Source organism: Mesoplodon mirus (assembly GCF_964341445.2).
Source record: "Mesoplodon mirus genome assembly, chromosome: 14".
NCBI classification, from domain to species: Eukaryota; Metazoa; Chordata; class Mammalia; order Artiodactyla; family Ziphiidae; genus Mesoplodon; species Mesoplodon mirus.
The window spans coordinates 31,563,809-31,704,487 of NC_138990.1; the positions used below are offsets into that span (position 1 = coordinate 31,563,809).

Consider the following 140,679-nt stretch of genomic DNA (forward strand, 5'->3'; position numbering starts at 1 on the left):
CAGGTGCGCACTGGGAGCCTCGCGGCTTTGCCGGTCCGGACAGGAGGGAGGCCACGAGCGCCGGGCGCGCCACACTGACGCGGCCACGCGGAGCGGCGGGCCCCCGCCCGAGCCGCTCGGCCCCGTTGCCTCCCTTCGGCCCCTCCCCGGCGCCCCGGCGCGCTGGCCAATCAGGCAGCGCCGCCAGGCTCCCGGCCCCGAGGCCCAGCCCTGTGCCGGCGCGCCGCCAGCCAATAGGAGGCCGAGCCCGGGCGCCCTGTGTTCGCTGCCCGCGCGGAGCCGGCTCAAAGCGAGAAAAGCGAACCCAGCCCGTCGGGGCCGCCGCTCTGGATCTGCCGCCGCCGCCGCCGCCACCTCCTCCTCCCCCCGGATCGGGTGTACTGTCCCAACCCGAAAGTCCAGTTCTGCGGCCCGGCAGCGGCGAGCGAGCACGATGACACAGGAGTACGACAAGTGAGTGAGGGCGCCGGCGGGCGAGTCCGGCCGTGCGGCCGGGCCCCTGTTGCCCGGCCGGCCGGCCGCACCTGCCGCGAGGCAGGTGCGGGCGGGCGGGCGAGGCGAGGGCCGGGGCGGGTGCGAGGTCTGGCGGGCGGGCGGGGGGCGCCGGTGCGAGGCCGGGCGAGGAGACGGGGGTGCCAGGCTGGGAGGGCGGGCGGCGCGCGTCTCGCCGTCCGCCTACTTCTCCGCCGCGGCCTCTGCCTGTCCGCACCCCCGGCCGCCTTTGTTCCCCCGAAGACCCCTGAGGGGACCCTTGCCTTGGGGGCCTTGACTCCGGAGAGGAACCGCCACTCCCGGCCTCCGCGTCCTGGTCTGGGGGACCACCCCACGGGCGCGCCCCGCTGCTGCTCTCCGGTGGCCCGGGTGCGCGGCGGGAGCTTCGGAGCGCCCCGCTCGCGGGCTGGGGCTCTGCCCGCCGGCGGCCCCGTGTCCCCACCGGGGCGTTTTCGCTCAGGGGGGACAGTGGAGCTCTTTGGGACGCGCTCCGCGGCTGGAAAGGGAGAGCTTCTCAGGTAATCTCTGTCGCTCAGCCGTGTCATTCGGCCAGGCTGCTAGAACTTCCGAAAGGAGAAATTGAGGGGAAAGTGGAAGTGCTCCGGGTGTCCTGGCATTTTCTTTTCCCTGCTTGAGAAAATTGTTGCAGGAGTTTTTTTTCCCACTTGCCTCACTGATGGTAATTACAGATTATTGCAGCTAGCAATGCTCAGAAATATCAAGAGGATGGAACTTTGAAATCAGGATGGTAGACTAGAAAGCACTGTGCTTACTAACGTGCTTTTTGGCGATCGTGATTAAAGAAATATTTTCACAAATGTGAGGCGATAATGTAAGATGCTAACATTAAGAGACACTGGGTGAGGGAGAGTTCTGTATTTTCTTTGCAGCCTTTCTGTAAATATAAAATTGCTCCAAAAAAGAGAAGAAACAGAAAAACCCCAAAAAACCCCAAGTAAATCGCACCAGACCAGTCAGTGTATTTGAGATCAGTAAGTCCAGGGCAGAGGGGTAACTCTCCCAGCTTTATAATTATTTGCTGAGAATCACTTTGTTTAAGGGTGCTCTTCTTGTGGATGAGAGGTTTAGATGTTAGTATGTATGAATAACTTAAATTTCAGTTAATCTTGTGGTGTAGAATATGCAGATAAATTATTGCTTGAACTGTATTTCAGAAGTCTTCCAGCGATCATTGATGAAGGGTTTAAGACTCAGGGAGAGGGCAGTGATGAGGCTTTAGGGACTAACAACAGCCTGACTGTCATGAGGAAGTAGACTAAAAAAGGCAGCTGGTTTCGTGTTTATTTCTTGACTTATAGTTTAGATAAGGCATATTTCCAGAGCTCCAATTTTGGCCTTAGGCACAGTTTGGAAATGTAAGACACCTTCAGGGTGATCACAAACAAAACCAGTGGCAAAAAAATATTTATTTTCTGTTGCTTGTGCAGAGTTGGGATGGGGGTGGGAGAAGAAGGGAGGCTGAAAAACTAGCATTATGGGAATTGAATGAGCCAAGTGCTGTCATAATCTTCTGGAAGTAGCTATTACACTATTAATAATAGCGTAGGACACCAAATCACCCCCAAGCTACCACTGGTTCAGTAGCTGTTCTGTCCTCCTGATGGCACAGGGAATGCCCCTTTATATATTACATAATTTTTTTTTAATTTGAGATTTGTGGAAAGTCTTCATTTGTAAACCAACCATGTGCTTTGAACAGCCCATCGTGTTTGTGCTAAAATAATATACCACCTCAAAACTTTTCCTACCAAATGTGAGCTCCTAGGACTTTAGGAGTAAAAACACTGGCTTTGAAATAAGACAGTTTTGACTGAGGATACATTAAGTTGTAGGATTTTTTCCCCCTTTTTTTTTCAAAGATGTTCTCCTTTTTCTGAATCTGTATCTGTTTTTAAAGGGCCCAGGTGACTGCCAAACCCTAACCTTGTTGATTACTTGAGAAGATAATCAATCTTTCTACATTCACTTTTAGAGTAGGTAGGTCACCTTTAGGCAATTTACATATTTCATTTGTGTGTTGCAATGAGAACTGATCCTTTAATTTGCTTTGTTAGGATGGTGATAATTCAGAGTAGCTCTGAATATTTAAAAAACTTTTCTTAAAAAAAAAAACTGCTTGATTTTGCTGGAGGTAGTGTTCCACTTCTCTTTATTGACTTACTGAACAGAACCAACTGAACAGTTACTGAGGCTGTTTACATTTCAAGTTTTTGGAATCAGTAATGTTTGCTTTAATCTTTTAAGTTAAATCTTCTATAAGACTCTACTAAGTTCTCCGTTGATTTTTCTGGATTTTTCCCACCAAACTACAGTGTTAAAGTGGAACAGTTCTTGCCCAGTATGAAAAACCAGTAAAGATTTTTAAAAACTGATTTCCCCACTTATTTCCTTAAAAACCTCTTTTTGTTCAGTGGCTGCATTTATTGTTGTAGATTCGTAAGTGTTTATCTCTACGACAAACAGTTAACTCCCATGCCAGAGAATTGTGCCTCCTTATTGATTTACAGTCCCCTTTGGCCACATTCCATGCTCAATCTGCTGGTAATCAGTAGAATATTCTAACTCTCTCTTATACCCCCGAGGATTAAACCAAGTAGCCCTTTTTCTTTCCGTCTTCTCCTCCTCCCCCCCTTTGTTTGTAGTTTTTAAGGCATGGCATCACCGGGAGAAAGAGGGAGATATCATATACCAGCGTGGTGATTGAACCATATATACTCTGTTTAAGAGGGTACAGTCCTGGATGTATATGTCTGAAGAGAGTGAATGTTCTGTTTTGCCTTACTTTGTCCTTGTGTTTGTTTTTGTAAAGTGTTTGCATAGCCTGACATTTTCTTGGAGTGGGTTTTTGACTTTTGCTTTTGGGGTTTTTTTGTGCCAGGTAGTGCGTCCTGGGTTCCATGTGCAGGTTAACTGCAGGTTCCCTGGCTGCCTAAATACCTTATATCTTACTGGGTGACCCATTGGGCTGCATTTAAGTGGGTTGTCTTCTGATCTTGTCTTAATTTAACTTTACTAGGGTCATTGATGAAACAATGGACTATTTTATTGGACCATCAAGGAGTTGGTTGTTTGCCTTTTTAAAAATTAGCTTATGATGACTTGCAGTAGAAAAAGATGTGAGATATATATATATATATTTTTTTTTCTTTTTAAAAAAATTTCTCCTAAGCAAACGGCCAGTGTTGGTTCTTCAGAATGAAGCACTTTATCCACAGCGTCGTTCCTACACTAGTGAGGATGAAGCCTGGAAGTCTTTCCTGGAAAACCCTCTCACCGCAGCCACCAAAGCGATGATGAGCATCAATGGAGATGAAGACAGTGCAGCTGCGCTGGGCTTGCTCTATGACTACTACAAGGTGGGGTTGCCTGCTGTTTAAAAGCCCTGACATCAGTCCAAGGCACACTTGATTCAACAGCATATAAAACAGTAATTTGCTGGTAGAATGTAATGCAGGTTGCTTCTGTAGTGGCTATAAGTAGTTTAATGAGTACTTTGACTTACTGTGGTTCAAAGCTGAAAATCTACAATCATAGAATGAACGGGTCATTTTTAAAATGTGTAAAGTAGCCAGCTGTTCTGGCTCTATCTGAAAGGTGAAGCTCCCGTAAAAGAAGATGTTACCTGTGCCTTAATGAGATTGATCATTTTTCCAAAGGTAGTTCTTAGTGCCATCAAGAGTGGACATTGGTTCATTGACCTGTGCTCTAACCTCTAGTCCTATGTAGTCAGAGTGGTTTCCTTTTCCCTCAGTGATATTACAGAGCATTTGATTTGATTGTGGGATTCATGAAAAAAACAAAACCCGTATTTTCTAACCTTGGACTTTCTAGTTCTAAGGTCAGGATATATTTTGTTGCCTGTTCCTAGAAATTTGGATTAGTCTTAATTAAGCACAGCCTGTTCTCCGCCTGGAGTTTTACATGGTGTTCGTATCTGGAGATGACACCCCTGATCTGTACCATCATCATTATCCTAATAATACTACTACCACTTACTGATTACCTGTATTGTGCTAGCCAGCGTTACCAGAATGAATGTGATTTCTCATCCCTCCAGCAACCCTGGAAAATACGTGCTATTATCCCTGTTTTGCAGATGATAAAAATAAGATTCTCAGGTCACAGAACTAGTACGTGTTGCAGCCAGGGTTTCAGGTGGTGCCCTAGCCCCCCCCCTCAGTGTGCCTCGCTGTCCTGTGGGGGACAGGCTCTGCTTGCTGGGTTCACTCTGGCATTCTTCTCTCTGACCCATAGCCCGTATATATATGAACTGTAAGGTACAGCCCAGGAATGGCTATATATTACAGCTTATTTTTACCATCTCTTTGTTTTTGAAACGTTCAAACCTATAGAAAACTTAGAGTAACAAGATAATTAACTCCCAGATACTCTCACCCAGATTCACCAGTTGCCTGCCCTCTGTTACATTCTGACACTGTATTCTTCTCTGAATACAAAAAAATGCAGAGGGTAAAAAGCAAAGAAGATAGTTTGATTATCAAAATGGGGGGGGGTGACCTAAACAAAAGATTTAATTGATTTAATTGTTTTCTGGTATGAGGCCATGTGTCCAGCTTGTGTTTGAGGTCTGAGGTAAGTTTTTTTCCCTTAAATATGAATGGAAACTTGCACAGTAACCAAGGATGCTAGAAGAAACCCTTGCCTGGAACGTGTGCCACAGAGGGTTCCTTTGAAGTAGTACTTATATTATCTGTTCTTCTTATGGCCTGTTTTATTGACTCAGTGTAAAACCATAAGTTTCTAAGTATTAATTATGAAGTTTGAAGTTACCTATTTTTAATTGAAACTTTTGAGAATGGGAGAAGCCCAACCAGTTTAGTGCCAGAAAGACCTGTGTAAGAACACTAATTGTAGTGGTTGTATGTGTGTGTATTTGAAATAAAGGGTCATCGTAAGAGTGTTTTACATCTTAGGAGGAGAGAAATCCTCCTGCCTGTCCGGTAAGGGTGGCAATCTGAGTAGTACTGTATGTCAGCCTTCCTGCAATAGCTGTAGGGTTATTTATTTTCCTTTTTAAATAAACTGACTTATTTGTTTCAATTCTGTGGGTGTAACTATCAGTCATTTTTATATCATAACTTTGGTAAAGCTTTAAAAGCATGTTGTTAATACGTGAAACAATAATTTATTTTGTCTTTAAGGGTAGAATAAGAATGTAGGAATAGAATTTCTACGTTCACATTGAAAACCAGTTTCAAACGTCCTAGCGGTTTTGGAGTACATATTGGGAATAAGTCTCAGCTGGGTTGATGTCTGCAGTACACCCAGTGATGTTTGCCCGCTGTCACCTCCTATGCAAAGAGGAGCAGAATCACAAAAGGAATAGACCCAACAGAGTTTGATTTGTCCTTTGGGTAACAGACAGCGTGAATCCCAACGTATCTAAAGAAATTTACCATTTGGAGCCAACATTTGGATCTTGGAGTGAACTGTTAATATGGCTGATCCTTTTGGCTGATCCTTTTGATTTTGCGTTTGATCTGAAAGGAAGGGTAGCAGAGAAGAGCAGGGAGGATGTTGAAAGAGCCCAGTTGTGTTTTCAGTAGCTTCTTTATTACATTATGTAGATAAATGGGTAGAACCAGACCAGAGGCATTTCTTTTAACAGATAAAACCCAAACTCCATGACAAAGTAAATTTTGGATATTCTGAACTTATTTGACAACTAAATAAAAGTTGGTTTTTACATATCAATCCGGTGACCAGATTGTCAACTCCTTGAGGGCAGATACTGTCTTATTCATCGTGTGTCCTCAGAGCCTGGGGTTCGGTAGGCATCAGTAGACATGTGAATGGTTGAGCTTACTGAAAAGTAAGGACTGTATCTCTACTTCATGAGTAAGAGCTAAATTGTTGTCATGTGTGTTTAATATCTCAGGTTCCACGAGAGAGAAGGTCATCAACAGCAAAGCCAGATGTTGAGCACCCAGAGCCAGATCATAGCAAAAGGTAATGTTTAATGTAGAGCATAAAACAGTACACTTGAAAATGCCAGGTTTCTGTGAAAGTAAAGCAAAAGTTTGTTTAAATGAACAGGTGCTAGTGGAAGAGATGGGTAAGTTGGACTCTTAATTTCTGAATTCAGATTTCATTACTGATTTGTCTCTTACTAATTATGATTCTATTGCTGAGAAGTCACCCGTTTCTTTAGGTGTAGCTGCCTTTTCTAGAAAACAAAACAATAACTTTCTCCTCACCCAAAAGGATGTTTTTAGTAATCACGTGAGTGCACTGTTTGCTTATTTGTCTTTTAGGTTCTCTTAAGAAGGATGTGGCTTAAGGCAATGGTGGGGGTCCATTAAAAAAAATAAGTATCAATGATCTTGAATAACTGCCTAACTGAATAAAATTTAATCAAGTACGTTCAGCTGTATTCCAAACTCCTGTTGAGGTTATTTTTGAAATCTTTTAGGTTAAAACTTTCAGAAATTCAAATTAAGGCTTGACTTTATAGCCATGAAGAAAAAAAGTTAAATGTGCCTTTTAAGTTGCCCTGTGTTCTATTAGTAATAAAAGAATAAAACATTTTTGAAGACAGAATGATCACTCAGAATCCCCCTGTGCTCACAGTTTAGTTGTTTGCCGTTTGGGCGTGCAGGCGCATTTTATGGGGCTGTGATTATGTTCACAGATAGGATTTTCTTCTACTCAGTATATTTCATAAATATTTTCCATATTGCTGTTTTAATCTTCATAATTTGGAAAAGGGCTTATGGCTTTTATTTTTTAATTTTTGTTGTAGGCACTTTCAAACGTAACAAAAGTAGAGAAATAGTGTAAGCCAGTAGGTACTCAGCTTCAACTTACTTCTTCCTTTTTGATCTACTCTTCCCTCTTCTCCAACTTTCTAATTAATTAATTTTTAAATTTTATTTATTTTTGCTAGAGTATTTTAAGGCAGACCCTAGCTATCCTTAACATTAAGGCTGTATCTGATTTTTGCTATTACAGAGCCTTAATGAACAGCTTTCTAAATAGCTTTTTCCTTTTCCTCTAAAGAAATTTCTTTAAGACAGTCTTGGGAGTGAACTTATGTTTTAAGGTTTGAATATTTTATTGATCTTGAAATGTGCAAAGTTGCCGAATAGCTTTTTTCCCTTAAAGGTATCAGCCTATATGGTTTGAGGGGGCTTTGAAAATGTATCAATTTTACTCTAAACTAAAAATCATCTTATGTTGCCCAGGATATTTATTAAGCCAAAAGTAATTTGTACAAATATATCTGCTGGTACGATGTAATCATAGGGTGGTTTTTTGTTGTTTTTTTTTTTTGGTGAACGGGAAAGCAAGTGAGTCTAGTACTGGGAGAAGTGGTGGTTGGGGACCAGTACCTCACACTTGCTGAGCCCTTGTGTGTCAGGCATCGTTACGTGCATTTCAGTGTATTCTTGTCTCATCCTCATCACCACCTTGTGAGGATACGTACCATCATTATCCCCATTTTATAGATGAGCACGTAGTGACTGAGAGATTTTGAATCTACATTGTCTGACTGCAGAGTCTGTACTTTAACCACCAGCCTATACTGCTCCAGTTAATCACGTTTGTAGCTTCAGGCTTCTAGTACAATAGGATCATTTTATTAGGATTATTGGAAATAAAATATAGTAGAGGAAAGCTCTGAGTTCTCAGCATTTCAAATGAAATTTTACTCAATACTTTTGGATTTTACTTGACCTGTAACTATAAAGCATTTTTTTTCCTTTCTCTGGTAATGGGCTGTTGTGCCATTTCCTGTTTATTTGGTTTCTACCAAGTATATTATTATTATTGCCTGGGACCCAGTAGCCCAGTGCCATTAGGAAAATAAAAATTGTCAAGGAACTGTATCAGCACTGAGTTTGAAAACACAGTTTTCTTTTCTTTTCTTAAAGAAATAGCATATCAAACGTGACTGAGCAGCCCCTCATTTCTGCTGGAGAAAACAGAGTGCAAGTGCTGAAAAATGTGCCATTTAACATTGTCCTTCCCCATGGCAACCAGCTGGGCATCGACAAGAGGGGCCATCTGACAGCTCCTGACACCACGGTCACTGTCTCCATAGCAGCGATGCCTACCCACTCCATCAAGACGGAGACCCAGCACCACGGCTTTGCTGTGGGGATCCCCCCAGCAGTGTATCATCCTGAGCCCACAGAGCGTGTGGTGGTTTTCGACCGGAACCTGAATGCTGACCAGTTCAGCTCTGGTGCTCAACCCGCAAACGCTCAAAGGCGTACTCCAGACTCTACCTTCTCAGAGACCTTCAAGGAAGGCGTTCAGGAGGTACAGGAAATGAAAGCATCTTCCTAAGACGCTGTGTGTTTGTATAAGTGTTGGGTTCCACCTCTTCCTTGTTATGTAAGCTTGAAACTCAGCCTGAAGTCAGTGGATTGGGAACAAAAGAGTTGTTTTTCTTTTTTTCTTAAAGAGAAAAGGTCCATGGGTATAATTTGTAAACTAAACCTATAAAACCAGAAATTATTATCAAGGGCACATGGCTAATCTTACAAGCAGCTGAGTTAACAATTATGATTTCAGCAAAGTGATTTGCTGGAGGATGAGAAGGAGAGCCGCATACATAATCTTCCGTGGATGGACAGCAGACATAGACACACAGTCTGTTTTCGGCTTTTGCCCTAGACCAAAACAAGCTCCCCGCAACTGGTCTTCATATAAAATGATTTATCATATATTTGCTTAGTGTTTCTTGCTTGGTACATTGTTGGGGAGGCGGGTGGAGCTTGATGACAAGTGCATTGTGTGACATTTACCAATTAATTCCAAGTACTTTTGAGGGCTCCGTGGTGATGAACACGTCACTCGGGTGAAAGTTAGGGGCTGAGGACGTTTGGACCTGTATTTAATGACCTATGGGGGAAAGGAGCATCCGCCTCCACTTACGGAGTGAGGAGAATAGTAACCTTTCCTGGGAAAGTGCACCGACCCATCGAGCCACGGTGCCGACTTGATACTGTATCTTAACTTGGTGCAGCAATAGAGCTGACTCCTAAAAGTCATGAGATTTCGGTTGCACATTCCAGAGTTTGGACCGAATTGGGATGTGTGGGAAAGATGGGAAAAGAGAAGAAGGAAGCGCTTTGTGGGAGCACTTACGTAAATTGTCTTAATTTAATCAAGGGATGTATAAATGGATGTTTTTTTCTTTTTAATTTTCTTTTAAAATTTTTTGTAGAGTTAAAATTTTTGTTTCAGACAAATTTTGAAAGAGTGGTGGGTTGCTGTAAGCCACATACTCTGATGCTGTACCAGACGTTGGATTTTAGTGAGCCTGATAACCAGATACACCGTTGTGGCTTATCACGTTGATATTTCAGGTTTTCTTCCCCTCGGATCTCAGTCTGCGGATGCCTGGCATGAATTCAGAGGACTATGTTTTTGACAGTGTTTCTGGGTAATAGTTGTCTTTTAATTTGACTTTTAACTTTCAGCTTGTATGGCTTACTTCCTTTTTGTTAATTTGATCTTGGAAAATCAGAGGTGGCTTTCGCAGCTTTCAGCTTTACTTTCTTGCAGTTAGTGTGGTGACATCTTTGCTGGAGGACGTTTGCTTTGGTGCATTCCGTTTTGCACTCTGAACTGTGTCGCATGTTTCCCTGCTGCTTGGTGTTGGTGCTTTTTCTTTCCTTCGGTTTCTTTGTATGATGGTAGTAGCAGTGGCGGTAGAACGGAATCTCAGAGGAGAGGTGAAGGGGTTAACTTAGATCTGACGTCCCTTCTGTCTCCAAAAGTGTATAATTCTGTGAGAATTCAGGAGTAACGTCAGGTGGACAAAGGCTTTTATATTTTTATTAGTCTCACTGATGATAAAATAAATGAGGTCAACTGTTTACTGGGCTGGCGACCTCTTTTATGCGTCACAAAATTGCATCTTACTCCGGAAATATCAATATTTTCCAAGTTATGTATAAACATCTTTAGTTTTTTTAGGAGTGTAATTTCATTTTATGCATTTTTATGTGTGCTGTATTTTAAAATAAAAGTTCTATTTAAAAGTCTAGGATTTTATGGGAATTGAGACTGCCTTATAGACCTGCCTCAAGGTACAGGAGTCACAAACTCAAATGCCTTCAGGATCTAGGATAGAGGTCAACAAACTTTTGCTGTAAAGGATCAGATAGTAAATATTCTAGGCTTTGTGGGCCATACAGCCTCTGTCGCAACTGACCAGCTTTGCCCAGCTCTGTCACTGAAGCCATAATGTGTAAACAAAGGGCGTGGCTACATTCCAATAAAACTTTATGTATAAAAATAGGAGTAATTTGCCAACCCCTGGCCCAACAAGGTTATTAAACAACTTCAGGGGAATGTATATGTGGTGCTATAAGATAAAAGAAAATGTAGACAACCGTGGAGTGCCATCTGAGCACATTTAGATTATAAGGAAAAACAACAAAAAAGTGCTGGCAGGCCAAATCACATTTAGTCAGAGGCCTCCCAGCCTCCTGTTTGCAACCTTTGCTGGGTAAATACCACGTTGGTAGCGTGTCTTGTGAGAGTTCCTTCTGGAGCGCTTTTCACTCATTCATACCATTAATATCCTTTGCCTCCAAACGTCTAATTTGTTAGCATCACTTCACAGATTTTCTAGTAGGCACTTAGTAGTCCCACATCTGAGAGATTTGAGAATTTCTGGGTTGCTTAAGATTATATTTACTTCGGAAAAAGCAGCAAATGCTATCTATTTATAGCATGACATGGTCAGTTGGATGTTTCTAGTCCTCTGCTCTCTGCATATATCCACACTGAAGCATGTCAAGTTTGAGCTCAAGCATTTAAGAAGCTTCAAGGAGAGTGAATTAGAGATCTGTGAGTTTTTTTGTTTTCTAGGAACAACTTTGAATATACCCTAGAAGCCTCAAAATCACTCCGACAGAAGCCGGGAGATAGCACCATGACGTACCTGAACAAAGGCCAGTTCTATCCTGTCACCTTGAAGGAAGTGAGCAGCAACGAGGGCATCCACCACCCCATCAGCAAAGTCCGAGTGAGTCCTGCTCTCAGTTCTCGTCTCTGGGAAAGCTGGTCAGAGCTCACTAGTTCCAGGTCTGAGGCAGATCTAAATTAAGGTCTAAACTTGCGGTTTGAATTCACCGCAAAATCGAGACCTAAGTTTTCCAAAAGATACCCCCGCCTTTGCGTCTTTACGCTGTGGTGCGTTCTCTTTCACAGAGTGTGATCATGGTGGTTTTTGCCGAGGACAAAAGCAGGGAAGATCAGTTGAGGCACTGGAAATACTGGCACTCGCGGCAGCACACGGCTAAACAAAGGTGCATTGACATAGGTAAGTGGCTCCGGAGCCTGCCTTTATTCCCAGGGGTGCAAGCATCCGGTTTTCCAAATCCAGTTACTTTTGGCAGTGATCAGCTTCCTGCCGAATGCATTTGAATGTTTATGCCAGCTACTGGTCTGTTCCAGACATTGTCCTTGGCCTCCTGGAATCGGTGCTCTTAACGTTACTTCCTTCATGAGGACATATGCCCCATGTGGTGCCTTTCCCTGTGACACTGGGGCCAGGAGCTATAGAGCCAGCTCGTGTAAGAGTGTCCTGCTTTTCAGTCTACACATTTTTTGAGGGGTAATGTCTTCTTTAAGAGATTCCGATTATTTGGAGATGATAATCAGGTGGAGGGAAAAGAATCACCAAGTTAAAGAAAATACTGCTGATGTGCAGCAACATACACACCCTTCCCTAGTTCCACGCTGAGCTGCATCGGAGGTCTCTTCTGTCTGTACATAGACCCAGAGATTCATCACCTGGAGTGTAGCAGCAGACCCGTGCAAATCCACATTTAGTCAGGGAGCTTTGTGAAAACCCGTGTTCTTGCCATGTATATAATTTTCGTGTAAAACCACTGTCTGTATTGCAAGATGGCTCTTAATCTTTGTGTTACTTCTTTTCTTTGCCTGTGGTAATATTCATGTTCTCTTTCAGAAGAATGAAAAGAACTGAGTTCCAGTCTTGATTCTCTGGACTAGTTTTGTGGCCTCGGGACAGTTATTTAAACTTTTTAGACCTAAGTGTCCTAATTCGGACAAAATGGGATACATTTAAATATGTCTAAGCTTGCCTCCATTACAAAAATTCTGTGATCCTTTTTCTTCCTTTTTTGAACTTCTTTCAACCCAACAAACTGTTTTTAAAGTATCCAGCAGTGATAATATTAAAAGCTGAATCTCACGTTGGAAACTAGAAACCACGACTTTCTTTCTCATCCCTCGTACAGCTGACTACAAAGAAAGCTTCAACACCATCAGTAACATTGAGGAGATTGCGTATAATGCCATTTCTTTCACTTGGGACATTAATGACGAAGCAAAGGTAGGTAACAAAGTTCAGGGACTCCTGTGTTGACTGGCTCTTTGAGGAGGAGTGGGAGGAGCTTAGTGATTTGACAACCGATTTTTTTTTTTTTTTTTTTTTTTTTTTACAGTTTTACTTGTTTTCACTCCTTTGCTAAGGAGTGGGGAGAACAAGCGAGGCTAGGAAGGCAGGTCACAGCCATGGTCATGGGGGGCTTGAAGCAGGACAGGACTCCGGGAGAAGAAACAGGCCCCCTCCTCAGCCCATCCCTGTGTCCTATTCCTCAGCCAGCGGGTTCTCACTTTCTGTCTTTTCATTGGTTCACGTTTTCTGGACGTATGGCACTTTCCCAGATGTTACAGAACCGTCCATCTCCCCTGTCTGTTCTCTTCTCCCGGAGCAGGGCCGGCAGCCACTGTCTGGCCTCGAGTCTGACTTCTCATTCTGGGCTCCGTTTCCTCCTTTGCGGAGTGGAATCAGTTCCTGTCTCTTCCCTCCTCCAGGTGTGTAGTAAGGGTGATTGGAGCAGGGCCTGTGAAGCTGGCGTCGTTTCTCCAGAAAGGCCCTCGAGTACAGGTTGTCATAGTGCTCCGTCTTGTGTCGCTACCCTGGGAATACAACTTGCTTACGGTTCTTCTCTCTTGGGCTTTGACAAGTGAAGAGTTGCCTCCAGTTCAGATGGTCATTTGGAGAACTGTATTTGGAAGTTTTAGTGCCTTTTAAGAAAAATTAAGCAGATTTTTCAGTCATTGCTGCCTTTCCTACAGCCTTCTTCCCTTTTAGTAGAACCCGTCTCTTCACTAAATTATTAGCACTCTGGTATTTTTTTTTTTTTTTGCCTTAGTTTAAAATTTGGAGCTCAGGCAACACAATAGAAACACATTAATTTCAGGCAGTTGCTCAGGTCAGACTGATCTTTACTGTTGGTTGCAGTTGTAGGAATACTTTTGTATATCAGGGACCAGGTACAAACTTACCATCACCTTCCTGTCCTTTCTCAACCTTTCTTCTGTTTTCTCTTCTATTTATTCAACAAGAATTATAGCAATTATGGAATAAGACACTGAGTTAGGTGCTAAGTATTGTAGAATTTAATTTTTTCCCACCTAGCCTTGCTATTAAAAGTCATATAACTGGATTCTTGAGACCCATGTTAACTTTGTATTATAATTACTTTCCTTTCTTACTATGGTTGTGGTGTCTAAGGCAAAAGTGTGTCTTAAGAGTGCAGGATATAGTAAGCGGGGTCTGCCAGTCTGTTAGGAAGCTTAAGTTGCTGTAATTGCCTTAAAGTTTTCCTACTGACCACCTCCATCCTATGCAAACGTCTTTGGGCTGCTTAGTCCAGAGTTTGGTGCTTGATTAAAGAGTGAATTCACTACAGAGAAGCTAGTAGAAGGAAAAGTAAACATTTCGTTTTATACAATTGTTGTTACAGTTATTCTGAAATTAAATATCATAATAGGACTCAACGTGCAAGAAGTCTATAAGAAGAGTTGGCCATGTGCCCCCCGGGTGCTTCTGTCCTTAAATCAAGCTAGGGAAATTTGTCCTCTTTGCCATTAGGGGCTGATGGAGAAATTGTGGAGGAGCTGATCAAGCGCATCGAAGTCCTGAGTTCATTTTCCTGACTTACCTGTGACCTTGGATTGGTCCCTTGATTCACTGGCTCAGTTTTCCCCCTCTTTCCGCCTAGGAGCATAAAAAGGCCACAGTGGTCAGCTCTCTTCTTTGCTGGGGTGTCATCAGGACTAATAAGCACTTGTCGGGGTACATGGAGATCTTGGCGGAAGGGCCCTGCGTGTGGGCAGGGTGCTTTGTCTGTTTGATGTGTCACTCTTCAGGGTGGGAGTAATGAAAGTCCAGATGAGGGGTAGGGATAATGGCTGGTTTTACTCTGAAGGCCTTCAGCTTGTTTGTATTAAAGAGAAGTATTGTCGGAGGCATGTCCTAAGTAGCCTTAATAGCATTGTTCACTGATGTAGGTAAATTCAGTTCATTCTCCTTTCCAGACCCCCAGCACTGACTTGATTTTTTAAGCCTTTGGCAGCCCCCAGATGGGGCTCGTGTCATTTCTTAATGAGGCTGCTGCCTTTTGAAGCTGATATCAGGCATCAGCTTCAAGCGTGTGTTGAAATTAAGTCCGTAGATATTTTGCTTTCCCTGGCCAAGTTGATGTTTTCTGTTTTCACACTGAAAGTAATTGATGCCCCAGGGCAACTAGAATGAATAGATATACATGCAGAATCCTGTATAGATTTTTTTTACTTCTTTTTTTGAAAGCAACCCACTTTCTTGTTCTAATTTAGGACGCATTTGTTGATTCTTAATTCCAGTTCATTCTCCCCCACAAACATAGCGTTTCTTGGAGACATGTGGCATTCCCTTCTCCCCCCACTTATTAAAGATATCTAATATACCCTTTTGGCCAAGCCAGGAGGAGTAAGACCAGAATTCCAGCCCAAGGTCAACATGAGAATCTTCTCTGTAGCTTCTGCTGCTCTTTGGAGGTGATTGTTTTTAGGACGTGTCAGGTTGAATCTTGAACACCTTGGCTTAGGTTCTAGTTTGGGAAAAGCACTGGCCAAGCTAGACTCATCTTATCCTGTCCCTGTACACACTCCATTACCAGCATAATCATATACTTGCTGTTACCATGGAGACTTGAAGAAGTTATGAAACTTGTTTAAAAAAGAAGTTATTAGACTTCAAAGCAGCAGGGGAGAAGGAAGTTGCTTTGAAAAGCAGAAATATCTTAGAAGCAATCCCCCCTGGCGGCCCTGATCTCTCTACTGTATAGACCTATTTCATTCATTTTTCTGTACTCCACACAAAATTAGATTTGTTTGGGTGGTCAGGCATCTTTTTAAGAGTCAGAAATATCTACACAAATTATAGTTTATCTGACATTCACATTTCATTGAGAAATAACTTAATCAGATTTCTTCCCTCCTGATTTATGGCTGAGATCAGCTGCTCGAGGTAGTTTTGGCAGGGAGAAGAAGCGGTTCCCTTTGAAACATTAAAATATGGTGCTCTGGTGAGATGCTGAAGTTTACAGTTTGTAAGATAGGAGGGCACTGGTCACTTGGGGAAGAGAGGATTAGGAAATTGTTGGGCGTGGGGAGACATCAGGAAGGTGGGAGGAAGCTAAACACGGACTTAAACTACGTAAAGATTTCATCCAAGGCCAGCTGTGCACCTTGACCCCAGTCGCAGGAATTCGTAACTTTACCCAACAAATATCCAAGCGCTTGCTATGTCCCTGGTACTGTGCTCCATCCCGGCAGAAACACTGGTATTGTAGTTCAGATGTATTGTGTGTTAAGTAGGCGTTTGTGGCCTGAGATCCTAAATATAACATCATGTTTCTAAGGAAAAGAAACTTTGCAAATGAACTTTGGAGACACAAGTAATTTATAAGTTGGGGTTATCTGTCCTGCACCAGTTTCAGTATTTCCACAAGCAACTGAGTAACTCTAGGTACGCTGCACATAGTGGACCAGGGTATAAGTTTTTGCTTGGATTGTAAATCTAAGAGTTTACAAGAGCTTTGAGACTTGGATGGTGATATGAAGCCTGAAGATCTGAAATCAACAGAGGAAAAGGAAGTTAGGCGGAGAGAAGTAACTTCTTTGAATGCCGGTTTTATGCCAGGCACTGTGTGTGTGCTGAGGTGCCTTCTCTGTGTTCGCACGTAACGTGTCCGTGCTGCCTGCTCAGTACCCGTGAGAAAGTACTTAGTCCTCCAGGTGGGAAGATGTTTGCTGCTTGGTCATCCAAATGAGATCACCTGAGGTATGAGGAGGTAAGAATCTACACCTTGTAATGGACAGAAGGTGTTCCTGACGGGGGAATACTTAAAAGTGTCAGCGTTCTTATTAATAGAGCAGCATTATGGATTCACTAATATAAATTCCCGGGGTAAGTAGACCACTTTTGCTACAAGGAAACAGTTTATTTTGATTGTGGGATGAGTGATGTTTACCTACAAAGGAGAGGAAATTATAAACCAAGAAACCTCTGTATGGAATCGAGTGAACATTGAGCCAGCCAGCTCTGAGGGAGCCCTGGCATCCAGGGGGGCACTCACAGGAAGGGGTATCTCTTGATGGTATAGAACGTGGTTATACTTAACTAGACAATATGGGAAATGGGAAAACAGGTGCAGTTGAAAGCAAAGCTCAAGATTGCTTTGATCATCTGTATGTGGCTATGGTCTCCATGAGTACAAAGCAGACCTTTTAAAGATGTAATGAAACCCCAGGGATACAAAATATCTAACACGTTTTTCCCAGAGGTGACTTCTAATCCTTACTAGAAGGTGGATTGGGGTGCAGCTACCATTCATACATTTCGTGTTTTAAATAGTAGCAGAAAAAAGCTTGCCATCAGACACGCACTAAAGCTCCACCTGGAGTGAGCAGTGTCAGACAAGGAATAGGTGCGGAGTCTGAGTTTCTTTATGCTGGCTTTTGTACCCGTGGCTTAAAACAACCTGAAGACTCGGGAGTTGTCCCACCGTGCCATGCTGGAAGCCGGTGCTTCCCGATGTCTTCATCAGACCCACAGAAGGAGGCACTCCGGACCAGGTGTGATGAGCGTCCTCACGGGCAGAGGGAACTGCACCTTGTCCTTGTGGCAGGATTGTATCTCTGGCGGGACAGAGCCCATTGCAACAGGCTGTTCATCTCTTCATGGTTCACTTCCTTCGCATGTTTCACCTTCAGCGTGGTGCCTTGGCCTGCAGAGAAGGGAGAGGAGAAAATCAGAGCATCCCCTTCCCCAGAGGGAGAAAACCCTCAGTGAGAGAGCACTTTGTGCTTTTACTTTTAATTATGAATCTGTCAGCTCTAAGGAGGAACTCCAAAGCATTCTGCAGGATTGTCCTTTGGAACCAAATGTTTTCTGTCATGGAGAGGCTCGTGTTACAAAAGAAAGAGGATTAAAGTAGAATGCAGAGCCTGTCTGGAGCACTGAGAGGCTTGAGCACGGGGGGCCTGGGTCCGGCTGGAGCCCTGGTATCTTTCCCTTTTGTTTCCTGTCTCAGCAAAAGTGTATGGGGTTCCTGCCCAGGATTATTGAGGCTCCCGGAGTTCATTCTGTCAGAGGGGTGGAACCCTGCTGGTAACTTGAATTTAAGACTTTGTGTGTGTGCTGTGGGATACAGGTTTATGAGTTTAATAACAGTTTGTTGTTTTGTCTAAGCATAATACTTGGAATTCATCGTGAGAGTAAGTTTTAATTTGTTTGGACTGAGCGTATTGCTGGCGTTTTATAGGGATTCCATTCTGCTGAAGCATCTGTCACGTGCTCCAGTAAAATAAGGTGTCAGCCAGTTTGGTTGCATTAAGCAGGGACAGGTTCGGTTTGTTTCTCAACTTTACATTTCCAGTGTGAATGGGAGGGAGGGGGGAGAGGTGAGTCAAACGTCTTACTTGCAATTGCAATTAAATGTAGGCAGGAGATTTAAAACAAAAGTGTATCCTCCCTGGCCTAACTAGAAAAGGAAGCCAGGAAGCATTGTTACTTTTAAAACAAAGATAAGGGACTTCCCTGGTGGCCCAGTAGGTAAGACTCTGAGCTCCCAACGCAGGGGGCCCGGGTTTGATCCCTCGGCAGGGAACTAGATCCCTCATGCATGCCACAACTAAGAGTCTGCATGTCACAACTAAAAAGTCTGCATGCCGCAACTCAGAAGTCCGCATGCCGCAACTAAAAAGTCTGCATGCTGCAGCTAAAAGGTCCGCATGCCGCAAGACCCAGAGCAGCCAAAATAAATAAACAAACAAACAAAGGTAAGAGACTTTCAGAGTCCAGACAGATGCAGGCTAGACTCTCCGTGTGTCCTATCCTTAGACCCTAGAGAAACTCAAGGTAGCCGAGGAGGCTTAACTGACATTCTTTCAACTCCAGGGGTGTCCTTCCATGCAGTTGGAAAATACATGTTTATTAAGGTAAAAAATAAAATTTTTGGTGCCAGAAAGATAAGTCACATTCCTTTATGGGGAATGAATAGTCTTTAGAGTTGTGGTTTGATCAGTATTGGAAGTGACAAGAAATTTTTCTTGATTGGAAATGTGTGGAGAATGCTTTTCATTAGCTGATACAGAATAAACTCTTCACTTGGCAATTGGAAAGCTGACTTTGAAGAACCTGCTCTGGGTCTGATTATGAGGGAGGTTTCTCTTTTAAAGTGAGCGTCGTTGGGCTTTGGCTGCAATGTGTTTCACGTGTTACCCTAGTGTCTGGGCAAGAGGTCCGTCCTGAATCCGGTGGACCTTCAGAACCTGCAGGTAACCAAAGCACACATTTATCACTGCACACACCTGAGGGTGAGGGCCAAGTCACGATGTTTCTGGTTGGACAAGGGGGACACGTGGCAGCTGAAGAAAGCCTCGGTTTAGTAGTGAAACTTGCGTCTTGTGAAACGGATTTGAGGCACCGTGTCTGGTCAGCCACTAGAAAAGTGCTGTCACTTGAACTTGTTTTTCAGTCCTTTTTTTGGAGGGGGAGAGGTCAGGTTTTTCCCCATCCTCCACCCTGCCCATGTCACGAAACAATGAGGTCCTCTCTAGAGCTTTTTCTTTTTGACACTTTGTCACATTAACCCTCCTGTTCCTGGGTCCTTCCTGGAAATTCCATCTCGAGTGGTTTTCTAAATCTGTCATGTCAACCAGTTTTGCTACTTGTAAGCTAAACCAGAGGGCTTTGACTCAGCCCAGACATTTTTAGTCATAACTGAATTTACCTGGAGTAGAGATTTCAGGGCAATGCAGGGTCTGGGAGTTCAGGGGTTTTTTATATGGCAGATCTTCTTCATCCGAGACTCCAAATCTGGTAGTAAATATAAGTGAACTCTACGTTAATTACTCAGGGACTTTTTCTTTAGCTTTTTAAAGTTCACAGTATCTAATTAGAGATTTTGATTGGAAGTCAGCTTCCTGCCAAGTCTTCCCTTATGACCTGTCTGTTCCCCTGCCCTACTCTGTGCCTAGAGATGCTGGAATGTGGCTTGTGTTTGCCTTGTGTCACACCTGCATCCAGATTTTCATATTTCAAACAAATGTTCTACTTATCTGGGACAACAGGTGCCCGATCACTGTATCTGGCAAGTGTCCTTAAGTTCACCAGGCCCTGCTTGTGGGATATTGACAGAGGGAAGATGGGCCGCAGGTGCCTCCGGAATGTTTCTCCCTCTCTCTTTTTTTTTCTCTCTCGGGGGCTTTTCCCCGGCTCTCTGCAATCCGTGCAGGAACTAAAGCTGCCGTGTGGGCGGCGTGGGAAGGCAACACTGTGGCAACAGTAAGGGTGGTGACTGGATCCTTGTTTTGTCTTTGGGGAAACGCCCCGTGCCAAGCCATGTGCGAAGATTGCACGTTAGTGCTTTGCTCTTCCCACACCCCTTTCCTCGCTGCCCCAGCCTTCCAGTTCTTTCCTCTTGATGGTTGTTTGATGGTCTGCGAGAGGACACGAATACTAGTTGCACGTGTGAAGGCTTTTCGTTCGTGCTGATGTTACTCCGTAGTGGGGTGTTTTACTCACCTCATGTCATGAGAATGGTGGGGAAGTGTGACTTTCCTAGGGTTAGCTGGTGAATCAGGAGTGGAGCTGGATCCTGCTTCTGAGTTTATAACTCAGTCTCTGATACCTTCTGGGGCTTAACTAATTAATTAGACCTGCACATCGGGAGAAAGTAGGGGAGCGACAAGGCTCATACAGAACTAAGATAATCAGCCTTTGTTTGGTTTGGGTTTTTTTTGGTTGGCGGGGAGGGAATGTTGATTAAGATTGTGTCTGCTGGGCTTCCCTGGTGGCGCAGTGGTTGAGAGTCCGCCTGCCGATGCAGGGGACGCGGGTTCGTGCCCCGGTCTGGGAGGATCCCACGTGCCACGGAGCGGCTGGGCCCGTGAGCCATGGCCGCTGAGCCTGCGCGCCCGGAGCCTGTGCTCCGCAACGGGAGAGGCCACAACAGTGAGAGGCCCGCGTACCGAAAAAAAAAAAAAAGAAAAACAACAACAACAGAAAAGATTGTGTCTGCTGTATAATGCTCAATAAGTGTTCCTGTCTGATTAGACTTTAGAATTGGACCTTGATTTCTTCCTTTAAACTGTTTCCCACTCCATTGGTTTCAACCGGCATAACTTCATATACGCACATTGGGAAAATGGTGATTGTATTCTAATTAGCACTGTTGGATTTGGTGAGAATAAACTATGTTATTGGCCTCATATTGTAATTTCATTTATCAGGAGGTTTCTAAGAAAAGCTACTGAGAAATATTTTAGAGTGATCTTTTTGGCTGATATGGAAGAGAGTTAAATGAAAACTCGTTCTAGGGCTTCTGCTTTCAACTTAGCAGATCAGTTACATCCCAGGAATGAGGTTAGGAATGTGATCTCTTTATTTGACTAAGTTGAATTTTAATACTAGAATGGGTTAGAATGATAAAGGCTCCCAGAGGCAGCGGGGATGGTGCCCGTGACGGCTGCCACTGTCTGACGGGCCGAGCCATCTCTAAGTCCCTTGCGCGTTAGGAAGTCACAGAGGGACTTGGCATAGACTCCCCCACGTGATCTGGGGTATAGGACCTTGACCTCATGCCTCCTGAGCAACAAGGGACCTTCTGCTCACAGCCATTTTGGGGTCATTTTTTCCCCTACTTCACTGAACAGTTTTTCCGTTAGGTTCGTCTTCAAGCTTTCCGTGCTTCATTGTGTCATTGTGGTTTCAAGAGCACAGATTTGGAGCAGGAGGCGTGGGTCCTGGTTTTGCCTTTGTCATCTGTGTACCGTGTGTCTGTATCTTCAGAGCCTGAACTTCAGCCATAGTTGGACACTGTCTCTCTTGAATTAAAAGGTGTTGAGTAGCCAGATTCTGAACCATGTGATGCTCGTGTTAAAGGTCAATGTTTCCAGGGAACACAGCAAGGATAAGTGCATTCTTGGGACATAAAACATTTTTCAGTTATCAGCTTTGTGAAGTGTCTTCCATAGTTAAATCAGTCCATTTTCCTTTTTCCTTTTCTTCCTTCTATTAGATCTTTTCTCTTTTCTTGCGTATATTTACCAAGCAGTTAGAACTCACTTGAACTATCTGAATGTGCACCGTAATACACGGTGCACACATGTAATTTTGACACAGGGGAATCAGGCACACTCTCAGCTCTGTAGGCTGACACTTTTCCAAAAGTCTGTTGTATATAATCTGACTTAAAAGAGCAAAACACCATTCTCCCTTGAAAACTTTTTTCAGTCATTATTGATCAGTTTAACTCATGTCTAACATCCTTCCAGGAAATTCTCTGCAGGGTAGTTATCAGTTGCTCCTGTGTGGAAGGACTGGCTAGAAGTCATGCTGCAGAGAGTTGACTTTCTCAGCTGTACGTTCATTCATTCAGCAAATTATTCACTGTGCTTCTTTCTGCAGGCAATGAGGGAGGGAGTAAAAGACGATGCAAGCAGAAAGCCTGTCCTCAAAAGAGGTGACACTCTCGGGCCTCCCTGGTGGCGCAGTGGTTGAGAGTCCGCCTGCCGATGCAGGGGATACGGGTTCGTGCCCCGGTCTGGGGGGATCCCATATGCCGCGGAGCGGCTGGGCCCGTGAGCCATGGCCGCTGGGCCTGCGCGTCCGGAGCCTGTGCTCCGCAACGGGAGAGGCCACAACAGTGAGAGGCCCGCATACCGCAAAAAAAAAAGAAAAAAAAAAAAGAGGTGACACTCTCTGAGTGATGATACAGGTCATAAGGGAGGTTTTAAAATGCTCTTTAGATTTCCAGGGCAAAGGGGTGCTTTCAGCTAAGGGAGTCAAAGGCTTTATGGAAGAGATGGCACTGGGCACCATGCTTTGAGAGATTGTAGCTGCAGAATATTTTTGCAAAGGCTATTTGATGGGCCCTTTTTTCTTCCTTATTTTTCCCCCACAGAGTAGCTGTTGTGAATTTAAGTGGAAACGCGGCACCTGGAACAGCTTACTTAGTCTGCAGAGGTCCTGTGACACACTGAGGCCCAGACACTGCAGTGCAGGAAGCAACATTGGGATTTGTCTGCTGCAGCACTCTGATTTTGCAAGAAAGTTGTAGATGTTACCACACCTGTCAATATGACACAAAGCTACAATGCAGGGATAACATGCTTAGTTATCAACTACAGACTGTTAGGTATACCTGTAGTTTCTGTAATGGAAAGATGGTCACTGTAGATCATGTTTTAAAGTATAAAAGTGAATAGATGCAGTAGAAAATTACCTCATGGCTCCCTATGTGAATTTATCTCTGCCCTAGAACTTACCTGTCTGTCTCTATATATACATCAGTGAGCCTCTAAATTCCATAATCTTTTCCAAATTGAGGGGGTATATAGAGTCAGTTTAATTATTCATTCAACAGATATTTATTTAATGTCCAGTATGTATAAAGAGCTGCTTGGGGGCTTCCCTGGTGGCGCAGTGGTTGAGAGTCCGCCTGCCGATGCAGGGGACACGGGTTCGTACCCCGGTCCAGGAAGATCCCACATGCCGCGGAGCGGCTGGGCCCGTGAGCCATGGCCGCTGAGCCTGCGCGTCCGGAGCCTGTGCTCTGCAACGGGAGAGGCCACAACAGTGAGAGGCCCAAGTACCGCAAAAAAAAAAAAAAAAAAAAAAGAGCTGCTTGGTATCCTAGGTTCTACCAAGATGACCTAGGTTGACCTAGGTGTTCAGATCTGCTTGGAGGACGGATGTGATCATAAATAACCTGTGAACTTGGGCAGCAAGTTACCTAACCTCTAAACTTCATCTGTGAAATGGGGTCAGAGCAGAACCAATTTCATAGGTTGTTTTGAGGGCCAAAGAGTCGGTACATTGCAGGAGTACAGTAAATGTAACTCAAAGATCATAGCAGCATGTAGTTTTATTTGGCTGGAGTTTATGAATTTGGGGTCATTCATTCAGTGGACGTGTATTTCTTATTGGCCAGGCACTGCAAGGATGCCTGGGGAATGTAAAGGTGGGTGGGACGTGGCCCAGTTCTCAGGAAATGCACGATTTAGTGGAGAGGATTGCCACTCTAGTTCTTACAGTGATAAACGTAAACACAAAGGAACAGAACTTACCTTGGAGATCAGAGGAGGCTCCTCGGGTGACACCTGAGTCAGTCAAAACGGATAATAAGAGCTAGCTGAGCATTCAGAGCCCAGAAGGAGCCTATAAGCTTGATGTGTGTGAGTACAGAGCTCAGATCGGGGCTGGACATCCAAGGCGAGTGGGCGGAGGGGAGGTAGGGACCAGATCCTGAAGGCCCTGTGGTGCCCTGGTGAGGACCTTGGACGTCTCCCTGTAAATGAGTTGTCTCAAACCCTTGGAGTCTGTGGACCAAGTATATTGGGGTTGGAATTTCTTTGCGTTTTCAATTCAGTGATTAGACTTTTAAAATCACGAGTATATTCTGGTGCCAACTGCTGCCAGGAGGATGCAGTGCTAGGTTTGAGCTAGATAAAGGCCAGGTGAATTCTTAGGGTGCTTGTGATCAAACATTATGTAGCTGTTTGAATAGAGTCATATTTCTCAGACTAGGACTGGATATGTTTTGAGGGGTTGAGGAACTTTTTTTTCTCTTTTAAAAAGGATACATGGGCCTCCCTGGTGGCGCAGTGGTTGAGAGTCCGCCTGCCGATGCAGGGGATACGGGTTCGTGCCCCGGTCTGGGAGGATCCCATATGCCACGGAGCGGCTGGGCCCGTGAGCCACGGCCGCTGGGCCTGCGCATCCGGAGCCTGTGCTCCGCAACGGGAGAGGCCACAACAGTGAGAGGCCCGCATACCGCAAAAAGAAAAAAAAAAAAAAAAAAAAAAGGATACATGTATTATTCACATTTGAGAGGTACTGCTCTCGGTGGTGGAAAATATGGCTGGAAAGGCGGATTGCATCACGTACGGCACTTGACTGCTAAGGAATTTAGTCTATTACATAGGCAGTGGTGAGCCACTGAAAATTGTTGAGTAAGAATAAATGATTACGATTCTGTGGTGATACTGGTGTTGGGTGATTGCCTGATGTCAGGGAAGCAGTCTCTCTTTTTTCATTTCTTTTCCTGATTTGTAGCCATTTTACTGTTTAAAGGGCCCTCTCCTAGAGGCTGGAAGAAAGAAGGGTTAATTTATGTAAATTTATATTAGCTCTTTTTTTTTTGTCAAGTCTTTTCATTTGTTTTTTTGGCGGGGGGTGAGCACTGTTGTGCGTATTTAAAGTTTTGTGAGGATTTGAAGCTTGTGAAATTAAGATTCGGAGATAATAGCTGGATTTTTATATACCTGTGGTTTTTCTATCTCTCGTTACCAGCTTTTAACTCAGTACCATTTAGTAGTAGCAGGCATTAGGAGAATACACAAAATATCCTAAACACTGGAAGAAATGTTTAAAATGGGTCACACGTAATTCCTGCCATCAAGGGGCTTAGAGCACTTATAATCACAGTGTGACAGAGTGACCAGGTGTTCAGTAGAGGTGACGGGGGTGTGGATACCAGGCCCTTGGCCTGAAATAGAAGCTCACAGTAGGGCCACAGGGTGCTGGGGGCAAGGCTACTTATCACAGTGTGATAGATAGTAAAACAGGGTTGTAATTCTTTTGGGGTAGTTAGGGAACCGCATCTCAGAGAAGTTCTATCAGTTGTTACTAGGTCTTTATTTATAAGAGAGATGTCAGTAGAGAATGGAATAAAAGTTACTTTAAATTGAGGGGCAGAGAAAATAAAGATCCCCAAAGTGTGTGTAAAAATTCCTGTAAAGGAGGTGTGAAACTAGAATGGGAGTTTGGAGCTGGGTTTTGGAGGGCCTTAAGAATTTGGATCCCTTCCTTCAGACTCTGGAGAAGCACTGCAGCTTGTTAATGACTTAGTTGTCCCGGTCACTGAGGTGGCATTATGTGGCTGAACTCCTGTGACCTCTCACTCTTACGAGCATTACGCTTTGTTACTCTATTGTAGTGTAAAAATCAGAGCCCTTCAAATGAAAACTTTATCCCTTAAAAAAACTTAATTAAAAAGAAAACTTTATCCAAGCTGTCATAAGAGTGGTTCATATAATGTTCTTAGTGAATCTAAAGGTTCACATTTTGAAATTTTTTATTCCACTTATTGAGAAAACCATGTTATGGAAGTCAAAGGAAATGATTTTCACCATTTTAGAAGCAATGTTATAATAACGTGTAAAATTCCACCTAAATCTCTCAGTGGGAAAAAAAATTAAAACTATATTATTTGGCTGTCAGGTTCCTGTACAGGAATAATAATATAGAATGAGTATTACTGTTGTGGTAACTTTTTGAAAAGGAGCAGCCTTTTTGTTTATGAAAATTATCCTAGTGTATTTAAGTGAGTCAGTTTCATCATTTAGCTTCTGACTCACCTGCTTATAATTTTTGAAACTTCTTCCTGATGAATTCCAAGTGCTTTGTTAATGCTTTCTTTCTGTGAATTAGGTGGGTGAAAAATTATTTCTAGAATATCTCCCAACAAATGAAACTCACTTGTCAAAGCTCATACATCTGACTACTCCCTTTAGACTAGAGAGTCCATAAGTTTTCTGGAATTGTGCCTTGGTTTGTGGAATTGATGGTAAAGCCCCCAAAGAACAGGAGAGTTGGGGGTTTATAACATTTGATCTCAGTTGCTTTCACTCTACCGACTGGGAAATGAACTGCTGATTGTGACCTGTGTTTTGAGCAGATTAGTTCCCTGTGTCTTTCTTCTCCTTTTCTTTCCATTTGAGGAGTAACAGTGGACACAGCGGCTGGCTAGTGAACAGTATTGTGCAGCTGCCGTAATGCTTCCTGGAAAAATCATCATGAATTAGTTCAAGATCTGATTTCTTGTTGGTTCTGTGCTTATAAACATTTGGAATGAAAATACCTATACAAGTTACTCCTTTGATAATGTAAATCTTTATTCTGTTGTTTTTTTCTCATTTTCAAACTGAGGTTTGTAAACAAGATTAAATCTTTTGAAAAATTCTAAGTGCATGAAAACAAAATTAAATTTTTTGAGAAGTTCTAAGTGCATGAATTCTCGGCCAAGAATGAGGAACTGTCTTAGAAAAATGGGCTGGACACTTAAAGAGGAATCTTGCTGAGCATCTTTCCACCTGTTTAGCAGGGTTTTTTGTGGTTAGTTTTTTTTTTCTCTGTAGTGATTTTAGATGGGAACATTAGTTGCTCATCTTTCGAGATTTATGTTCCAATTATTTGAATAAAATCAAACTTTTCCTCCAAATAAGTGGCAAGGAAGTATGAAAGCAGAGAAAAGGTCATTACTTGAGTTCTTAAAGATCTTTATTTATGTCTTTCTAGAGAAGGAAGGTTGTGTATCTTTCAGCCTACTCTCAGACTTCAGAAATAGGGCGTTTTAAGTGTGTGTGTGTGTGTGTGTGTGTGTGTGTGTGTGTGCTGCACACACGTGTGTATTTTATAGAAGAGGAGCTGGATGTGCAATAATCCAGCTTCCTTTTCACCTCTTTCCCACCTTCTGTAGGTGATATTGGAGTTTTTCTGTAATCTCATTATAGAAAATATTTCTCTGCACAATGAGTATGGTCTGAACATTTGTTTTATCCAGACTTGGGTGACTTGGCCTGTTGTCCAAGGCCAAGTCAAGGCCAAGTCACCCAAGGTAGAGCCCACCCCAGGTGTTAACGCTGTGAGGAACAGAACACATCCACCATGTTGCCGCCCCAGGACCCAGAGCACAGCTCTGCCTCGTGTTCCTGCACTTGCTCTCTCCCTGTTTTGGGTGCTGCTGATTAAAGATTGTCACCTTCCTAAATAAAGATTCACAGACACTGACTGAGCTTCTCCAGCAGAACTTAGTGTAGTCCGTCCACGAGCGTGGGCTGCATTGATCAAGAGTGTGGGTGTGTGGGTGAAGGTCACACTAAGGGGAAGTCCATAGCGGGTATCTTCTCAGGAGGTCACCTGCGGGGAACGTGGAAATACTGAATTACAAAAAGAGAGGTGGTGCTTCCTCGCTGTTTTTACCACATTGTGATGTCGTAAGGATCAATTACTATCCCAGCAGCTTAGAGAATGGTGTGGCTCGGGGGGGTCAGCAAACTGCAGCTCTCAGGCCCTGGCCAGCCAGGGGCCTGTTTATGTGAATAAAGATTTTTCAAGATATCGCTACCCGCATCTGTACACGTATCGTCTCTGGCGGCTTTCACACCGTTACTGCAGAGTTGGGTGGTCGCGTGGGGCCCACAAAGGCGAAAACTCTATCAGGCCCTTTTGCAGAAAAAGGTAACCCACTGCTGGTTTAGATAAATACGTGAAAGCCGCTTTAGGTGTCTGCATTGTATTTCTTCTTGGTCGTGTTTGTTCACTGCACCCTCGGCATCTTCCTCCTCTTGCTAAAAACCTGCGAGCTGAGCGTGTGCTGTGTACCAGGCCCCAGCAACAGGAAGGGCTGCTTGCACGTTGTACCTGTCCTCCGTGGGCACGACATCACCGGCCAGTCTCACGCCCGAACACACAGTTTATCCATACACGTCAATCCCCGTGAAAATCAAACGTCACATGAGGGATAAACATAAGAAGTAAAGTCTGACAGGTTTTTAATAGGTTTTTTTCTGGTCTCTGTCTTCTAAAGTAGGAGTTTTTGAGAATTTACACGACCTTATTGAATAGCAAAGTTGAGCAGATGCTTTCATCTGTATCTTTCCTTTGATTAAATGAATATTATTCTTATTTGATAGGGCTGTACCTCTGTAAAAAAATTTTTTTTAATTAAAAACAACCTGATGGGATACATATAAATACATGTAAGCACATCGGAACTCTTTCAAGAAAGGAAACCATATATTGGGACTCGTTTTAATAACCTCAGAGTTTTGGAGCCAAAGGAGATCTTTTATCGCTCAAAGTGTGTAAGTACATAGAAGATTAATTACTTGACAGCAGTGGTTTTTATCCCGGCTGATCACGAGAATTACCTAGGGGGGACCTAAGACAGTTCTCGAGCCCGAAACCCACCCCGGGCGTGGGAGCAGGAACTGTAGGCGTGGCCTCACCGTCACCGTCTCAGGTACAGGCTGACAGCCCGGGGATTCCAGGTGAGTCAGGGTGTGAAGCACTCGAGCTCCCATGCAGGATTATGCTCCGGCCACATTTCGAGAACCACTGCTTTGTAAGAGTCTTAATTTTATACAGGTAGCTAGTATGATAACTTTAAGTGGCAGCTTCACATGGTACTCTTAAAAGAACATGATTTGTAAAAAGTGATTGATCAACGTATCACACAAAATTATTGTCACTAGAAATACAGAGTAGGGATATAGGATTCATCATCTTTCAGTGTAAATATGCTGCGACTGCAGTTGAAAGTCATCTAGAGATCGTTGTCTAATCCAAGCCTGTGTTTGACAGTGGGGGACCCTTGCCCACGTCACGGCACAGTTAGTGACAGAGCTGGGACCACAACTTAGGCGTTTTGATGTTCAGACCAAAGCCTTTCCTGTTGACCACGTTACCTCTTGCTAGAACATATATAAGGCATCTCGCACCCTTGCCAGCCTTTGGGTGAGGCTTAAACACGGCATGCGTGTCCCCTCGGGGCCAGCTGTCCCTGTGACTGTCCAGCTTGTTCTTGTGCCACCCCCATTTTTCTCCTGCAGGGCTTCAGCCCACTGTTCGGTACCTCGTGTCCCTGGCCTAGATACCGCACAGCCCGTTCACTGTTTACTGGTATGTTTATGTGTTTATCTAGAGAAGGTGGCACTTTTTTAATGCTGAGTTAGGGACGCCGTACACTTTCTCTGACACATTTAGAACACCGCCAGGTTTAGAAAGAGTTGATATGAAAATAGGAGAAGCATGTCCGTAAGAAAGCAGTCGTAAGTGATCATGAATAATAAGAAAGCAATTGTAAGTGATCATAACAGTGAGAGTAATGTCTTTCTGAAGGCTGCGTGTTTATACTGATCCTGGGATCTGGCTCCTGCTTATTTTTCTGCTTTGAATAGAAACTTGACACTGGGAAGCAAGGGCAGGTTAGGTTTTAGGTTGGATTACCGTGAAATCTTCTTGTAAAGGGAACATCACTTTGGGTCAAAGACTTCCTGGAATTGTTGAGGGTAAAGTGTAACTTTCCCAGGCAGCTGTTTTTGAGTTAGGAATCGAGCCGGGTGGCCTCGAATGATGGAGAAAATTTCAGATTTTCCATTTAGTTGTAAAATGAAAAATGTGGTGGTTTGGTTACTTTATGTACTCAGTTGTTTGCGTGAACTATTGTCTTTCTGTCTGCCTTTCTGTTTGTCCTTTCATCTATTCCATAGACTATCTTTTTAACTTTGATTTATGGATTATATATGAAATGGTTTTTTAAAAACGTATAGGAAAAGATATAAAGTCAAAGCACTAAGTTTCTGTAGTGGACTTGAAATTCATGTGTGCCACTTTTGCCTACATATCTAGATTTATGTATTTAAAAAATGAGAGCAATTTGCTTATTTGCTGAAAATTACTTAAATGAAAAGAAAAAATCATAGGTAAGATAAGGCAGTCCTAGATCAGGAACCGTGTCAAGTGGAGAAATGGACCCAGCCTGCTGAGTATTTACGATCTAGTCAGGGACATAAAACATACACATATAAAAATGGCAAACCATTCCAGGTAGTAAAGGAAAGCCAAGTGATTTGTCTATAGGATAAGAAGTTGGTTTGGGAAACAGAGGCAGCCAGGAGTGAAGGGGAAAGTCTTTTATATGAATCCCAGCCCTTTGCTTTCTACCCTGGGGGCAGTTTAAAAGGTCTCTCCAGGCCTCACCTGTAAACAGAGGATAACAGGCCCTCCAGGCTGTGCTGACGACACCAGGTCCAGGTCGCGTGTATGAGGTGCATGCCCAGCACGACAGCTCGGTGCTGCCGGCTCCGTGTCACAGTGCGGGCTGAATGCAGACAGTCTGGGAGCAGGGCCTTGAGGCGGACCTTTAGATGGAGAGCAGCAGAGAGGAGCTGTGGAGGGGACCGGCCTGCGACAGGAGGGGACAGGAGCAGGAGGAGGGACAAGGACAGAGGGGAGGCCGGGCCACGCTGTCAGCGCATCCTCGGCTCCAGAGGGCGGACGGGGCTGAGTGGAGGGGCGAGTGAGGGGCGACTTCTCAGTCTGTTTATTTGGACAAGTTCTCAGTCTTTTTAGGATGTTTTGGTCTCTTCCTACTTAAAAACAGTATATAGACTAGAGCAAGAATAGAAACCCTGGTTCAGCATTTTGCATACCTTCTGGAGAGTGTTCTTTGTCCCGTGGCTATAATTCTCTTCTCCTTTTACCCCCTGTTCCCACTCCGTGCTCTCTTATCTTACCTTCTTACAGGTTTTCCCCCCTCTGCTGACTGAAACGTCTCCCTCCCTCTCTGGGTCTTGCTTCAGCCAGCGGCACCCCGCACGACTGTGGCGGATCTGTTTTTGGTTGTTAGGGCTACAGGGTTGTCACCTCACGCAGGTCTGGCAGGAATCCAGAGTAAGGGTCTAGGGTCTTTAAAATGCACCAACCGGGGCTTCCCTGGTGGCGCAGTGGTTAAGAATCCACCTGCCTAATGCAGGGGACATGGGTTCAAGCCCTGGTCCGGGAAGATCCCACGTGCCGCGGAGCAGCTAAGCCCGTGTGCCACAATTGCTGAGCCTGCGCTCCAGAGCCCGCGAGCTACAACTCCTCAAGCCCGGGCGCCTAGAGCCCGTGCTTTGCAACAAGAGAAGCCACTGCAATGAGGAGCCCGCACACCGCAAGGAAGAGTAGCCCCCACTCACCGCAACTAGAGAAAACACCGCGTCCAGCAACAAAGACCCAACGCAGCCAAAAATAAATAAATAAAATAAACAAAAATTTTAAAATGCACCAACCGGTTTTAAAAACTGTAATTCCAATAATACCCACTATGTGGTGCCCATGCATCAGAAATAAATTCAAAAACTACAGCATTGACAGGGAGCTCAAAAACCTGTGACCAGGTGTGGAGAGGTTAAAATCCAGGATCACAAATAGGGGGCGGGGCGGGGCGGGGCGGGGCGGCGGAGGAGGGGGGTGGGGGGAACGGAGCGTGTTCGTGATCTGTACAAGGTTCACCTGGGTCTCTCTAAGGAACAGTTTCCTAAATTCCAGAATATTTGGACATAGATGTTACAGGTCATCCTAGGAGGTGGTATAGATATAAAGACAGGGGGATCCCCAAAGAGTTTGTTGCAAGCTCTAAAACAGCTGCAAAGAGAATGTATACCATTTGGAACATTCAGAAATGACATCAAGAAAGACAACCAGCCTCAGCCCCACCGTATGATACTAAATAAGTGTTGTGGGGGAGAATTGGCAGGGGGTCAAAGCTGCTGTCTGTTTTTTCCCTTTAAGGTCTGCATTCTTAGGACCAAAGGTGATTTTAAAGTAAACCCTTTGTTACCTCTTCAAAAAATCTTTTCACCAAGAAGCTGAGCTCTCATTTAGAACATATTTGGATAGGTTCAGTGACATTACTGTTTTTACAAGCTGTGCAAAGGTTGACCGTCAGTGCCTGGTGCTTACAGAACCTTTTCTTCGCTCTGCAGGTTTTCATCTCCGTGAACTGCTTAAGCACAGATTTCTCTTCTCAGAAAGGCGTGAAGGGGCTGCCTCTGAACATTCAGATCGACACCTATAGCTATAACGACCGCAGCAACAAGCCTGTGCATCGGGCGTACTGCCAGATAAAAGTCTTCTGTGACAAGGTAAGGCCGCCGACTCGGCAGGGACACTTAGGATACAGCGTCCTTCCTCACAGGACAAGACCAGGAGCTGTGTAAGTTCAATAAGAATGTATTGCTGATAATACAAAATAGCTTATTTTAAATAAGCAATTCATGTTTTAGCCACACAAAATCACATTATATAGGGGAGAAAAATAATCTCCTTTTGACTGAAAAACTGGAAGGGTCGATGAGCACATTTTGCCAGGCGTGTCTGATAGGGTGGCACACAGGGACTCATGCCAGCTGCAACCAATCCTTGGTGGCCCCTCAGCTTACGGGGACCTGCAGGCCACGGCTGCAGTGTTGGAGCTCTTCCTGAGCTCTGGGTCTGAGGACTCTGCGCATGTGTTATCACTGGCTCACCTCCCTCCAGGCTGTTTGGCAAGTGGTCAGCCAGCTCACTAAGGCAGGAGAAAATGAGCTGCAGATTCTTCTTGATAGTAGCAGGTAGGCAGGAGGAGAGAGCACAGGCCCAAATGATGTCAGTGTCATTTCTTTTCTCTGGTGTGACGCCCTTTTTTCTGGAGAAGAGATGTGCACTTTTGCCAGGTGCAGAGCGGGGGGCTCAGCTGGATTAAATCCAGAGAGAAGCTGTAGGCCCACGCTGGTTTGGGGTTTGGAGACAGTGGTATCCTCAAGAACGGGGCGGAGCCGTCTGCTGAACTAAGATTGAAGAAGACTCTGACTTTTCCCACTCAGAAATGTCGGACTGTATTGCTTTTGCCAGTCTCCTCTTTTCATCCCGTTAAAACCTCTCTGTTATTAAGATTTTTAGAAGGAAACTGGCAGTGTATTTGCCATCAGGGGTCTGGTATCCTGGCCTGTGTTCTGGGTGCACAGAGCAAGCGTGCGGCCCTATGTGGATGAGCCTGAGGCCCTCCAGGCCCAGAGGACTCCCTCAAACACCCAGGCTCAGCGACGTTTACCGAGTACCGGCCCCGTGCCTGATAACGTGCTGGGTGTGTTAGTTCTCTGCTGCTGTTAACAAATTACCACAAACTTAGTGGCTCAGAACTACACACGTCCATCATCTTACAGTTCTGTAGGTCAGAAGTCTGACCCAAGCCTTACTGGGCTAAAATCAAGGTGTTGGAAGACTGATTCCTTTCTGGAGTCTCTAGGGGAGAACCTGTTTCCTTGCTTTTCTGCTTTCCAGAGGCCGCCTGCATTCTTTGGCTCATGGCCCCTTCCATCTTCAGAGCCGTCCTCACACGTGCTCCTCTGGCTCTCCTGCTGTTGTGGACCCTTGTGATTAGATCGGGCTCACGCAGGTGCCCCAGGATACTCTTCCTGTCTTAAAGTCTGCTGGGGAGCAGCCTCCTTCTCCTTTGCTGCGTAAGCTGACAGAGTCACAGATTCTAGGGTTCAGACGTGGACAGCTCTGAGGGGCATTAGTCTACCCACCGCAGTGCTTCAACATGTGCGGCAGTTTACAAATGACAAGTTACATCTGCTGTAGCGCAGGGATTTCTGACCCGAAGTCACATCTCTTTCCTTCATACCACATTCTTCTTTTTAGCCAAAAGACAAACTATTGCGATATCCATGTTCTTTTTTTAAAGATCTAGGGAGAAATTAAAGTTTTATCCGTTTAAAGTTTTTTCTGACATCTCCTGTTTCTTTTATTTGTTTATTTACTTTTGGCTGCGTTGGGTCTTTGTTGCTGCACACGGGCTTTCTCTAGTTGCAGCGAGCGGGGGCTACTCTACTTTGCGGTGTTCAGGCTTCTCATTGCGGTGGCTTTTCTTGTTGTGGAGCACGGGCTCTAGGCACGTGGGCTTCAGTAGTTGCAGCACGCAGGCTTAGTAGTTGTGGCTTGCGGGCTCTGGAGCACAGGCTCAGTAGTTGTGGCGCATGGGCTTAGTTGCTCTGCGGCATGTGGGATCTTCCCAGGCCAGGGCTTGCACCCGTGTCCCCTGCACCGGCAGGCGGGTTCTTAACCACCGTGCCACCAGGGAAGCCGTCCACTGGCTCTTGAACACGTGGCCTGAGGCTCTGGTGACCGTGTTCACGTCTGATTTCCGCGTCAGTTCTGGGCTGTTCCCGTGGTTTGATCCTCCTCCTCACTCTTGGTCTCCTGCCTCCCTGCATGCCTGGCGTCTCACTGGACACCAGACGTGTGAGTTTTACCTTGTTGGGTGCTGGTTGTTTCTGTCATCCCGTGAATCTTCTTGAGCCTTGTCCTGAGATCTAGTGAAGTTCCTTGGAAACAGGCTGATCTCCCCAGGTCTCCCGTTTCCGGTCTGCTGGGCGGGTCTGGAGCAGTGCTCAGTGTCAGGCCGTTCTTCCCCACGGCTGAGGCGAGCTCTTCCTGACTCTTCTACCCAGTGCCCGTGAATTATCCGTTTTTCCAGTCTGATCGCTGGGATCAGGCGCTGCTTCTGGCCCTGGCCTCTGGTCTTTTCAGATGTTTTCTGCTCCCCGGCTGCGGGTGGCTTCCTCACACCGTGCGCTCTCGGTGCTCTGCTGAGTGTGTGCGGCCCTCTGAAGACATCCAGCGTTCTTTCTCTCCCAGCTTTCCTCTTTGCCACTTTGCCTGCTGCCTTGATCTCTCTGCTTCGCCTCTGCCTTCTCATTCCGAGGAATCTGGCTCGTGGAGACCCCCGGCCATCCCTCCCTGGGCCACAGCCTGGAAACTCTGGAGGGTGCTCAGCACCTGGGGGTCTCGCCCCGCTGGTTTCCCGTTTCTAGGGAATTGCTCTTCTTCGTTGCCTGGCAGCTGGGGCCTTCAGAATCCTCGTTTCATGCACTTTGCCATTCTGTCAGTTGTTTCTGAGCAAGAGGGTAAATCTTGAGTGGAAGCAAAAGCCCCTTCTCATTCTTTGTAGATGTAGCTGATAAATAAGGAGGAAAGTGTCCTATTTTGTAAAACTTCGTTTTAGGGAATATAACTTACCATCTACATGAAGTTATTGTTAGACTGTCAGAAGGGCCTGAGAGATACCGACCAGCTCCCGTCGGCGACTCGAGGAGATGCGTGATCTCTGCCTGTGCTCCTCCGTCAGGGAGGTGATGTTTGCCTCAGTATCGCGTAGCAATGTTGATAAGCAGGTTGTATGTTTACTGGTACGTTAGTGGAGCAACACCTTCTAAAAGGCAGAAGGGGGTTTTGTATTCCGTATTTTAAAATGTGGTTTTGTTGTACAGTCGTGCTAAAATCAGTGGGATGACTTTTACTGCCTCTCTTTGCTATTAGGGAATTTATTTACAGAAAAGTCAGTCACCTTAAGTCAAGTAAGTTCATACCTGAATAACTTTGTCAAGAAATCTACGTCATCCAGAAAAAATGCCAGTGGGTCAAGCAAAATGACTAAAGGATAGTTTTGTTTTTATTGCACTTGCTTGCTTACTTTCAGGTCGTGCTTGTTACTAACAGGCCTGTGGGTTCCGCTGTGTGGCACTGCCGTCCTCTGTGTGGTTGGAGCGCACTGTGTATATGTGTCCTCTTTGTAGGCCTGGGAGCATACTTTTTCTCTTTTAGGTGACTGCAGCTTTCTAGGTAAATGTTTGCTTTTCTGAGTCACAGTTGGTCCTCTCTGTCACTTAGTAGATGCCAAGTCCTTGGACAAAATCACAGTTTTCAGTGACCACATTGCCCATGCAGGAAAGTACACTCAAAGCAGGGTTAACTTGTGTTTTTTCTTTCATTTTCTTGTTAATAGACAACAAGAAAAGTCACTTGTGTCTTTGAAGCCAGTGTGTGGTACATCAATGGATTTTCTTAACTTTCCATTTAACCTGGCCACGTCCATTGTCGAGGGGAATTTTGCTCTATTTGTTTGTTTTTTAAATAAGTGTTTTCCTGTGATTTCATGTAGTTAAAAATAGTTTTAAGAATGGGCTTTTTGGAGGAAACTACTGTGATAAGTTTCATGAGTATAATAAGCAATGCAGCTCATTTCCAAAGAGGAGATATTTTCCCCCCATAGGTCAGGAGAAGAGTTAAATATTTTCAAGAGGATCAGATAAACAGAACCATGTCTTGTCTTCTCTTGACCTAGGGAGCTGAACGGAAAATCAGGGATGAAGAACGAAAACAAAGCAAAAGAAAAGGCAAGTGTACTGACCCCAGCTCCCAGTTGAATGCCTGTAAGTAGAAGTGTTTTCACCAAGCATTTTAGACCTTTTCCATTCAGAACAGTGACTTGAAGGTTTCAAGCAGAAGATAGAGTAGTGGATATTTTTTACTGCTGTGAGGTGGTAGCTTTGCTTCCTTTAACCAGGTACAAGGACAGATGAGGGCTGAACTAAGTCATTTTCTGGGGAACTGCAGGAAGGATTCCTGAGTTTCTCCAGAGTTCAGACGATTTTGGCTGTCAATTCTGCTTCAGGTTGCTGGCTCCAGTCCTGAAAAATAACACACAGTCCGCCCGAATAGCTCATGATGAAATTGGAACTTGTCTAGGTTTTTAAGAATAACACCCTTTGGAATTCAGGTTGTCTTCATTCCAAATGAGTGTGGTGGTCTTATGTTGAGTATTCTGACATTTGCAGAATCTGTAGGGCTTCTGTTTGGACATGGCACTGGGAAAGCTTTTTTTCTTTTTCTCTTTTAATGTGACCAGCATTCATGTTCACAAAATCCTGTAGCTTTCAGCTAAAAGGAAAAAAAAAAAAGCAAGCTGCTCTGTGCGGGCAGCGCTTCATCCACAGTATGTGGGCGGCCGCACCTGTTCTCTTCGTGGCCGGCGCCCAGCAGACGTGGCCTGAGTGCAACAGTCAGGGCCCTCTCGCTGGCGTCACGCTGCAGCCTCACGACGTCACTTCAGAGAGCAGCTAACTGGCTAGGAAAGCTCGTCACTAAGCCCCGCAGGGTGGGGGATGATGGAGTCTGTAATTCGGTTAATAAGAGTTAGATAGTCATGCTGACTCTCAGCCTCCCTGAGGTTCGGTTCTGAAGATGAAGGTCTGAAGTTGGGGTTCGTGTTCTGAATTCAAGCGTACATCGCTGTCAGAACAAACTATCTAATGAGGAGAGCTAGGGTGAAATTACTTCCAAATTATGTTTATACAATCATAAGTTTTAGCCTTTCAGGCAGAAACTAAACATGCTTTGCCTCTGTTCTGGATCTTCTGGTTGTGTGTGTCTGTGTGTGCTTGAAGATGGCTTTTTCTCTCCTGATTTTAATAAGATGTGCAGTTTATTTTAGTGCAAATACAAACAACCTGTTCCTTCACATAGGCTGCAATTTTTCTCAGTTCAGGCAGCGTGACCCGTATTCGATATTCTTCTACAATTTAAGTTTCTTAAACAGTGAGGAAAATGCTCTCTGGCCTGCATCCAGTCTGCGTATGTAAGCTGGTGACTGTGGTGTCCTCTTTTTTTTTTTTTTTTAAGTTTCTGATGTCAAAGTACCACTGCTTCCCTCTCACAAGCGGATGGATATCACGGTTTTCAAGCCCTTCATTGATCTCGACACGCAGCCCGTCCTCTTCATTCCTGACGTGCACTTCGCCAACCTTCAGCGGGGCGCTCACGTAGGTAACCAGGATCCCAGGGTGGCTGCAAGGAAGTGACACTCCACAGAAAGACAGCCTTTGGCATCGTTCATGGCCAACAGAAGCCAGAGCTCCGTGAGGTCGGGCCAGCGCTAGGTGTCAGCTCTTTGGAGTGTTGGGTTTGGGCGACGCGAGGTCCCTGCAGTCAAGCGTGTGTAAGCATTGTCGGTGGAACCACAGTGCAAGACCCACCCGGCAAGTTAATTCTGCGCGAGTTTATCTCTTCGTATCTTAGCTCACTTAACGGGTACTGGAATAGTAACAGAATTTGGAGTTTGAGTCTGTGATCCTGTGAGTTTAACTTACATGGGTCTGGACAGGAGGGAAAAGCCAGATGAATGCCTGGGGTGGGATCCTTAATGGGGTGAAGAACATCTGAGGGCTCCCTCTACGGTTTAGGTTAGGGGATCATCATTGGCACATGTTCGGCTGTGTTTTGGCGACTAATGTGAAATTTAACAAATACGCACTCAGCTTTGCTTGGAGCAGAAACTCAGTGGAGGTAGGACGTGCGTGGAGTGGAGCGTGCCGGCCGAGCTGAGCTCAGAGAAATACCCCAGGGACATCTGCCATGCACTTTGTACACAGATTCCTACAGACAGATGAGTTTTCAGAATTCTGCAGGAAAGTCACTGCCAGCGTCTTCAGTTTCTAATGAGAAGCTTTGGGGTGAGCAGGGGTCAGCAGTCTTGTGCTGTAAAGGGTCAAATAATAAACACTGTAGGCTTTTGGGGGTCAGACGGTCTCTGTTGTGACCACTCACCTGTGCCACTGTGGGGTCAGAAGCACCGTAAACGCTGCGCCATGAATGGGTGTGGCCGTGTGCCAACAATAAGCAGGCACGGGACCAGGCTTGTCTCGTGGGCTGTAGTTTGCCAACCCCTGAGTTAGAGTTCAAGACATCCCCAAGAATCTGGGCATTGAAAAATAAGGCTAGAGGATTTTGTATGAGATTGGTCACATTCAAAATTATTTTCATTTTAGGAATAATTCATTTAAGGTCTAAAGTATTTTAGCATATTCTTGAAAAGCAACCTTTTTTTTTTTTTTTTGGTCTTAGGTCCTTCCCATTGCCTCAGAAGAATTGGAGGGTGAAGGGTAAGATTTATGTTTTGTTTTAGCAAATTCTTTTTATTTTGAAACAATCTCAAACGTATAGAATAATTATAATACAAAGAACGCATTTTTTCCTGAGCCATTTGAGAGTAAGTTGCGGACCCAGGGACCCATCCACCATTCCTAAATACTTTGGTGTGTGTTTCCACAAGTGAGGATGTTCTGCTGCGTAAAGAAGTCAGGATATTGACATTGAGACCTTAGTACCAGCCAGTCCATGTTCCCATCCAGGCTTTGCCAGTTGTTCCAGTGATACCCTTTATGGCGAGGAAAGGTCCAGTTCAGACTCCCACAGTGTACTTAGTTGTCCTGTCTCCTTAATCTCCTTCAATCTGGAATGGCCTCAGTCTCTCCTTGACTTTCCTGAGCTAATACTTCTGAAGGTTACAGACCCGTTGTTTTGTACGACATCCCTCTGTCTGGGTCTGTCCTTCGTTTCTTCTTGGTCGGGGTAGATGGTGCGTCTTGGCGGGAACGTCACAGACAAGGCCCTGCTCTCAGTGTGTCCTGTGGGGGGCGCACGCTTTCAGTGCACCCCGCGGCTGGTGACGTTTGCTCTGATCGCTTGATTCAGGCGGTGTCTACCAGGCTTCTCACTGTGCAGTTACTCTTCTCCTTTTGTAGTAAGTGTTTTGAGGGGAGGTGCTTTGTAGCTTTGTAAATATCTCATTCCTTGCCCCACTCTTCATTTCTTCATTTACATGTTTATATCAGTATGGACTCGCGGTTTCTGCTCACATTATCCGGGGGCCACGGGGTCCCTCAAGCTTGCTCCTGGATCCCTTTGACACGACCCTCCTGTCCTCACTGCTCGAGCACTTCCTCACTTTCAGGCAGAGTGTGTTCCAGGTACTTGCGTTTTCCCTTCTCCGGCCCTCAAGTCAGCCTCTTCTCTAAGAAACCCTGGTTCCTTGTGGAGACTGGGCTTTAGAAACCCAGAGGAGGCCTCTGGGTGTGCTTGTTGCTGTTGAGGTGTTGCTGCTCCCCGCACTTGGGGGCACCCTCCTTGGCCCACACCAGCAGCCCTCCCGCTCAGCACTCTACCGTGTTGAGGGTCCAGTCCCCCTCTCTGGGCCACCCTGGTTCCCCGTGCCCACCCAAATTGGCCACAGGCCTTCTCTCTGCCTCTTTAACTCATTGTGTTCTCAGACGTAAATCCTGCAGGTGCTTTCGTTGGAGGCCTGTTATGTGCTGAAAGCTGAGACGGAGGATTTTAAGGGCCTATTCTTGAAGTGATGACTCTGCTCAGAAGCAAAGCACTTAGTTCATTTTCAGTTTGTTTTGCTATTTTCTTGCTCACCTATTCTGAACCTCACAACATCGAACACCGCGTAACTTGTGACTTTGAAAGCCAGTCACTCTGATCTTTTCACTTCTTTCTCCAAACATACTGTAAACATTTCCCCTTTTTATTTCCGCTGACACTGCTGTATTTTAACCCTTTGGAGTTCTATGCTACGATTGTCTCCAAAGTCCTCCAACCGGTTCTTCTGCTTGTATGTCCTGGAGTCCCCTCCGATCTCTAGCACACACTGATTACAGCATTCTTGTCTCACAGAACTTTCAGATTCCCTGATAACTGCAACATAAAATCTAGAATTCCTCAGAGCTGAATGATCAAGATTTTCCAGATTAGATTTATCTTCTTCTGGAACATTCTGTTTCAGCCAGCCTGGCTTTGCATTTTCCTTCTCACACTTCCTCCCTTTTTTGACATGCCCTCTCCTCTGTTACCACCTTCCTGTACGTCTCAGACCCCACCTCCTTCATAAGTGTTTTCCTGAAAAGAAACTGCGTTCCCACACCGGCAGCTTGAGCTGTGTTAAGAGCAGCCGGGGTGTCTGGCAGGTGCCTGAGTGTAGTCCCAGCTCTGCCATTCAGTAGTGCTAGCCTGGTTCACTTGGCATCTTTCCTTGGGCCTCAGATTTTCATCCACGAAATAAGGAAGCTGGACCAGGTAGAGAACGAAGGTCATTTTAAATCTAAGATTCAGCGATACACCCCCAGACTCCTTTTGTTTCTGCAAGTGATTTAAGGTGAAGTCACTAATTGCATACTTCGGATCACCTGCAGGTCTAACTTGAAAAGGGGGCCTTATGGCTCAGAAGACGATTTTGTGATCCCTCCTCCCGCTAAGCTGAGCCGGATAGAAGAACCAAAGCGAGGTGCGTTGGTTTACATTTCCTAGTGGGAGTTTTCAGTGGGAAGTGAGCTCTGAATTTGTCAAAAGCATACATTGCTCAAACAAATCTCATCAGTGTTGACTTCCTTGAGTGTTCCTCCATCAGACCAGCTCCTGGCTTGAGCCAGGACTTCCAGCAGAGTTAAAAGAAGCTGAAAGCTGCGTTCCTTAAGACAGATTTTATATCGGTTCATGTTTGCTGTCCTTGATGTGGACGTCTCCTTTTATTTTAACCAGTGCCCACGGTCTTTTTTCTTATTTTGCTCCTGTCAATGAAGTGTGTTTTTCTTTTTCCCTCCTTATTTCCGATTGGGGGTCAGTGCTGCTCTATGTGCGAAAGGAGTCGGAAGAAGTCTTCGATGCCCTGATGCTCAAGACTCCGTCTTTGAAAGGCCTGATGGAAGCTGTAAGTAAGAGGAACTCTGTGGTCCTCTTTAAAAAGTAAAAACAAACTTACATAGAATTTGATTGGAACAAATCTTACCAGACCATCTGGATTTGTGTGTGGTACTGAAGCCTCTCCTGAGTCCCAGCGCCCTGGCTGTGGCTGCAGCACGTGCCACGTTTTTCCCCACGTCCCAGGGTCCTCAGCGGCTGCAGGGCTGTCCCCACCTCAGACCTCTGCACCCAGTGCACTGGTTGGTAGATAGTAATCGCTCAGCCATGTCTGATCCTCTGAATTGAGTGAATTTGTGATGACCTATGGAATAGTTTAATCTTCATAGACTTGGTTAAAGGGAGATTGCCACTTAAACTACTTAGAAGCCGGCAAAAGTTAATTCTAGTGAATAAAATCTTACAAACTTCACGCATAAAACAGTGGCTCCTGGGTCTGCCTTTGAAACTCCTGATCTGGGGCCTGACCGAACTTGTGTCGAGATCTTACTCAGAGCCTGTTCATGAAAATGTAGACGTGTGACCAGAGACGACCACAGCCCCTCCTGCAGGATCTCAGCAAAGGGCCCACAGCAAACTGACCCCAGCCTGCCCTTAAGACATCAGAGAGAGATGTGAGAAGGGTGCCATGCTGATGTGAGAAGCGTGCCATGCTGATTTTGGCTTTGCCCCAGGGGGAAATTCAGGGAATCAGCACTGTGTCTTGATATTTATCAACCTCGGCCCCCTGTAAACCATCGGGATCTTTGAGCTCAAAGCACGCCCATAACTGGGCTGCAGATAGGTTTCTCCCGGCCCCCCGCAACCCCTGACTACTGCAGTGTGTTGGATTCATTTAAGAAACATTTGTTAAGGGCCTGCTTTGTGCCAGGCACCGTTCTGGGCCCTGGAGTTAGAAGGGTACGTGACAGTGCCAAATGGAGCTTAGATTCTAGTTAGGAAGACAGAGACAATGATGTAAACGAAAACATTACTGTGTAATCTGCCAGGTACTGATAAATGCGATGGAGAAAACTAAAGCAGGGCAGCAGGACAGAGGCTGGGGGCGCTATCGCTCAGCCCCTCAGGGAGCTCGGCGTTCACAGCGGCTCTTAGCCCGTGCCTGCCACCCATAGCCCTCTGCTTCCTGCGATTTCTCCTGGGTCCCTCTGGCTTACCTTGTCTTCTGACGGCCCTTCTTAAGAATCACGCAAACTCTTGATTATGGGGAGAGGAGAATAGGAAAAAGAGACTGACTATGCCGAATATACCTTGTTCACAGCTCACGAGGAATTCATTACAGTCTTCCATCTCCTGGGCGGGGATCACATAAATATACAAAGAATTACTCTCCAGTGGTACAGAAAAGAAATGAACTTGTTTGTACGATGGGAGCTTGGATTTGGTTTGAAATGTATGTTTTTGTTAGATTGAAAGTGATCTGAAGGTTGGTCTTCTGCGGCCCCATTTTCAGGGCCCCCTGGAGCTGTGCTCTTCAGATTGAGGCTGGGTGGGCAGTGACCCCAGTGTGGGAGTGGTCTGGACAGCAGTGCAGATAAAGCGTTTGATCTCAACTGAATCAGCTGTTTGTCCTGTAGTAATCCATTCCCTTCATGTACAGATTGCACCTGTGCCCTGAGAGGAAAACCCCCAAAGTTTGTACCGTACTGATGTCATCACACTGTGTGGACCACCCATTGGTCATGAAGGGAGGAGGGACCACACCTTGGCCGGAGCCTCGCTGCCCTCTGGAGAGGCTCTGGGCAGCCCTGGCAGAGGTGCAGGCCTTGCTGTGATCAGGGCCTTGGTGTTCCTTCTGGGCTGTGGGATGTTAAATTGTTTCTTTCCTTCTCATAATTCTGTACCCCAAATGAACTCCTGCTTTGTGCTGGACACGTTTTAATCCCACAGCAGTCCTGGGGTGGGCAAGGTGAGATAAGAGGAGGCTGAGGGTTAGAAAGGTCACCTGCCAGTGGAAGGGGAGTCAGAACTGATCCCGCTTAGGTGTGTCTGACTCCAAAGCGAGGGCTTTGTGTGCTGCTTAAAGTACCTGTGACAAGATGGATGTGTGTCATTGTACGCTTGTCAAAACCCATGGACGTACAGCTCAGAGAGGGAACCCGAGTGGATGGTGGACTTCAGTTCCTAATGGCGACTGAGTCGCCACAGTGTCGGCTCAACCACACACAACACGTGCAGCTCACTGGTGTGGGGGGCAGTGAGCAGCTCTGTATTTTACGCTCAGTTTCTCTAGAAACGTCAAACTGCTCTGTGAGGTATTAATTTAAAAAAAAACTATGGCCATATAATAGACTTACGACATCTGTAATCTCGTGAGAAATAACAAACACCCGATTCCAGCTTTCTCCAAAGGCATATAACACCCCTCCCCAGGATACAGACGGGCTCTCATCTGGGTCTTTGCATGTGCATTTGTGAGAAATGGAAAGTCGAGTGTCTGTACCACTGTATTAATATATATATTGTTTGTTTGTTCAGGCCATGAAAACAGCATTTTGCGATTATTTTTCTTTTACTCTTTCAGATCTCAGACAAATATGATGTTCCCCAAGACAAGATTGGGAAAATATTCAAGAAGTGTAAAAAAGGGTGAGCAGTGACTGGCGTACTTAGTACCTCTAAATAGTGTTAATATTTTACAGCATTCATGTTATTCACGTGCATTTGTGCCCGGTCAAGAACCAGTTATAGAAGCATTGATGCAAGAATGATTTTTTTGGACTAAATTATCCCATAAAGTTGATTTACTTTTCCAGGACATTTTTGTGGGTTTTTTTCAAGTAGAGTCTTTGTTCTTCCCATGCTTGGCTGCAGTGCAGTGGCTCCAAATTCCAGAACACGTGATTAAATTTACTAAGGATGACAACAATCGCTACGCCATTTATTGAGCCCTGTCGTGAGTCAGGCACTGGACTGGGCACTTCGTGTGTTATTTAATTCTCATGTTACCCTAAGACAGGTGCTACTACTCATAGTTTTTAGACGAGGCAGCCGAGGCCCAGAGAGCCTGAGAGGCTTGTCCAAGAGCAGGTGGTGAGTTAGTGCCGAGGCCACGACTCAAGCTCTGTTTTGACCGACTGCAAAACCTTTGCCCTTCCCACTCCATCCTCCTGCCCTTGATCATGTTTTCAATCGCAGAATATTGCTTCTTTGTCCAGAAGTTAATATTTTTAGTATTGTTTTACTTAAGCGTCTGTGCTGTTTGGCATGCGTAAGCAGGGTATAGAATAAGAATTTTTTGGCTTAATTCTAAAGCACATGGAATTTCCTAGATGGGCCTAGTGGGAACGGTTGGACTTGATAGTAGTTCAGCTAAACTTTAAGGGTAATTAAATTGGGCTTCCCTGGTGGTGCAGTGGTTGAGAGTCCGCCTGCTGATGCAGGGGACACGGGTTCGTGCCCCGGTCCGGGAAGATCCCACGTGCCATGGAGCGGCTGGGCCCGTGAGTCATGGCCGCTGAGCCTGTGTGCCCGCGTACCACAAAAAAAAAAAAAAAAAAAAAAGTTTAAGGGTAATTAAATTAAAGGGAAGATAATTTGTCAGGGAGCTCTGGCTTCAGATCATGTAGGTTAATCTTACTGATGTGCTTTCGAAAGCTGGACCAGTGAAGTGCTCCTCTGTAGACTTACTTTGTTCATTATAATAACTGCTGTTTATTGAATGATTACTACATGCTGAAATAAGAACAATAACAAGGCTGGTGTGTTTTCTCTAGCACATGCCCTGCATGGTAAGTGTTTCACCTGAGTCCCTCGTTTAATCCTACAATAATCTTACAAGGTGGGCACTGCTGTTATACTCATTTCGTAGATATGGAAATGGAGGCGTGGGGAGGTTTCAGCAGTTTGCCTCCCGCGTCCTAGCCAGTAAGCGGCAGAGCTGACGGTGACGGCCGGGCCTGACGGCAGAGCGGGCAGGACTGAGCGGGTCTGTCTTGGCCACCCCCTTGCAGGATCCTGGTGAACATGGACGACAACATCGTGAAGCATTACTCGAACGAAGACACCTTCCAGCTGCAGATGGAAGAGGCCGGGGGGCTGTACAAACTCACGCTCACCGAGATCTGAGGGCGCCCTGGCCCACGACTCCCAGCGAGCTCAGGGAAGCTGTCACGTGGGCCTTTGGGTTGGCAAGCCGCAGGTTCCCCGGTCAGCCACCTTCCAAATGTGGGTGGATGTCAGTGGAAGGGGTTCCTTTCCAGTTGGAGATGGTGCCGCATTTGGCTTGGAGATAGCATTGACTATATTGCATTGGCGTTTTTCAGATGACAGAGAAAGCATGTACCACGATGTTTGAATTTTCTGATATAGATACTTAGCATTAAAAGTGAAAACTTTGTTCCAAGATTTACTAGATTACCTGGGAACCTTAAGGTATCTGCTGCGTTATTTATAAAAATATTGTCTCTTCAGTGCTAGCGGGCCTGCTCACTAGTGCACGTCAGACTTGGCCTAACTATGACTGCCTCAGGTTATGGGCACGGCGCCCCAGGAGGACCAGGTGCGCCCTTTCTCCCTCGGCCTCTCATTCCCCAGTAAATGTTTACTCCAATAGGGCAAGTTACCGAAGTCTTCCTTTGCAACTCTCTTGAACATATCAACTGCCTCTCTCATGAAGAACTTAAACGGTTACAGTGTGCGTCCGTCAAAGCTAAAGCTGCGTGTATGTAAGTGCAATACGTCTTGAAGGCCCGTGTCTGTAAATGTGTACATACCTGTCTTATATAAATAGATAATATATACATGTGGTGTCCGTGTACATATAGTGAAGAGATGTGATAAGGGCTACCTTAAAGACTTTCTTGAGACAAGAGGATAAGTTATTTTCGATCACCTACACCCAGCAGATAGCATACTGCGCTTAGTGGAACCCACTCCGACGCTTTCTTTGCGTTCTCCCAAACACAGCAGTCATTCGGTAGCATAGCAAAACCTTCCCAAACGACAGAGATTCTGTTTGCGCTTGCAAATGTTATTATGTGGATGTCAGCACTGATTAACAAATGAAGTAAAGGAAAAAACACTGCTGGAGCTCATGACTGCTGTGTCTGCTAGTTATCAGTCAGGTGGACCTGACAGAGGGAATAAACACAGTAATCGGAACACGTACCGTGGTTACTGTGAACCGGGACACAACTCAAGACGGAGTTCTTCCTGATCTTCCTGTTAGGAGAAATGACTTCTGTTTTATCATGTTCCAGAACCTTCAAGCTTTGGTTGTCTAGTATGCTAACAGTTCTAGAAAGCATTCATGAACTTATGAGACTGTGTTACTATGGCAGGGGAACATTTTGTACGCAAGTTGAAATACATAAACATCCTAAAAAGTGTAATTTTGTAATGGAACTAAAATCGCAGGTACCTTTAGGCTCAGGGAGGTAGGTTATTTGTATAAGTAGGGTTGATAGTTACATTCTTATATTAAAATATTCTAATGAAGTATGTGAACTAAATTGCTGGTTTTCTAAGATAAGATATTATGGGACACGGGTCATATAAACAATATTTTATATTTTGTTTTATGGGATCGATTTTGTCTTGTTTGTAATTGTACAATTGAAGATGTATGTTAAACCAAAGGGATTAAATTTTATATGTCTATTTCGTAATATGTCATTTCCTGTTATTCAGTTTGACTTTTTCCTTTCATTAGTCAGTAAAGCAAAATCTAAGATCTTAAAATAGTAGAGCTGAAAAGAATCACCTTAGCATTTTCTCCTTATTTCCCAACATGTATATTTGGGTCTCTTCCTTCCTCTTAATTTTTCCTTAGACGGGTCTGAAATGATCCGAGTAATTGTTAACTGAGGGGGCCCTGAATTAGTTTTCAACTGCTTCCAAAATTTAACCACCAAAGCTTAAGAGAAATGCTTTCAGACCTAAAACCTTAGTGTTCTTGGTTTTTAAAAGCTTAACAGAAAACGTCTATTCCCTGGTGGTCCAGCGGTTAGGACTTGGTGCTTTCACTGCCGAGGGCCGGGGTTCCATACCTGGTCGGGGAACTAAGATCTCATAAGCTGTGCAGTGCAGCCACAAAAAAAAAAAAGGAATAAAAATCTACCAGTAATGTCTCAGTTCATCAGAATTTCTAAGTCAAACGGCTATTGTAAGCATATGCAGGTAATCCAGGGCCTAAATGTGATAGACACTAAAATATATTTCTAGTGAACACATGATCACGTGAAGGAAGTAAACTCCCTGATAGATGTCCTGCAACGTCTGTGCACCTTGCACTCTAATCCTCGGGCCACATGTCAGAACTTCTGAGGTGCGCGGACTCCGCTCCTGGTCACCCAGCGGCTCCAGAGCCTGTGGGCTGAGGCCCACATGTCCACTCCCTGCGGGGCCTTCCTAGACTCCTCTGCCCGGTCCCCTCACACTCTCTGCCTTCCAGCCTCTGGGTTTCTTTCTCCCTTGGTCACTAGCTCTCTCTTTTGCCTCAGAGCTTGTCTTTGCCCTGGAGGCGAGGGGCTTCCGCAGCCTGCACAGTGGACGCGCTCGGGTTGCCTGGCCCTGCACTGCTGCGGCACATTGTGACCCAAACTGCCTCTCACCTCCCTGGATCGCTGGCACCCAGCCTGGTGCTGGTCACATGGCAGGCGCTCAGTAACTGATTTTGCAACGACTAAGTGCCAGGCTGGTGCCCTTGACGAGCCCCATCCCTTGCAAGACATCATCAGGGAGATGGTTTAGAAGTTAGAAGCTCAGAGCTGAGCGAGGCTGGACCTGGACCTGTAGGGACACAGTGGGGGTCGTTCGCTTAACCTGGCGGCAGTCAGGAAAGCAGAGCCGCTGAGGCCATCGTGGGGAAGGGGTCGCAGGAGAAGGCGGCCGCGGCCACAGGTGTGGAGGGCTGGACCACACCTGCTCGGGGCCGCCAGGCGTGCCCTCGTTCGAGATCACTGTCCTCTGCTCACGCAGTGGAGGCGGCACATTAGTGTCGTCCGGTACCAGCCGTATGGCATCTCACCCGCAGATGCTGGCCACCAGGATACAGCAAATATAGGCTGGTAGGGGGCATCGTCAGGCCTTGAACCCACACCTCCCCTCCGCCTCCCCCTCGCCAAGGGCGTCACGGCAGGTGTGAGTAACAGGCCCACAGACTGTTCCTTCTCTGTTCGGGTCACTTCTGTCTGACACACACACCCTTGGCCCTGAACTCCTTTAGCCGTCACCCCCTTCAAATCTTTTAGCCAAATTCTTAAATATTTTATAAATGTAACACATGGCTAAGAAAAAAACATAAGCCATTAGAATGAATGGAGCTCCATGAGAGGATCTCTCTGAGGGATGAATTTTCTGCCACCCCAATCCCACACCTCGGAGAGAACCACCGATCATTTTTCTAAGGCCACACAAGAATCCTTGAAGCAAACTCAGGTGTACTGTGCATACTGTTTGGCAGATAGGGTCGTACTATTTTTTTTGCAAACGTTTTCACAAAAACACTATCACTGTTCTTTAGACGTGAGTTCTTTTTAATGACTGCGTTGTGTTCCACTATGTAAATAACCGTCATCTTATCAGCACCTACCCGCCGATGGACATTTAGGCCAAGATTTTGCCATTACAAACATCGCTGCAGAAGAACCTGCGGGCAGGTCTGTCCTTACGTACTTGGGAAGTAGAGCTGTAGGATGAGTCCTTAGCAGAAGATACTGAGGCAGAGGCTGTGGTCTGTAAACATTCTGTAGAGACTGTAAAACTGCCACCCAGAGTAAACCAATCACGTTCCTGCCCACTGAGGGAGAGTCTGTTTCCTCAGCATCTCACTGCTTTAATTTGCACAGCTCTGAGCGCAGGTGAGCGTAACTTCGTGTTCAGTGGCTGTTTGTTCTGGGAACCGTGTGTTTACCTCCTCGAAGGAATAATCTGTTTATCGTCCCGCTTCCTCACTTCTTACGCACTCAGCCCGGGGTAGCCTGACTTCTCTCCCCGCCACACCACCTGTGGAGCTCTGTGCCGGGTGCTTGATGACCTCCTTTAATCCTCAGAGGACCAGTGAGGGGGGCTATCGCCCCATTTCACAGAGGAGGTTCAGGAGATCACACTGCTAGGGAGAGAGCAGTATGTCCAAGTCCAGGCCTCCGTTTCTTGCCACTGTTACATGCTGTGTCCACTGCAAATGCTCTTTTCAAGGTAACCGATGACCTAATTGCCCTTTTCCCTCTCTGTCTCGGACATTCAACGTTAAAGAAAACCTTCTAAATTACTTTGGCTTTCGTGACGGGTATATCAGCTAGAAAGTTTGGGTTGCAAATATCAGAAACTCTCCAAGCTGGTTAAACAATAAAGGAAATGTGTTGCTTTCCAAGCTGAAAGGTGGCCCAGCTTGGTCCTGGACCTTGATGTCACCAGCAGCTTAATTTCTTTCCCCGTTTTTAGGCTCCATCCTAAATTTTACTCTCCTTGAGGAGTTCTACCATACTCTCTTTCAAGGATAAAATGCTGAGGAAGGCTAGGCAGGCTTTTAGGAAGGTAATGCCTCTGGCGGGTGGGTGGGTTTTCTTGCAGAGATTAGGGAAGAAAATTGGACGTTCCCAAAAATGTTTCCAGCCAGCACACACGTGTGTTCAGGTTTCATTGTGTACTTGCATGTGTACTTGCAGGAAGATCCTTTCAACGACCTGGGTGGATTTTTCCTTCTGGCCTACTCCTTTCCGTGCACGGTCTCCTCTTTCTCTTTATAGAAAATTAAGTCCAAACCCTCCTCACACGAGTTCACACCAGCCTCTGGGATCAGGAGACTCTGAGGCTGGACAGCAAGTTACACAGTCACACCTGGTCACCTCTCCATTCGTTGCATGGCCCTGCTGAAAAAAAAGCACACTTAATTAATTTTCAGGAAAATTGTAGATGATAAAAACTAAAATAGTACAAGATAATTGTTTTTTTACTCCCTATTTCCTTTGAGGCTTTCCTCCCTCCCTCCCTCCTTTTTTTCCTTCCTTCCTTCCCACATGTTCAGAACTCAACTGCTGACCAGGGGAATGATGGGAAGAGAAAATGCTTGAGAGTTCCAGGTGGCCGGCTATCTAGGCCGGAGGAGAGGCCTCTCCCTGTAAACAGCCCTCTTTGGGGTGAGGCATGATCCCTTCTGGTCCCAAAAGCTTAAAACTCACCAGGTTGTTTATCACGCAGACTGCTGTGCCTGGGCCACCTTAAAGGAGGGCAGGAAAGTGCCAAGAGTAGTTCACATTTTACCCCCTAGAATGGGTACAGAAGCTCTCCCCAAAATGATCTAGACATGGACTTAAAGCCTTCACAAAAATTAGTTTAAAATGGATCACAGGGGCTTCCCTGGTGGCGCAGTAGTTGAGAGTCCTCCTGCCGATGCAGGGGACACGGGTTTGTGCCCCGGTCTGGGAAGGTCCCACATGCCACGGAGCGGCTGGGCCCGTGAGCCATGGCCGCTGAGCCTGCGCATCCGGAGCCTGTGCTCCACAACGGGAGAGGCCACAACAGTGAGAGGCCTGCGTACCGCAAAAAAAAAAAAAAAAAAAAAAAAAAAACACACAAAAATGGATCACAGGCCTAAATGGAAAATATTATAAAAAACTATAACATTCCTTGAAGATAACACAGGAGAAAACCTAGATGACCTTGAGTATGATGATGAATTTTTAGGTATGATCCATTAGAGAAATAATCGATAAGCTAGACTTCATTGAAGTTATAAACTTTGGCTCTGCAAAAGACAGTGTCACGAGAATGAGAAGACAAGCCACAGGCTGCGAGAAAATATTTGCAAAAAACACACCTGATAAAGGACTGTTAGCCAAAATACAGTTTCCAAAGAACTTTAGAAACTCAGTAATAAGAAAACAAACTACCCTTAGCCAAAGACCTTAACAGACATTTCACCAAAGAAGATATACAGATGGCAAATACGCATATAAAAAGATGCTCCACATCATCGGTCATCAAGGAAATGCAAATTAAAACAACCAAGAAATACCACCACACACCTATTAGAATGGCCAAAATCCAGAACACTGATGGCACCAGATGCCGGCGACGATGTGGAGCGACAGGAACGCCCAGACGTTGCTGGTGGGGATGCAGAATGGTACAGCCGCTTTGGAAGACAGTTTGGCAGTTTCTTACAAAACCATATTCTTACCATATATATGATCCAGGAATCATGCTCCTTGGTATTTACCCGAAGGAGTTGAAAATTTGTATCCACACAAAAACCTGCACATGGATGTTCATAGCAGCTTAATTCATCATTGCCCAAACTTGGAGCAACCCAGATGTCCTTCAGTAGGTGAGTGGATAAATCACCTGTGACGCATCCAGACAACAGAGTGTTATTCAGAGCTAAAAAGAAATGAGCTCCCAAGCCACGAAAAGACATGGAGGGAACTTAAATGCATATTACTAAGTGAAAGATGTCAATCTGAAATGTCACCTATATGTCACCTATATGACATTCTGGAAAGAACAAAACAATAGGGACAGTAAACATATCAGTGTTTGCCAGGGTTCATGGGGGAGGGGCGAATAAGCAGAACACAGGATGTCTAGGATGGTGAAAATACTCTGTATGATACAATAATGACGGACACACGTCGACATGTTATTATATGGTGTCCAACCCACAGAACGTGCAACACCAAGAGTGAGCCCTTATATAGACTGTGGGCTTTGGGTGATAATGATGTAGCATAGAGGCTCGTCAACTGTGACGAATGTCCCACTCTGGTGAGGGATGTTGATAATGGGGGAGGGAGGCTGTGCGTGTGTGAAGGCAGGGGGTAATACATGGAATATCTCTGTACTTTCGATTTTGCTGTAAACCTAAAACTGTTCTAAAAAAATAAAGTCCTAATAAAAAAATGTTTTTCCCGCACAAATGCACAGACCTGCTCTCCTTCAGGCCTGAGGTGCCCGAGAATGCACAGCCGGCCAGAACCCAACCCGCCCTCCCCTCCTGGCTGCGTACCCGAAGCCAAGGCCAAAGAGTGATCCTTTGGGGGTGCGCAGACCGCCTGTCCTGGCTCCCCATCCCTGGGCAGTGTTGGGGTGACCCTATCCCTAGGTGGCCTGTGTGCCCAGATCTTGGGCTCAGCCGTGCAGGGAGGGTGGTCCAGGTGGACACAGCCCTCTCGGCCTCCTGGGACCTGAGGCCAGTCAGCTCTCTCTGCTGCGGTTCCCGGACTTGCAGCAAGCCAGATTGTCCCCCGGCCTCACCCTCCCATGTCCACGTCCTGCTGGACCACGTGGAGGCCGTGGCGTCCTTGCCCCGTGGCTGCAGATGGAGCCCGAGGTGAGCCTGGCAGCCGGCACAGATGGCCCAGTTACCAGGCGCCCACACGGAGCTCCCCACCTCTGTTTGCATGCGGGTTGCGATAAGAGCAGGCAAACATCCTGCAGGCCACGCAGGCTGAGGGGTGCGGCTCCAGAAAGAGAAGGTGCCCCAGGGACAGTAGCTCCTCCCAGGAGGGTCCTGGGGGCGAAGCCGAGAGAGAGGAGGAATCCACCCTTACAGTCGGTCTGCCTTTGATTCTCAAGGCAACGCTGTGAGGTGGGAGGAGAGGGGTTCATGATCCACTTCACAGAGAAACAAACAGGCTCAGAGAGGCTCGGCGGCCTGTCCCACATCACACAGCAGCAGACAGAGCCGGCCATCCCTCAGCCCTCCCCAGAGCCGCGTGGCGCCGGTGTCTGAAGACAGCCGTGTCCCTTTCAGTTTCCACCCTGCTCCCAACAGCTGACTCCCATTTCCCATTTTTATTCACGTGGAGTCTGTCCTCCAAGCCTGGTGTGCCCAGCTCAGTAGAAGCAGGCAGGGTGCCCCTCAGGCTGAACCAGCTGCTTCCTCAGAGGCCGCCTGGCCTGCTACTTCCCTTCCCGCTCCCTCTGGGTTGGGCGGGGGCCTTGAGGGGCGTCTAGTGCCCCCCAGCCCAGATTTCCAAGGGCAGCCGTCTCCGGGCAACCCTCAGAGGGCGCAGGTTGGGGGGCAGTGTGGGTGACCTGAGTGAACCCACAGCACGAGGGCTGCTGTCCAGTGAGGCGTCATCCTCTCGCTTTTCGTTCTTTAGACATGGTTTCCTGTGGGTCTGTGAACACATTTAAAATAACTGATTGAACATCTCTGTCTAGTAAGTCCAATATCTGGGATTCCTCAGGGACAGTTTCTATTGGTTGGGTTTTTTGCCTCTTTATGAGTCACACTTTCTTATTTCTTCTCATGTCTTGTAATTTGTTTTGTTGAAACTGAACATTTTAGATAAGGCAACACGGCTGCTCTGGAAATCAGATTCTCCTGCTCTCCCAGGGTTTGTTGTTGTTTGTTAGTTCAGTAACGTTTCTGAACGAATTCTGTAGATTCTGCATTGCACACTGAGCATGGACACTGAAATCTCTGCTCACTTAGTTTAGTGGTTGACCGACGGTCAGAGATTTCCTGAAACGCCTGGAACCAGTGAATCGCCTAGTCTTTGCGGAGGGGCTCAGGGTGGATGCTGGGGTGCAGCGTCCCCGCTCAGTCCCGCTGCTCACAACCCTGCCGTAGCCCTCCAGCTCAGCCCGAGGCGAGGGCTCAGGGCCCCCTCAGGTCTCCTCTGGGTGTGCACACAGCCCTAGACTGTGCCTGGCCTTCCAGGCTCCCGGGAGCCTTTCAAAGCACCTATGCCTTGTCATGGCCCAGGTAGGCCAGATGATAACCGTTCTCTGGGAAAGGGGCTCTGAAGGAGCTCCAGCTCCTCTCTGCCCCCTGCGGTGGCCGCTGGCTGTCATCGCAGCTGCGGGTTTTGGATTTTCAAGACTCCCTTAGAGCTGAAGAATACAACAGGATACTACTCTGCAGTAAAAAGGAAAAGCTATAGACACACCCAGAAACATGGGTAAATCTCAAAATAATTATGCCAAGTTAAAGAAGATGACCGAAAAAAAAAAAAAACATATTATATGACTCCATTCACAGAAAACTGGAAAACGCCAACTAATCCACAGAGCCAGAAAAGTCAGTGATGCTTGAGATTGGATGGGGGCAGGGAGGGGTGGGTGAGCTTTGGGAGTGACGGAGACGTTTGTCCTCTTCATTGTGGCCATGGTTTCATGGGTGTATACGTAGTCAAAACTTATCAAACTGTACCCTTTAAATGGGGGCACTTTGTTATATGAATTATACCTCATTACGTTTTTTTTAATGTAACGACTACGTGGGTTTATCTACTACCTGAAAACAATTTTCTCCCTTCTCCCCACGCCCCCACAGCTCCCGTCCACCTGCATCCAGAGCTGACGCCAAGATGCGTCTCCCTAAGTCACAGGCCACCGGCCAGGTCCCCGTGGACGTGGGCCCCCCCCTCCCCTCCCGCTCCAGCCCCTGGGCCTCTGCCCCCGCTGCTCCCCTGGCCCGCATGCCTTCCCGCGACTGGCCCCTTCCCCTTTACCTGGTGGATGTCTATGCGCCCTTCAGCTGAGCCGGAGCTCCCCAGGCCAGGGCCGGTCCGCCCGGGGCTCCCCCAGCAGCTCCACTGCTGCTCTCTGCCCAGGCGCTGCACCCCAGCCCCACCCCTTGATCCTGGAATCCTGTTCGTACAACTGCCTCTGTCAGGAGCAGGCAGGGTCTTGGACGGGTCCTGGGAAGCACTTAGCAGGAGCCGGGCTTCAACATCCGCTGCTTGAACCAAACTCAGCAAGAATCTGGAAACAACCTGAATGTTCAACCCTGGAGGCCCGGGAAGGTGGCTGGCGGCGCCCCTCGGTGGGATGCTCTGTGCCCGGACAGACAGTTCGGGGGCATCTCGGGTGAGGTGGGTGGATCGGAAAGGGCGGGATGCCTGGCCAGGTGCCCCACGGGCCGCCGTTTCCCAGCTATGGCCTGGCGTGGGCAGGCCTCGCCGAGCGAGGAAACTCCGAAGCTGAGCCCCGTCCACCTCTCTCCTCTCTGTCCACGTGTCTCCTCCGAGAGCCTCAGCTCTGCGGGGCCTCACACCCACCAGACCCCCTGGCCGCCGCCCCGGCACCTGGCCCTCCGTTCCCAGGAAGCCCTCCCTTTGGGAAGCCAGGCCAGAGGCTGCAGGAGCCCCGGTCAGGGGCAGGACGGGGAAGCGGCCGCAGCGGGGCCTCCGCCCACCGAGCGCGCCCGCCCAGGAGGGCAGAGGCAGGCCCGGCCTCCACGAGCTTTGTGCCGCCTTCCTGGGGCGGCCGGCAGCCAGCCAGGCGCCGGCCCGTGGGTGTCTCTGGCCCAGCTGGACGCCGGCCGCCCTCCTCCCGCGGGCCCTGGCGCACGGCCGCCGCTGGAGCGACGCTCCGACCTTTCCCCCACTTCCCGCTCTGGCTTCCGGATGATTCCAGGCCCCTGCAGTTGACAGGAGTCACATGCGGCTGGCACAGGGCCTCCCAGGCCATCCCCTCCCCCCCTCTCATCGCTCGGGCCTCAAGGCGGCCCGACGGAGCAGGGGAGGACCTCTGGCCCCGCAGAGGGCCGGGTCTCCGGCTGCAAGGCTGGGGCCGCGCCCAGTGCCCCGGCTCGGCCCAGGGACCGGCCCCACCGCCGTCAGCCTCCTTCCCGGCCCCGGACGTGGGCATCCGCCCTGGGGGCGCGGCTCAGTGACCCACCTTCTCACGCTGCCCACACTGTGGGTGGTCCTCGGCCTGGGAGCCTCCCTGTGGCTCGAGCCTCTGTCATCCGCTTTTAGTTCCCTGAACACGCCCCCAGGCCGGCTCTCGTCTTCCCCTCCCAGGGTCACAGCCCCACTGGGCTCCCTCAGCCCTCACACTCCAGACACAGTCCTCAGGACAGAGGCAGACAGCTCTTCTCTTCCCATCAGGCCCGTGACAACACGGGGACAAGGGGCTTTGTCACAGAGCCACCACGGGGCAGCAGGGCCCAGGTGTGAGCGCAGGTCTGCACGAGCCACAGCTGGAGGCGCAGATGGGGAAACAGAGGCACCGAGAGGTAAGCAGGGGCCAGACAAACTGGGCCTGGTGACCCCAGCTCCACACCCTGCCTGGACCCTGGAGCACAGAACGGGGCTGGGGGAGACAGGAGGGATTCGGTCCCAACGCCGTCACGCCTGCACGAGGGGCGGAAGCCGCTTCCCGTAAGGCGCCGGGCCAGCCTCGACCCTGCGCCCTGCACCGTGCAGCTCCCTGGTTGGGCGGGAATGTGGGGAGGTCACCTTGGCTACTCCTCGGCGTCTGGAGAGGGCAGCAGGATCATGGGAGGGACCCCCGTCCATATGGAAGCCTGGGGACGTCGGATGCTTCCCCTCCTCACCCTTGTCCTCTGCTCTGGGAAAGTGCCTCTCCCCCGCTGCTTGGTGATTGCCAGGCACGGGCACCCAGAGTCGGGGACCTGCTCCTGGGAGAGTCGTGGGGACTTAGCGAACTGAGAAGTGGCATCCCCCGGGCCTGCGCCCTTCCTGTGTCTCCGGGCAAGCCCTGGTCTCCCTGCAGCTGCCCAGCTCCTGGGTGGGCTGCTCCCTGCCTTCCTGTCCCTGCAGGGACAGCCCCTGGGGGCTCCCAGGCTGCAGGGAGGTGACTGCAGTCCCTGAGCGAGCCCTTCTTATCTAGAGCTTGAAAGGACGTGGTGCCAGGGGAGGAGGACCCAGAGCTGGGGGCCTGGGACAGGTGAGAAACGGAATCCAGTGGTACTTCTAGAGGTGTCCCAGACACACAGAAACACCCACGGAGCCGATGCCTGGCTGCTGCACCTCTCTGCTGTGCGACGGCATGGTCACTGAACCTTTCCTGAGCTTCAGTTTCTGCAGTTGGAAAACAGGAGCCGTGATAAAGCCAGCTTCGCGGACTTGTGTGAAATGGAGACGGTGCTGAGCTTTGCTCAGAGTCTGTGAGCCAGGGATGCTGCTAGAACGTCCTGTCCCGGCACCCAGCGCCTGCCCCCCACCTTCTGTTAGGAGACAACAGCTCTTCCCCTCCCCTCCTCTCCTCTTCACTCCCTTTCCTAACAATTTGGTCCAAAGCTTCGGTAAGGCAGAGCGAGGTAGGCATTGGTACCTGGCTGGGGGACACAGCGGCCTAGAGTGGGTGTGGGGCGAAGAGGGCGTCCGCCCAGCCTGAGAGGGTGGGGAGGCGGTCCGTGGAGCACCGGTGGGGAGTGGTGCCCAGCGGAGGCCCAGAGCGGGCATCATCCGTCTCAGACACACCTCAGAGAATTCTCCGGCCTGGCGTCTTCCTCAAGTAGTCTGATGTCGTCTGCTCAGGGGCTTCTCCATCCTGGGGGTACTCATTTCACCTTGCCAGTGTGGACAAAGCCAGCGCGCTGGAGAGGGCGTCTGTAGAGAGCATCCCTCTAAGGATGCTGTCAGGTTCTGGACAGAGAGCTGTGGGTGAGCCTGGGAGGGGTCCTGTCGGGGGGAGGACAGAGCTGTGACCAAATCAATGAAGGCCTCATGGGGGGGACAGGAGAGGTGTGTGGCCCCAAGGGACAGAAGGGGTTGGAGGGATGAGAAGACCGGGAGAGAAATCTGGGTCCAGCATAGTCAGAGAACCCCACTGAAGGCAGCCCTGAAACTGGGGGTGCTCGAGCACCCCTGCAGTGAGAGTGCTGGGAGGGCAGGGTCTCAAGTGGCACCTAATGCCTCACGCAGATGAGGTGCGGCTGTGACAGATGTGCGCACGTGCGTGCGTGCGTGTGCCTATGCCTGTGGAGGGTGGGTGGCCTGGTGGGTTTGCCAGTGGCCTGGCCTCTGACTCTGGGAAGAGGTGCCATGGGCCAGGCCGCCTGGGGCCACTCAAGAATCCCTGAGGGAACTATGCAAAGTCAGGCTGTTTCCCGGGACACTTTCAGCCGTTTTCTTCCTGCCCCAGGGAAGTTTGCCAGCAGGTGGGGTGCCAGTCTGGAGGCAGAGGAAGGAGGCGGCTAACTTTCTTGGGCTCTAACCTCACGCTGGGCACAGTGCTGGGTGCGGGGATTCTGGCTCTTCTGGCTTCTCCGTTCATCTCAGCAGGTGTCCTGGTTGCAAGCAACAGAAAATACTCTAACTTGGTCAGAAAGCTGGGAAACCAGCATGGGAAACAGGAAAGAACCACAGCTAAGGCCACACCCACAGCGTCCCAGGACACGTCCTCCACCCACCCCGTCACTGGTGGCTGCAGGGCCCTGCGCTGGCCCCCAGTTCCCCTCTGGGCCTCGCTCAGGGTGAAGGCTAAACCAAGGTCACTGCCAGGCCCTGGCCACTGTGCAAGGGCAGGGAGGTGAGCCTGGGCCTCCGCAGCGGAAGACAAGCCCAAGACTTCCTACCCAGGGTTTCCCGGAGCAGGGTTTCTGGAAGGATGGGATGCAGGGTGGCCCTACATGCCCACATCCCCCATGACCCCGTCCCAGGACTCTCAGAAAGGTGGGGAGTTAACCAGAGTCTAGAGAGGTAGAAGCTGTGTGGGGAGGCCTGGAGGCTGTGATCTGGGAAGCCTTCACAGAGTAGGTGACGGTGATGCTGGGCCGTGCAGGCTGGGCAGGAGCTCCCTGGGAAGAGAACATGGAGAACGTGGGCGGAGAGCCGGGCCTGCTTCGGAGCGGCCGAGCTTTGCTGTGAGGGCCTCAAGTGGGGGCTCAGGCTGCAGACCTGGAGGGACGGAGTGATGGAGCCACCTGCCTCCCCCTTAAAGGGTGTCCTTCCACGGGAAGCGGGGGGGGGTGGCGCATGTCCACCCCTCGGCCCTGGCCCCCTCCCGCTGATGTGGGCACCTTCCCAGTGGCTTCCCGGGACACCCCGAGGGCACAGACCCAGGCCTGGGACTTGAATTTCTCACTCTGCTGCCGTGTGTGTGTTTTTAACTGTCCCAGAGGGAGGCGGAGCCACTGAGGGGCTGTGAGCAGGGGAGCTGCAAACCTGCTCTGGGCTACAGAGACAGGATGCTGGGTCCACCTGGACCAGAGACAGGACATAGTAAGGCCAGAGGCAGGGCTCTGAAGGCTGTGATGAAATCCAGACACAGACAAGATGGTGGGGGACACCTGTGAGAGGGGCTCCATGACTGGTGGCTGGTGGAACACAGCTTTACCTGAACAAACCTTCCCGTCAGAGGGAAGGCAGCAGGACAGTCCCCCTGGCCTGTCCAGGCAGCAGCCCTCCCACACGACATCCCCTCCCCCAGAGCAGGGCCCTGGGCGGCAGGCTCAGGGCCAGGTGGCCTTCTGGGAAGGTGGCTCTGATTTCCTGGAAGAACCAAAACAGTAAATGCACAGCCTTTCTCTGCACTTCCCACTGTGCCCCGGCCTCTGCTCGGGGAGAAAGGGCTGTGTACGCAGCGGCCACACTGAGAGGGCTCGCTAGCTTCCCCAGTGGTTGCTGGGACCCAGGGGAGGGATGGCAAAGGGATCTGAGGGCCCAGGAGCCTGGGCCATTCTCCACGGAGCTGCACCTCACACAGGGCAGGAAGCACGGCCAAGGGCCTGGGCATCCACGAGCAGCAGGGCAGGGCCTGAAGACGGCATAAATCACGTGCGTGTGCGCATGCGTGCGTGTTTGAGCTTACTTTGGGGGGTGTGTGCATGTGTTGGGCTGCCTCACGCTTTTGCTCAACAGACGCTGAACAGGCCCAGCACATAAGAATGTAGCAGGGACCAAGGTGGTAGAACCTGCCTTCAGGCCTCTCAGGCTATGGAGGAGGCAAACAAGATGTCACCGGGGATGCACAGGGAGACACAGGAGCACACTGATGGGCCCCGGCCTGAGGAATCTCAACAGAAGCTGAAGGATGAGTAAGAGTATGTGTGTGGTGGGGGGAGGGTCAGCGTCCTGGGCAGAGGGGACGAGCATGGGACATTCTGGATCGTTCATGGAGCATATGCACGTGCACTGGTGAGGAAGAAAACAGAAACCCAAATTCTAAATGTAAAGGGTACTACTCGGACGTCCCTGGTGGCGCAGTGGTTAAGAATCTGCCTGCCAAGGCAGGGGACACGGGTTCGAGCCCTGGTCTGAGAAGATGCCAGATGCCGCGGAGAAGCTGAGCCCGTGCGCCACAACTGCTGAGCCTGCACTCTAGAGCCCACGAGCCACAACTACTGAGCCTGCGAGCCACAACTACTGAAGCCCGTGCACCTAGAGCCCGTGCTCCACAGCAAGAGAAGCCCGTGCACCACAACGAAGAGCAGCCCCTGCTCGCCACAACTAGAGAAAGCCCGCGTGCAGCAGCGAAGACCCAACGCAGCCAATAAATAAAATAAATAAATAAATAAATAAATGAGTAACTTAAAAAAAAAGAGAGAGAGAGTACTGCTCTTTTCCGGCTCCAGCCATAAGAGGGTAACAGGTATCAGACTTACCGTCCCATCATAAACAGCTAGAAAACTGGGCAGACTATATGAAGCAACTGTTTTCATGCACTGGATGACACTGCAGGGCAGTGGTCCCCAGAGAAGGGCACACATGAGGGCAGCTCCACATTCACTCTGGCACTCTGCCTGGAGCCAGCCCAGGCACTTTGTATACCACACACAGGAAGTGAGGCCCAGGGAGTGGTGGTCTCACCAGGCAGAGAAAACAGAGGCTGGAGTTCAGGGCAGCGGAGGTGGCTAGAATTTATGGGGTCTCAGAAGAACAGAGAAGAGAATTGAGCCAAGAATTATGCATAGGAGGAGCCCCAGAAAGTTGCATGGGAGTCCCCTTGAGTTTTTTGAGCAAATACTAAGCTGCACAGGTGCCAGGCAACTGTCAAAGACCCTCCTGGGAGCGGTAAGTTAAGGGAGACTCCAGAAGACACCCTGTAATGGGGACATCAGAGTGATAAGACCTTGCCAAACACACTGGGTATCCAGTTGTGACCTCAGAAAAGCTACCGTCTTTTAACATTTAGGTTAGTGCAGTATCATTTACATATAGTATAATTCACCACTTTTAGGTGTACAGTTCTGAGTTTTGACAAATGCATACAGGCATGTAATCACACTACAATCAAGATCTAAAACATTTCTGTCACCCAATAACATTCCCTGTGCCCTTTGACTGTCATTTTCTGACCCTCCTCCGGCCCCTGGTGAAAAAACAGCACGTTCGGTGTAGAAAGACACTAGCCCTGGAGCAAGGGCTGCTCTAGACTAAAAGCCTAAAAACAAGTCTTGACAGGATAAAACTGACTTGCAAAAAAATGTAACTAGCTGCTAAAACAAAGCTCGGTAATCTTTAAGGGAAGACAACACAATTCAAACTCTCAGCAATGTAGTTCACGATGTCCAGCATCCAACCAAAAATGGTTAGACATGTGATAAGGCAGGGAAACGTGAATCATAACCAGGAGAAAAATCAGCCAATAAGGAGCCCTGGTGAATTCATGGGGCAAAGAGGCAATACTTTTTGTCCTTATGTATTTTCCCACTGATACATGATACAGTTGCCATAAAAATGTTAATATTGAAAAGGAGTCCTCAGAAGCAAAAGAAAGAGGACCTCAGGCATTGGAGCCAGCCAGAACCCAAGTAGATCAAGATGGCCAGTAAGTACACAGTGTGGACAGGCCTGGAGCCAGGCACTGGGACCCAGAGATGTGGGCTACACAGCCACATCCCTGAGAAGTTCAGCCTGGGTGAAGACAGACATGAGAGCTGCACAGATGGTAGATGCCAGCAGAGAGGCACAACAAATTCTCTGGGGGGTTAGAAAGTGAGAGATCACCTGTGCCTGGGGGAATTATGGAAGGCTTCATGGAGGAGATTCCCTTTGAATTGAGCTTTAAAAGATGGTTGGATGTCAACTGTATCTCAATAAAACTGGGGAAAAATAATTAAAGATAGTTGGGAAATAAAGAAAATAGTTTTTAAAATCACCCATTAAATCATCCCATTACCCAAATGTGATCACTGTTAGTGTTCTAGTAAGTTTCTTCTTTTTGAATTCTCTTTTTCTCTTCTCCTAAACATAGCTCAAACCCTGGCTCCTCAATTCTGTTTTGCATTTTTCAGTTGATGTCATTTCAAAATAGCATTTTCTGAAAATTCTTTGTAGCATCCTTTTTTTTTTTTTTTTTTTTTTTTGCAGTACGTGGGCCTCTCACCGTTGTGGCCTCTCCCGTTGCGGAGCACAGGCTCCGGACGCACAGGCTCAGCGGCCATGGCTCACGGGCCCAGCCACTCCGCAGCATGTGGGATCTTCCCGGACTGGGGCACGAACCTGCGTCCCCTGCATCGGCAGGCGGACTCCCAACCACTGCGCCACCAGAGAAGCCCCTGTAACATCCATTGTTGATGGCTGTGAAATATTTCATTAAATGTCTACGACATGGTCCAATTAACCTGTTCTCTGTTGTCGAATATATGGGTTATTTTCAATTTCTACTTAATGCTGCAATAAGCATTTTGTTCTCCCCTGTTTAGATTAGGCCCTCAAGTTAGATTCCCAGGAGTGGAATGATTGGCTCAAAAGGTGTAAACATTATGAGGCTCCTGATACATATTGCCAAATGACTTCCCTACATTTGACTTTGTACAGACTTACGCTCCCTCCATACTTACTCTCGTCTGTTGTAACGTGCTTTCATGCCTTCTCCCCCACGAATCACGTCCTATCCACCTCCCTGTCCTCAGTGCCCAGCACAGGCCACGATTCCAGTGACATCTGTTGCACCAACTGTGGCCACACTTTTGTGAAACAAGGGAGGATTGTCCAGAGTCAGGGATAAAGGCCCTGAGAGATTCTCCAGGAGCCGAGACTCGGCCAAGCGTGGGTGGACACTGGGTCTCTGGAGCCCGGCTCGAACACCTGGTGTGGAGATGGGGGAGCTCCGAGACACCTGCAAGTGCAATGTCTCATGTGAGAGCTGGGGAAACGGAGATCCAGGTGGGGCGGGTGGCTTTCAAGGGCACAATGCCTATTCCTCTGGGTTAGGGCCCCAGTGGTGTGGACGGGCAAGCCAGGATGTTGGGGCATCAGGCACCCATCGGGACCCCCATGGCCAGGGACTTCATGTCACACCACTCACTCTGCTGTGCTGTGCATGTGTGGAGGTGGGACAAGAGCCAGAGGCCAACCCCCTCCGAGCAAACAGTCCAATGACAGGAGTCGGGAGAACGATGATTTTTTTTTTTTTCCAGTACGCGGGCCTCTCACTGCTGTGGCCTCTCCCGTTGCGGAGCACAGGCTCCGGACGCGCAGGCTCAGCGCCCATGGCTCACGGGCCCAGCCGCTCCGCGGCATGTGGGATCCTCCCGGACCGGGGCATGAACCCTTGTCCCCTGCATCGGCAGGCGGACTCTCAACCACTGCGCCACCAGGGAAGCCCGGGAGAACGATATTTGACTTGGGGGAAGCAGGAGAGGTTCCTCTTCTTATCATCCAGGGAAGACCCTCAGGATGGCTGTCACCCCTTCAGAGACCCCGTGTGCCAGAATCACACCGTCTAAGGGGCATCTGGAGCAGGAATCTCCTCCTCAGCCTCCCAGACCAGCTTCAGCCTCTGAGAAGCAGAGACCGGGAGCAAGTGTCTGAACCTTCTGAACCTCAGCCTCTTGTCTGTAAACAGGGGCTGGTCCCGCCCGTCTCCAGGGCTACGGGGAGCCCCCGGTGGGGCGGTGGATGCACAGCCCTGGTGCCTTGTGCATGCGGTGCAACATCATTCAGGACACAGGCGGGTGCCGCGAGCTGTACTGTTGAGAAACCCTGATTCCCCATCATGGCCGAGATCCACTTTTCTCATCCCCTGTGGTTGACACCCCAGGGATCTGCACCTCCCCACGTTCCTTATCCTCTGGGTCCCTCCCACACTGACCCTGGACAGGTCTGGTGGCTCATTTGGCCAACAGAAGGTGCCAGAAGTGAAGCTGGGCCAGTCCCAGGCCTAGACCTCGAGAGACCTGGCAGCCTCTGCTCTCCTGCGCCCCTGGAGCCCAGTCGCCATGCTGTAGGGAAGTCAGGCCATCCTGCTGGAGAGGAAGGCCTGAACGCAGCTGCCAGAGTGAGGTTAGCCAACTCGGGAAGCAGGGTAGCCACGGCCTCAACCCGCAGAGTCGTGAGAAAGAATAAATCACCGTCATTTTAAGCCACTACAGTTTTCGGTGGGGGGTGGAGGCGCTTTACTCGAGAACAGATAACTAACACCCCTTCCCTGCATCCCAGCCTTCCCTCTGGATCTCTCCAGGGCTGTGCTGGTAAGTGTTTAACAAGCAGCTCTCTGGGCAAGGGTGGGGGGCTAATCTGTAGTGTTTTTCTGATCTCTGTGGTGTCAGTATTCTCACCATGGCTGATTTCAAGCTACAACGTGACACCACTAAACATGGGCTGGAGGGGACGTGCAGAGTCAGGGTGCAAGCCCGCTCGGGCCACCACCGCCCTCCTCCCTCTAGCATGTGACAACCCGCAGAGCTCGGCGGTGAGTGAGCTCAAGGCAGGTGACATGTGGCTAGAAGCATTTTTTTCACAGGCACTCAGAGTTCCGGGCTCAGCCTTCCTTTCAGGGCAGCGGGTGGCGGAAGGAGTTTGGAGTCACGCACACACCCGCCTCCTCTTCTCTGCCTTTGCCATGTGGAAGCGGGGCCCTCGGCATGAGAACCGGGGCCCCTCGTCTCCGATGTGGGCAGGTGAAGGCCTGCGGAGGCGACAGCCAGGCTGTGTGTGCCAGGCTAAGGCGTTGCCCTAAGGCCAGGGCAAGGGCCGGCCAGAGGAGATGGGTTCTGAGCACCAGCCCTTAGCTCAGACCCTGGGGAGTCCTTCAGCCGAGTCCTGAGCCCTGTAGGAGCGGAGGGCATGCATCTGAGTGAAGCCCTGGGGACTGGGAAGCCTGCCCTGCAGCTCCAGACGCCCCCGCCACCCCACCGGCCAACACGCACGCGCGCGCGCGCGCACACACACACACACACACACACACACACACTCCTTTACTCTTCCTTTTTTCTTTCGTCCTTGAAGCTCAGCTCAAATATGGCCATGAGGCAGGGTTCTGACCCTAGGAGGAAGTGCCTGTCTACCCTGGGCTCCCCTTCCCCATGCAGTTCCTCTGGCCCAGCCCCCAGTGCCTGGTCACCTATGTGTCCCCCCAGTCCCCATCATCCCCCAGACTGTGGACTCTGGAAGGGCAGGAAAGGCTCACTGTCTCTGGAACCTGGGACCAGCTCAGGGCTGGCCATCAGGAAGGGTCTGATGAAATGAATTAATGAATAACGTGTCCACTTTCTGGATGGGGGTGACCATCATTTAACCCTTTCATGCCCTCTAAATGAGGAGTGGGATCTACACATGAATGGGGCAATCTTGGGAACAAATGCTCCCCAACCCCAATCCCTGATCTGAACTGCCAGGGCATCTGCAGTCCAGCTGACATTTTCTGGAACCCAGAGAGCCTGGTTGGGCTATTTTATCTGTGCTTCTGCCAGTCCATTACCACCATACCATCAAGGTCCTCTCATACCTAAGAAGGGGAAACTGAGGCTGAGGCCAAAAGGAGCCTGCCTCACCATGACCACTGTCCCCCCTCCCCAGTGGCGGCCAACAGCCTGGGTGTGTCCCTCTGCAGGGGAAGCAGTCCAGGCCCACCCACAGGCTGGGGAGAGATCTTCCCCAGGGTGGGGCGTTTCCTGCTCTCGGGGTACCAGACAAAGCCCTCAGTGGGCCCTGTGGGACCAGGAGCTTCCAGCACCCCTTCCCACGTGCCTCCACCCCGAAGCACGTGCTGGGCCTGTGACACCCTCGTCCCTTCCTTCTTTCGCCGCCCAGAGCCCTGTGAACCAGGAAGCCAGAAGGTGGGGAGACTGAAGGGTCTCCAAGCCCCGCTCTGAAAAGGCTGAGCAGCAAACTGTGTGTGTCCGAAAATGCTCGAGGGCCTGGCTGCAGGATGGGGTGCCCTCTGAGAGTGCCCTGGGACCACCCCAGCTGAGGCCGGCCCACCAGCCAGGCGGTGCAAACTCAGTGGCTTTGTTTCCTACACCAGCGTTCCGGAGGTGCTTCCCCCAACCCTGTCCCTGCCAAGGTTCCTGGGGGTCCCACATCCGGGGTGATGGGTGCCGCCCCAGTGTGAGGTTCCCAGCTGCCCGCTTCTCCCTCAGGCATAGAATAAGAAGCTCTCCCACCCCCAAACTCACACACAAGCTGGTTCTGACATGAGGGCAAGGTTGGGCCCAGCCAAGCCAAAAGAATTACCTGCTCTGGATGGGGATAATTTGACTGCCTATAAGGGCCATGTTTTGTGGAATATCACCTCCAATTCTTAACACAACCCCGCTAAGGAGGTATGATTGCTCCCGTTTTAGAGTTGAAGAAACTGACCTCCTGTGAAGGTAATGGTCGCTGCCTGGGTGACCACAGGAGAAAATGGAGGAAAACGTGCTCTGTAGATGTGTGTGTCAGGGAGCATCATGATGGCTCATGTGTGCCGGCTCTTAACTCAGGTGGCCCGAGATCTGGGGTCAGGCCTGGAGATCAGACAAATCAGAGGTCAGAGGTTCCCAGTGGGAGACAGTCAAGCCTCCCTGGGTCCGTGATCGCTGCCCAGGCCGGGGGACCTGCCCCTGGGAAGCCGTCTTCCCACAGGAGGTGAGGTGCCTCGTCACCTGGCAGCTACCATGGCTCCTCAAGCCTCCTCCTGAGCCCAAGTGCCGGGGCGTCCAATCGCCTGCAGGGCCCGAGGCCCCAGGAAGCCCTGTTAAAGGAGCCCGGGAGGCAAAGAGCAGGCCGGCGCACTGCACGTAGTCCGGAATTGGGAGTGCGAGGAAGGCCCTGGAGGGCGGCTGGCGTGATGAGTGAGGACTTCCTGCTGAGGCTCACTTCCCTGGGGGTTAACCCCTGCATGAGCCAGTCAAAGCGGCTTCCCACACCAGAGAGGATTGGGAAACGATGCTGCTGATGAATACGGGCAAGAGAAGACGGAGTGCATTTGCCAAAGAAGAGGAATTTGAGTCTTTCTCCCGGACCCTTGGCCAGCCTGTGGGGCTCCCATCTTGGTAGACGCCTAATGAGGGGCCATGAACTTCAGAATGATTCCTGGCAGGCTCTGCATTTTTTGGGTTGGTATATATGCTGGAATGGGGGTACCAAGCTAAAACTGCATCCCAGGGACTTGTACCTAGCTAATAGCAGACAGCACAGCCAACTCAGGCAAGGGCTGAGGAGGGACTTCCTGGTGAGAAGGCTAATGCTCTATATGAGAATGGGCTGCCAAGTGCAGTCACACAGTCTGGAGGCCTGTGATACCATGGGGTCCTGGGAGGAACTGCCCAAGGCTGTGGAGACGGTGTGGCCCTGAGCCCCCAGACTCTCAGGACTGGCCCGGGGGCCCCAGCAGCCAGCGTACCCTCGGCAGGAATCACTCCGCACCCCTGATGGATTTCTGCCCTTTCTGGCTTGGCCGCATCTCAGTTGGGGAGCTCGTCCCTTGCAGGGCATGCCTGCATGTATCACAATCCTAATACACATTCCCATTCACTCTTGGTGTACAGGGAGAAAACACGGCCAGTCCCAGAGCTGGCTGCAGAGCTATTCTTGGAGGAGAACCACCTACGCGTGGGTCACTGGTTGTGGAGAGAGAGTCCCCAAGGCCGGACCACTCTGGGTGGGGGGTGGGACAGAGTAAACGGAGTGGGGTTGAGGGAGCCGGGGACGAGAGAAGAGGGGGGCACGGCACGTGGAGAACACTCCCTGGACGAAAGAGGACTTGGGCTTTTGTAACACGGATGTTCCGTTTCATGTTGTCATTGTTTATCCCCCCTCCTTCAGCGTGACCTTCACTCAAGGCGTCCCCACACTTGGCCGTGATGGACAAGGGCTTGTCCAAGGGGAGTCCGTGCCCAAGAGATGAGAAGAGGAGGAGAAACTGGTACAAACAGGTCTCAGAGCCAGAGGTGCTGGGAGAGATGGAGCCCTCAGGGATCCCTGGTGATACTGGAAGGGATGCAGATTTCCAGCTGTATGAGGGCTGCACATGAGCCCTTGAAGCTATTTTAGCTGAGTCATAAGGAACAGGAGGGCTCAGGAGCACTGAGGGTCTGGGAACAGCCATGGAACAGTACTGGGAACAGTACTGTGGATGGAGATTGCTGATGGGGCAAATCAGTTGTCGGTCTCCCTAAGAATTGGGGTGTCAGCTCTGCGTGGTGCATCCCATTTCCTGGAAAACCAGGTTCCTCAGCGTGGTTGACAGAGGCCCCCGCCTTCCTCCAGCCTCCCAGGACTCCCTCCCTCTCGGATCCAGCCACACTCACAGTTCCCCAAAACTCCATGCTTTCGCCTCCGGCCCGCTTGGCAGGTATGTACTGCTCCCTTATCTACATGTGCACAGGTGCACACACACCTGTGCTATCTGGAAGACTTGCTCTGATTCATCTCTTACAGTGAATTATTTAAAAATTTTTTTCTTACTTTGTAATAATTTTAGATCTACTGAGAACCTGCAGATAGTACAGAGAGTTCCGGCACGCCCTCCACCCAGCTTCCGCTAAGGTTAGCATCTTACATAACCGTGGTTCATTTGTCAGAACTAAGAAATCAACGTCGGGAAAACACTACAGACTAAACCGCAGACTTTATTCCGATTTCACCGGTTTTCCCACAAATGCCCTTTCATTACTTCCGGATCCCATCCTGGATTTCGTGGTGCATTTAGTCCTCGTGTCCCTCTAGTCTCCTCCGATCTGTGATGGTTCCCCAGTCTCTCCTTGACCCTTTTTGAAGGGTCCTGGTGAAGCATTTTGTAGAGCATCTTTCAATCTGGGTTTCTCTGAAGATGCTCACGGTTAGACTGGGGTTGTGGAATCAAGGAAAGAATGACACACACGGGAAGATGCGCCCAAGCCAGAAAGGGCAGAAATCCATCAGGGGCGCAGAGTGAGGGTATGCTAGCTGCTGGGGCCCCAGGGCCAGTCCTGAGATTCTGGGGGCTCGCCTCACCTAAGGGGCCTGTAATGTCAATACGACTTATCACAGTGAGGTTGGCCCCCATCACCTGATCATGTCTGCCCGCTCTCTCCACTGTGAAGTTTCTACTGCCCTTTCCATACTGTATGTGTTCGAAGTGAGTCACTACATCCAGTTCATACTCTGGGGGAGAAGATTTAAGCTCCAGTCCCTGGAGGGGGTTATCTCTGTTTGTCATTTGGGATTCTTCTTGGGGGAGAATTGTCTCTTCTCTCCCATTTGCTTACTGACAATGCATTTTAATGATCTCCGCTTTAAGATCTTCATCAGGTCTCCTCCTTCCAGCTGAGCTAAGTGGCTAAGACAGCCCCCCACCCCCGGTATTTCCACGGCCTGCTGTGCTTTCCTCTCTCGTTGCACTTACTAAACTATACCGTTATCACTGCTTTCCTTGTGAGCCTCCCTATCACTGGACCGCTTTCTTAGTCATCATTTATGAGTAGCTATGCGGCAGGCACCTCTGAGTATTTGTGTGAGCATCATCTCATTTAATCCCCACGACATTCCTGTAAGTAGATGTTTTTACCATCCCCATTTTACAGAAGAGGAAACTGGGGCTCAGAGAGGCTAAGCAACCGGCCTAAGGTCACACAGGTAGTGAGCAGAGTCCGTGAGGACAGGAACTGTGTCACACCTCTCTCTCCCTGGTGGCTGGCACAGCGCCAGGCTTCATCATCAACTTGCTTGCCTTGCAACAGAAAGAGCAAAAGCCGGAGCTGCCGTTGTCCACACCCGCTTGGGGGAGCTAAGCACAGGGGCCAGGTCCTGCTGGCTTCCTGCCCCAAGTCTCCGCGAGGCCCCCCGGGTGGCGGCACCAGCAGAGGCGTCGCTCCTGGCAAGGAGGTTCCCACCTCTCAGCGTCCCTGCCTGGCAGGAGGGAGAGAGCAGGGCAGGGAAGATGGCCCCCAAGTCGTGAGCCCGAGCAAACTACCTCTCTCAGAGCCCACGATGGGGTGGCAGCCTAGCGAGTGACCCGAGGGACCCAGCGGGGATCCATGAGTGACATGGAGCCAGAAGAGTGTCCGGGCAGGGGCTCCAGACAAATCAGGGCACGAGGCATTTTCTAAAGTCATCCTGGCTAAGCAGTTCACTCATTTCTTGGCCCAATCAACACGGGCCTGCTCTGAGGTCAGAGCTCCCAGTTGAGGGTAGAGACAGAAAGGTAAATAAACAAATGCTAAATATAGCAAATGTCACTGTAGAGATGCCGCATGGGGCCACCGAGGGGGGAGGGGCACTGACTGCACCTGGGGCGGGGGCTCCATGGGGAAGATGAGGGGCTTCAGGGCAGAGAGGGAGCCGGGGAGCAAGAGCCACCGCCCAGGAGCCCCTGGTGCACGGGAAGCAGCGGGCAGCGGGACCAGCCCACCCGAGGGAAGCGGGGCGGTGCCCCCTGGTTCTTCTGTGCTCAGCTCTGAGCTGGGAGCTGGTACCTCCTTCGAGGGTTTAAAATCCATTCCTATGCTGAGTCAGGCCAGCTTGGGACCACCGGGGCAGTGCAGCCCAACCAAGGCTCAGCCTGGCGCTCCCCAGAGGGCAGGTGTGAGGAGCTGGCATCCCGGCAGGTCCCAGCCCAGGCCTTGCAGGGCCCGTGCAAGTCCCCCTGTGAGATGCTTCTCCACCGGCCACTCTGCCAAACCTCGAGCTGCCGCCCCGCTGGCCCTGCTGCCCGCCTGGGCTGGTGCCAGCACCACACTGGGTCACTGGGGAAGCCGGGCTGGCAGCACATTCAGGTACAGGCCACTGGCCAGGCAGACAGCCTGGGCGGCCGCGTGGACACTTGGAAGGCTGCCCGCCTAGGCCAGCAGGTACTTTGTGCTGTTGCCCAACACTGCACTGGCCTCTGAGGGCTTCCTTCTGGGGCTGTTCTCAGGACAGTGGCCCTGGGGTGTCCTCCAGGGGGCCTCATATGTGGTGGAGGGCACTGAGCCCGGAGGCGTGAGTTTTGGTCGTTTGAGAGTGATTTGGATGAGTCGTTCCCCTTCTCCGGGTCTGTTTCTCTTCCCACAAAATGAGGAGGGCGGACTAGATGAGTACTTCTCGCAGCTTGCTCCCTGGGCCAGTGGCAGCAACGACATCTGGGAACGTGTTAGAAATGAAAACTCTCTGACCCCACTGGAGACCTGCTGTATCAGGCGTGCCGGGCTGGACCTAGCAGTCGGTTTTGACGCAGCCTCCAGGGGATTCTGATGCTGCTCAAGTGTGAGAACCGCTGGACTGGCTGCTCTCATCCCAGGTCTCTCCCCAGGCTTATTTCCATCTATCGGGCACCTGCTGCCTAGGCACAGGTGAATGAGGTGTGTCGTCAACACTGAAACGTCACTTCCGCTCCCTGGACGGCTACCTCCCACTTGTCCCTTAACACCAGCTCCAATGACATCTCCTGCAAAAATGGTCCCAGACGGCCCTCCCGCCAGCTCCGCAGGCTCTGCCTGAGTCAGGTCCCCTCTGTTCCCCCCCAACCTGCGCCTCCAGTGTGGCCGCTGTGGACAGTGCACTCCCTCGTTTGTAGGCCAGTCTCTCCTGCCGAATGGTGGGACCAAAGGGGAGAGGCTGGTCTGGTCCCTCCATGGTCCCCTAGCACCAAGCACACAGCAGGGCTCTCCTTCCCCACAGCACCACAGGCTGTCCTGCCCAGGCTCTCAAGGCCCCACTGAGCACCCATCCCCTCCGAGAAGCCTCCAAGGGCCCACTACGCCCACGGCCGCAGCCCGGAGCTTTCCTTTGGCAAATGTTGCAAGTTGGAGTCCCCTCTACCCCGGGCCTGGGGACCTGACATACACACAGCCCGGTTCTCCCTCTTAGAAGGTCTGAAGATGCAATACACAGAGAGGTCGTGCCCTGGCCTGGGGACACACAGAGAGAAGGCAGAGCACAGCAGCCACAAGGCAGCCGCAGCCACCATGAAGTTGTGTGTGTGTGTGTGTGTCTCTGTGTGTGTGTCTCTGTGTGTGTGTGTGTGTGTGTGTGTGTGTAGAGGGAGGAGCTGAACTTCCCCCTTTTGTCTCGTGGGAGCTGCCCAGACCCCCGCCCCCACCCAGGTCCACTCACAGGACTCACATGTGCTCTTTAGTGCCTGTTTTCCAGGAGGAGATGGTTGGGAGAAAGACGCACTGGACGTGGGTCTGAGAGATGGAGCCTGGCTCCCCCTGTGCCAGCTAGGGCTGCTTCATCTCTCTAGTCCTCAGTTACTACCTCATTTTACAGATGAAGAAACTGAGGGTGTTAGGAGTGACGGATGCCTGCTGTCAGGTTGGTGGATCAATCATCCAACAGGGGGGTTGGTGGGTCAGTGATTCATTAATCCATCCACTAATCAATCATTGATTAGGTCGTTTAGTCAACCAGCCTGCCGGTCAGGCAGCTAGTCAGTTTACACCATGTTCCGGTCCTTGTGTGGCTTCCAGACAGTGAGCTCAGCCCAGCGAAAGAGAAAAGCAGGAAGGATGGGCCGGACCCAGGCCTTGCCAGCAGCCAGCGCTCCCCTCCCAAGTCAGCTCTCCCTGGCCCTCCCACCCACCCTGGCAGCAGTCGGGGCAGGGAAGGCAGCCTCTAGACTCGCTTTGTTCCTCTTGGCTCCACAGCTGGGCTCTGGCCAAAGGCTGAAATACTCAAGAGCTGGCAAAGCCCGGGCTGGCCAGTGTGCAACCCAGAGGGGGGATGCTGAGGGTCAGAAAAAAGAGTCTGCCTGCCCGCTGTGGGTCCTTGCCTCTTGGCAGCTGCCAGGCCCAAGGCAGAGTGAACTGGAGTCATGCCAACCATCTGTTTCTGACTAGGCCTTGAAATCAACTCCTCCAAGTTCAACATGGAAAGGGGACGACCCTTGTAGAACCACGGTTATCCAAGATGGAATGTGGACCTCCGAAAACATCTAGTACAGAGATTCCCAGATTTGGGCATTTCACTGACCATAAAATTTCAGGACACGTTTGAGGGGCTGCCACAGGGTTGCCAATGCTTTGTTCTCACAACTTAGAGTATGATGTACCATCTGCTATCACCATCGCTTCCTAAAAGACGTGACACTGTAACAAGAAAAAATTAGGAGGATTCAATCTCTGAGTAAATGATAGCCCTTAAACTGGGCTTAACTATAGGAAGAAATGTATTCTTTGCCCTTATTTTTCTCATTCATAACAAAACCTTGAAAGCTAACTTGATCACAATTCACGACTGATTATTTTGCAGGTCAGGAAACAGGCTCAAAGATGACGAAGAGACCCGCCCAGGTGATCCAGCACTTTAATACCAGGAGCTCGGACACCAGCCCAACACTCTGTCCAGGGTCCCTCCAGCATCCTAACTGGGTCCTCGGTGCGGTGGGCCACTGCTGTCACTCTCCCTGGCCGAGTCCTTGACACGTTTCCCGCTGAGTCTGTTCCAAACCTTCCTCATCTCACCAGGGCCCCCTCCCCAGCAGATGGCTCCTAACGTCCCCAAGAAGGTAGATCACAGGTCATCACCCTGGCCGTCTCTCCTCTGCATCCCAGAATCTTCCTGACTCCCCAGCCACCTTCTCTTCCTTCCCCTGTTCTCCGATGAAGCAGGTCCTTCCTCCTGCCCAGGGCCGGCTTCCCTGTTGTGCTCTCCCAGCCCTCCCTCCCCTGACACCACTCCCCAACCTCCTTCCCTTCCCTCTCCCTCTTGCGTCACTCGTTTTCCTCCTCTGAGCCCTTCACTTCAGCATACAAACATGCTCAAGTTCCTGCACTGTCATTTAAAATTCCTTCAAAGTTCACAGAAACCGAAATCATGATGGCTTTCAAATACATGAAAAACTCTCAAGGAAACTCCACCAAGGAAATGCAATCTACTGTTATGAGTTCTCATTTTTTTCCACTGAGCTTGGTAGAGGTCAAAAATTCCAGATGGTTCAGTATTAGTGAAGGGAGAGGGGACTGGCTTTGCAGTTCACTGTTCATGGGGTAAATGGACACAAAAGCATGTTTGGAGGGCACTTTGACAATTTTCCTCAATTAAAAATGCACATACCCACATATCAGAATTTTCATAGCAGCTTTACTCGTAACAGCCCCAGACTGGAAAGTCCTGATGTCCATCGACAGGAGACTAGATGGACACACTGTGCTGTATTTTACATCAACAAGAATAAATGATCTTCAACTACACGCAACTCCATGGCAGACCCAACAGAGAACAAACCATATGATTTGTTTGGAGGGGGGTTCTAGGATTCTGCTAATACTCTGTTTCTTGATCTCCATGCTGGTGACACAAGCGTGTTTGCCTTGTGAAAATTCACCGAGTTGTACACCTAAGTTTTTGCACTTCCCTATATCTATGCTATACTTCGATAAAATTTATCAAAAGGGAAAAAAAGGGGGCTTCCCTGGTGGTGCAGTGGTTGAGTCCACCTGCCAATGCAGGGGACACGGGTTTGTGCCCTGGTCCAGGAAGATGCCACATGCCGTGGAGCGGCTGGGCCCGTGAGCCATGGCCACTGAGCCTGCGCGTCCGGAGCCTGTGCTCCGCAACGGGAGAGGCCACAACAGTGAGAGGCCCGCATACTGCAAAAAAAAAAAATAATAAATAAATAAATAAATAAATAAATAAAAGGGGAAAAACGGGAAAAGAAATGCAAGAGCATTTCCAGCAATTCCAATTCTAGGAAGTAATCTTGTAGTTATTTTTGCATGTGGGCAAACAATGAATGGACATGATGTCCTGGCAAACTGGAAACAGCCTAAATACCCCAGTGATTTAAGCAGGAGTGGTTAAATAAAGTACAACACGTCCATATAACAGAATAGTATTTAACCGTGATAAATCATGAGGGTGACCTTTTTGTACTGATTTGCAACAGGCTCCAAGACATGTTGTGAAATCAGCAAGCAAGATGCGGAAGGTGCACAGAACACTACGTTCTGTGTAAAAGTATTTTTTCCATATACACAGACTCTCTGGGAGGACCCATGAGAACGTGGTGGCAGTCTAGCTGGGGTCATCATGCTCTACTTTATCCAGGAGTTATCTGTGTCGAGGCCCAGTCTGCCTGCTGGACCGTGCTCTGCCTGAGGGTCTGTGGGGCCTGGTGCCAACGAGGGCCTTGGTGATGGCTCTGCGTCAATGACTTGTAACTGTCTTCAGTTTATAAACATGTCAATATCCACTGACTATAGGCAGGACCAGCATCTGGGGTTTGGCAGCAACCACAGACTGGTGTGTGTGTGTGTGTGTGTGTGTGTGTGTGTGTGTGTGTGTGTGTGTGTGTGTGTGTGTGTGTGTGTGTGTGTGTGTGTGTGTGTGTGTGTGTGTGAGAGAGAGAGAGAGAGACAGAGAGAGACAGGGGGCGGAAGAAAGGCTTCGTGGAGAAGCGGTATCTGGGTAGAGGTGGGGAAGAAGAGAGCAGGGACAAGCATAAGCAAAGACCTGTCTCTCTGTCACATGGACGGATGTAGGAAGGGTAGGGCCTTTCGCTTGAAGAGCCCCAAGCCAGCCTGCTGCCCAAGTTTCCAGGTATTCCTGCTGTCCAGGGAGCAGAAACTGAGCTGGAGGTGAGAGAAGCTTGTGCTCCAGACTCCTGGAGAGTCGATGCCACCTCCTATTCTGCAGAGACATAGCCAGCCACATGGCCTAGCCACATTGGCAGAGCTGGGATTTGCATCCGGGTGTGACTCCAAAACCCTGCACTTAGCACTTGGCTGAGTCGTCCTGCTGTCTGGGGGTCAGGAAGGGCTTCGCTGAGGAGTCACACTGCAGTCTTACAGAGTAAAAGTGGAGAAGGGTTGTGGTGTTCCACACAGAAGGAACGCCACGTACAAAGCAGAAGACAGTGATCTGACCTGATGTGGGCGGCACAGGGTTCTGTATGGAGGCAATGGGGGCAGGAGGGAAAGGGATTTGGGGAACTGGTCGGAATGATGCAGGAAGCACTGGCTGGGGCCTGGTTATGCAGACTCATGGATTCCCACCTACGGAGTAAGCAGTCCCATAGCTGTTTGGATTCCAAACTGAGGGTTTGATTATGGGTTTGGTACCATCTCTACTTCTAGAAGATCACTGTGGCAGTGAGGTGAGGCACAGATTACAGGTGATGAAGCTAGAGGTAGGGAGACCCGTTGGGAAGCAGCGGAATAATTCAGGTGAGAGAAGATGGTGGCTTGGACCAGAGCAGGAGTAGGTGATGGAGAGAAGTTAAGAGTTTGAGAGAGATTTAGGAAGAACACAAAGTAATTGGCAGAAGGAAGCAAGTGCAGGAAAAGGAAGGGTCAAAGGTGACTCTCATAGATTCCGGGGTGAAGGAATGAGGTATCTGGTGGTGCCCTTCCGGAGGTGAGAAACCCGGATCGGGGTAGAAGGGAAGTTCAGTGTCAAGGACATTGAAGTAGAGGGGTCTGCAGCATGTCCAAGTGGGTAGGCCAGATGGTGTTGGCCTTCATTCGCTCATTCAACCAGTGGTTACTGTGTACTTGCAGCGAGCCAGGCACTGGGGGTTCACAGTGAATTAGACAAGGTCCCTAACCTTGGGAGGGCTCCTTCTGGTGGAGAGACAATTAACAAATAACTGAAGAACCAGAAGTTACAGGCCATGAAAGGTACTGCGAAGGATCTGAAGAAGATGAAATGGAGAGAAGCTGCAGGTCAGCCTATGCTCCCTCTGCCCAACAGAGCAGGCCTGTTGAGGAACAAGTTGGCCAGAGCCCTGGGTCCCACCTGCTTCCTTATCAGTTTAAGGGGGGGGACCTGGTGCTCTGACGGCCTGTTCCTTGGGCCCAGGGCTTCTCTTGCTCAGAGCCAATCCCCACAGTGCAGGGGGGATTTTACCTGCTCTTAGCTTTTAGGGTCAAGGTTTCCTCACTGTGGCCTCTGCACCGTGCGCTGTGCCAACCCATATCCAAACCCAGCAAGTGTGGGCCACGTGGATGGATGAAGGGCTGTCTCGTGCCTCGCTGCAGGTTGTGAGGGTACACATAAACACAGCCTGCGCTTCAGGAACTTGGAGCTGCAGAACTGGATAAACCGCACCCTGAGAAACAGGCGAAGTACTGGGGGAATAAAAGGTGTCCTAGGCATCTCTCTCATTCAGGCCTGAGGACTTCCCAGAGGGGGTGACGCTTACTCCTGGTCTGGGAAGAATGGGTTTCAGCAGGTGCCTCTCGGGTGGGCACCCGTCTTGCCCCCCACCCCCACTGAGCTAAGCGGAAACTGCAGCGCAGAGCTGCCTGGGGACCGGGGTCAGCGGCAGACACAGGCCTAGAAGCTCGGGCTCTGGGTGCCTGCGATAAGGCGCAGATGCAGGCGATGTCACCTGGGGCTAGCCAGCTTTCTAAACTCTTCCAGGTCAGGGATGCACTCCTAAGAGCGACGGTAGATTAATACCAATTAAAAAACAAGAAAGCAAAATCTGGGTTGAGGTCTCCAGGTGAGCCGCCTCTGCTGGACGGATTCACTTCACGGGGACCTGCGCTCCGGGAGGCTGCGGGCGGTGGCCCCTTTAAGCGTAATCCTCCTCCCAGCCAGCCCAACACGCTCGCGGAGTTCCCCGGCCACAGCTGCGCGGTCACCGCCGCCCGCGCCGCCGCGACCTTTCCCCTACTTTCCAGGGCCTCAGGCTCCGCCCCCTCGCCGCCACCAAAATACATGCCGCATCCCGCCCTGCCCGATCACGCCGCTGCCAGGCTCTGATCACGCGGCTCCCCGCGGCACCCATTGGCCGGCGGCGCACGGGCTACGCGCGCATTGGCTGGCGCCCGCCAGGCCCCGCCCCATCGGGGCGCGGTGTATTTTGGTTTGCCTCCGCGCTCCGCCCCTGCGGCCGCTCCCTCCCCGGCCGCCCCGCCCCTCCGCACGGCGAGGGCCGCACCAGGGCAGAGCCGCGCGGGCGGGCGGAGGCGCACGCCTGCCGCTGGAGCTCCGGATCGCCGCCGCCCGCCGTGCACGTGCGGCAGCTGCCGTACTGAACTCCCGCCGCGCGGCCGCTTTGTTGCCTCCCGGCCGCCGGCACCATGCACACGGCGGCCTCCGCGGGCTCGGGCGACGCACGCGCGGTGAGTGGCCGCCCATTGGAGCGAGGGGCGAGGCGGGGACGCGCTGCCAGTGCGGGCCCAGGGCGCGGAGGAGGCCAGGGGCGCGCGGGGCATCACCGCGCGCGCACCGCTAGGAGCTCGGGAGCCGAGAGGGGCGGTGGCCGCACGAGGCCGCCCCGGGAGGGGCGGGAAGTGGGCGTGTGCCTCGCGCTGCTCTCTGCGCAGCTTTGTCTACCGCTCCCGCAGCGGCCCCGCCCCTCCGGCTTCAGGTGCGGGTCTATTTCTAGCCATGACGTCACCAGGCCCTGTGAGGAGGTGGCCTTTGGGCGGGGCGCGGCTGGCGGGAACGCGGCACGCGGGCGGTGGGGGCGGGGCGCCGACGGAGGGGCAAGGACTGTGGGAACGCGGCGCACGGGCGGTGGAAATGGTGAGGGGGCGGGGCAAAAGCTGGCGGGAAGGTGGGGGCGGGGCAAGGGCTGTGGGAACGTGGGGGCGGGGAAAGGGGCGGGGCAAAGGCCGGCGGGAAGGCTGCACGGGGCGGGGGGCGGGGCCCGGCGCCTCAACCCTGGCGGGCTCCAGTCGGGGCCTGAGGGCCGCGAGGAGTTCGCCGGTTGGACCTGGGACCTAGTCGAGCCGTGCGGACTTCTGAGAGGCCGAGAGAGAGGTGTGGGAGCTCCGCGCCGCCCTGTCCCTGCCCGCCTGTGGGCCAAGCAGGCGGTAGCCCGCACGTCTGTGACTTCACAGTTCGTTCCGAGGCCCGGGCTGCGGGCAGAAGTGGGGCTAGAGCGGCGTTTGTAAAGGCGGCGGCGTTGCCTGTGTGCTTTGGGGGACACCTGGGCAGGACAGGTTGGATGTTTAGGCAAACTGAGTGGAAGTGTGTATCTTAGTAGATGTAAAATTTCTCTGCGAAGAGATCAGTTAGTTTCAGTCGCTTCCCGCCCCGCTCTTGCTTGACAAGAGACGGTCTGCTGCGCTGGAAAATCCTCGGGGCCCGGGCTTGTGGCACATCTTACATTTTCTTCCTCTCCCCGCGCTGGCCTTGTGGCGTGAATCGGTGCCCCTGGGTGTGGGGACCGGGGCTGAGCCAGCGCAGGCTCTCCCGCCCAGGGCTCTGCTGAGTGACGGCCTCACCGGTGTGGAGCCTCCGGGGTTGTCGCAGATGCGTCTCTGGGGACGCTCTGGTGGCTTCGCCGACTCAGAAGGGCTGCGCTCTCATCTCACCCAACCTCAGCCATCAGTGTCTTTTCTTCCTCCCCCGGGGACAGTTTGGTACTAGCCACTGCGGCTCACACCTCTGGAAGTAAGTGTTATTAATCATTTCCCGAAGGAGAACACTAGCTTAATAACCTTTGTTAACAGGATTTTTCGTGGAAGCCGCTGGCGGACCGAGTCCATTCCTCCTCCTACCCCCACCCCACCCCCACCCCACCCCCACCCCCCGCTGGCTCGGACCTAGTGGTCCTCATCGCTCGGCCGGCATCCTTCCCTGGAAGCCAGAGCGCGTGCGCGTGCTGCCAAGGGCGGGGCGGGCTTCTGGTGTGCGCGTCCTCGTGCTGTCCCGGTGCCCCTCCCTGTGTTTCCAGGGACTCAGCCGCCGTGTTGTGTCGACTTTAGGTTGACATCATGGACATATGCGAGTCAATCCTGGAGAGGAATCGGCACGACAGCGAGAGGTCTACGTGCAGCATCTTGGAGCAGAACGACATGGAAGCTGTCGAGGCTCTTGTTTGCATGAGCTCCTGGGGTCAGAGATCCCAGAAAGGGGACCTGTTAAAGATAAGACCCCTCACACCTGTCTCTGACTCTGGGGATGTTTCCACCATTGTGCACGTGGACGCAGCCACACCCGAGTTACCAAAGGACTTCCATTCTTTATCAACTCTGGTAAGAGGATGGGGAGAGGAGCGATTTGTGCAATGGCTGGAGTACCTTCAGTAAACATGCTGAAGAGCTCTTGGGGAGATGCACCTGATGCTGGCAAGCAAGTTCATACCCTCCCCTGTATGGGTCCTAAGGGTGAAAACTTCTTTTATCTCTTGAAAATATGCTTTCCATTGACTGATCGTAGCTTGCAGCCACGGAGTGAAAATGTCCATAGGCTGAAACGTACAGATTGATGGGAGAAAGCAAAATGTACTCATTTCTCTGGGCAACTGAGGGTGGAGGCTTAGGTTCCCCCAGATACCTCAGGCCAGGGTCAGGATCAGCTGCCACAGCTGTGCTTTGGCACCAGACAGCCTTTGTTAGCTGGGTTGAGACCCTGGCCTCTGCCACCCTGTGGCAGCCAGCTTCTTTCTTGGGTGAGTTGGGTGCAGTCAAGCACTGGTTTTGGTTTTTGTTTTCTTGCTACAGCTCTGAAGTTACTGGGAAAAACTGCTTCTCAACTTGGAGAAGTCGAGAGCTGTCAATTGCTAACAAAACTGAAAATTATAATCTAATTGTCCTGGGCTGGAAGCCTGCCCTGGAAGGAGAGTGTGGAAAACCGACTTGGAGAGGATGAGAAGGGACTTGTGGATAGTGGAGAGGGTGGTACAGGTAGTGGGCCTGGCTGCCCGGAGCACGTCTCAGCGTTGGGGTCGTCCACTGAGAGGCTGAAGATAAGTGGGAGTGGCGGGGGCGGTGTTACAGAGGCTCGCTGTAGGCAGGACCCCTGGTTAGAGCAGGGCCTTTTACAGATCATTCTGAGAGGTTTTACCTCGCATCCAGTAGGCACAGGATACGTGTGTGATTGATTCGATACGTGTGTGTTAAATGATTACCACCGAGATTTTTAAAAAAAAATTTGAGAATCTAAAATTATTGTGTAAAGCTTTCATCTTGAGTATAAGTTTGATTTCTCATTTGTAGCCCTAATATGCAAATTGTTCATTTCAGTAGCTGTGCGAGGCCAGGAATGGCACTGGCGTCCTTATAACCGAGCAAATGGATGGGTTTGAGAGAGGTCGGGAAAGGGGGAGAAAGCGAGAAGTGTCTCATGCAGTTTTTATATCCACTGGGTGTGATTGTGAGCAGACTTTGACCAGTCTGTTCTAGAGACTTCTTTGTAAAGACCTTGGGGACAACATGATCAAAGTAAGTTCCTTAAAATTTAACCAAAACAACCTTTTCACACAGTACTTTTTTCTTTTTTCTTTGAAAGTGCATGACTCCTCCTCAGAGCCCTGACCTCCTGGAGCCATCAACAGGGACAGTTGTTCCTTCCCAAGTAACTGATTCCAAAGCACCCATGGGCGTGGCTGTCCCCCCAACCTCTACTGGGGCAGCTGGAGTGCTGAGCAGGAGGGCAGAGAGGGCCCTGCCTGGTTTGAAGCCAGAGCTGCTGGAGCCAGCTGTCACCCCTCACTGCAGGGCCACGGTGACAAGTGTCATTTGCCACACTGCGGGGAGTCCTGCTTCTGCGCACCTTCCTACCACCCAGACTCAAGCACACCAACTTTCAGCCAACGCGGAAGGAGAAGCGCAGTTTTGGGGGCATGTTGAAGCTGTGCAGGACACACACCTCACAGACAGTGTGCTCAGCGTTAACTCAGCGTCCTGTCAGCCTTGTTTGCACAAATCCAGTGGCCTGAGCCCCACCGACAAAGGCCAGCAGGCAGGGTGGCCCATTGCAATTCAGACCTGCTCACCAAAGAATTATGAAAATGACTTGCCAAGGAAAGCCACCCCTCTGATTTCTGTCCCCATTCCTAGTTCCCCTGTCCTTTGCCAAATGATCCCTGTGACTGGACAAAGTGGCATGTTACCAGCTTTTCTGAAGCCACCTCCCCAAGTGTCTGCAGGGACTGTCAAACCCATCTTACCCCACGCTGCTCCAGTGCCCCAGCCTGTGTTCGTGGGACCATCTGTGCCTCAGGGAACTGTGATGTTGGTTCTGCCCCAGGGGGCCCTCCCGCAGCCTGCCACGTGTTCGTCGAGTGGAATGGCTGTTGGGAATACCAAGTTACTGCCCCTAGCCCCTGCTCCAGTGTTCATTGCATCCAATCAGAACTGCGCCCCTCAGGTAGACTTTTCCCGAAGGAGGAACTATGTTTGCAACTTCCCAGGCTGCCAGAAAACCTACTTCAAAAGTTCCCACCTCAAGGCTCATCTTCGCACTCACACAGGTGAGAACTGAAGCAGGTAGGGCATAGGGAATGTCGGATCCCGTGATCGGGAAACACACATCCAGCCGCCTTTGAGTGGGAGCGAAACTGAGAACCACTGGAGAAGGTGGCCATCTTTCTTTGGTTCTGAAAAGCCTTCGTAGTCTTGGGGTGAACGTTAGTACAGCTGTCAGTGGTTTTCCTAGAACATGGTATCTGGTCACACCAGTAGCTAAAACGTAGTTCTGTGATTGTGAACCTGTGATTGAGAGGCTTTTAGGGTGAGGCTCACATTCCCCCTTTCTCTTCACAGTGCAGTAGACATTGTTTCTTTGCGTTTTAGAAAGTGTCCATTCACGTTCAGTAAACATCAGTGTGACTTACTTATGGGGAAAGAGCTCTCCAAAGTAGGAAGAGTTTGAATTCTAGAATATTTGAGCTTTAAAAGAATATTGTTTTTCATTTTTGGAAATATGTAGTTCTAATTCAGAAGGACTCACAAAAGAAACTGACTATAATGACTTAATGATCTCTTTATTGTCCCATCAGCTCCATCCAGTAGAATTTTCGGCAGTGATGGAAATGTTCTCTGTCCATTAGGAGGGTAGCCGCTAGCCACACGCACTTGAAATGTGAACAGTGTGTCTGAGGAACCGAATTTTACGTTTTCATTAAGGCTGCATTTATATAGCTACATGGGGCTGGTGGCTACCAGGCTTAGCAGAGGTGTGAGGTTGCCTGGTAGGTAGAACTTCTGCTGTGGTTGATTAGGGCAGAATATGTCTCAGGTGGTCTGTGACACTCTTGTTCTTTGAGTTAGTGTCACTTGTTTTGTTTTCAGGGGTCCTGTGGTTAAATAGTCTGCTTGTTAAACTCACCTTTCAAAGGTTCACACACATATGTACATATAATAAGCCCAGTTAACAGGTCGCAGGTTCTGCAGTAAAGATGTGCTTCGTAAACTGTCTTGATCATGGAACCCCAGATGTCGGCTAGTGGCCTGGGGGACAGCAGTGAATTGTGAAACACAGTTTAGGAAAGGCTGAATTGGAGGGAGTTGTCATAGTACTTTACTTTGAAATGCTTTCCTGGTAGAGTGCTTTCTAATTAGCACATTAGAACTCCAATCTCCCACTTGCAGAATGAAGCCACATCTGGAAGGCGGGCCTTACAGAAGGAGCCCTGCTGTCCTCCACACTGCGGAAGGGGCTGTGTGCTTCCGGGCTAAGGCCCCAAACCTGGCCTGTGAAGACCCTGCCTCTCTGCCTTTACCATCTCTCTCCAGTTCCACGTTTCTACCCGTCACCCTCTGCCCCCTGCCTGTCTCTGCTTACTGAAGACCCTTTAAGGGCCGTCCCAACGTTAGTTCTTGGAACTCTTTCCTGATCTCGCCTTCTTTATTTGACCCTGGTGGTTTGTTTTGGTTTTCACCTTATTCTTCCTTTGTATTTTTAGTTACTTACATACGTGTCTGACCTCACTGGATAGAGACTCTTGGTGTCTGTCTCAGGAGCCTGACGCTAGTCATTGGTGATGCAGGGTCGCTGTCATGGCTGTATCGGTGTGAACGGGCACCCCTAAGGGGCTTACTGACTTGGCAAGCCCTGCTTTTCACTGAGACTGCTGAGGTGAACTTCAGATCACATCCAAACACAGATTCCACATGTGGGGAAGCAGTGGAATGAGGTCTTACTGTTTATTCAGTCAGCTTCCTTTGGTAGGAAGATAAGGTGATCATACAAGCTCTTTTCAGGTTTCCCAAAGTACTTAAATATAAGTAACCATAAAGGTTCTGAAGAATCGGGGTTTCCCTGGTGGCGCAGTGGTTGAGAGTCTGCCTGCTAATGCGGGGGACGCGGGTTCGAGCCCTGCTCTGGGAGGATCCCACATGCTGCGGAACGGCTGAGCCCGTGAGCCACAGCTGCTGAGCCTGTGCGTCTGGAGCGTGTGCTGCGCAGCAAGAGAGGCCGCGATAGTGAGAGGCCCGCGCACTGCGATGAAGAGTGGGCCCCCCCGCTTGCCACAACTAGAGAAAGCCCTCGTATAGAAACGAAGACCCAACACAGCCAAAAATAAATAAATAAATAAATAAATAAATTTTAAAAAGAGCAAGAAGGCTCTTGAAAGTAAATTTTAAAAAAAAGGTTCTGAAGAATCAAATTCTTGTGTTATTTCACAAACACTAAGTTGGAGTTTTCATAAGAAATAGAAACCTTGGATAGGTTTACCTTAGATAAGATAGTTTTTCACTGTACCAACATGAAAATTTGTTCAATTAGGATAAGGTCGAGTGAGCAAAGGCTGCATTTGTGATATGCTGAAAACATAGGGCACTTTTTTATAAATCGCACGCCAAAGGGTGGTGGTTCTCTGTCCAGCATCTGGCCATCTGGCATGCTGCCAGCACTGGTGGTGGTTTCCTGGAAGCAGGTAACCTGACGCTTTCAACCTGGGGTCTTTGAAATCCGTCACAGCATCACTGTGATGATGAATTTTCCTTTTAAATCAACTTTGAAAAACATCAGATATTCAGTTGATCTCTCTCCAACACTCATTCATTCAAAACCATTTATTCACCACCTGTCATACGAAGTGCTGTGCTGGGGGTTAAACTATACGTAGATGGATGAACTAGACAAGTCGTAAACCTTCGGGAAGGTAGGTCACGTGACAGCACGCACCAGCATTTAACAAATCCCTTCACAAGGTTGCACAAGCGGTCTATGGTCGTCACAACCTGGTCAAGATCAGGGCTTCAGGGTGCAGGAGAGGGAGCACTCTTGCTGGCTGGGAAGGCCCAGGAGGACTCTGCGGACAAGGGCTTTCCGCTCACCCCTGTACCTCCAGGAAGACAGTACGGGCAGGACACCTGCTGGGTGCTCTGAAACTTTGAGTGAAAGAAGCTTGAAGCTTGTAACAACAAGAAGGTAGCTGTTAGAATTCTAACCTGTTCTGCAGTTAACCTCTTTGTCAGTGTAATAACAAATATGAAGATGGAATTAATGATTCTGAGAAGTCTTGCAGGTCCTAGGAGGGATTTTTTTTAGATGTGCAGCTTCCAGAGAGGGAAGGAGTCAATTCCTTTCAGGAATTTACCTCCTACCCCAAGTTCACAGTCAAAGATTTATTTTTATTTAAAAATATCTTTAGAAGGATTAGATTAGTTTGACGTCTTTGGGCCCTGACATAGTACATCTTAGGTGTGGAAGGAAGAAATGCGTCTTGGACGATTTTTTTTTTTTTTTTTTTTTTTTTTTTTTTTTTTTTTGCTGTACGCGGGCCTTTCACTGTTGTGGCCTCTCCCCTTGCGGAGCACAGGCTCCGGACGCACAGGCTCAGCGGCCATGGCTCACGGGCCCAGCCGCTCCGCGGCATATGGGATCCTCCCAGACCGGGGCACGAACCCGTATCCCCTGCATCGGCAGGCGGACTCTCAACCACTGCGCCACCAGGGAGGCCCTTGGACGATTTCTTGACTTCCAAATAACCTGATACCAGAATAATAGGATATCGCTTGCTTCTTAGGTTTTGATGAATACAGTTTTAAAACGACATGAACTAACCTGTCCAATAAGGTGCTGAGCGTTTATGTTTTTTTACTTTGTGTTTTCTTATCTCCCAGGAGAGAAGCCTTTCACCTGCAGCTGGGACGGCTGTGAGAAAAAATTCGCTCGTTCAGATGAACTCTCTCGCCACCGCAGAACTCACACTGGGGAGAAGAAGTTTGTATGCCCAGTGTGTGATCGGCGTTTCATGCGCAGCGACCACTTGACAAAGCATGCCCGGCGCCATATGACCACCAAGAAGATCCCTGGCTGGCAGGCGGAGGTTGGCAAACTGAACAGAATTGCCTCAGCAGAGAACCCTGGGAGCCCGCTGGTGCGCCTGCCGGCCTCTGCATGAAAGGTCCTCCAGGGAATTGTGGATGGGAATTTTTCAAAGCCTTTTTTCAGGAATGGAAGTGATGGTTTTCTCTCCTAAAGAGATTGTCTTGAGGGCAAGGGGAGCTGGTTCTGATGAAAGTGTGTTAACTTGTCTTTTTTGGTGGGGAACCCTGTTCAATGTCTTTTGTAGTTTCAGAAGTTCTTTTAAGGAAAATGGAAGAAAATTTGATCATCTAAATCACCAGCATTCAAACAAACATTTCGGCAATAAATTTTACAAAATCTGGATTTTTTTACAACCTTCCTACTCCTGTTTTGAAGAAATGAGACAGGTTACTAATTTTTATACTGTTTTTTATAAAAAAATATTTATATTGTTGGTTCTCAAATTACCAGTTTCTATATAGATGATTTTACAATCTTCTTTTCAATGTTTAACAGCGTTTTTATAATAACCCTACTTTTAGAAAAGTTGGCACATTGTTCAGACAAAAAAACTTTACAACTTTGTAATCAGGCCTTTTAGATCTAAGAATTTTTTAGAATCAGAACTGGTTGAATAGGGGCCTCTTAAAGAAATGGGGGGGAAAAAACTTTGCAGTCAGCTTCTTCGTAACATTTTCAAGGGAGATTCCAGACAACCATTTCTTTAAGGCTGTAGCCCAAGGAATTAAAATTTTCGTTAAGTAGAACTTAGTCACCTGTGTCCATGGTGTGACTTGTGAAGAATGTACCCGAGATTAACTTAAAATACTCGGTAGATACCCGCTGAGCAGAGAGCTGCTGTAGGGTCTGAGTGTCCGTACTCTGCTGAGAGCAGACCATTCAGAGTCTCCTGTTTGTACCTCAAACCCCCAAAAAAGAAAATGTAAGCACTCAAACCCAGCTGCTTTGTCAGTTGTCAGTTTGACTTCTTTTGCTGTGGCCTTATCCAAGTGTTTTGTGGGTAGAGTAACTTCTTAGAGGAAAAGATGTCCTTAGTAGTTGGAGGAACTTTCCACCAAAGTAAAGCTTATGTGAGGTGAAGTGGACATGCATATGGTCCAGCTCCAGTGTTCTGATTGCTTTATTTATTAAGTATTAAGAATGATGGGGAATGCAAGTTACACTAAGCGGCAGTAATACTACCAAGCTGTCCTTTCATTCATTTTGTTGGAAGGAAATTGTTTTGATCAAACAGAAATTACTTGGAATGGGGTGTTTTGCAGTCTGCCTAGAAAATAGACCATGGGCATCACTTTGAAGCAGTGAGCACAGGTCCTAGCATTACAGAGACTGCGCCCCAGTGTCCAGGTGTCCAGGAAGCTGCTGAGACTGCTTTTGTTGGGCAGCGTTGGGAATCCAGGCAAGAGAGTGCGTGTAAGGAACACGGCGATATTGCTCTGCCTTTGGAGCCTGGGAATGGTTTTTATTTTGCCGTATTTAGATTTTTGTCTTTGCCTCTTATTTATTTGCATTTACCTGTATTAAAATGACGGTAGGGTGAAATATTGAATAAATATAATCAGGTTTTGTGTTCAGGTCTTTTTAGTCTAATAACCCTTGCCTGGTCATTCATTGTATGTTACTTGATACCCATGAAGTATCAACCGCTAATTGACATACAGGTCTGTAAGCGCCGGCTGTGTGTTTAGTAGGCTTCCATGTCTTTGGAGACTTCTGTAGTTGAGTATTCCTGCTGGTCATGAGACATGCTACAGTTGGAAGAGAACCAGAATTAAACGTCTATAGCTCGTGATTCCCCACCACCCCGTTCTTTCTTGCACTCATATCTTAAATCAGCATAAACATTTCTATGTGTATGCTATAAGTGGCATTAAATTTGGATATTTTTCTTAATTATGCAAAGTAATGTTAGTCCCGCTAATGTTCTGGTAGATAATACAACGTCTTTGAGTATTTGGTTGCTTGTCACCTTGAACTTCATTCTCTGAGCAGTGTTGTTGCTAAAGCATAGATGTGATTTTTAAAAAAAAAGGTTTTGATTTACACCTTCCAGTTCCTGAGGAGACTCTGAAATACCTTCTGTAAGCAACACTTTGGCCCTCTGTTGATTGAAAGATTGTAAATTGGGAAACAGCTTCATCTGAAAAATGCAACGTGAGAACCAGAACCCCGCGGTGCATGCTCAGCGTGGAGTCCCTCTGCTGCGGCCCGGGCATCAGAGGAGGGCGCGGGCTTCACGTTCCCCAGTGCACTTTACTGCCTGAGCAATTTTGCTTGATCTTTTTCGACTTTGAGCCTTTCAAGTAGTTAATAAAATTTTAAATGTTTCAGAATTATGTTTTATGTAACAGACTTTGACTTCTTATTTAAGTGAATATGTGTGATGTAACTTTTTTCTTTGGATCATATAAAACTTTTTTGATTGGCAAACTGGACTTGTGTCCTGTGTCATTTAACTGCACTCCAGTGTACCCAGTGCCTGACCCTCCCCTTTGTTTTCTGGGGTTCTGTTCTGCTTTCAGGGCACCCTTTGGCTTCTTTGGAGGGTCCTTTCTGAAAGAAATGCGTGAAGGAGCGGCTTCTGTGTTTTCCAATGTGACGTCAGGACCGGTCTTGGCAGTAGAGGACCGTGGCTGCTGGGTAACCCGTGACCCTCATCCTCATGCCCTCCGTGTGTCAAGAGGGGAGTATGGGAGGCAGCCTCTTCCCTCCCTTCCCCCACCCCCAGCCCAGGCTTTAAAGGTACATCAGGGAGCCACAGTCTCCGCTCCTGCCCCTGGAGTATGTTCTCTCTTGAACCCGCTCTGCTGGGGCTGTATATCCATGTCCCGCGAGGGGACACCCCGTGGGTGTGGCCAGGCACTACGTGGGCTCAGCTCCGGGTCCCCATCGTGCTTGTTTGTGAACCGCACTGGACAGGGTCGGTGGGTTCCCCTGCAGGCCGCACCATGCTGCTCTCTTACCTCGCTGCTCCTTCGCCGGTCCCCCTCCTCCCCCTGACCCCTCTTCTATTCCCCTCACAGCCTTGGTGATCTTTTCCAGCCTTGGGACTTAGATAAAAATAACTTCTCTACCATTAAGAGCCCCGCATGTATGTCTCTCCTTTACACTCCGCACCTGGCTTCAAATTCTTGTATCCAGCTCTCTGCTTGACACCTGTCTAACCAGCATCCCAAACTTGAGGCCACTGAACTCCTCATCTCCTCCACACTTGCTTTTCTCACAGTGATCCCGCTGCCTTTAAAAAGAACAAGGAGGGCTTCCCTGGTGGCGCAGTGGTTGAGAGTCCGCCTGCCGATGCAGGGGACACGGGTTCGTGCCCCGGTCCAGGAGGATCCCACATGCCGCGGAGCGGCTGGGCCTGTGAGCCATGACCACTGAGCCTGAGCATCCGGAGCCTGTGCTCCGCAACGGGAGAGGCCACAACAGTGAGAGGCCCGCATACCGTGTAAAAAAAAAAAAAAAAAAAAAAAAAGAAGGAGTCCATCCTTCTAGCTGTTCAGGTGCAAAACCTTGGAGGCGCCCCGGGCTCCTTTCCTGCTCCACAGCCAGTCTGTCACAATCCTGTTGACTGACTGCCTTCCCAAGCCAACCATTCTGGAATGTGATTCCATAAGCCACGCTAGTCCCGGTTATGCGTGTGTGCGCGCGTGCGCGTGTGTGTCTGCAGGTGTGTGGGGAGGCGGTAAAGGATCACAATGCACTTAGCATTTAGCAATCTACTTAGAAAAGTCCAACTCCAAGCCCCTTTGCGCCTAGGTGCCGGCCACACGCCTGTTAGCCTCAACTTTGTGACTCTACCTGCTCTCATCCCTCTGTGTCACCAAGATTTTATTTTATGGCTGTAATAGCCACTGTTCCTTTGCTTTCAACCTGCCTCTTTGTTAGGGACTTTTTATTTATTTATTTACTTTTTATTTTTAGGTGTTTTTTTTTGCGGTACATGCGCCTCTCACTGTTGTGGCCTCTCCCGTTGCGGAGCACAGGCTCCGGACGTGCAGGCTCAGTGGCCATGGCCTCTCACTGCTGTGGCCTCTCCCGTTGCAGAGCACAGGCTCTGGACGCGCAGGCTTAGCGGCCATGGCTCACGGGCCCAGCCGCTCCGTGGCATGTGGGATCTTTCTGGACCGGGGCACGAACCCGTGTCCCCTGCATCAACAGGTGGACTCTCAACCACTGTGCCACCAGGGAAGCCCTAGGGACTTTTTAAATTAAGGACTTGAGACATGTTGCTAATACCCAGGCCCCATCCTGGGAGGAAGTCCGGGCACCAAGGACACTGCACCCCAGGGGGGTGAGACACACTCAGTCCCTGCTAAGTTAGGGAGGCTCGTTCTCAAAAGCCTCTCACCACTCTCTAGGAAGCCTAGTTGTCCCAGAATTGCCCAGAGCTGGCTCTGCAAACAGGTTTCCTCTCCCCAGCACGTTCTCAGCTCAGCAGACAAACTGGTCAACAAGCAAAGATGATAAAGAAGAAACAAGTTATAAAATAAACATCACAGGGATGTAAGGTACAGCATAAGGAATATAGTCAATAATACCGTAATAACTTTCTGTGGTGACAGACGGTAACTAGACTTACCAGGGTCAGCATTTCGCAATGTAGAAAAATATCAAATCACTATGTTGTACACCTGAAACTAATATAGTATTGTAGACTATAATTTAATTAAAAAAAAGAAGACTGTGTTTAAAAAAAAAGAAACAGGTTGCTACAAGTCCAGTGGTGCTGGGGGAGGAGATGCACAGGCCGAGTGAGATGATGACAAGTGGGTGGCAGTGGCAGCTAAGCTCTCACCGCCCAGCTCTGGTGTAGCCTCTGGGAGCCTTCCCAGGGCTCCCCTTCTGTGGACTCCTTCAAGACTAGAGGTTCTAACCACTTGGAAGAACTTGCCAGTTTTATTGAATTTGATTGTAAGTCTTGTGGGTCCCACAAGACTTGTGGATGGGTGGGTAGGGGTATAGATGGATGGATGGATGGATGATGGATGGATGGATGGATGTGATATGATTTCTATCATGGGGCAGCTTACATTTTAGCAGGTAGATTAGACTTGTAATGTTCAGTAAAATATGGCAAGTTCCTACTGGAGTGGTCAGAACCTCTAGTCTTGAAGGAGTCCAGGGAAGAGTGGCCCTGGGAAGGCCTACCAGACTCCTGGCAGGTTGCTTTGGTAGGTAGTGTTGATTTGGCCTGAGGCAGGCCTGGGTGCAGGTCTGACTCCATCTAGCTATGTGCTGCTGAGAAAGGTACTCTACCTTTGGTCTCCTTATTTATAAAGTGAAGACTAGGTAGAGACAGCAGGTAGTGTGCCTGTCTCAGGGTCTGGCACTTTTACTTCGTACGTGAAAGAAAACCTTAGTTTTCTATCAAAGGGAGCTAGGGCCCAGAAACAACAGAATGGGCTTAGAGTATTCTTGTGTTGCCGGCTGCCATCAAGAGTGTCAGGGACTGTGCGAAATGGCAAAGGGGCTCCCACTGGCCAAGTTGTGACAGTTTATAAACATTAAAGTGATAGTAATATGAATTCCACTTCTGCCCATGATGGAGTAACAGGAAACAAATATCCTCTCACACCCAAAATAACCAGACAAAAGGTATCAAATGAGAGTTTTCCAGGAGCTGGACCTTAGGTCATGAAAGACAGTGACCCTGAGAGACAGGAAATAAGTGAATCCTGTGACTGACCAGATTTGCTGCCTTGAGGAGGTTTCCAGATTGTGGTGCAGGGACAGGAACTCAGCAGGGACCCAGAGGAGTCCCCGAGTCGAGGAGATGGAGCTGAGGGTCCAGGGACGCCAAGGCATTGGGGGTGAGGGGCAGACTGCCAAGAAAGAGAGGACGGCCCAGAACACCCTGGAGATCTCCAGACGGGGCGCCTGGGGGGAGGGGAACAGCCTGAAACCGAGGCGAGTCCTGTGCGCAGGGGCGTGTGTCCATCTCTGGGCTGAGGAGCCGTCTCCTGTATCACTTCTCAAAGGGCCACCCGACGTGGCTAGAGGGCCGCCCTAGCGGATAAGGCGCTTGGAGAGAGCATAGAAGGCGCACGCGGTGGGCCAGGACGTCGGCGGGGCCTCGGGCTCAGTGTGCGCGCTCCCCGACCCCATGCCCACCTGGCTGGATGTTGGAACCCAGGGAGATGGCTCTGTGTGTGGGAATTACACGAGCTGTGACAGGTGGTGTCCAGGCGGTTCTGCTGAGAGACACCCCTAACAAAGGGCCACAGTGGGGCAGCAAGTCCGCACACGCACCTCTGGGCCCACGAAGAACCCGGGACCCGGGCTTCAGCAGCCGCGCGGCCCTCCCGCCGGGCCTGGGGGCCTGCGGTCGGCCTCGAGGGGGCGCACCCGAGCTCGGCTCCCCGCGCGGGGGACCCAATCCGCAGAAACCGCTCCGGGGACCCTCAGAAGCGCTTCTGCCGGGGCTGCCGGGAAAGTTCCTGCCGGCATGGGGCCGGGCTCGAAGCCAGGGTCCCCTTGAGTGTCTGCAGACCTGGGTGGGAGCCCCCCCGCCCCCAGCTCCCTCCGCGCGACGCCCGCGGGCTCCGCACCCCCGCGACCCGCCCACCTCTCATCCGCGTGGCTCCGCGGGGGCACAGCGCCCGGCGGCCTTTGTCCCTCAGGCTTCCCAGCGACCGGGGCGGAGGAAGAGGCGCCGTTGGGCAGGGAGAAGCTGCAGGGCCTCCCTGGGGAGCCCAGTCCCCGCCACCCAAGCTGCCCAAGGACGGGGAGCAGCGAGGATGCTGGAACCCCGACGGCAACGGCTCTTCCCACCTCACTCTGCTCACTCGCATCACATCTTTATTTTATCCCCCAGGGCCCACCTGTCACAGGGCCTGGCCTGGAGCCCACCCTCTTCAAGTAGACGTTGGATAAATAATAATTAAAAAGAAGTAACGTGTCTGTAACCTGTGCTACTAAGGTCATGGTTTTTTTATTTTTCACTCAAATCCTCTCCTCACCAGATTAGTAGAAAAGTCAGCCCCTCCGTCTACAGTTTCTCCCCTTCCCTGAAAAGAGTCCTAAACCTCTCGGGCTTAGTTATCCCAGGCTGGGGTCTTTGTAGCCACCACTTTCCAGGGACAGAGACACCCAGTCCAAGTGGACACCCTGCTGTGTGGATGCCTTTCTGCCACGTGGTGCCACTGTTGACAGCCGACCACAGGCCCCTGATTTTGGTGGAGGTCTGGACCTTGAAAGCGCAGCCGGGTAACCACACGCTTTTTCAGTCTCATGTGCACACTCCAGGGCACCAGCTCCACAGGGTGTCCATTGGATGTCATCCACCTCTTGAGGACTTAAAATGTGTCACTGCTCCTTCCCAGGGTCCACACGTCACAGAAAAGGCAGCTTTTTGTTTCCAGAGGGGTTTCATCACACCAGAAAATTGATCCCCGCCCACCTGTTAAGGTCTGATTTGGTCCCAGGGGGTCCAGATGTCACCACCCCAAAGGTCTGGTTTTACATTGTCTCCTTCCTAGGGACAGCACAGGACTTCAGAGCCTCAAATGTTATTTGTCCTCTCAAAGGCAACCAAGAAGGCTTTTCTCCTGCCTATCGCCAGCCCAGAAAAAGAACCACAGCCCCAATCCACATAGGCTAGATCTTCAGACGGCTTTTGGCTACAGTTCTTTGACAGCCTCTAGCTTCTCTGGCGTGAATCCATGTTTACAGGTGCGCCACTAGAAACAGCGTGTCCTCACTAGTGGAGACCAGATCTTGCTACGTGAACCCTGGTGTCCAGCAGAGGGCCGGGCTCACAGCAGCAGGGGCTCAGAAGGTGAGAACGAGTGGGGGGGTTGAACAGAAATTCCCCAGGGGCGTCCACCCAGTGGTGCTCTCTCACTGGATGGGAGCCCGGTGAGAAGTGGCTCTGAGACTTTGGAACATCAAAGGGAAGCGTCTTGGAAAAGCTCACCTTGGCTGAGGAGAGGGTGCCTGAGCCAGGCAGGGCCCCTTTGAGAACTCGTGCAAGGGGCAGAGGAGGGCCGTGGCCTGGCTTCTTCCCCAGGAGGACGGACACAACATTTCTCAGAGCTGGGAATGGAGCGTGTTTTCTAAGTTCCTGGGCTTTGTAGCATCTCAGAGGAACTCGCCACCACAGAAGCCAGGAGACACGTGTGTGGCAGAGACTTTTCCAGACATCGATGTGTCATTGTCACCTTCGACGTGGAGACGTTTTTCTTCCTGCCTCTATTTCAGCCACATCCCCCCCCCACCCCCCCTTCATGAGCAGGTTCCACACTCAGCCCCAGAGCAGAAGGCTGGGTCTCAGAAGCAACACCCAGCGACCAAGGGAAGGCCTGGAGCCGCGCTCGGCACCCAGTAGGCCCTCTGCACACGTCTAGTGCAGGAAGTACTCGCCCCCAGGCCCTGCCTGATTCGCAGGGTGTCAGCTTTCTCATCAGTCAGCTGGGAACGTTCTAAGGCTCTCCTGGCCTCACTGCTGTGATTTTCTACCTTCTACCAGGTGGGAAGAGCCGGCGGCCCTGAAGACCCTTTCCAGGTGTGGCCAGTGCTCGCCCTCAGCGGGGAAGGCAGTCCCGTGCCCCCAGGGGACGAGAGACCGAGGAAGCCTGGGATTGTGTGACCCCTGATGGTGAGAGCTGGGGAATAGGGCATGCCTCCAGGACTCACTTTCTAGAGAGGGACACTGAGGACCAGAGGGGGGAAGTGACTGCAAGTTAGTGCAAGAGCAAGGATCAGAACTGGGGTCTCTGGCTCCTGTCCCACCATACCCCCTGCAGGGGCACAGGCCTCTCTCTTTGGGGAGGTGGGTGGGTCGTGGCTCTGGGCAGCCTCCAGCACCGGGCGAGGAAGAGTCAGCCAGGCCTAAGCTCAGACAAGGTCCCTGCTACTCCAGGCATGGCTGGGATCCAGCAGCCTGGGTATCACCTGGGAACTGGTTAGAAACGCAGACTCTCAGGCCCTGCTGGAGACCCACAGAATCAGAATCTGCATTTCAATAACATCTCCAGGCGACTCATTTGCAGAACAGAGGGTGACTCCCTCCAGCTCGGTAAGGCATACCTCCTGGGTGTGCCCTCCAGAGGGGAACCTCCTTGGGGCCCTCTGGGACGTGTGTTAAGAGTTCCCAAAGTGTCCAGTCTGAGCCACGCTCAGCTAAAGAGGCTTCTTCGGAGCAGGTGGCAAGTGGGCCTTCAGAAAGGGGAAGCATTTCAAGATCCAGGAGAGCCTTGTAGACGGATCTCCTCAGAGACTGAGAGGAGGGGCAGGTATCTGGCAGGTCACCTGCCCGTGCACCTGTGGGGCAGCACCTGTGCCTTCCTTCTGGCCTGGATCTGCACAGCTGATCACCTCTTGCCAGCAAGCATGATGGCCAGCTGCCGGCCACATTCAGGACTGTCTGAATATGGATTTGAAGAGGGCAGTTGTGAAAGATCTGGGAGTAACTGCATGTTGGAGGTGGCTAAGCTCCAGCTAGAGCCCTGGGCAGGGCAGGGGGATGTGTGCGCCCAGCCTAGGTTCCTAAGAGACCCAGTCAGCTGGGGCTGGGGCTGGGGCTGGGAGGAACGGCGCCTTGGCCGCTGGGTGACCACGGGGCTGCTGCAGCACCAGCCTTAGCAGCAGTACTCCTGCTCGATGCTGGCCATCAGCTCCTCCTCGGAGTAGTCGTACGTGATGGCTGACTGCCTCTCAGGCCTCTTGTGGCAGCTGCCTGGGGCTCTGTGGGTGAGAAAGATGGACACGGAAAACAAGATGTTACCTTCAAACTCCACATCTGTACTGGACAACCAAGGTGGCCCCTGTATGGAATTCTGATCCATCCTAAAACTAAAACTGAAAACCTCTGCCCCGGGAACACCTCCTCAACCTCTTCCATGAGCAGGCCCCTGCCTGATTCTCTGGTTTCATCTCCCCGACGTTACCCGAGACCTTACGCTGTGAGGAAGCCAGTGCCTGTGATGCTTAAGGGTGAGGGCCCGGGGGTGGAAAGACCCAGCTTGAATCCCAGCTCTGCCACTTACTAGCTCAGTGATCATTTTCTCTAAAATGGAGCTGTATTCCTAAATTCATTCTGAGGCATAAATGAGATAACGCATGGCCAGCGTGTGACACCGAATTTTGCACCCTGCACGGCCCTCAGCAAATGTGGGCTGTGTCTCGACTATCCATCGGCCTGACCCACTCCCTGTGCCTGCCCCTTGGGTGGGCGGGGGTGTCTCACAGGAGCTGCCACGCTGGGACAGGACGGGGTGTCAGGATCCCGGCCACTCCCCCAAACTGCTGGGCAGTGTATTAAGTGACCAAATCTCCGGATCCTCATCCTGCTGCCTGGGCCCCTGGAAGTGGTTCCCACCAGCCTGGACCCGGCTGCCCACCCCCTCTCCGGCTTTCCGGACTCTGTTGTGCCGACTTCCCTGTCCTGCAGCCTGTCCCACGGCGGTGTCCACCTGTGCCTGGCCATGGCCTTGCCCCGTTCAGTACCTTTGACAGGTGGGAGGGTGTGAAACCTGGGCCGAACTGGGTGCTGCCAGCCTGAGGGGCTACCTCTGAAGGAGGAGTTAGGCCAGAGCTGCCCACTGCCAGGTATGGGACCTCGAGCTCCCACCTGCCAGCCAGAGACGTGCTGCCATGTGAGCTGGGGGCTGGGCTGGATGATCTCTAAGGCCCACCTGATCACTGCCGTCGCACTCCTGACATGTTAAGAGCAGCCTCCAGGGCCCTGTCTGCTGTCCCGGAATACAGGGCAGGAGCTGGGCTCCTGGCCACGTGACTGTCACCTCAGGGTGTGTGCAGCCTAACAGGCCCCCCAGCGCTGAACAGCAAGGATGAGGGTCTAACGGCGGGACTCCACCTCCCCCCAAGCCCAAAGATGACACGTGCCTCCCGCTCAGCCCTCTGGGGTCACCCAGGCCAGCCCCCTCTCTGTGGATGGGGGAGAAATGCCTTGCCCACGGTCCCATGGTGACCTGGCTACAGACCGTCCTCACCCGGTCCCACAGCTCAGCAAGGCCTTTCTCTCTAGGCACCCGATGCTCCCTGCAGTTGGGACATGGGGGAGAAAGGGGGCAAGGAGGCAGGGCTGGCACGGGAGGCTGGCAGGGGAGGCTGATGGGGAGGCCGACGGGGGAGGCTGGCAGGGGAGGCCAGCAGGGGAGGCTGATGGGGAGGCCGATGGGGGAGGCTGATGAGGAGGCCGGCAGGGGAGGCCGACAGGAGGTGTTGCAGCCCCAGCAGCCAGGGCTCCACTCGGCCTCACGCCATCCTAACCTGTCTGGCGGGCAACACTGTCCACCAGCGGCCGTGGGGCTGCCGGCCCAGGGGCCTGAAGACCGAGATGGGGTCTCCCCCTACTTGGGGGAGGGGAGCACGACATTAAAAGGGAGAGATGGTTCCTAGAGGGACTGAGGAGTCAAGAATTGAATCTTTGTTTAAATTATAATCCACTATGTCAGAGATTCCTAAAGTCATGCAAAACAACAACCGATTACTCTTCCCCAGAGACAGCAAATCAGTTATAATTGGGCTGCAGAGCCACATGCGAAATGAGGCCTGAGTCATTTGTACTATCTGTTGGGTCTAGAATTTACTGGCCCTTTGACCACGGGCAAATCATACCTTGTATCTGTTTACTCATTAGGAAAACGGGGTGCCTGGCCTAGGCCTGGCTTATAGTAGGTATCCCACAAGCATTTACAGAATAAATAATGAGCAAATTTCAGCAGCAGCTGCAGACAGAAGGCTCCTGAATCCCTGTTTCCCCTCCACAGGCCCTAGGCTTCTGTTACCGGATCCTCACAGACTTCAGGTCAGGCCAGCCCAGCCCTGTCCTCAAAGCCAGCCCGGCTGGCTCAGCTCTGTTGCTTCCACACCCCAACCCTGGAGAAAGGGCGTGGCCGACATCGAGGACGGTCAGGACTCGGGGGTCAAGGCCCACAGGCCCAGGTTCACACCGAACGTTCCCTTCAGCTGCATCTGTGAAGCACCTGCTCTGTGCCTGGTGCTGTGAGGGCCCAGAGATGTGGCTGAGAGTGAGAAGAGGTAAGACAGGCTGTCACAGGTACCCTCTGCGTTACACGTACAGGTGTGGTGTAAACTAGAGCCGGCACTGCTGAAGGAGGGAGACTCACCAGGTTGACACGGAGGGAGGGGAGGGGGAGAGTCTCCGAGGAGGAGATACGTGAACTGAGTTTGGGAGGATTTTCCTCTTCAACCTTTTATTACGAAGACTTTCAAGCATACCGAAAAGTTGAAATCGTGGATCCAACAATTAAGTAAATATTTTTCTGCTACATTTTGCTGGGTTTACTTTATCCCATGTCTATTACTTTATCTGATTTCTGGATGCATGTCAAAGTAAACTGCACACGTTAGGACACTTCTCCCTGAAGCGCTGCTTTGAGGGGTCCTGGCGGCCGAGAAGGGGACGGTGGGCTTGCCTGGGGCCGCAAGGATGGGCGCTGCAGGAACCAGGAGAGGAGGGTGCCGGGGGCTGTGCTCTATGTGCACCCAGTCTGGGGGGCGGGGATGGGGGCGCACGCTGGTTGTGCGGAGGAGCCCAGGGCCGGCCGCGGGCAGTGAGAAGCCACCGTGGACGTGGCGGCAGGACACCCGCCGCTCCCTCCTCAGAGAGGTTCCCCTACAGGCAGGGGAGCCCAAGTTTGGGGAACAGAGGAGGGTGGCTGCTGCCAGTCCAGACCCTGGGGGAGGCCTGTATGGCTTCAGAGCGTGCTTCCGGGAGGCACAGCCCTGATCTCACCTTCATGACACTCTCCCCTTTGCAGCCACTGAGCCAGGACCAGCCTGGGACCCACCCAGCCCAGGGTCCAGGGCCTAGCGTGGCACTCAGGATGCTCCCACTGAAGTATATTGAGGGAGTGAATGAATGAATGAATGAATGAAGTGCTCCTGGTGAGGGATGTCCTGGAGTTTGCATGTGAGGTGCAGGGACCTGTTCATTTAAAAAGAAGAAGAAACAGCTAATTGGTTCGAGGCAGAATTTCATCCTCCTAAAGTCCTTGGGGTGATGAAAACTTAAGAAAGTCACTGCCAGTTATCTTTACAATCAGTAGAAATATGCAGGCGGGACTGAGCTCCGCTGGCACCGCGCCGGGCCCAGGTCCCCCGCCGCGCCACGTGCTCGGGCGTCCAGGTCAGCGGAGCAGAGCCGGCCCTGGTGCCCAGTCACTGCGGCGAGACACAGCGCCCGGTCCAGCACGGGAGTGCACGGGGGCGCTGAGCCCACCCAGAGGCAGCCGTGCTAAGCGGAGCCTGTGATGGTTTGCAAAACAAGTGAACAGCAGGGGCTGTGAGGGGGACCGGGAGGGATGCTCCTCTCTGCCGAGTGAAGCTCTGGCCTTGGCAAGGGGCGGAGCCCGTGTACATGTGCTCACCGCGTCACCTCCGCGGCCACGGTGGAGTCCCAGTGCCCAGAGCTGACCGCAGCGTCCTCTGGCTGGACAGCAGCGGCCCACGGCTTCAGCTTGGCCTTCAAGGCCCTCCTTCTCCCCCAGACCCTGTGCTAAATGTCACCGGCCTATGCGTGGTGTCCTGTTCAGACCTCTGTGTCTTGCCTGTGGATCCCACAACCTGGAACACACCGGCCCTCCTCTCTCCTTGGTGAAAATACGTGTCCTGCAAGCCATTTCAACATCAGTTCCTCCACCAGCCCTCAGCAGGTCTGTCCCCTTTCAGACCTCCCTTGAGCCCATGTGAAGAGACCCCAATCTTCAGGAGAAGGTCTCCTCAAATGTTTGTTAAATAAGGGAAACCAGCAAAGTTCTGGCCCTGAAGCTGTTTGGAATTGGTAATAAAAAATAGCTGTTGAGCCAGAATTTTCACATCTCTGGTCTTGAGCACCACAGTCACCTACCTCCCAGTGACCCAGGGCCGATCACTGTGACCCAATTAGAGATGAGAAAGCCAAGGGCAGGATGAGCCAGAGGCCCAAGGTCATCCCAGCACAGCTTCCTGGTGCTGGCTGCTCCTGGGGCCCTGGAATCCTCACAAAGCCCAGGGCCATGCAGACAGAGAAGGCCTGGTCTCTGGGCCTGGGGTCCTCAGCTGACACTTTCCAGGGGTTTTAAATGTGTTTTCCTGCTAACACTGTAATGGGATTATGGGGGACCCACCTGCCATCCTTCTAAGCTGTAAACTCCTGAAGGCCAAGGACTGTGCCTCATTTACAGATGAGCCACTGCAAATAGTTTCTGAGTGAATGGGTGGGGCCAGGGCCGGGGATGGGGAGCATCCAGAAGGGGGATGCGGAGGCGTGGGGAGGGCGGGGGGTAGGGTGGCTGTGACTCTGGTAGAGATGTGCTTCCCCCCCGCGCCCCACCCCCGTACTTACTCAGGAACACTGCTGCTCTCTGGGCGGTCTTCAGTGCTCCGTTTTGGGGACACCTTGAGAAGGACAAAAGGAAGAGGCATCAGAAGGTTGTCAGTGGTACAGCCTGTCTTTGCCCTGGCTTTGTGCTGACAGACGGCCACCACACTCAACCCAGGGCTGAATAAACCAGACCTGGAAAGTGGAAAGGCTCCCCTGCTGTCTAGTTCCATCCGCCTAATTTGCATGTGGGAAGCTGAGGCTGGGAGAGGGGAGTGACCTACACAGCTCACACCAAGAGACTCCCCACCTCCCCGGCAGCTAACGGCCAGCATGTCCCCATCTCTCATTCCAGGAGCTGAAGTCCTGACCTCCATCTAAGCGCTGCCTGGCAGCCTGCCCTGCTGCTCTGCTGTGCCTTCTTTGTTCTAAGTCAAGGGTGCTCAGATGTCGCACGTGTCTGTCTGCAAACTCTTCCACTGGTCCATGCCTGTCCTGTGCCACCACCACCCCGTCTCAGTTTCCACAGCTTTAGAATAAGCCTGGACTCTTCCCGGTTCCTTGCACCTCCTTATATGTGTACTGCAGTCAGTTTGTCCCCCTTGGGGATTTTGTTGGGGTTGAATTAATATACAGATCCTTTTAGGCAGACTTGATATCTATAATAACAAGTCTTCCAGTTTAAAAACGGGGAACATCTCTCCATTCATTTAGGATTTCTTTAATGTCTTTTAAGAAGTCTTATCATTTTCCCTGTAGGGGTCATAGATATCTCTTTTTAGACCGATTTCTAGATACTCGATATTATCCTCTTTTAAATAAAATTTTATTTTCTTCCTGTTTGTTTCTGAAATATATACATTTTGTGTTCACCAGTCTTACTAAACTCTCTTATTAGTCCTAATAACTTATTTGTAGATTCTTTTGGACTGTCTTTCTTCCCGTTCACGTTATCTGAGAAAAATGGCCATTTGATTTTTTCCCTTCTGGTCCCCACACACTTTTCACCTAGCCCTTCTGCACTGGCTAGGACCTCCAGTACTACCTTGAAAAGAAATGATAACAGGCATCTCTGTCTTGTTCCTTTATTGAAAGGGAAAGTTTTCATTATTTCAAATGTAATATTAGGTTTGCCGTGGCTTTTTCTCAAGTTGTCCTTAATCAGATCCTGGTCTCTCTGTGTAGGTCATTTCTTCAGTTCTGTCTTCCAGGGCACTGATCTTCTCTTTGTCTCTGTCTAATTTCCTGTTAACCCAAACCATCAGAATCTTTAATTTTGTTTATTGTATTTTTCATTTCTTCAAGTTCTATCTGATTCTTTTTAAAATATGCTAGGTCACTGTCTAGAGGTCCTGGTCCTTCAAAGGTATTGCCCTTAAATAAGATAAAATAAACATAGTTGATTATAATCTGTGTCTGGTAATCCAAATAAATAACTGAAGTCGTCATTGGTCTATTTTTGTTGTCTTTGTTTCTTCTAGCGTTCACTTGGTTCTCTGGCTGGTTGGTTATTTTTTCTCTGGCTGGTTGGTTTTTCAGCCGCCTGCCACTACAGGCACTCCCATGCATTGGCCAGAAGAGCCTGCCCTGCCCACCTGGCGCTCTCTCCACGTGGAGGTGGGCTGCACAGTAAAGGTGCACAACTTCCTTCCAGGGGTACATGAAGGGCCAGCTAGTGTCTGCTAGTGGCTAGTGATCTTGCCCCGGAGATTCAGTATTCCCTGCATATTCCTTTGAATATTTGTGCCTTTGGGGAGTGTAAAGATGAAGAGGAGATGACTCCCAAGGCAGCAAGGAATTCACAATGGGAAGAGAGACAGAGGGTAGGGAGGGGCGATGAAGATGAGAGAGAGGAGGGGAAGTCACACAGGCACGCACACACATGTGCACGCACATGTACATACACGCACTCACCTCCACCACCTCCTGAAGCAGCCCATTCCTGCTCGGGCAGCTCAGACTAGCTGAAAATTCTTTTTAATTTTTTTTTATTCAAAAAAAATTAACTGTGGTAAAATACACACATCTTAAACCATCCTAACCTAAAATTTACCATCTTAACCATTTTTAAGCATACAGTTCAGTAGAGTGAAGTACATTAACCAATCTCACAAACTTCATCTTGCAGAACTGAACCCCTGTCCACATTAAACAACAACTCTCCTCCCCCAAAGCCCAGCAGCCACCATTGCACTTCCTGTCAGATAGAAATGAGTCCTTTAGCACCTCACCTGAGTGGAATCACACAGTACTTGCCCTCTTGTGCCTGGCTTATTTCACTCAGCAGAATGTCCTCGAGGTTCACCCATGTTGTAGCAGATGCCAGAGCTTCATTCCTTTTTAAGGCTGAATAATATTCCACTGTACGCGTATACCATGTTGTGTTTATCCATTCATCCATCAAGGGACACTCGGGTGGCTTCCACGTTTTGGCTATTGTGAACAATGCTCCTATGAACACGGGTGCACAGATATGTCATTGAAAGCCTCCTGTCAACTCTCTTGGGCATATGAGAAAGTTCTCCCGTATCATATTGACGCCAAGCTTCCTCCCTGCAGTTTTCTGTCACTGAGGCTGGTTATTTTCTCAGGGACAACAGAGAAGTAAAGTAATACTTTTACTCAACTACCCTTCAGCTATTTTTTATGAAGTCATCCAGTAGGGACCCTAGTTTCCTCTTGTCCATTTCTGCTGGAACCAGCTTTTGCCATCACCTGCTGGGGGCTTTTCCTCTCAGCACCAGGTTTTGTAAGAGTTGTTACAGATATGGCTTCTCCCATCAGGTGGGCAACTGAGTGACAGAGCAAGACATCGGAATCAAACATTTGCGTAGTCACAGCCAGTTTCCACTTCTCTGCGCTGCTCTGCTCACTACTCACGGGGACGCACTGCCAGCTGTAGGGCAGCGATGATGTGGTCCATCAAGTATGTGGACTGGACGCCCCAAAGCTTCACTCAAACAGAAGGCCATACTCTTTCTTTTATAATTTCCCTGAGAGCTCAGCTTTGTTATAGCTTTCATTTCTTTACGTGTGTTTCTTTCTGTGGTTTGAATGTGTGGTTCTTCTTCTCGTCAATTTAAGTCTTTAACTTGACTTTCTCAGATGCAAAATGTGTTAGACAGGCCTCCCAGAAGATCCAGCTTGCTGAAGCAGCTCAGGAGCTTGTGAAAAGCAAAGACACAGCAGCCCCTGGTGGCTGCTCCAGGCCTAGTGCAGACACAAGCTCCCAGCCAGCAGGAAGCCTGCCACTCTTGGTCGGTAGGACACATCTGGACCCCGGGGAGGCCATGGCGCCTGGACTGGGGCCATGGGAACCCGGCTGAACTCAGGATGAGCATGTAATCTGTCATCACTAGAGATCCCAGGGAGGCTTTGAAAAACTCACACCACAGCTGAACAAGAAGCAGAAAACATCTGAGGAAGAACTGAATAAGATGATTTCTTAAAGTGTTCTCTGGGACTTCCCTGGTGGCGCAGTGGTTGAGAGTCCGCCTGCCGATGCAGGGGACATGGGTTCGTGCCCCAGTCTGGGAAGATACCACAAGCCGTGGAGCGGCTGGGCCCGTGAGCCATGGCCGCTGAGCCTGCGCGTCCGGAGCCTGTGCTCCGTAACAGGAGAGGCCACAGCAGTGAGAGGCCCGCGTTCGGCAAAAAAAAAAAAGAATCCGCCTGCCAATGCAGGTGACACGGGTTCGAGCCCTGGTCCAGGAAGATCCCATACGCCGCGGAGCAACTAAGCCCGTGCGCCACAACTACTGAGCCTGCGCTCTAGAGCCTGTGAGCCACAACTACTGAAACCTGCACACCTAGAGTCCATCTTCCACAACAAAGCCCGCACACCGCAACTAGAGAAAGCCTGCGTGCACCAACAAGGACCAATGCAGACAAAAATAAATTAATTAATTAAAAAAAAAGTCTCCTCTGGGGCTTCCCTGGTGGCGCAGTGGTTGGGAGTCCGCCTGCGGATGCAGGGGACACGGGTTCGTGCCCCGGTCTGGGGGGATCCCGCATGCCGCGGAGCGGCTGGGCCCGTGAGCCATGGCCGCTGAGCCTGCGCGGCCGGAGCCTGTGCTCCGCAACGGGAGAGGCCACAACAGTGAGAGGCCCGCATACCGCAAAAAAAAAAAAAAAAAAAAAAAGTCTCCTCTGACTCTTACAACTAGGGTTTTTTGAAAAAAAGTGAAGTATCGGTGGTTAATCTTTAGAAAACCCACTGAATATTTTATTTAACAATATGTATATCCTGCTTCTTCTGTTTAAAGAGTTCTCCCCTTAACTCTTAAAGTGTAACAGCTTTATATGTATATATGTACCCATACCAATAATATATATAATTGACCTGGAACAAGCTGCAGATGTCTGAAGAATACGATTTGAAAGGTTTTGACATGTGTATCCACTGTTAAACCATATCCATCACCCCCGGGTGATGCTCCCTCCTTCCCTCCTCTGCCTTCCCATCTCCAGGCGGCCACTAGTGGGCCCCTGTCACCGCACACCCGTGTGCCCTCTCTAGAAGCCTAAAGACGTGGGGTCAGACAGCACGCGCCCTTTTTTGCATGGCTTCTTTCACTCCGCACGACGAGCCTGAGATCCATCCACCCTGCTGTGTTTTATCAGTAGACTTCCCCCTTCCTCTCTAAGAACTGTCCTTCTTTGAGGCCCAGGTTTGCTTATGTTTCATTATGGAAATGTTAATACATGCAGTGTAGAGAAGAGTGAACTCGGTCTCCGGGTACCGAAATCTCCCAGCCTCGGCAGGTTTCAGCACTTTGCCAGTCGGGTTCAGTCCTCTCACCCCCGGGGGCACTACTGTCCCCACACGGCTCCACTTCATGGCTTCCCAGGCAGCACACGCTGCTGGCCCAGTGGACTCTGCTGTGAGGGCTGCTTTGCGTTCCTAAAGTGACAAAGGACTTTTGCAAAAGGAGGCTCTGACTCTGAAGCCACCGGTCCTAGGGCGCCCACCTCCCCTCACCAGGCCTTGCTTCAGGAAAGTGTTTCCAGAGACAGAGGCCGGGGGACCTGGAGAAGGTAAAGGGTGGAACTGAAGGAAAATAACAATAAATTACATATCTACACCTTATGAAGCACCTGCAAACGCATTTTCACACGGCAGCCAGATCCTCACCCCCGGAGGCAGATGACCTGGCATGGATCCTGGTCCTGCTGGGGATGTGGACAATCACCCTGCTGGGACCCAAAGGCCTGGGATGTAAATGAGAAGGTAGCCTCGATGGTCTCTAAGGTCCCTTCAGCTCCAGCATCTGTGATTCTCAAACTGCGAAGAAACCAAAGCGGCGAGGTCTGCTGGGAATCTGAATGGGTAGCCTTGGGCTGCAGGCTGCCTTCTGGGCTGGTGACAGCTCCCGGCACTCAGGTGCTAAGAATCTCCGTCTGCACGAACCACTACTGACCCTCCTCACCGGAGTCCAGCTAGGGCTCGTCCCAGGCGCTGGGGGAGCCCGAAGCTCCTGTGCAAGGAAGCCTTCCTCAGCACCTCACTGAGACGCTGCAGTGACGCCCAATCCACCTCATTCCCCCACCTCCCCCGCACCAGCGCTCAGCACCAGTCGCTGGGGCCCGGCCTCAGGCAAGGCGCTGGGAGACCCTGCTTCCAACCTTCACTAAGGTCAGGCTTCCAACCACGGACAAAGCCCACATCCCGGAACCACGGAGGGAGGGAGCCCTCTGGGGTCACACCTCTGACCCCATCTCCAGGCAAGCACTTCTAAACACTTTTAAATCTGGCTGTTTTCGTACATCTCCTGTGAGGAAGCATCTTCCTCCGGTTCCTGGAGTCCTCCAGGGCTCCAGCTCAGGACTCTTCTCCGGCCACCCACATGCTCTCCCTCGTCGCCCCATCTAGATGCTGAGGTCCACAGTTACATGCCAGCTCCAACCACCTTGCACAGTGGACCTGAGCTTCTGACGGCCCACAAGCTTGTCTGCCTCGCACCCCAAAGCCAACTTGCGCAACACTGAGCATCACTGTCGACTCTACGACGCCAGCAGGAAACCCGGGTGCCTTTGCGGCAGCCCGCCTTCCCTTGCTCTCACACCCAGTGTGCACCTCGCTTTCTCGCATCGCCTCTTACCTGGATTTCTGCAGGATCTCCCACCTGGGCACCCTGCTTCCCGCGCCGTCTCCTCTCATCCCCCGCCCTCCTGCCACCCCTTGTCTTTCTGAACACAGGCTGGGGAGGAGACACAAGGACTCGATAAGCTGGGCGTCTCTGGAGAAGGGAACTGGAGAAAGTGGGGGACAGGGTGGAGGGGAAACTTTCCTTTCAGTGTACCTGTTAAAATATACATGTGCATGTATATTACCTATTCTGATTTTTTAAATAATCATTTAAAAATAAAACCCACAAAATTTCCACTAGCTCCCTGTTGCCTACAGGATAAAGTTCAACCCTTTAGCCTAGAAGGTTGTGAAATCATGACCCAAACCGATCTCGTTGTCTTTTGCGCTCCGTCCAGCCATCATCACCTTGCTGTCCAGCCATCACGGACAACATGCTGTTCTCCTAAGGCACTTGGTCCCTCTGGGGTTTTCTACATGCTGCTTGCTCCTTATGGAATGCCCCCTCCTTCACTGACTGCTGGAAAACTCTGCCGATCCTTCACAACCAACTCAGATGTCAGGGCTTCTTGGATGGGAAGACTTCCGCCTTGGATGGGATTATTCAACTCCTTGTATGTAATAATTCCTACTTACCTCCACCCCAGGGCTTCCATGACGAACGCTCACTTCACAACCCTCCCCCAACACAGTATGCGCCCTGGGGGTCAGCACTATGCTTTACTCTCCTATGACTCCTCGGTTGATCAAGTACCACTTACTGCCACTTAAATTTGTGTTCTTTGCTAGAGATCTGAAAGCGGACAGATGGTAACTGTCTTCAAAATAGTGGCTTTTTGCCGAAAGTCCATTATCAAATCCATCACTTTCAAATCCCTCCGGTGGATCTGCTTTCTGGCCACGTAATCATTTTGATGTCTGTTTTCACCTTCACATCCCACAGCAGCTGTGAGCCAGGATTACTGTGAAGCCCTGGCTGACGGCAAAAGACAAGGAAGAGTTACCCTGGTCCTCCTTTGCTAGAGCAAAAGGGAACCTTTGCAAAAACGGTGGACAGTGGATTCATTCAGCCTAGAAGACAGATAATGACCTTCCCTAGATCTTGAGTGACTAAGATTTATTAGGCGGCGGGGGGAAGTATGAATTATCACCTGGTAGTAAAAACACTGAATTTATATCTATTAGACTGAATCAGAATACCCTCTTTAAGGGTGCCCTTGAATTTCACTAGCACATTTAATCCCCCAAACTTCTTTTATCTAGCCCATCCTGGGACTGAGATTTTATGGTTAATTCAGTGTCCTAATGGAGCCATCTTTATGGCTACCCACCAGCAATGCACTGTAAAAAGAACCTTCCTGAAAGCCTTGGCTACTCTCCAGTTCCTTGCCTCCCATTCTCAATGGAGTCCAGCCCATCAGGCTTCCCGCACCGCTCCACTGAAACGGCGCTGGCCAAGGGCACCAGGGACCTCCAAGCCACCAGATTCAAAAGTCAGCTCTCAGACTGCATCTCACTTGTCCCCTCGAGCAGCACTTACCAGAGCTGGTCACTCCCTCTTCCTTGATATACTGTCCTCCCTTGGCTTCCAGACCTGAATCCTCTTGGTTTTCTCCCCTTTAGGATGTCCCCTCATCGTCTCTACCTCTGAACACAGGTCACACACATAAACACCCAGAGCAGTGCCTGGCACACACTCAGGTGTTAGCTGGCCTCAGTATTACTGGTGGTCCGATCTAATCTCAACCCTTCTCTGTTTTAATGGCTGCCAAACTTATAAGTCCAAACCTAGCCTCTCCCCTGAATGCCAAACTCTTACAAAGATCTTTTCAGTTGATATCTCTATGTAGATGTCTAGCATGCATCTCAAGTTTAACATATTCTAAAACAGCTTCTTGATGCACAACATTCAAACCCTGCCCCTTCCACACTTCCCAGGTCAGTTAATGCCAACTATGTCCTTCTAGCTGCTCAACCAAAAACTTCGGGGTCCTCTGACTCCTTTCTCACACAACCCACAGCCAATCCATTAGTAAGCTGGCTGTCTCTATTTCTAATCTAGGTCCATATGCCAACCAGTCCTTCCCAGCTCACTCACTGCCACTCTGGTCCAAACCAATCCCTCTTCTCACTTGGATTACTGCAAAAGCTTCCCAGCCCTGCTCCCAGCTTCGGCCCCTCCATCCCATCCCAGGCTGTCTTCAACAGGGCAGCCAGGGTGAGCCTTAAAACAAACCAGATCATGTCATCCGCTGTTCAGAATTCCTCCAGCCTTCTCTACCTCATTCAAAGTAAAAGCCAAGGACTTGGACTTCCCTGGTGGTCCAGTGGTTAAGATTCTGCGCTCCCAATGCAGGGGGCACCGGTATGATCCCACCCCCTACCCCCGCAAAAAAGCCAAGGCCTTCCGGTGGCCACAAGGCTCACTGTTCTCTGCCCGGGCACCAGGCCACCACCCTATCTCTCCCAGCTCTGAACTGCTGAGAGCAGGCCCATTGCTGATCTCCCCAGCCCCTACTGCTTTTTTGTTCTTTATACTTTATTTTGTTCACTGTTGGACTTCCATGACCGAAGGTTAGTGAAGGTTTTGTCTGTTTAGTTCACTTTATATAACCAGCACCTAGAACAGTACCTGGCACACATAGGTGGTCAAAAAATAAACGTTGAATGGATAGACCAATATTAGATGGTACATTTTTCTAATTAATAGACCACTGATTGAGAGAGATACTGCTGCATTTTTTAAAATCACAATTTGATTAAATAACTTAATACAAGACAAATCCAAACCCTTAGATTTTCACACATAATTCTCCCACCCTAAATAATTTTCAGTTTCAATATCTCACTAAAATACTGTTGATTTTGAAGTTCTTCTGACTTTGGGAAAGGAATTCTGCCTTGGGCACCTAAGACTGCCCAGGAACAAGTTGAAAATTAGTCTAGAACAGTAATAGATGCTTTAGTGAATTAAAGTACGTGAACTTGATGAAATACTTCGCATTCATTAAAATAATAATGAAGAATATTATGCAACGCATGAAAAGCCGCTTATGAGATAGTTTACGTAAAAAAATCTTAAGACTCTGTTATAATTCAATGATATATATCTTTAAAAGCTGTGACAAAGTGAGAGAGTGGCATGGACATATATACACTACCAAATGTAAAATAGATAGCTAGTGGGAAGCAGCCACATAGCACAGGGAGATCAGCTCAGTGCTTTGTGACCACCTAGAGGGATGGGATAGGGAGGGTGGGAGGGAGGGAGACACAAGAGGGAAGAGATATGGGAACATATGTATATGTATAACTGATTCACTTTGTTATAAAGCAGAAACTAACACACCATTGTAAAGCAATTATACTCCAATAAAGATGTTAAAAATAAAAAAAGAACAAAAGAAATGAAAACAGGTGACAGCTGATAAGTTAAAGAGTATATTGGGAAACATTTTAAATTGTTAATGATGCAATATGGTCTTTGCCTATACAATTTTCTTAAGATTCTCAACATTACAGGAATTCTCTGGTGGCCCAGTGGTTAGGACTACACGCTCCCATTGCAGGGGGCATGGTTCAATCCCTGATCGGGGAACTAAGGTCACGCAAGCCACGACGCGGTATGGCCAAAAAAAAAAAGATTCTCAATATTGGCAAAAAATAAACAAACAAAAAAACCTCCCTGGAAACAGCCTGAATATCTCACAATAAGAGATCAATTAAATAACACTACCTCTGGATGGTGGGCAAATTATGAAGACATTATGATGGGAGAAATGCTTATACTATAATGCTAAATAAAAGGATGTTATAAATTGTATATCTACACTACGCTCTTTTTTTTTTTAAGGGAACTTTATTTTTTTTTTAATTTATTTTTGGCTGCGTTGGGTCTTCGTTGCTGCGCATGGACTTTCTCTAGTTGCGGCGAGCAGGGGCTACTCTTTGCTGTGGTGTGCGGGCTTCTCATTGCGGTGGCTTCTCTTGTTGTGGAGCACGGGCTCTAGGCGCGTGGGCTTCAGTAGTTGTGACTTGTGGGCTCTAGAGATCAGGCTCAGTAGCTGTGGCACACGGGCTTAGTTGCTCCGTGGCATGTGGGATCTTCCAGGCCCAGGGATCAAACCCGTGTCCCCTGTGTTGGCAGGTGGATTCTTAACCACTGCACCACCAGGGAAGCCCTATGAGCAATCTTTATTTCCTTTTCTATATATTTTTTAAATATATATTTTTTCTGTTTTCCAATTTTTCTGCAATGAGCATATACTCCTTTACAATCGTAGAGTGAAGCTAATATAGGGCTTATCTTTTCATTTAAAACTTCTCATGTGGGACTTCCCTGCTGGTCCAGTAGGTAAGACTCTGCGCTCCCAGTGCAGGGGGCCTGGGTTCGATCCCTGGTCAAGGAACTAGATCCCGCGTGCATGCCACAACTAAGAAGCCCACGTGCCACAACTATGAGCCCGCGTGCCACAACTAAGACCTGGCACAGCCTAAATAAATAACTGAATAAAATATTTTTTTAAAAACCCCACATCTCTCATGAGTAAGATCATTTTAAGTTTTTTATTGCAGAGAACAACCAAGAACATTTTTTTTCTCATGTGCATGTATATTACCTATTCTAACTTCAAAAACAGACACTTAAAAGTAAGCATAACCTTTTCTGGGCTGAACACATCTTTAGAGACTGGAACACATCTTGTACGCAATCACGGAAGCCGGGGCATGGAGACCTATCTCAGAGAAAAACTGAGCACCAGAGGAATCAGGGAACAAGTGAGAATCCCTCCTGATGGCAAATTCACTCCGTTAAACTTCTAGTACACACAGTACTCTACAGAGGTATAGTCAGAAAGCCTCCGACCGGCTCTTTCAAACTGCACGATACTGGCCAAGTTAACCACCTCTCTGAGCCTTGTGCAGTCCCCTCTGACATGAAGTTGGGGGGAGGCGACACCAATTTGGCAGGTACCTATTCTGATGAGGATTAAGTAAAACAATGGATGTAAGAAGCCGACTATTAGAATAGCCTGAATAAACAGCGGCTGTATTACAACATCTGAACAATTTCCGAGTGATTGCAAGTGAACTGCAAAGCCCTGTTTCACAGGAATCAAAACTGATACAGGATGGGGAGGGGACTCTTTCTGAGTCTTTTGCCTCTTTGTTCTTCTGCTTCTGCCCCTGTGCAACCAGCAACCTGCTTACACGCAGGGGCTCGTGAAAATGCTCAAGTAAAAGGATGCTGGTGACAGATGTACTAAGTGAATAATTGGGAGTCTCACAACTTTTAGTAAAAACTGTATGACCCCTAAGCACATAAACATCTGAATGAATAAGGAGGCTGCCGAAAAAAACATTCAGGGGGTATTATGAGGGCAAGACGGGTGGTACTTTTATCAGACAAAATACAGGTTCTTGATGAGTTTGCTTGGGGAACGCTAGGGATTACTGAACGTTAAAAAAGAATCGCACAGTAAAGAAAAACGGGCCAGGTATTAGTGCCACTGTGAGCAGAGCGCTGGAAGCGCTGGATCTGCCTTGTGACTTGGACATCTGGAAAACGGAAAAGGCATGGAACGTCCCAGGTTATCTACGGAGGGGCTGAGCCCGGCAGGCCTGCTACAAACTCTGCTGCCCCCACTTACTGGCTGTGTGGTTTGGGTATGTTATCAATCTCCTGGGACTGAGATGGCCTTGTTTGTAAAATAGAAAGCACTATTTATCTAAAAGGCTGTTTGAAGAGGGGAACGTGGGACAATGACCAGGAAGTACCTAATGCAGTCCTTAACACAGAGCAGGTGCCCAACGGACGTAATCCTCCTTCCCCTTCTCTACTGTGCACGTCATCTGATAGGAAACCGAACATCTCATGCACATCTCTGCAGTGGACACGCACCCAAACTTAACACTGCATGAAGGGAAAGACTTCTTTCTAGCTGACATGTATTGGTACCAAGAGTTTATGGAACTGGACTGAAAACTAGGAATGTCACGGAAATGCTCTTTATTTGGGGAAGTGTCTCAGTAGTTTTATTTCAGTGAATGTAAATCCACACACAGACACACACAGACTGTCACGGGTTCCCCAGTGGCCTTGGCTTCATTCATCCCATTTTCTCCCTGAGATCCTGTTTCTTGGACATGGGGATTTGTAACACAGCCCCAGTGCAGAGAGACTACTGTATCCTTCACATTTGTGTCTTACCTCAAATTTGCCCATAATTTTTCCCAAATTTACAATCCAGAGTGAAAATCCTCTTACGTAGTGTTTCATTACAAAGTATTATGGTTCACAGACAAGAAAAAAAAATATTTAACTGAAAGTTGCTTCTAACCAAAATGTAAGGGAAAAATTTACCTTGATTCAGAACATATACATGATAAAAGCTGAAAAACTCCATGGTTAAAGAGTTCTTTTTAAATAGGTGATTGAACTCCTTCTTTGAAACTAATTTTAAAAATTCAAGTTTTAGATGGAATATAGCAATACCTTATGCTTATCCAGCAACCTAAACTGTATCAGGAAAACAACCAAGAATTAAGAAATAAGACAAAAAAAGAGCACTTGATCAACTAAAATTATTGCCACAAAGCTCATTCACTGAACAGATGACTCGTCAGGCCAGGGAGGAGACCTCTCCCAGGCCTGACCTTGGAGGGTCCTGCTCCTCCTATAAGCTCAGTGCCAGCGAGCATGCTTCTGTGTTTCTACCACCCGGGGCCGCTCAGAGAGGTGTCTATTTGGGCGAGGGATACAGAGAAGTTTGGCTGGTTGCATACAGACTGACAGTGGTAAACAGTGACAGCTGTTAAGACTGAGGCTGGACCAAGGACAGAAAGGCAGTAACAAGCAAGTCTCACAGCTGCCAGGGCCATTTTCGTACGAAGGGTGCAGGAGTCTGACTGTCAAGGTCGGGGGGTCTGATCTCTGCTCTGCCATAACCACGTGGCTTTAGTCACTTAACTTTCATCTGTGCCTGTTTCCTCTTGCCCAGCTGTAAAAATGGACGATAATAATAACGGTAAAAATGAAATGAGTTAATACATGTCTGAGACCCAAGTGCTCACTGAAATATGAGCTACAATTATTCTTGGACATAGACAAGAATAATACATAAGATTCAGAATAAGGGTTCAGAGATACACATAATTCGTCTCTAAGAAATTCTAATCAACAGCGGTCAAAATTGTAAATGTGGGTGCTTAAAGGGATAATTTCACTTGAGTTTGACATTCTCTTATGGAGAATACCTCTCTCCTCCAAAATGCTAGATAGTTATGAACCTAAGAAGGCTTTTCTTCCTTCCTTCCAGAGAAATTTAAAATAGTGTTTATTTACATGCTCAGTCAGGCTTTCTCTGTCCATGGGAACATCATTTCCAACATTTTGAAGAAGGGCCAACTTCTACATATAGGTTTCAATACCGACTCGTCAAAATCCCCATTTGTTCCCAGGCCAATGTTGTCTTGTTAACGCAGAGTCTTGTAAAATGTACAGCTGCCAGAGACTCAGCTGAAGGGTGTAAAGTGTAAAGCAAAACGGCATAGACTCCACACTTGGCTGTACAGGCACTTAGCCTTCTACCTGTGACCTCTAGAGCCAGGAAGTTAAGAGGCTTCAACCTTTTTACTTCATCTCCCCAGACCTGAAGAGAATGAACTGGACTCAGGAGCCTCCTTGCAGCTCTAATAGTCTAGGATTCTAGGATTCATTCAAGAAACATCTATGGGGCTTCCCTGGTGGTGCGGTGGTTGAGAGTCCGCCGGCCAATGCAGGGGACACAGGTTCGTGACCCGGTCCGGGAAGATCCCACATGCCGCAGAGCGGCTGGGCCCGTGAGCCATGGCCGCTGAGCCTGCGCGTCCGGAGCCTGTGCTCCGCAACGGGAGAGGCCACAGCGGTGAGAGGCCCGTGTACCACAAAAAAAAAAAAAAAAAAAAGAAACATCTATGGTACAGAAGATACATACAATCCACATCCAAAAGAGCAACCACAGCTGGCTGACTTTACCTCCTAATCTCTCTCGACTCCATCTCCCCTTCAGCCCTCTCACTGCGCTGCTGCCCTCAGGACCTGCCCGTCTGGACCACCGAAGCAGCCCCAGTTGGACATCTTGCCCCTAGTCCTTACTCCGCCCGGTTCATCCTCCCCGTGGCTGTTGGTCCAACCTTCCTAAGACACAAAATGTCACTCCCCTTAGTCCTTCAAAGATACCCACGGCTTTTATGGTAAAGTCCAAGCTCCTCAGCAGGGAATACTCCTAGTGTGACATGTCCGTAGCCTGGCATTCACCCTTCCCAACCTCTTCAACTACAGTGCGCCCACCCACACCCTGGGTACCATATGCCCCGGCCGCTATTGCCTTTGCATGCAGGCTTCTCTCTGCCCAAATGCTCTTTGCTGCTTGTTTGCCTGGCTAGTGCCATAGACCCTTCCAGATCCAGGTCAAGTGCTGTCCTGCTGGGATGCTGACCTGACTTCTCCAGAGGACCAATTGCTCCTCCTGTGGACTCGCTCTACAGACTGCCCACAGGTATTCTACCTTTTGTTTGCAGATCCCTCTCCCCCATTACACTGTCAACTTCCTGAGGGCAAGGACTGCGTGCCATCAGTGTTCATCTCTGGCACCCAGAGTGATGCCTGGCACACAGTAGGTGCTCAAGCAATACCTGAGAAATGACTGAAAAAATAAGTAAGGCAGTCCATGCAACCTAGGAGTTGCTGTGATACTCAGCGAATGGGGGTGGGGACGGGGGAGGGAAATCCATTCTCTCTGTTTTCTTTTCATTTTCGCTTCTAAAGTTTCCAAAGCACTTGACAACTGATCCCTAAAAGATTGCTTCCGTGCCGTCTCAGAACTTCCCCCAAAATTTCTCAACTGTTTATTCATTTTGAGGGTTATATAATGGAACTCTGATGTAATCTTAAAGGAATCTTGTTATATAATTGAGTCCCACTTGCTGCAGCTCGTTTGGGGAGGGTAGCAGGGGATGGGCAGGAGGACAGGAGAGGAAGGCCCTGCAGTGTCCAGGTTGACCCAGTCCTTTCCACCCACCCCTCCCCACCTCACTGAGGAGCTTCCAGGATTCCACTGCTTGGTGGCTGCCCCGGAAGACACCCCGCTCTGGTCCCAGCAGTTGTTAAGCAAAGCCTGCAGGGCTCCGGGGAAGGGGGGAACTGCCTTGGACATCCTCCTCAAGCCCAGGAGCTGATATCACAGATCTTGTTCATTCAGCTCTGCTGGAGTGAAGGCTGTTCCCATACGAGAGTGCTCACTTTTATTGTTTTTCTAGAACAGCGGGGATGTTATTACAAGTGTTCTGGAAGAGAGAAGAGGGAAGCCAAAAAGAAATTGCACAGCGTCTTAAAAATAGCCAGTAGTATGCAAATTGCTTGACCACAAGGCAAAGATCCTGATGTGTCTGACGCGAGGGGCCTTTGTAAACACTGTTTGGCTACCGGTCCCAGCTCTTAGCATCCTCCTCCGACAGTGCCCGGGGAATGGCCAAGGGGGAGGTACCTGAGAAGAAAGCAGCCCCGCTGGCCAGCCCCTACCTAGGCTGGAAGAAGCCACAGTTCCAAAAGGAAAACAAGGCAAGCTCTGGCCAGAAGCAAGCCTAGGAGAGGCATTTCTGCTAAGGGGTATCTGTCTCCCTGCCCTTTAAGGCTGCTGCCAGTACAGCACTGTCACCCCCCAAATTGGAGGCAGGGAGACCAGCACCCAGAGGAGGCAGAGAGGGGAAGAGGGCGAGCAGGGAGAGCGCGGCGGGACGGCCGCGGGGGCTGGGGGACAGGGCAACAGGGCGGGGGCCCCGGAGGGACAGGGCGCGGGGTGCGGGCCGGCGGGGAGGGGGCTCCGGGGCAGGAATCGGCGCAGCTGCCCCACCGGCTCCGCGGGCTCCGACACTCACCGGGCTCCCGGCGCCGGCTGCGGGTCGGGGCCGCGCCGGGCCCCGCGGGGCCAGCTCCCCGGGGCCCCAGGCCGCCGACTCGGCCAGCAGCTGGTCCAGCAGGCGCAGCGTCTCGTCCCCGCCGTCGGGGGGCGCCGCGGGGCCGGGGCCGGGGCCGGCCGCCCCCTCCGCCGCCTCCGCCGCCGCCTCCCGGGACTCCTCCCGGGCTGCCGCCGCCGTCGCCGAGACTGGCGGCCCCGTCCCGCCCTCCGGGGCTGTCCCGCCGGGCCCGGCCGGCCGGCTGTCGGGGCTGCGCAGCCGCCTCAGGGCGCGGCTGCTTCGGCTGCTGCCGCTGCCCATGGCGCGCCCGCCAAGCAGGCCTGTGGCGCCGCCAGAAAGCGGCCCGGGGGTGGGGACGCGGGAGGGGGCGCGGCCGGGCCGGGGGTGCGGGGCCGGGGGTGCGGACCCGGGCCGGGCGTGAGGGGAGGAGGGGGAGATCCCGGGTCTGGGACGCGACTGGGGGCGGGGACGCGAGCAGGGCCTGGGGGAGGGGCGAAGCCACCGGTGTGCGGAACGTGGGGCGTGGTGTCGCGGTGGGGGAACTAGATCCCGGGACAGGGGAACGTGGGAGGGGGCGCGACCGGAGCCGGGGTGCTGAGCCCGGCCTGGAGGTGGGGGCCGAGAGCCGCGGGTGAGGGCTCTCGGGGAGCCGGCGGCCGGGGGCGGGGAGCGACGGCCGGGTATCCGGGCACTGGATGGCGAGGGCACTGGGGCGCGGCGTCCCCTCCTCCTCCGACTCCTTCCTCCTCCCTCCGGCCCGCCTCGGGCCCCGCCTCTCCTTGCGGGGTCAGCCCTCCAGGCTCTGGCTCCCCGACCCTCCGGGTCCCCGCCGCCTGGAAGAACTGAAAGCACTGGGGGTTCCTGCAACACGCCCAGACCGGCCTGCGTGGGGTGGTGATGAGTGCGGAGGTGACTCCACAGCCGGGCCCCTCCCGAGCTTAGAGCGCGATGGGGACTTCACCTCTCCCAGCCTCCTATTCCTCACATGTTAAGTTGGGGGAAGGGGCCGGACGGTAAAAATACCTCTGAGGATGGAGTAAGATGATGAAGGTGCCGGGCCTCCCACCCTTCAATTTCTGCGCTGCTCCCTCGCGCGACCTAAGAGAGGACAGACGGAGGGAAGGGGACGATTCTCCCGGACCGGACTCCCCGCTGCAGCCTTTCCGCAAGGCAAGGGAGCCGGCAGCAGGCAGTGGTGGGCCCTGGGTTCCCGTCCCTCTCCTCCTGCCCCAAAGGAGATCTGGTGCTTGAATGCCGAGCCTCATTAAAAAAGTAACTACTTTGGGGAAAGAAAAAATTTGAAAGGAGACAGAGAAAGCATTCTCTCCCCAAGGAAAAAGCCAGTAGGTACTGATCATAATTAATTCTAGCTTTTGGTCATTGGATAGTAAAAAGGAAAGAAAAACGTTTATTATTTTTAAGTGAACCAACCCCCAAATAAGAAAAAGGCCGAAGCTGTCTAATTCAAACCCGGTGGTGTTACTGTTGGCTGTGCTTGCATTTGAAGACTTGACTTCTTTCTCTCCCTTCCTCGCTTACTTAAAAAAATCTAACTTTTCCAAAGCAAGACAACTCAAACATCCTGGGTTTAACTCACATCTTGACATTAACCTGAATCCAGATGGGATTGCAGAATAATTGTTAAAATGAGATTTTGGCTAAACTTTCCCTACCATAGACTTGAAATTTTACTATTTTATCACTTCGGGAGTAGGCATTGAAAGCTTGATGCCCAAGACAATGGAATAAACATGGAATTCAAGTCTATATGCATTTGTTTTATTATCAAGAGACTAAGGAAGTATTTGTAACTCCTCTTTATTTTTGTTTTTGCATTTTTTTGATGTGCTGTCTTAACCATCCAGATGCAGGAGATGGGCCACATACATTATTTGGTGTCATTTGGGTGTTCTGATTCCACAGATGTGTCTAGTTTGGAAGCTATTGATATAAGTTTTCTTTTTAAGAAAACAAATCTCATCTTGAAACTCTTTAAACCTGGTAGACAAACATTCACAGGGAAAAGAAATCTTTCTTGTACTAAGTTCAACTAAGTTTAATCATTTAAAGGAAAACATGTTTTACTACTGCCTAAGTAGAGTCTCGTCATGTGCCTCAGTTTAAATATACCCAGAGCTCCCTGGGCAACTGATTTTTCTGACCGCTGTTGCTTCCAGCCCTGTTTCCCCAGACTTGTCTGGCTCCCTCAGCTTCAATGAGCGTAACTGCCAAAGCCTCTGTCCTTTCCACTCCGAGAGTGCATTTAAAATCAGCTACATTTGGGGACCTGGCTTCCATCTACTTGTGCTAAAAACCCAGACTGCTTTTATTAGAAGCTTCCCATGACAAGCAAACAACCTGAGTTTTCCCACGTGACCAATGCCACCTAAGATCATCTCTAGAAATAAACAAGAATCTCTTTGTCCCAAAGGGTTGGCAAAGTCCCAGGAATATTGGGACCTTGAAAATGGGGTCTGATCCCTCTTAAGGAAGCAGCCATACTGGCAGCCACACTTCTCCAGCTAAAGGACTTCTTTATGCAGCGACTGGGGTGGTGGCTGGTGAGGGCGGTGGAAGATGAGGCCCAGGGTGGGAGCTGTCTGCTTAAACTCCTGGAAAAGAAGAACATTCTGCAATGAATAAATAAAACTTTGCGAGAGAACTAGTTGTTGTTCTAGTTGTTGATAGTTGTTGAAAGTTGTTGATACTTCCGGCAGGAGTTGTGTCCTGAGTGATGTTTCCCTCGGCAACAGGGCTAGCCTGGCATCTGGAGATGAAGCAGGTCCTTTCCTTACCGCAGCCTGAGGACCACCCTCATTGCAGTGGGCGGGCAACCCCTGCCCCCCTTGCAAAGCCCCACTCAAGTGCCCTTCCTCAGGAACCCTCTAGATCTCTCTGCTCAGAACCTCTGTGATTTCCCACCATCCCTGACCCATCACTAGCTATTACATAGGAGAGAGGTATTGTATAGGTGCCCATCATTATGAATATGCGGAAGGATAGCGTTTGTATTCAGATGAGAAATGAGATAGCATTTGAAAGGTAGGCAAGCCATGTTTCTATTTTTAATGCTTAATCAGTAACCTGAGAGGGCCACAGTGCTATCAATTATTGCTGATACCTTCATACCTTCTGAGAGCAGTGTCTCATATAATTGCTATTGTCTTCTTGCAAAGTTCCAAGCTTTTGCATTTGGTTTCACAGCTTCACCACTGAGAGGGGTGGGAGGAGTTGTAAAGGAGAGTCAACACCATTCATTAAGGACCATTAATGAGTTACAGAACTCCTTTGCAAGATTTATTCAGAAATAACGTACCTTGGACTTCCCTGGTGGCATAGTGGTTAAGAGTCCGCCTGCCAATTCAGGGGACACGGGTTCGTGCCCCAGTCCGGGAAGATCCCACATGCTGTGGAGCAACTAAGCCTGTGCACCACAATTACTGAGCCTGCACTCTAGGCCCTGCGTGCTGCAACTACTGAACCTAGAGCCCATGCTCTGCAACAAGAGAAGCCACCGCAATGAGATGCCCCTGCTCGCCACTACTAGAGAAAGCCCGCACGCAGCAACAAAGACCCAATGCAGCCTAAAATAAAAAAATTAAAAAAAAGAAAAGAAATAACGTACCTCAAGTCCTCAGAGTTGGCATGTTTACATCATGATTGATTTGGCCCATTCTATAACATTGTCAAAGATTCTGGCCCTATGCGGTAAAACATGGATGACTTATACTCCATTTGAACCAAAGATGGAAAGTGGGATTCGTGATGCAGACTCTCCATTAGTTGACCAGTTCTCACTGCTTAGAGAACCATCTACGGGCTTCTGGTTCAAAATGACAGATCAGGCAGAGTTTGCTTCTCTTGTTACTTGAGACCCCCCTCAAATGCAGATGTTGAAGTTTAAAAAAGGAAGTTCAGAAAAGAAAAAAGGGATGGGGAAGGAGGGAAAATCACAAATGAGAGATTTCAACACACTTCTGGAAGCTGGAAAGCTACAGTAGAGAGCTGCCAGATGAAACAGGAAGAGAAGTGACAACCTAAGCTATGATGTCAGGGGCTGGAGAGGAAACGGGAGTCAGCCTTCTGACAGATGAGGCTCTGGGACTCTTCCTACGGACAGTGTGTCCTCCCCCACCCCGTCCACGCGTAAGGAGAGAGGACCAGGTTGCTGGTGTGGCTTACTCTGCTACTGTGTGACTAAGACTTTTCCTGCTGAGTTTTTACTTGGAGTGGGGAGCTCTGTGTGGACGGGGTGTTTGCTGGCCGCTCTGGAGTTGCATTCCTCCAGGTTCAGGTGCTCACACCTGCCCACTGAGCTGTGGTGATGGCTTGTGTGGAAAGACTGTCCTTCCCGGGGGCTGTGGGCAGGGCAGGCATCGTGACTGTGCAGTACAGTATCCATGGCTGCTGGCCTTGATGAACCCCTTCTCTTCTCCTTGCAGAGCCGCTGCACAGAAGCCACAGGCTGAGGGTTCTGCCACGAACCCACAGTTTTGAGTTGGAGATTTGGAGGCTACTCAAAGCATACTCAGATTCCAGGCTTGGTTAGGGTTATTTATCACCCCGAGGAAATTGTGTAGCAGGAGGGGAGAGGGGAGAGGGCAATGGTGACGAGGGGGCGATGAAGCCTGTGCACATGTGGCCATTAACATGCTCTGTTTATCACAGAAGTTAACCTTTGCAATACCACTGGCTAAAAAAGAGTGTGTAGGGCTTCCTTGGTGGCGCAGTGCTTGGGAGTCCGCCTGCCGATGCAGGGGACACGGGTTCGTGCCCCGGTCTGGGAAGATCCCACATGCCGCGGAGCGGCTGGGCCCGTGAGCCATGGCTGCTGAGCCTGTGCGTCCGGAGCCTGTGCTCCGCAACGGGAGAGGCCACAACAGTGAGACGCCCGCGTACCGCAAAAAAAAAAAAAAAAAGAGTGTGTAACATACATGAAGTGTCCAACTTTAAGCTCAAACATCCTCACCATGAATGGCAGCTCTGCAATGTGGAAACGGCCCTGTGTGGATGGTCAGTTCTGCACAGAAACAGCCTACGTTTCCAGAGAGCTGGGAAGATGCTTACAGTCCCACTTCTTGCTGGAGACCTAAGAATTAACTAGTGAGATAATCAGCTGATGGCACAGAGGGCTCCGCTTAAAGCTCAGGTTAAACGTCAAGTCTCTCGACCCTTTTGTTCGCAGCTCTCTAACTTGTAAAGTGGAGTTAAAGTCCCAGCCTGCTCACAGCTGTTCCTGACGAATGCCTGCGAGCTGTCTGCACAAGTCCTCCTGCCGGGAGGGACCTCTTGTCCTCTGGAACGTACCTTCTTCCCCTCTGCCCTCAACTACCGTTTCCTGAGAAGCTGCGCTGGTTCCCTTACAGCCTGTGACTCACTGAAGGAGCCGCTCAGCACATCCTTCTGATGTGGATATCAACCTCCTCCATTTTACGGATGCAAAGCTGAGGCTCAGGAGAGCGGGGCACCTACCTAAGAGCTCAAAGCTAGAAAGTAGCGGAGCTGGGACTCAAACCCAGGGTCTTTTCATTATGCGAGCTGTGCCCAGATAAATGAGAAACCTAGTAGACTAGACAAACTGACCTCTGGGTATAAGGAACTACGACCCCGGTACCCGGGGCTACCATGCAGGTAGGGTGACCAACCATTCCTGCTTGCCTGGGTCTGGGGGGATTCCCAGGTCATGGGACTTTCAACTGGATGAGTAGGTCGCACTACATGTAGGGTTGCACAGGTTGCTCACTGCACAAAAGTATCCGACCAAACAGCAAGTCGAGGCTGCAGCCTACCCACGCTGCATTCACCAAGCTGCCCCTGTAGAGCAGAGCTGTGTCCCCCTAGACAAAGGGCAGCATGGGCTCACCAAGGCCCCACTGGTTCCTCTGACACTATTGACCCAGAACTTTAAGTAGTTCAGTGATTAAGGTAACGGCTTCATTTTAAACTAACCTTTTTACACTCTATGCCAGAGAATTTCTCCCAATCCCTGTACACACACACACACACACAGGATCAAAACACAAAGTCCTAATCATGTTCTTACAAACTAGTCCTGTCACAGATGGGAAACGAAGCTGGAGAAATACCATAACAGATCTAGAACACCACGTCTGATGGTCCTGAGTGCTGCTTTGTGAACATTTCTTCCCGGATGTGTGGGAGGGATGTACTTCCCCCCTGGGGACTGGGTGGTCCTGGAGCAATCTCTGGCCAATAACTCATGAGCAAAAGTGAGCGTGTCTCTTCTGAACTAGAGCAATCAATCTTGCTGAAAGAGTCCCTCAGTGACTGGCTGTGTTAAAGATGGTGGCAGCTCAGTCAGCCAGGGTCCTTGAGGGGCCAACTCATGATGGACGTGGAGCCTGGGTAAGAACTAAATCTTGGCTGTCCCAAACGAGTTCTACTGGGTGTGTTTCCTACTGTGGTATAATCCAGCCTACCCTCGCTGATACTCCACGGTAAAGACAGTGACACTCGATTCTGTGAACCACACGGGGCCCTGGAGAGTCAGAGAGTCAGGTTTGCAGTTTTCAAAGACCACCCTACTCTATCTCACTGGGTATTTTAAACATGAATAAGTTGAATAATAAGGTTAGTCTTAAATATATTCTTTTTTTTTTTTAGTAAAAGTTACTTTAATGGTAGATGTGTGGTTAATTTTATGTGTCAACTTGCAGAGCTAAGGGATGCCCAGATTACTGGCACAGCATTATTTCTGGGTGTGTCTGGGAGGGTGTTTCCAGAAGAGATTAGCATTTGATTCTGGACTCAGTAAAGCAGAGGCCCTCACACACCTCACCAACGCGGCTGAGGGCCTGAAGAGAACAAAGAGTTGGAGAAGGGAGGATTCTCGCTCTCTGCTTGAGCTGCAACGTAGTCTTCTCCTGCCCTTGGACGTCAGCCATCCTCATTCTCAGGCCTTATACTCAGACTGGATTACATCACCGGCTTTCCTGGGTCTCCAGCCAGCAGATGGCAGACTGTGGGACTTCTCAGCCTCTCTAACCCTGTAAGCCAATGCCTGGGATAAGTCTCCTCTTATATACATCTCTGTATGTATCCTATTGCTTCTATTTCTCTGAGAACCCTTACTAATACAATAAGCCACATAAAATCTCTGAGTAATAAAAGAAGCAAATTTGCTTTCCTACATTTCTCAGAAAGTTAACACTTCTAGTGTATGAAGGTTTGAGTAGTTGCTTCAGAGACCATTTGTCAAAAAAAAAAAAAAAAAAAAAAGGAGTTCCCTGGAGGTCCAGTGGTTAGGACTGTGCACTTTCACTGCCAAGGGTGAGGGTTCAACCCCTGGAGACCATTGGTCCTATGAAGCCTAAAACATGTACCATCTGGCCCTTTACAGAAAGTGTGTGGAGCCCTGGTTTGGTTGAAATTCCTCTGGGTTTCACCCATTAGTCCTGGATGATAGGCTTTATTCATGAAAGAAAAGGAAGTTAATATTAACCACCTACAACTTTTAGTAACTTATTTCTGCCTTCACACATAACTCAGTATGCTCACTTGGGCCCCCAGGTGAGATTGCTGAGTTACGAAACCCAAAGTAAAAAGGTTCTTCTAGACAAATCAGCCTTCCCAATGTTTAAATTCCTTCTTGTGTATGAACCAGAAACTAGATCTGAAAGTCACCTTTACTTTTCTACTTCTAGATTGTATTTTTTCCTTACAGATAAAATATTAAGAGCATTTCCCTTCCTTATTTGGATACAAATAAAAATCTTTTTTATACAAATAAAAATCTTTTCAATTTTTTGCAAGTATCAACACTAGGAATATATTAAAAGTTATTTTTGATCCACTCAAGAATACTTATCCAAATATGTTTTGATTATTTAAACTGAAAGCAAACTTATACCAAAATAAAATCATCAGAAAAGAAATCCAATCTGTTTGAACAAGGGTACACCCCTTGTATGTAGATGCAATTTAATTCAACTCTACAAACATTTGCAAAGCACTTACCATATGGGAAATTTGGGGAATATACAGATAACTGATCCATGATCCCTGCCTTCCAGGAACTCAGGGACCAGCAAGAGAGACAGCTCTGTTGAACAATTAAAATAAAGAGAGAAATGTGAAATAGGTACAAAATCAGACGAAAAACAACTTATGTGAGTTAAGAATTCTAGGAGAGGGCTTCCCAGGTGGCGCAGTGGTTGAGAGTCTGCCTGCCGATGCAGGGGACACGGGTTCGTGCCCTGGTCCGGGAAGATCCCACATGCTGCAGAGCGGCTGGGCCCGTGAGCCATGGCCGCTGAGCCTGTGCGTCTGGAGCCTGTGCTCCGCAACAGGAGAGGTCACAACAGTGAGAGACCCGCGTACCACACAAAAAAAAAGAAGTCTAGGAGAGGTCAATAAAGTATCATGGAGAAAACACCAGAGCTGGGTTTTGAAAGAGGAGCAGGGCTTCCCTGGTGGTGCCGTGGTTAAGAATCTGCCTGCCAATGCAGGGGACACGGGTTCGATCCCTGGTCCAGGAAGATCCCACATGCTGCGGAGCAACTATGCCCGTGCGCCACAACTACTGAGCCCATGAGCCACAACTACTGAAGCCCACGCGCCTAGAGCCCGTGCTCTGCAACAAGAGAAGCCACTGCAATGAGAAGCCTGCACACCTCAATGAAGAGTAGCCCCCGCTGGACGCGACTAGAGAAAGCCTGCGCTCAGCATCAAAGACCCAACACAGCCAAAAATAAATAAATTAAAAACACATACACACAAGAACAGGGCACAAAGTAAGTGATCAAAAAGAGCTATCCACGGAGTTTCCCTGGTGGTGCAGTGGTTAAGAATCCACCTGCCAATGCAGGGGACAAGGGGTTTGATCCCTGGTCCAGGAAGAGCCCACATGCCTCGGAGCAACTAAGCCCGTGCGCCACAACTACTGAGCCCGCATGCCACAACTACTGAAGCCCGCGAGCCTAGAGCCCGTGCGCCTAGAGCCCGTGCTCCACAATAAGAGAAGACACCGCAATGAGAAGCCCATGCACCGCAATGAGGAGTGGCCCCCGCTCGCCGCAACTAGAGAAAGGCCGCATGCAGCAACGCAGACCCAACGCAGCCAAAAATAAAATAAATAAAAAATTTTAAAGTGCAACCCTCCCCCACAAAAAAAACAACAAATAAGTACTGAACACCAGCTGCCCTGAAAGCAAACTTTGGTTGCCATGGTAACTGGGCCATCAGCCTCTTCCTGACTTGAACAGTGCCAGCAGCATCCCTGTGGCCTTAGCTCCAAACTGTGCCTCCAGGAGCTCACTCTCTGGCTGCACACTGCGGAACTCTGGGTCCCTGGTCGGGCGAAAGGGTGCGAGGGGGTGAGGAGGGTGGGAGGGACGTGGAGAAGCAGACGGGCCTCTCCTTACTGGCTGCAGTGTTCTTCAGCTTCAGGGCAAATTTCAGAGTCAGTGTTTTGATTCTGACAGAGTTCAGGAGGGCCCACCCTTTCCTTAACCATCTGTGCTCTGTTGGGGAAACAGGCAACACAAGGGGGACGTTTTGCTGCCTCTCAGGCCCAGCTCTGTTGATCAGAAGTGGCCGTGGTGACCAGGGATCGGTGGTCCCTGGGCTAGGAGCTCCAGTGAGCTGTGGACCAATGCAGTGGCCCAGGCCAGGGAGAGACACAACTTGGGCTGCTCCTCTCTTGGGCAGGCTCCCTGGGTGGGCAGCCAGAGCTTCACCCCGGCCCCAGACTCCTGCCCAGACCTGGGGCCCAAGAAGAAAGGAGAGAGATGCCTGGCAATTGCCAAAGAGACCGAGAAACTGTCTCAGATTGGAGGAGAGTAAGGAGACATGACAACAAAACACAGGGAGGGATCCTGTATCACAAAAACAACAGTAGGGGGAAAACTCGGGAAACGTGAGTAAAGTCTGCAGTTTTTAGTAGTATTGCACCAACGTTAATGTCTTTTTTTTTTTTTTTTTTTTGCAGTACGCGGGCCTCTCACTGTTGTGGCCTCTCCCGTTGCGGAGCACAGGCTCTGGACGCGCAGGCTCAGCAGCCATGGCTCACGGGCCCAGCCGCTCCGCGGCATGTGGGATCTTCCCGGACTGGGGCACGAACCCGTGTCCCCCGCATCGGCAGGCGGACTCTCAACCACTGCGCCACCAGGGAAGCCCTAATGTCTTATTTTTGTAGCTGTACTGTGGTTATGCCATGTGTTAACAGTAGGCGGAGCTGTGTGCAGTATGGAAACTCTGTACTATCTTCTATAAGCCTAAAAGTATTTCAAAATAAAAAGTTTAAAGCATTGTGTATTTTCCTTCATGGAAATAAAAGGAGGTGCTGGCTTCCATATCTTGGTACACTGTAAAATAGTTTTGTCATACTGCCTTCTGTCTTGACCCCTATAACTCTGGCACAGGCATGCCACCCGGACCACTGGGCAAAGGTCCACAGAGGCCATGGGCTACAGAGAAGAGAGCAGCTGGCCTCTTCTTGATGCTACAGCACCATTCTAAATTCTTTATCATTCCAGCCACTCAGTCACTTGGGGTCCTCCTTGACTCCTCCTCTCTCACATCCCACGTTCAGACCACCAGAGATTCCCTTTGTTCTGCCTTCCAACTACATATCTAGAATCTGGCCACTTTGGACTACCTCCATTGCCCTTCCTTATCTCGCTCCAGCCTCGCTGGAGTCCTTGCTCGGCCTCAACCAGACACACACGCACCTTTCCACTGACTGTGTCTGCGTCATTCTTCCAGAAATCTGCACGGCTCACACCTGCCCCCAGTCTCCCTATCATTGCAGGGAGGCTTATTTTAAATTAGATCTCCCCTCTTACACTTCAGCTCTTTATTTTGCTCTATTTTCTTTCCATAGCCCGTTCTCCTTCTAACGTAAGTTTGATATACTTATTAATCATGTTGATAATTTTCTTCAGTTTTCCTCCTGCTAGAATACAGCTCCCAGGGACGGGATTTTTCTGTTTCCATACTGCACACAGCTCCCCCTACTGTTGTTCCCGGTGATGACCCCAGCATCTAGAATAGTACTTGGCCCTTGGTAACTATTTGTTGAGTCAGTGATTAGTGTGAGAGAAGGGGTATGTGACAGCCACTTTTTCTCTCCAGGGATAAGCATGGGCAAATTGTCCACAGAACTGTTCTGCTGTGTTTCCTTTTCCAGAGCAGAAAAATGTCACAGGCACACCGTCCAGCCAAGGCCAACACAGAAATGGGGTCTGTTCTCAAGTGTTAGCTTTATGGAGCAGTGGCACCTTGGAAATGGAGACACTCAGGTGTGAATCTGGTCTGCACCATCTGTGTAGCTTAATCTCACTGTGCCTCAGTTTCCTCATCTGTCGAATGGGTATTAATAACACCTGCCTCATCGTGTTGTTGTGAGAAGTGAATAAAATTAAATGTGGTAGGCTTCCTTGGTGGCGCAGTGGTTAAGAATCCACCTGCCAATGCAGGGGACACGGGTTCAAGCCCTGGGAAGATCCCACATGCCACGGAGCAACTAAGCCCATGCACCACAACTACTGAGCCTGCGCTCTAGAGCCCGCGAGCCACAACTACTGAAGCCCGCATGCCTAGAGCCCGCATTCCCCAACAAGAGAAGCCACCGCAATGAGAATCCTGGTCACTGCAACGAAGAGTAGCCCCTACTCGCTGCAACTAGAGAAAGCCTGCATGCAGCAACGAAGACCCAACAGAGACAAAAATAAATAAAATAAAATAATAAATAAATAAATTTATAAAAATAAAATAAAATGTGGTAATGCCTGTCAAGCTATCAGCACAGAACAGCGTCTAGCCCATAACAAGCACTCAAAGAATGTGAGCTCATAATGCATTTGTAAAAGGCAACTGTTTAAAATCCAAAATACATTTTTCCAGAGAATGAAAGGAAAAAGATAATTATTCCCTAGAGCTCGTGAGGAAAGTTTGGTAATTGAACTGAGGATGTATAATCAGCTAGAGGCTGATATCAGTTCAGTGAACATTTATTGGGGACACACCGTCCAGGGCAGTGGTGACAGGTAGGACTTCTTTTTTTTTTTTTTTTTTTTGGCGGTACGCGGGCCTCTCACTGTTGTGGCCTCTCCCGTTACGGAACACAGGCTCCGGACGCGCAGGCCCAGCGGCCACGGCTCATGGGCCCAGCCGCTCCGTGGCACGTGGGATCTTCCCGGACCGGGGCACGGACCCGTGTCCCCTGCATCGGCAGGCGGACTCTCAACCACTGCGCCACCAGGGAAGCCCCAGGACTTATTTCTTACGCACTGCACAACCTGGTTTTACCTTCTGGCTCTGGACTCATCAATAGGATTAGAAAGCAGAGTGGAACAGAGCTCAAAGGACCCTTAGCGATGACACAGTCTAAATGCCATTCTTCAGGCTGAGCAAGCTGAGGCCTGGAGAGGCTGTAAATACCTCGCCCAGCGTCACACAGCTGGCATGTGCCTTACACCACGGCCCTCCTCCAAGTCCTGCCCTAAGGACTGAACAACGCGCGTGGACGAAGCGCCTTAGCCAGGTGGCTGTTACACTGAGTACACAGCTTCCCAGGGTCGCACCAGCCGATGGGGAAGAGGAATTCAACACAGGTCTGCCTGCTTCCAAAATCACGCCCCCTTTGATGCTCATCTTGACTATGACTGTATCAATAACTATTTTATGCATTAAAATGTCTCCTTTGTAGTAAACACGCAGCCTGGTGTCTCTATAATGAACAACTGTGCCGCTGCTCTCGGCCTCGGCCTGTGTGGCCCGAGCTCCCTTCTCCAGTGTCGCTTTCTTTCTGTCATATTTCATAACACAGTCGCTCTCTCAGTTCCTGGAGGGCAGTGAGGCCGCCTTCTGTTTGGCTCCCAGCCTCGAGGGTAAGAACTCATTCCTGTCACAAAGGCTAAGTGCACCCCCTGCTGACCACTAGTGGTAAACGTTTTCCAGGACAACAATCCCAGTTCCAGCAGAGTATGGGCTCCCAGAACCTCTATATGGGAGGGGCTGAGGGGCACCTGCCTGCCCTCACGTGGAGGGACTTGGAGTGGCTCTGGGCCTTGACCGATGCCCTTTGGAAAATGCACTGTTTGATTTGAGTTGTATGTTTATTTGAGGAGGGCTTAGGAGACGTGCCCCATCCCCCAAATTCACACCACCGCTGGCTTGTTCCTTCAACCGCACTGAACTAAATGAGTATCTATCAGGTGCTAGCAGGGGCAAGGCACTGTGCTCAGGGCAGTAGGAAATACAAAGATCCATAAGATGTATACTCCCAAAGATGAAAACACAACACAGCGTTCCATTCGACCTCTGGAACACTGTTATGGGCTGAGGAGTGTGCTCTGCGATTGTTTAAAGGCGATAAGGGTTGGGACCTGAACCAAGAGATGGGGCACACACACCTCACAGCCTGAGCTCAGTCAGTGTGAGGGATCATCAGCTCTACCACTGGTCAAGGATGACTGGACACGTTGGAGGTCCCAGAGTGGGAGATGGGCTTTCAGTGGAATGAAGGGTGCATATATATACATATATACACACACACATATACATACACACATATACATACATATATACACACATGCGCACACATATATGTGTATGTTTATAACTCTTTTGGTTCAAATGCTTTTTCTCTCTTAATGCATCCACGGTGCTGGAAAAAAGAAGTTGAGCTTGAATGGTTTCTCCGTCTTCCTGGAAAGGCCAGGGGGAGTGGAGTGGGGTCTTCTTCCCACACCTCCTCCTACAGCTGAGGAAGATCCGGAGGATGAAGGCCAGGTGGTGGGCCAGGAGCCCAGGGTACAGGACACCAATTTTAGTCCCAGCCACTGAGGTTAATGGAGTTCTTTCCTGCAGGATTCTCAGGCCTTTGATCTGCTGATGTGACCTCCAGGAGGGTGATGAGGAGGTAACATTTCCCAGCATCATTTGTCAAGGAACATCTCTCAGGGACGAGTGTTCAGAGGGGGAAATAGAGTCCCCGTGGCCTTGTGGGGACCCTGGAAGGCCAATCAGGTTGGCAGCTGTCCTTGGTGCTTCTGAAATTCAGCCCTGGCCCCATGCAAGCTGCCCCAAAGAGCCATTCTCCTAAGGCTTAGGAGCAGCGTCTCAGACAAAGGTGACCAAGGGGTCACCCTGAAAGCAGGATGGACTGTCCAGGTTCACTGTCAGGGGGGTCTCTTCTTCCTTTGCCAGGCAGCTCTGACAGTCAGCTGAAATCTCAGGGCGCTGGGTCATTAAACACAGCAGCGATGTAACCAGGGGCCGATAGATGGATCTGTTTCTTCCTTGGACAGAAAGCTCAAAACAAGCCACTGGAAATAGATGCAGTTGAAGCAACCCATACAAGGGACCCAAAGGTAAACAAATAACACTGGGTTATTAAGTGGTTTTGCTTCCTCAGGTATGAGGAGTAGCCCAGGGGCTGAAGTCAAAGCTATTATTCCTGCTTGTGGCATCCAGACAATGACACTGTATTTGGAATTCCTTGAACCAAAGTCTGAAGGAAGAAAGAGAGCTGCTCTAATGGATGAGCTGCTCTAATGCCCTTGCCGAGCCCCTGGCGTGAGTGAAACCCAGTCAGAGAAAGGCCGCAGCAGATAGGGCTCTAGCTCAGGATTGTTGATGGCCAAGGCTACAGAATGAGTTAATTCTCCAAACACTGAGCATCTGGGCTGGCAGATGGATGCAGCCCAGAGGATGCACACCCAAGATCTAAGGCTCTCATGGTCTAGAGTGGGGGACAGACCCTTAAGAAGAGGGTTGGGATGCAACCAATGGGGTCTCCTGGGAGCATTGTGGTGGCTTGTTCCAGTGAGTGTGCGTCAGGGCTGTGGGTTGCCAGCAACTACACCCCGCAAGCAGAAAATAATTCATGAGATGGAGAGTGGAACCGATAGGAAAATTGGAGAGTCTGGCTCCCAACTCCTCAGTCCTGCTCAGTTCCTCAGCAGGAACTGAGGTGGGCAGGACAAGAGCCCTCCACAGGTAAGAGGGGGACCAGGGGCGGCTCCCTAGAAATGGTGCCTGAGCTGTGTGCTTGAAAACAGGTGGGAAACTCGAGGAGGAAGTGGGGAGGCGTGCGCGAGGGCCTCCAGGCAGAGCTGGGTGGTGAGCACAGGACAAGTGGGTCCACGGTGCTGGAGCAGAAGGCGGAGCGGGGGGCTGCGGCCTCAGGTGGCTGCAACGGGCTCAGGGCCAAGGTAAACTGCGGGACTGCACCTGGAGCTGGGGCGGGTGGGTTTGAGGAGAGGGCTGATGTTTCAATGAGCTGGATCACACTGGTCCTGCGAGGCACATGGAGCGGAGGGGCCAGAGTGGGAAGCCTTGGGAAGCTCCTGCCACAGCCCAGGGCCTGAGCAGGATGCAGCACCGGCAACGGAAAGGCAGGAGGAGGTTCAAATATGGAAAGAGGGAGAATAGTGGGACTCGTGAGTGATTGGAGGGTGACCTCTGGGTGATCCTTTAAGGAGGGATGAAAAGCCCAGTGTGTAGGGCCCAGCAAACTGGGGAGAGTGGCCAGCTCGGGATGTTACCATTCCAAAGGGAAAATACGTCATGCTGACCCCATAAAACAATCCCCGAGGCTCAGCAGGGTCTGGATCACCGCAAGCAGAGACCACTTCCCATCCCCACCGGTGTCAACTCACAATCTGGACCTGCTCGTGTGAGGAAACACTTCTTCTAAGTTTGCTCTTGTAAGATTATTGTAACTCTGGAAAGGCGTCTAAACAGGTAGAGAAGTTAGTGAAGAAGTGAGTTGAAACCCTGGGGCTATCAGCCAGTGCCCGGGCGGGAAACAGCTGGCACGCTCCAGTGGGTTCATCTGAGAAGAGTTGAGTAAGGGAATCCTTTGTGGCGGGAGGTGATGCCAGAGCGGGAGCCCAGGGCTGGGAACAGCAGGTGCCCTTCCACCCCGACCTCTGCAGGGGAGGGGGACAGTGCAGCTACCAGACTCAGGTTTGGGCCTGCAGGGAAGGCTGCCCAACAGGAGCTGGGACCTCGGTCGAGGTCAACAGCCTGTGGTGATCCTTGAGGGAGAGAGCCAGGGAGACAACTACCCCACCCGGCTCCTCCCTTCTTCCAGTGTCCCGTGATGCTCCCATCGGCCAAACCCCTGAAAGCCAGACCCAGGGAAGCTCTCAGCTGCCACCCACTCAGGGCACCCTCCCCGGACAGGGCAGGGTGGGGGAAGGGTGGTGAACTACAGCAACTGCGTGAGTCAGTTATGATATGTCTGTGAATACGGCTTAAACCCCTTATAGGAATTTAAATACATGTGCAATAAAATGTCTTAAATACTTAAGAACACATGGTTTTTAAGGTTTTGTTTTTTATGTACCATATGTATGTATGATTTTACATATGTGTGTATATACCTTTTTTAAGGGAACATTGTCTAAATACCAAAGAGATGACTTTTGCTGTTGACCCCTATTTTAATCACTAGGCTCTTTTTATAAGGAAGTAAGGAAAAGGTTCAGATTTTTTAAAATTTATTTTTTTGGCCATGCCACACGGCTTGCGGGATCTTAGTTCCCCAATCAAAGATCGAACCTGAGCCTTTGGTAGTGAAAGCGTGGAGTCCTAACCACTGGAAAGCCAGGGAATTCCGAAAAAGTTCAGATTTTTTTTTTTTTATCTTTATTCTATTTTTTTTTTAATCTTTATTTTTTTTTAATTTTTTATTTTTTGCGGTACGCGGGCCTCTCACCGTTGTGGCCTCTCCCGTTGCGGAGCACAGGCTCCGGACGCGCAGGCTCAGGGGCCATGGCTCACGGGCCCAGCTGCTCCGTGGCATGTGGGATCTTCCTGGACCGGGGCACGAACCCGTGTCCCCTGCATCGGCAGGCGGACTCTCAACCACTGCGCCACCAGGGAAGCCCAAAAGTTCAGATTTTAAAGAACTAAATATCAGTTGAATTTTTTTTCTATTCAAGCTAACATTAAGTGGTGTTTAGACCTTTCCTGCACTGTTTTGAGCTCTCCTTGAATAGTTTCCTGTGTCAAAGCAGAGCTGGAGGGTCTCGCCCACACATCCTTGTCTTAGGAGGGGCAGGGGGGAGAGAAAGGTGGGGCTGCCACCCATAGGAAGATGTTCAGGTATTAAGCCGACGGGGGTGGGCAGGAGCACAGCCAAATGACCTCCCCAGAGACGGGGTGGAGGACAAAGGCGGGGGCCAAGGTGATGGCGCCGCACGTGCTGGGGGCAGACATGGCGGGACGTCCGTCTACTTCCAACTGTTCAGGCATATAAACCAGTAACACCCTTTATGCTTAAGTGTCCATCACTTGCAGCCAAAAGAGTTCTAACTAACAGTCTCCCTCTCCATGTCTGTTCTGCTTTCCTCTACGTTGATTCCACTTCCCACTCTGTGCTCCCAAGAGCCTCAGGCTTAATTCTCCAAGTTCCAAATGCAGCAAAAGTCAGAGCTTCTCTTCGCCCTCCCCCTGCCCCCCACGATCAGCCTGAAATCGGGCTTCCTTAGGAAGGTTTGAGTTGGTTGCCATTCCTGAATGGGTCAAGAAACTAGAAATTACCAAGGTCATGTGCCTCTCCCACATCTTCAAGGGCAAGGAAGACAGGTGGGGAACTGACCGGCTTAAACCCCATGAGCCTTGTGGGCCTTGTAAGGACTTGCACTTCTGCTTTGTGTGGGACGAGACAGATGAAGGCAAAGTGCGTCAGGACCAGCGCTGAGTGTAGAACCCAGGCATCTTGGCCCCCTGTCCACACTCTCTCCATGACCTCATCCTGTCCCCATACTTCCTGGAACATTTTCTTGCCACTTTGGGTTGTGTCAACCCACCCTAAATGTGATTCTGCAGGTTTTTAAAAATGTGCATCTGCCAGGCCCAGCCACCAACCTGTCTAATCTCCCTGCACCGCACGGCGCTGAGCCAAGATAAGCTTCCCATCAGGCACAGGCAGGGAGAGGACAGCGGCACCTCTGCTGGGTCTCCTGAAGCAACACAGTGGTGGAGCTTTTGGATGGGGGGTACGGGGTGGGGTCTTGGAAACCCCTGGAGCAAAGCTCACAGGCATCCTAACAGCTACCATTTATTGAGGATCACGACGTGCCAAGCACTGCGCTAGATCTGCCATGAATTCCCATTTAAGACTCACAATATCCTACCACAGAATGAATCCCCATTTTACAGATGAGGGAGGTAAAGCTTGCTGAAAAAGCAACTTGCTCAGTTACACAGCTAGGCTGTGGCAGGGAGGATCCACCGTGGCGTGTCTGGCTCCAAAGGCCGTGCACTAAAGTCACGTCACCTCCGTTTCAATGTCCCACCTCAAATGAATCTGGTCTCTGGGCTTCCCTGGTGGCGCAGTGGTTGAGAGTCCGCCTGCTGATGCAGGGGACACGGGTTCGTGCCCCGGTCCGGGAGGATCCCAAATGCCGTGGAGCGGCTGGGCCTGTGAGCCATGGCCGCTGAGCCTGCGGGTCCGGAGCCTGTGCTCCACAATGGGAGAGGCCACAACAGTGAGAGGCCCGCGTATCTCAAAAAAACAAACAAAAAAAAACCCCCCAAAAAACCAAGAAATGAATCTGGTCTCTAGTTGAACTTTTTCAACCTTTTTCACTAAGTAGGGTTATGTGATATGCAGCAGATAACAGTATCAGTTTTATTCCAAACTCTACATCGTCCACCTATTAAAATACTCCTATAAAAGTTAATGATGGAAATGTACATCAAAGCCACAACGGTTATTATTTTCTAAAAAAAAATAAAATAACAAATGTTGGTGAGGAGGTAGAGAAATTGGAACCCTTGTGCACTCTTGGTGGGAATGTAAAATGATGCAGCCAATGTGGAAAACAATATGGCAATTGCTCAAAAAATTAAAAATTAGATTATTCTCCATACTTAACAACATTTTTTTTTTTTTTTTTTTTTTTTTGCGGTACGCGGGCCTCTCACTGCTGTGGTCTCTCCCGTTGCGGAGCATAGCCTCCGGAGGTGCAGGCTCAGCAGCCATGGCTCACGGGCCCAGCCACTCTGCGGCATGTGGGATCTTCCCGGACCGGGGCACGAACCCGCGTCCCCTGCATTGGCAGGCGGACTCTCAACCACTGTGCTACCAGGGAAGCCCTAATTTGATTTTTAAAACAGATTTTTAAAGAGCTAACATTTAATCCAAGAAGAGACACTCTCTTCAGCAAATGCTACTACCCTCCGAACCATGAAAAGGTGAATTTCAAAAATGTCCTCTTGCTCACCAAATATGAGAAAATCTGGGCTTTTGACCCAGGCTCCCCCATGAATCTCATTGCTTTTGTGGGCCAAGACTGTGCTTGAATCTGGTCCAGTGTAAGGCCGGGTTTAACCTAAGTTTGCAGGATGATGGGTAAGAGTCCTCTGGAAATACTTTCTGGTGTAGTTGGGATTCATAATCTAGGTTCCAGACCTCTGTGCCATGATGCGTCTTCTTCCTCGTTCTTTTAATTCAACCAGTGTGTGCTCACTCAGGGGAACTGCCTCCTTCCTGCCCCTGCCCACACTCAACCTGACTGCCTAGGAGGGCGACTCAGACAGAGGGGACAATGACTAGCCTAGGGGTGACGGGGCAGCCCCACAGCACAGGCACCAGGACTGGAGAGAGTAGTCAAGGTGCCGCCCCCAGGCCAGGCACGTAGTGTGCAGCTGGTGTGTCCGGGCGGGGTGGGGGGGTGACACCCTTTAGCACGGATGTTATCTGACCTGGATGTTATTAGACCTGGCTAGTTAGGACAGGTGTCGGGTCAGAATGTCAGGGAATTGATGCTTCCATGGGAGTAGGAATTAGGCCAGGAGGCATGGGGTGTTTGTTGAGTTGAGACACTTGGGCCTGGTCCCCTCTTCCTAATGAGTCACCCCTTCGTCTCCTTGGAGGAAGCCTGGCCCCCCACTTGTGATGGCCAGGGAGGGCAGCAGGGCCCACTGGCTTGGGTGGTAGGTGCAGCTTCTGCTTTGCTCACCGGCATGAAGTGAGCCATGTGGTGGTGATGGGCAGGAGACAGAAAAGAGATGTGGACGGAGGAGCTGGAATAGTGACTCCAGGGCTATAGTTAACTGAGGACCTGGACATGAACTGAAGTAGGAAACGAAGAAAAACACATTGGAGTAACTTGAGTTTTGTATTCTAAAGGACTAAGAGAATTCAGCTAGGCTAGCTAAATGGAAACGATTGAACTAAATATTCTGCCCCATTTAGTCCTTAGGCTCACCCTGTGGTGTAGAAATGATCACAATCATTTTATCAGTAAAGCAACAGGCTCAGATATATCAAGTGACTTGTTCAAGGTCATCTAATAAATAAGAAGTGACACGAATTCAGACCTGAATCCAGTGTTGGTCCCTTAATTCCACTACACTGATCTAGTCTAAAAGCAGCTTAACTTCTAGGAAGTGAATCATCAGGGCTTTGCAGGGTTGATTCTCCTGGGCTTTGTTTCTCCCCCTCCTAAAGCTATTATTTAGCTAAGATGGTGGGCGGTGGCCTAGGGAGATTTATCTCTATGTTGGAGCTGATCGTGCTTTTCCCTGCCCCCTACTCACTCAGGAAAAGAAGGAATTGCGTCCTATTTGCATAGGTTGCTCTATGTCTACCAGTTCAGAATAACATTAAAGTTGGCTGCACCCCCATTCCCCAAAACACACGCACACACACACACCCACACATACACACACCGTTATACTTAGAAAGTAGTCGATAGTGTGGCCTCCTTATCCAGGAAAGGAGGCTATTAACGAAGAGATTATTCAGTAATAAGCCAACAGAAAGCTGAACTTGGTAAGGAAATAAACTAACCCTGGGCCTGCAAAATCCTGGCCTTACATTCCTATTTTTCTTTCTTTTTCAAGTCAGTCTGTGGGAAATCCTCTCCTTCAGACACAGCCTGAAAGGGGCAGAGACACAGCCTTCAGGGGAGGGGCTTGACCTGGGCCCAGGAAGACCAGAGCCGGGCTGACAGGGGAGCAGGGCTGACAGGGGAGCAGGGCTGACAGGAGAGCAGGGCTGACAGCGGAGCAGGGCTGACAGGGGAGCAGGGCTGACAGGAGAGCAGGGCTGACAGGGGAGCAGGGCTGACAGGAGAGCAGGGCTGACAGGAGAGCAGGGCTGACAGGGGAGCAGGGCTGACAGGGGAGCAGGGCTGACAGGAGAGCAGGGCTGACAGGGGAGCAGGGCTGACAGGGGGCAGGGCTGACAGGAGAGCAGGGCTGACAGGAGAGCAGGGCTGACAGGGGAGCAGGGCTGACAGCAGAGCAGGGCTGACAGGGGAGCAGGGCTGACAGGAGAGCAGGGCTGACAGGGGAGCAGGGCTGACAGCGGAGCAGGGCTGACAGGGGAGGAGCAGGGCTGACAGGGGAGCAGCAGGGCTGACAGGAGAGCAGGGCTGACAGGGGAGCAGGGCTGACAGGAGAGCAGGGCTGACAGGAGAGCAGGGCTGACAGGGGAGCAGGGCTGACAGGAGAGCAGGGCTGACAGGAGAGCAGGGAAAGGCCCTGCCTGGAGGAGGGAGGGAAAGATGGGGACACCGGGGTAAGTTGGGGAGTGCGTTTGCAAAGGAGGAAATAGATGTGTGGAGGCGGAAGTCCCTTGGCAGAGAGACTGGAGGGCAGAGGGAGGCGGACCCAACCCAGCCTCAGCCCACTGCCTCGCTCTTGAGATTCCACGGCCAACAAGTCAGCCTGGAATGAAGTATTCCATCTTCCTGCTTCCCGGGAATGCTTTTTCCTTAACAGAGAACTCTGAGCATCCTGAAGGTCTGAAAGCGGAATGTCAAGTTCAGAAAGAAGAAGGAGGTGCTCTGGAGTCACACAGGGAGTAGCTCAGTTTAGAGGAGGGTTGACCTTGCTTCCTAGTAGTTGGGAAACAAAGGAACTCCATGGTGGGAAGGGGCTGACGGATTGCAGAAAGGAAACCTCATAAACAAACTGTGGGGGCTTCCCTGGTGGCACAGTGGTTGAGAGTCCGCCTGCCGATGCAGGGGACGCGGGTTCGTGCCCCGGTCTGGGAAGATCCCACATGCTGCGGAGCGGCTGGGTCCGTGCGCCATGGCCGCTGAGCCTGCGCATCCGGAGCCTGTGCTCCACAACGGGAGAGGCCACAACAGTGAGAAGCCCGCGTACCGCAAAAATAAATAAATAAAATAAATAAAATAAAAATAAAATAAACAAACTGTGGGATATCCACGCACTGGAATATTATCCAGCCTTAAAAAGGAATGAAATTCTAACACAAGCTACAACATGGATGAATGCTGAAGACATTATGCTGAGTGAAAAAAGTCAGACACAAAAGGACAAATAATGTAAGATCGCACTTGTACGAGGTACTCAGATTCACACAGAAAGTAGAATGGTTTTTACAAGAGGTTGATGGGAGGGAGGAATGGGGAGCTAGTGTTTAATGGGATGATAAAAAGTTCTGAAGACGGATGGTGGTGATGGTTGCATAAGGCTGTATATGTGCTTAATATGACTGAACTGCATGCTTGAAAATGGTTCAAATGGTAGTTTTTAGCTTATGTACAAAAAAAAGATAAGCTAAATCTAATAAAGCCTTTAGATCTTTCAGTTTACAGTAAAAACAGGGATTAACAGAACAAATTAAGTGACACTGTGGAGACACATCAGGCAAATGTAGAATGTGGGACATTCTACAAGAAAACTGGCCTGAACTTTGAAAAGTCAACCTCATGGGGGAAAAAAATGGAGTAGTTGTTTGAATTAAAAGAGACTAAAAAGGGACTTCCCTGGTGGCGCAGTGGTTAAGAATCTGCCTACCAATGCAGGGGACATGGGTTTGATCCCTGGTCTGGGAAGATCCCGCATGCTGCAGAGCAACTAAGCCCGAGCACCACAACTACTGAGCCTGTGCTCTAGTGCTCGCAACTACTGAGCCTGCGAGCCACAACTACTGAAGCCCAAGTGCCTAGATCCTGTGCTCCGCAGCAAGAGAAGCCACCGCGATGAGAAGCCGGCACGCCACAATGAAGAGTAGCTCCCACTCGCCGCAACTAGAGAAAGCCTGGGCACAGCAACGAAGACCCAACGCAGCCAAAAGAAGAATGCCGCAAGGCAAATAAAACTCTGTGATAAATTCAAGAACTGTATTAAAAAAATAAGAGACTAAAAAGACACAATAACCAAATGTAATGCATGCGTTTAATAGGATCCTGTATCAAAAATGAACAGACCAAATTGAAAGACATATTTGAAATGACTGGGGAAGTTTGATTATGGACTAGATATTAGGCGATGTTAGAGAAATAATGTTAGTTTTCTTAGGTCTGAGTGTGGTACTGTGGTTGTGTCAGTGAATGTCCTTATTTTTAGGAGCTACTTGTGCGATACACTGCGATATCTCGGGGTGAAGTGTCATATCTACAACCCACGTTCAAATGATCCAGAAAAGGGCCTCCCTGGTGGCGCAGTGGTTAAGAGTCCGCCTGCCGATGCAGGCGACATGAGTTCGAGCCCTGGTCCGGGAAGATCCCACATGCCGCGGAGCAACTGAGCCCGTGCGTCACAACTACTGAGCCCGCGATCTAGAGCCCATGCTCTGCAACGAGAAGCCACCGCAATGAGAAGCCCGCATGCGGCAACGAAGACCTAACGCAACCAAAAATTAAAAAAATATAAATCAAATATATTTATTTTAAAAAAAAAGATCCAGAAAAAACAAAAGCCTCACACACCCGTAAAGAGGGATAAAGCAAATATGGCAGAGGGAAACAACCGTTGAATCCTAGGTGGTGGGTGAACACTGTAGACTTCTTTCCATTTTTCTGTATGTTGAAAATATTCTTAATAAAACGTTGGGGGAGAAAAGTTCCAGCTGCATAATGTAAGGGGCTGTGTGACCGTGGGCACCCTCCTGGCCTCTCAGGCC

The 140,679-nt window shown here is 50.0% G+C and overlaps 4 protein-coding genes across 5 annotated transcripts; 2 read left to right on the top strand and 2 right to left on the bottom strand.

Moving 5' to 3' along the window:
• Window positions 1–382: 382 nt before the first annotated feature.
• Window positions 383–47,256, top strand: GRHL1 (grainyhead like transcription factor 1). The gene is made up of 16 exons (XM_082642621.1): window positions 383–453; window positions 3,683–3,869; window positions 6,413–6,483; window positions 8,409–8,799; window positions 9,852–9,928; window positions 11,365–11,521; window positions 11,707–11,818; window positions 12,762–12,856; window positions 32,395–32,553; window positions 36,576–36,663; window positions 37,913–38,052; window positions 39,134–39,171; window positions 41,263–41,354; window positions 41,692–41,777; window positions 44,292–44,356; window positions 45,721–47,256. The coding sequence occupies exons 1-16, from the start codon at window positions 434–436 to the stop codon at window positions 45,833–45,835; spliced, it is 1,893 nt and encodes a 630-aa protein (XP_082498747.1). The 5' UTR covers window positions 383–433; the 3' UTR covers window positions 45,836–47,256.
• Window positions 47,257–51,867: 4,611 nt separating this feature from the next.
• On the bottom strand, window positions 51,868–56,311 carry LOC309815494 (uncharacterized protein; the record flags this gene model as incomplete). Its single annotated transcript, XM_082642373.1, has 3 exons — window positions 51,868–52,054; window positions 55,171–56,081; window positions 56,275–56,311. 3 exons carry the CDS (start codon window positions 56,309–56,311, stop codon window positions 52,031–52,033), a joined length of 972 nt encoding a protein of 323 aa, XP_082498499.1. The 3' UTR covers window positions 51,868–52,030.
• A 22,105-nt stretch (window positions 56,312–78,416) lies between these two features.
• KLF11 (KLF transcription factor 11) lies at window positions 78,417–89,154 on the top strand. 2 transcript variants are annotated; one of them, XM_082642297.1, is made up of 4 exons: window positions 78,417–78,590; window positions 80,184–80,453; window positions 81,709–82,672; window positions 86,274–89,154. In XM_082642297.1, exons 1-4 carry the CDS (start codon window positions 78,549–78,551, stop codon window positions 86,552–86,554), a joined length of 1,557 nt encoding a protein of 518 aa, XP_082498423.1. In that variant the 5' UTR covers window positions 78,417–78,548; the 3' UTR covers window positions 86,555–89,154. The 2 variants fall into 2 exon arrangements, with proteins under 2 accessions (XP_082498423.1, XP_082498424.1); XM_082642298.1 differs by lacking the exon at window positions 78,417–78,590 and adding an exon at window positions 79,174–79,869.
• Window positions 89,155–93,386: 4,232 nt separating this feature from the next.
• On the bottom strand, window positions 93,387–117,439 carry CYS1 (cystin 1). The gene is made up of 3 exons (XM_082642058.1): window positions 116,778–117,439; window positions 100,796–100,848; window positions 93,387–96,168 (listed from the first exon to the last, which is right to left on the bottom strand). Exons 1-3 carry the CDS (start codon window positions 117,114–117,116, stop codon window positions 96,063–96,065), a joined length of 498 nt encoding a protein of 165 aa, XP_082498184.1. The 5' UTR covers window positions 117,117–117,439; the 3' UTR covers window positions 93,387–96,062.
• Between the last annotated feature and the right edge of the window lie 23,240 nt (window positions 117,440–140,679).

What these genes read in the sequence shown, in the direction of transcription:
- GRHL1 (XM_082642621.1), top strand. Translation starts at nt 434, where the DNA reads ATGACACAGGAGTACGACAA. An exon ending in TGCTCTATGACTACTACAAG is followed by an intron (nt 3,870 to 6,412) that starts GTGGGGTTGCCT and finishes TTAATATCTCAG; the next exon opens with GTTCCACGAGAGAGAAGGTC. An exon ending in CAGCTCCCAGTTGAATGCCT is followed by an intron (nt 36,664 to 37,912) that starts GTAAGTAGAAGT and finishes TTTTTTTTTAAG; the next exon opens with TTTCTGATGTCAAAGTACCA.
- KLF11 (XM_082642297.1), top strand. Translation starts at nt 78,549, where the DNA reads ATGCACACGGCGGCCTCCGCGGGCTCGGGCGACGCACGCGCG. An exon ending in GCTCGGGCGACGCACGCGCG is followed by an intron (nt 78,591 to 80,183) that starts GTGAGTGGCCGC and finishes TGTCGACTTTAG; the next exon opens with GTTGACATCATGGACATATG. An exon ending in TCATCTTCGCACTCACACAG is followed by an intron (nt 82,673 to 86,273) that starts GTGAGAACTGAA and finishes CTTATCTCCCAG; the next exon opens with GAGAGAAGCCTTTCACCTGC.
- CYS1 (XM_082642058.1), bottom strand. Translation starts at nt 117,116, where the DNA reads ATGGGCAGCGGCAGCAGCCGAAGCAGCCGCGCCCTGAGGCGGCTGCGC. An exon ending in CAGCCGGCGCCGGGAGCCCG is followed by an intron (nt 100,849 to 116,777) that starts GTGAGTGTCGGA and finishes GTCCTTCTCAAG; the next exon opens with GTGTCCCCAAAACGGAGCAC. An exon ending in GAGAGCAGCAGTGTTCCTGA is followed by an intron (nt 96,169 to 100,795) that starts GTAAGTACGGGG and finishes TCTCACCCACAG; the next exon opens with AGCCCCAGGCAGCTGCCACA.